The 144,179-nt window shown below is 40.1% G+C and overlaps 2 protein-coding genes across 4 annotated transcripts; both read right to left on the bottom strand.

The window, feature by feature from the left end:
• Positions 1-2,195: 2,195 nt before the first annotated feature.
• Positions 2,196-44,868, bottom strand: EBPL (EBP like). Of its 3 annotated transcripts, XM_082602334.1 has the most exons (4): positions 44,655-44,868; positions 11,759-11,828; positions 4,465-4,603; positions 2,196-2,745 (listed from the first exon to the last, which is right to left on the bottom strand). In XM_082602334.1, exons 1-4 carry the CDS (start codon positions 44,823-44,825, stop codon positions 2,505-2,507), a joined length of 621 nt encoding a protein of 206 aa, XP_082458460.1. In that variant the 5' UTR covers positions 44,826-44,868; the 3' UTR covers positions 2,196-2,504. The 3 variants fall into 3 exon arrangements, 1 of the variants encoding a protein (XP_082458460.1); XR_014291747.1 differs by lacking the exons at positions 2,196-2,745; positions 4,465-4,603 and adding an exon at positions 15,106-15,271 and having other exon boundaries at positions 11,750-11,828; positions 44,655-44,731; XR_014291748.1 differs by lacking the exons at positions 2,196-2,745; positions 4,465-4,603 and adding an exon at positions 15,131-15,271 and having other exon boundaries at positions 11,750-11,828; positions 44,655-44,731.
• Positions 44,869-52,191: 7,323 nt separating this feature from the next.
• Positions 52,192-135,864, bottom strand: KPNA3 (karyopherin subunit alpha 3). The gene is made up of 17 exons (XM_082602285.1): positions 135,706-135,864; positions 94,126-94,170; positions 81,789-81,878; positions 81,567-81,596; positions 81,427-81,479; positions 81,193-81,288; positions 77,855-77,940; positions 75,755-75,841; positions 75,220-75,389; positions 73,774-73,818; positions 61,152-61,283; positions 60,087-60,215; positions 57,736-57,840; positions 57,566-57,637; positions 57,244-57,406; positions 55,127-55,221; positions 52,192-54,742 (listed from the first exon to the last, which is right to left on the bottom strand). Exons 1-17 carry the CDS (start codon positions 135,772-135,774, stop codon positions 54,644-54,646), a joined length of 1,566 nt encoding a protein of 521 aa, XP_082458411.1. The 5' UTR covers positions 135,775-135,864; the 3' UTR covers positions 52,192-54,643.
• Between the last annotated feature and the right edge of the window lie 8,315 nt (positions 135,865-144,179).

Below are 144,179 nucleotides of genomic sequence, written 5' to 3'. Positions count from 1 at the left end.
CCCGCACACCACAACGAAGAGTAGCCCCCGCTCGCCAGAACTAGAGAAAGCCCACGCTCAGCAACAAAGACCCAACGCAGCCAAAAATGAATAAATTAATTAATTTACAAAACTAAAATCAACAATTCACCTGGAGTTGATATTGTGCATGATGTGAGGTAAGGATCAAAATTCATTTTTCCCACATGGACATGCAACTGACCCAGCACCATTTATTGAAAAGACCATCCTTTCCCCATTGTTCTGCAGTGGCACCTTTTTCCTAAATCCAGTGTCCATATACAGGAAGGTCTGATTCTGGACTTTCTAGTCTGTTCCATTGATCTATCTGTCTGTTGGCTTTCTGGTGCCAATACCACATTGCCTTAATTACTATGGTTTTATATTAAGACTTGATGTATGGTAGAGTAAGTCCTCCAGCTTTATGCTTCTACAACATTGTCTTCGCCCTCTTGGCCCTTTGCATTGCCATAAAATATCTTAAAATCAGCTTGTTATCATTTAAAAAATGATAAATAGATAAATCTGTTGGGATTTTGATTGGGATTACATTCAATCTATAGCTCAATTTGGGGAGAATTGACTTCTTTGCAATATTGAGCCTTCCAATCCATGAACATGACATATCTCTCTGCTTATTTAGGTCTTATTTAACTTCTCTCAATGTTTTATAGTTGTTTTTATTTTCTGTGTAAGCCTTAATATCTTTCAATTTCCCCCTAAATATTAGAATGTTTTGATGCTATAGTAAATGGTATTTTTAAAAATTCTATTTTAATTGTTTATTGGCAACTGGTTTGTTTTTAATCTATGAAAACGGAACTCTTGTTACTCAGTGCTTCCCTATCTGACGTTCCATGAAACACCATCCTACTTGTTAAAGTGGTCTGGTAAATATGTTGGGAAAAGCTGAGTTAAACAAGTTAATCTAGTTTCTTCACTGCAGGACTTCTAAGGTCTTTAATGTGCTAACGTAATATTCCTCAAACTTACTTGGCCAGACTTACTCAATATTCAACGAATATCATAGTCAGGTGTCATTCAGGATAAAAGCATAGAAAACGGCAATTACTCTAGGTGTTGTAAGCAGGAGGATTTAATAGAGCATGCTTATAAAAATCACTGGAGGACTCCAAGAGTAGGTGCTTGGCTCAGCTTCTAGGAATGGCTCCCAGATGACCACAAGATGGACCCTCCCAAGGCAGGCACTGCCAGTGAGGCCACCACTGGAGCTCCTCAGCCCGCACACCCTTTACTCCCACTGCCCCAACCACAACTGCCTCTCAGTACCCACGAAGTTGAACGCTTGATGTGCCAACGCTCCAAACCCTCACGTTTCCATAGTCATAGACAGTACCTGTCGCCACAAAACAGCAAAAGTAAAAAAGGAACAGCTGAAAACAGTCTCCATGCTTTCACCCTCCAAACCGCTCACAAGTACCTCTGAAAGATGACAACAATTTTGCATCCAGGACCACAACCTGCAGCTCTCTGCAGGGTAAGAGGACACCTAGAAGGAGGGGGAATGCAGACTGAGCTAAGTGACAGCATCTGCCACAACCAACCAAGTGCCTGGTGTATATGCCGGGCACCCTTCTAGGCAGAGAATACATCTGTGAGCTAATGGGCTAGTAAGAAAGTCAGGTGTTGAGCAAGTTAATGTGAGTACCCGCTCCCCACCTCCGACCGAAGTGCTATAGCCATCTGCCAAAATGAGTGTTTTCTGAAACATAGGGTGATCGTGTCTCCCTCTTGGTACTGAAGGTAAGTGTTAAATTTATGCTTCACTTCTATCAGTTACATACGACGTCACGGCATGCATTTTGCATATGAATTTTACCTTCATCTTATTGTTTCTCACTCATTTTCCCTATGTTCCTATTTCCTGATTTACTTTTTATCGTATTTTTGTAAGGTATCTTAAATCTTCCTCCTTAAAAAAGGACAGATATAAATCAATCATCTGTGTGAAACCCCAGTGTTCATCCATGAGGAGTTAGCCCACTCACAAATTCCTTCCACTATCATTTTTGTTGGCTTCACAAATTTGATAAAGTACAAATGCAAAACAGAAGCACTCATTTCGTTTCTGGTTTCACTTTGGTAACCAAAAGACTGGGGGGAAGATCAAAGGTTGAAGCAACAACATGTTCTTTGAAATAAAAAATTAATATAACATGCTCTACAGCGTTTCACGATAATTGGCTTTATTAATGTAGAACAATTAATGCTAGCCATAAAAGTATATAATTAAATGTGTTATTATTACAAGTTAAAATTTATTCTCTGTTCCCTGTATTGCCATTTAACTGGAAAAAACAACAGCCAAAACTTGTCAACCTTACAGTCCATTTGAAATTGATTCAATTGAAAGCAATTAGGTTGTTCAAGAATGACAATATAAAAGAAAAGTATAGACTGGAATGTATTACATTTTGGCCCAACAAACAGGTCTGATTCATTCTGGCTCAAAGCACGCTGATGGTGTTTATGATTTTGAAAATTCACTGAAACTTTTTGCCTGAATTGAATCCTTTGTGATGCATTTTCTTGAGTTCTACCCATGACTGCCACAGTAACAGTCCTGGGATCAGAACCCAAACACCATTGAAAAATACCAGATAGCCCCAAAAGTAGAGCCAATTGTTGGTGTTGAGGTTGGGGCTTCCCATAAGCCAGTCTGGGCAGAAGGTCATCCACCCGCCATACAATTCACACACACACAGGGTGATCTGTATGAAATGCCTGTTAGAGAGAAAGAGACAAGGGATGAAACTGCCAGCAGCATCAACAGTCTTCCACGGCAGAAAACCTCACTGAAGTTGGACCTCAGGTTTTACGTAGAGCTCCTTTGATGGGGCAAATTGATAATTAATGAAGACCCATGCTTTCCTTGGAGAAGCAATAGTGCCTTTCCTAGAAGATTATCCTCAGAGTTGAAGAAGGTCTCTTGGGTATCCTGTCCTATTCTTTGGAAGATTTAGTGAGGTCACAACTGACCCAGTAAAGAGAACCTGGATGTGAATCTCTCTATGAGCCGCAATTTCACTTGCTGTAAAAGGGATAATAATAGTCCCTTCCTTGAATAATATTGTGGAGATTAAACGAGATATGTAGATAAAGCACTGTGCCCGGCACATATTCAACAATGCATATGTGTTAAATGTTTGAAATAATAAACAAATGGGTGCATGTAGTAAATCTACAACCATGATCATGGAGTCAAGGACATGTAAGGCACCCAGGAGAAATTTAATTGTTCCTGCCAACTCTCTATGTAAAACTGGGTGGGGGAAAGTGGATTAAATGACCTTTGAGGTCTCTTTCAAATCTGAAATTTTGGGCTTCCCTGGTGGCGCAGTGGTTGAGAGTCCGCCTGCCGATGCAGCGGACACGGGTTCATGCCCCGGTCCGGGAAGATCCCACATGCCGCGGAGCAGCTGGGCCCGTGAGCCATGGCCGCTGAGCCTGCGCGTCCGGAGCCTGTGTCCCACAACGGGAGAGGCCACGGCAGTGAGAGGCCCGTGTACCGCAAAAAAAAAAAAAAAAAAAAAAATCTGAAATTTTATGATGAAGCTTTACATAAGACTTCTTCTTTGATACAAGATGGTGGAAAATGGAATGCCGTTGTGCCTACTTGACATTGTTTTAGGGAATCATCCCCAGGATAGCAATCTGTCTCAGGTCACCCTGTCCCTAAGATGGAGAGGAAGGAAAGGGAGGGAGGCAGCGGAGTTCGAAGTTTCAGGGTCTGACTGATGGATGGTTAATCTGCCATCTTTCTCCTTCGTCTCCTCACTCTTCTGCCTTCCTCATACCCTCCACAGCCTGCTTCTGGAAAGATTTCTTATTTATCTTGCATGTCTACCTCAGAATTACATAAGAGATTTTTCTTTGTGCCAAGCGGAATGGGAGTTTTCTAGAATGAGTTGGAGGGAAAGGATGCAAATATTACCTTTTTTTTTTTTTTGCGGTATGTGGGCCTCTCACTGTTGTGGCCTCTCCCGTTGCGGAGCACAGGCTCCGGACGCGCAGACTCGGCGGCCATGGCTCACGGGCCCAGCCGCTCCGCGGCATGTGGGATCTTCCCGGACCGGGGCATGAACCCGTGTTCCCTGCATTGGCAGGCGGACTCTCAACCACTGCGCCATCAGGGAAGCCCCAAATATTACCTTTTGATTCTCCAAAATATTGGTGGCAAATCATCCAGTGCTGTCACCACCGTGCTTGTCTACACAGCATCTAGGTTGCCAATACAATCATATTTCTCATATTTTTTATTTTGAATGGTCTGAAATTATCCTGGTGGCACCATGAACCTTAACTAATATCTAACAATTTTCGTTTCTAGTCTACTTTTTGTTTAACAAAGAACTCTGGTCATTATCCCCTCCAAATGTCATGCTGGCGTTGGGACAGCTAATGTTCCTCCTCTTTTCCGTAGGACAGGAGAAGGGCACTTACCGATAATGTTCCTCTTTGACGATGGCATAAATGAGAACCAATGCCAGAAACCCACCCAGAACGACAGTCAGAATTTCCACAGACACAATGGTTGGATCCAAATAAAGCCATCTTGCATCAGCTTTGCCATATTCTTTCCCTGAAAACAAAATACATTTTGTTACTCATCTGGCAATCATTTTTATGACAGTTAGAGGAAATGACCTTTTTTTTTCCCGTTAGGAGGAGATAAAAGAGGAACTGCCACTCTCTCTATAGTCTTCATAATGCCTTAGTGGAAGGCGAGAGAGGCCCTATGACGAAAATGCATTTGCCACCGGACACAAGTAATAGTAACAATATCATGTTATATTTGTAAAATGATTTGCATTTTCCAAAGTGCTTTCACACGTGTGCCCTCTTCACCCTCTCCCTTTTCATCGTAAGCAGCAGAATTCTACCTCAGTTTGGCACAGTCAGGCTTTGCAAAGATAATCTTTAATAGTTATCTTGGTAAATGCATTATAATTCCTTACTTCAAAATTTCAACATAAAGTCTGTATTAGTTAGATGTGGGAAAATTATTATTAAGGAAATGTTTATTAAAAAAACACATGTTTATTAGTGATTGAAGAGGAATTGAGTGCTGAGCAGGCAGCAGGGAGGGGCGGCGAATAACACAGCCTGGACTACAGAAGGAATCCTAAATGGACAAAGGGGCATTTCGGTCTGCTACAGGGACAGAATTCACTAACACAGCTACCACGAAATTGTGCTGACCAGGGAGCAGGTGTGCCCTAAGAAATCCTTCCAGGCCCCGTTATCAGGATGGTTACTTCTAGGAAGCACCATGGGGTCAGACAGTCTTTTTAGTGAAGGACCAAGGGCCATGCACTAGGTGAAGTCATATTCCCCTCCCTCCCTCCCTCCTCCTCTCTTCTTTCCTTCCTTCTTTCTTTCTCTCTTTCCTTCCTCCCCACCTCCCCCCATCTCTTTCTCTCTGTCTCTCTTTCCTTTTTACTTTAACAAAGTAATACGTGCTGGTGCTAAGATCTCAAATAACCAGAGGAAAAAAAACCCAAAGTCCCCACCTCTTCTCTCCCTTTAACTACTGTTCTCACATAACTTAGAAAAGGTATGAATGGTCAAAAATTAGCTGCATGATCTGATTGGTCTGAGCAGCACAAAGCAATAGTCTCTCTTAATGGTTAGAGTTAGGATCCCTCCAGGGCCAGGGACAAAGGGTTCCCATGAAAGGCTGTCCCCAGAGAAAGGACAGGCCAGTAAACAGGATTAGCTATTTAATGAGATAACACACAGACACACGCTGAGCGGAGATTCTGTGAAAGGCCAGACGCAACTGGCAGACCAGGCAGAGCCGTCCAGCCTGTCCTTAGCCGACTGCCTGCCATGACCTAACTGGAAAACAACATCATAGTGAAAGTAAAAGTTTTCCCTATAAATTTAAACATAGATACAGGGCTTCCCTGGTGGCTCAGTGGTTAAGAATCTGCCTGCCAATGCAGGGGACACAGGTTCGAGCCCTGGTCTGGGAAGATCCCACATGCTGCGGAGCAACTAAGCCCATGTGCCACAACTACTGAGCCTGTGCTCTAGACCCTGCAAGCCACAACTACTGAGCCTGCACGCCATAGCTACTGAAGTCCACGTGCCTAGAGTCCAAGCTCTGCAACAAGAGAAGCCACCGCAATGAGAAGCCCATGCACCGCAACGAAGAGTAGCCCCCACTCGCCGCAACCAGAGAAAGCCCGCACGCAGCAACAAAGACCCAATGCAGTCAAAAATAAATTAATTAAATTAAAAAAAAAACAAAACACATAGATACAATAGGTGAAATATACTACCTAGTGCAGCCAAAATCTAAGAAAATATCACAAGTAAAAGGTCAATGCTTTAGGAGCTAAGAGATTAGTGGGTGTTTAGACATTCACAAAAATAACCCCATTCTTTCATTCTTTTAAAAAATTTTATTTATTTATTTATTTATTTATTGGCCGCGTGGCATGTGAGATCTTAATTCCCTGACCAGGGATCGAACCCATGCCCCCTGCATTAGAAGTACAGGGTCTAACCACTGGACCGCCAAGGAAGTCCCCTTCATTCATTCTTTAATTCAACAATTTTTTTGTAGCGTATAGACGCGTCTATGCTAGCTCTCAAGAATGCGGCAGTGACCAGGACACAAAGTCTGCTGCTGGTGGTTCATACCGTAGCGAGCTCAAACCATGCAATAAGTGACGGGGACAGAGAATAGGGACATGGAGAAAAGGCACTGCCCAAGCTAGGAGATGAGGTATTCTGATCGCTTCCTCTTCACCCTAGACGTGAGGGAAGGGTTCCCGCCCTGGGCTTATGTGGTGGCTCAACGCACAACAGGTGACATTGGGCAGGTGAGGTTGATGGCCGTTCCTTAGTCACAGAACACTCGCAGGCTCGGGCAGAAGCACACTGCGCCGCGTGGGGCTGCCCTAGGGACTGGAGTGAACGAGGAGGGACTGTGGGAGGGGGGCTCTGCAGTAACACCAGGGCGGGTGACCCCTGGTCCCCGCGGCAGGATGTGATAGGACTGTCTGAGTAATTCTGACGGCTGGCAGGGAACTGAAGACGGCTCCTCAGGGGTATGCAGGCACTGTGCTGGCCCCAGAGACCAGGAGGGCTGCTTGTCTAGGGACCTTATATGAGGAAGCAGGGTGCAGAGGGGCCTGGCTCTTACGACATCTGAGCCCTTCTGGATTTTACCAGACGTCAAGGCACACGTAATCTTGGATCTTAATCTCAGGCCTTTCTCTTAGTCCCGTACTTTCCACAGTGTCAGAAATCAAGGCTTTGGATTGGGATGAAGGTGAGGGTGACCACCAGGCAAGATCAGTGGCCAGCCCAGCGTTCATTTCTGTCCTGAAGGGGACCTGGTCCAGTCTCGAGGGCCAGTTGGATGAGGGTGTCATATAACAGGACCCCCATGTGGCCTGTCAATTGCCCCCCCACCTTGGGGAAGTGTGTGATGATATGTATGAACTGAAACACAGCTCCCATTCCCTAAATCAAAAGGTCTCTTCTAAATTACAGAAATAAAGCACATTTGCATGAAAAAAAAAATCTCAGGGCTTACATCACGAGAGGCGAGCAGAGGGAGAGGGTATTTCGGGGAGGAGTTTGAGCAAAGGCCTGGGGCTGAGAGCGCTCGGTGTGTCTGAAACTGCAGGAAATTCAGCAAAGCTGAAGGAGACAGCGTGTGTGTAAGTGAAAGTGGGGGGCAGGGGGGGTGGGGACAGGTGCTGGAAGCAGGCCCTGCTATCTGCTGGCCCCCATGTATCAAGCCTCTGGCATCTCCTCATCTACTGCTTAACCTTGACCAACTCTTTGCAGGTTAAACACCTACAACAGCGAAAGGGCAAACAGAGCATTAACAAACCTAATGATGTGACCCACATCCTTTATTTTGTGACTGACTGCCAGGCTCAGGCAGAGGTTTAGAGGGAAAGATGCACACAAAGGGCTGGAGGTTTCCAGTAGCCAAGCCACGGCTGTGCCCTTGGCCACAGAGCGGAGATTAGGGGCCCAACTCTTCTTGACCAAACTCAAGGCAGCCTCCTCCAAGCCCTCTTCTCCAAAAGGTCTCGACCTTGGGCTCTGTGCTTGGCCCACTTAGTCCAGTTTCAGCAAGAATCCTGCTGCGTAAGTTTAGTGAAAATCCTTCACTCTTGGTATCTGATCATTCCCCCAACCCCCAGTTTTACTGAGATATTACTGACATACAGCACTGTGTAAGTTTAAGGTATACAGCATAATGAACTGACTTACATATATTGTGAAATGATTACTGCAATAAATTTAATGACATCCATCTGTCATATAGATACAAAAAAAAGAAAAAGAAAAAATGGTTTTTTCCTTGTAGTGAGAACTCTTAGGATTTATTCTCTTAACAACTTTCAAATATGCCATACAGTAGTGTTAATTATGTCGTATATTACATCCCTAGTACTTATTATTATTATTTTTTGCGGTACGCGGGCCTCTCACTGTTGTGGCCTCTCTCGTTGCGGAGCACAGGCTCCGGACGTGCAGGCTCAGCGGCCATGGCTCACGGGCCTAGCCACTCTGCGGCATGTGGGATCTTCCCGGACCAGGGCACGAACCCACGTCCCCTACATCGGCAGGCGGACTCTCAACCACTGCGCCACCAGGGAAGCCCCCTAATACTTATTTATTATAGAACTAGAAGTTTGTACCTTTTTTTTTTTAAAATAAATTTATTTATTTTTGGCTTCGTTGCTGTGCGCGGGCTTTCTCTAGTTGTGGTGAGCGGGGGCTACTCTCCATTGCGGTACGTGGGCTTCTCATTGCGGTGGCTTCTCTTGTTGTGGAGCACAGGCTCTAGGCATGTGGGCTTCAGTAGTCGTGGCTCGCGGGCTTAGTTGCTCTGCAGCATGTGGGATCTTCCCAGACCAGGGCTCAAACCTGTGTCCCCTGCACTGGCAGGCAGATTCTTAACCACTGCGCCACCAGGGAAGTCCAGAAGTTTGTACCTTTAGAACATCTTCATCCAATTCCCCCACTCCACAGTCCTCGCCTCTGGTAACCACAAATCTGATCTCTTTTTCTATGAGTTTGGGTTGTTTGTTTTTTAGATTCCACATATGAGATATTACAGTTTTTGTTTTTTTCTGTCTAGCTTATTTCACTTAGCATAATGTCTGCAAGGTCCATCCATGTTGTCACAAATGGCAGGATTTCCTTCTTTTTATGGCTGAATAATATTCCATTGTATATATACACCACAACTTATTTATCCACTCATCTGTCAATGGACACATAGGTTGTTTCCATGTCTTGGCTATTGTAGATACTGCTGCTATGAACATGGGAGTGTAGATAATCTTGGTACCTGATCAAATTCCTCATCTCCCACCCTCTATATCTTAATACCCTGACCTGTCTTCAGCAAGGATCCTGTTGAGTCAGTCTATCAAGAGTCTCACAGCCTTGATGTTTCTTCTCAGTAATTTTCCATCCACTGACCCCCAACCCTGCTCCTTGCCTATGAGTCTCCACCTGTCCTTGTATTTAGTTGAGCCCAATCTCTCTCCCATTGCCATAGTCCCTCTTGAATAAAGTCTTCCTTACCATCTTTAACAAGTTCTACATCCTGCTGAATCAAAGGAGAGTGAGTCCACAGATCAATATCTGGGAGGCCCTACCCCAGACACTCTGAATTAGAATCTGCATTTTAACAAGAACCCCAAGCAATCTGTGTAGTTTAAAGTCCAAGAAGCACTACTTGACATTATCTACTGGATTTTCACTTTCACACTAATAAAGGGTACCTCCATTAAATAAGTTTTCACTTAAAAAAAAAAATTTATTTATTTATTTATTTATTTATTTATTGCTGCGTTGGGTCTTCGTTGCTGCATGCAGGCTTTCTTCTTAGTTGCAGCGAGCGGGGGCTACTCTTTGTTGCGGTGCGCAGGCCTCTCTCTTGTTGTGGAGCATGGGCTCTCGGTGTGTGGGCTTCAGTAGTTGTGGCACATGGGCTCAGTAGTTGTGGCTCGTGGGCTCTAGAGTGCAAGATCAGTAGTTGTGGCACACGGGCTTAGTTGCTCCGAGGCATGTGGGATCCTCCCGGACCAGGGCTCGAACCCGCATTCCCTGCATTGGCAGGAGGATTCTTAACCACTACGCCACCAGGGAAGCCTGAGTTTTCATTTTTTTAAAGGTGAAAATGTAGACTGAAGATGACTGATCAAGATCGAATTAGATATTTGCATTTCATGGGACTGAGCCAAATCTGGGCTGTTTGCTTTCTCTGAGGCTGAGCAGGGCAGCTGGGGTAGGAGGACAGTGACTTGAGCTGGAATCCTCAACCCCAGACTTCCCTAGCAATTCTCAAGCACAGTTTAATCTGGCAGACTTGCCAAAAAGGTGCACAACTGCATTTTCCTTAGCCCATGGAACTGAGCAGGTGGCCTCAAGATGTGGCACTCAGGTGCCCTGGGCTACCATGGCTAGGACCTGATGGACATCAAAGATAACACGTGTTTTGCTTTGGGAAGCACTAATTGTAGCTGACTCAATGCTCTAGAAGAGTTTTACAGTAGTGGTGAACAGGAGTCCAGATCCTGGCTGGAGGACACGATTTCAGAATTGTGGAAGAAATGAGATAAACAATGCAGATTTTCAGATGCAAAATCTGAAAGAAGTTATCCTGCACAAGGCAGCTCTATAATGGTGGCAAAGAACCCAGATGCTGCACAGCTCATTTATGTGTCAGTACTGACACACGGGAGGTAGTCGATACTGACTGACTGAATGTTGATTGATTTACAGCAACATGATGAAGATACGGAAAACTAGTTAACATCTCTGCAGAGCAGGAAGATTTCTGGAAATTATCTATAAGACCATATATATACATGTATATATATATATGTATATATATATGAAAGTTAATAATAAAAATATGGAAAACACCCAGTTTAAATACTGCAAACTCCTCAATCTGCACTCACTATAAACATTGGAAATTATAGGGCTTCCCTGGTGGTGCAGTGGTTAAGAATCCGCCTGCCAATGCAGGGGGACACGGGTTCGAGCCCTGGTCGGGGAAGATCCCACATGCTACGGAGCAACTAAGCCTGTGCACCACAACTACTGAGCCTGTGCTTTAGAGCCCGTGAGCCACAACTACCGAGCCTGTGAGCCACAACTACTGAGCCCGCGAGCCACAACTACTGAAGCCCGCACACCTAGAGCCCATGCTCCGCGACAAGAGAAGCCACTGCCATTAGAAGCCCACGTACCGCAATGAAGAGTGGCACCTGCTTGCCACAACTAGAGAAAGCCCACGCACAGCAGCAAAGACCCAGTGCAGCCAAAAATAAATAAATTAAATAAATAAAAACAAAAAAAATTGAAATTATAGCTTTATTGAGATATAATTCACGTGCCAGACCTGTTTTTTGAAATCTGTTTAAAGTGTATAATTCAACAAATTTTAGTATATTCTCAGATCTGAATCACCACAAATCATGTAATTTTATAATGTTTCTACCCCAAAAAAGAAACTTGTACCCATTATCAGTCACTCCCCATTTCTGGCCTATGTTCCCTCCCCCTCCCCACACACCCAGGCAACCACTAATCTATAATTTATCTCTATAGATTTGCCTATTCTGGACATTTCATGTAAATAGAATCATACAGCATGGGGTACTGGTACTCATTTAATTGACAGCCGTACTTGCAATTAATCCCGCAAACATGGCAAATGCAAACGTTTTAAATTACTTACACAATGAAGCGATCAAGGCATCAGAATCTGTGATGTTTCCTACCAAAGACAAGTAGACAAAAGGGCCTTCCTAGAGAGAAGAAAACAGAAACATGCTCTAATTTAGCATAACCACCACAGGATGGCACCACAGTGTGGCCAGCGTCCTCGGCCCTGCCCCACACCACACAGCCCGGTGTGCGTGCCTGGGTTCCTGGAGCCTGGCTCCCTGACCTTGGAAATGGATATGTCCAAAGGGAATGTTTATATAATAAATGTCAGTTTTCAATGATCGGCATTATAAAACCAGAGGTGTGCTCTGATGGGGAAAAAATAAGTTGAAGATTTTGCATGAGAAAAGAGCTTAAACGGCATATTAAATAAGCTAAACTCTGGATTAATCCAGGGATTTGACACCGTTGAGAAGTACCTCACAGTACTTCATTTTGTCTCACCTCAAAAAAATCCAAGATCTCTCTTAACAAAAGTGGCATTCAAATATCTATATCAGAGCTGAACTAGTTCTTTTTCCTGCACAAGGGCAAATTTAGGAAAATGAGAAATGCTCACAGGCTATATTTAAAATGTAAGGTAATGAAATAGCTGCAATTATACTTTGAACAAATTTTGTTCCTGGTCAATACAACCCTTCTCATTTCTTCTTACCAAAACAATCACTTATGTGACATCAAAATTGTGTCTCTGCCTGATCCCTAAGGTCACTTCTAGTACAACTTCCCAGAGGCACCACACTTAACCACTTCTGTCTGTAGTTCTGGCAACTATTTTCATAACACGTAATATATTACTATTTCTTTAGACATTATCAACTGACAGCCCGTCCTGAAAAATTACAGTCTAATTTACAGTTTCCCCTCCCCTTCCCTTCTTCCAATTTTTGATAGGAGGGGAGGAAAAACTTCCTTCTACCCTCTTAGGTTCTGTAGCTGGCCTAAGAATTAACCGACATAAACAGATTAAAAAGAAAAGCATACATATCTTATTTAATATTTTTACAGGTACATGGGAGTCTTTGAAGGGAAAATGAAGACCTGAATAAGCTGTTAGGCCCCAAAACTTATATGCCTTTTTACACAAAAGAACAATAAACTGCAGGGATGTGACAAGACAAAGGGGCTTGAGCTGAGGACAGTAAATTGTGGGAAAGTGACTAGGAGATACATGGGGAGAAAGTAATGGAAGACAAGGGTTATTTTGGTAGGTTTATTTGTACAGGACCATTTCAGCATTGACGCCCAGTCCCCAGTGATAAGAATGTTCTTTTCTTCCTGGTAAAGGGAGGGCAACTTTCTCATGGGAAGTTCAAAGACCTGATTTTAGGTAGAAAGAGGGAGGTCAGAGAGCCCTTCCTGCACCTACAGTTTCTCAATTGCCTTCAGTTCAAAATAATCAATATGCCAAAGTGGTATATTTTGGAGTAGCATGTTCTGAATCCCTTTAATAGCTATATGAATTCTCTTTAAAAAAAAAATATTTATTTATTTATTTAGGCTGTGCCGGGTCTTAGTTGCGGCATGCAGGGTCTTTAGTTGTGGCATGCGAACTCTTAGTTGTGGCATGTGGGATCTAGTTCCCTGACTAGGGACTGAACCCGGGCGCCCTGCATTGGGAGCTTGGAGTCTTACCCACTGGACCGCCAGGGAAGTCTCTATATGAATTCTCTTTAATTCTTCTATTAGTTACCCAAATGTGTAACTTATGTAGTAAACTTTGGGGAATTCCCTGGCGGTCCAGTGGTTAGGACTCCTCGCTTTCACTGCCGAGGATGTGGGTTCAGTCCCTGGTCATGGAACTAAGATCCTGCAAGGCGCATGGTGCGGCCAAAAAAAAAAAAAAGTAAAACTTAAAGCCTCAGCTTACCCATTCATCAATGTTGTGTAGTATTTGGACTTCTTACGATATCAGACAAGCATGAGAACACCCACCATCCTCTCTCCCTCTCTCCTCCCCATTTCCAACTCTCAACCTCTGTCCACTTTGCTTGTATGTTGTTGAAACTGACTGCATTTCCATTCAATCAATAGCATTTACAATATGGTGATTATGTAAATAGTGTTCACTGCAATGGGCCACAACTTCTTCCTCTACAAATCCAGTATTTTTGTCACTTAAGAAGAATGTGGCAAATGGAATATTTTTTCTTACACTCACACATTTCTCAAAATCAGGCTACATTTTATTTTATTCGTTTTATTCTACGTTTTAGTTTGCTTCATATCTGGGCCATGACTTTGTTATAAGATATTTTTGTTTATGCTACAGTTTGTAATTGCCTTTCTTTTTCTCTAATTGAGAGAAGAAACCTGACTTTCTCCCCATCTCATTAATACATCTTCCAGCTTCTTATCCTTTCCAATCTTTGCTGAACAGAGGCTTTGAAGCTGGTTTATCTTCTCTTTTCCTGACACTCTGTAAGTTACTTAATTGGTAAGTGTGGTTTATTTCAGAGCATATGTAAAAATTATATTCCTTAAAGGAGATTTTAAAAAATTACATGTGAGATAAACAATGTTTTTAAACAAGAAGTACTCCCCATCCACTCTGCAACTCCTTATTTTCACCAATTGATCTTTTTATTTTTAGCAGAGCCATAGGAAATCCACACCACTTCCCTGGCATGACCTGGGAACCTTCTAGGCAAAACACATCCACTGATTGGCCAGTAGGGGCCACAAGACTGAACTGAATTTGATCCTCTCTAGGCCTCAGGATATCTATCTGTGAGATGAAGGACTTCCCAAAATTAGATTGTTGATCTCATCCTAAAACTAGATGTGACTTCCACTAGCAACCTCTTCAACTGGAGCCAAACATGGACACAGACATCCAGTCTAGAATCTTTCCTCAGAAGCAATTCCCTGGGTAAGAGCAAGATGGAAACCTGGAATCTATAACATGCAGGAACCCAGGAGTGTATACCAAATTTGTTCCCTTTTACATCTACCTGTTGGAGTTCTACTCCTTTTTCAAATCCCAGCTCAAACCCTCCTTTTTCCAAGAAACCTTCCCAAACTTCCTGGTAAAAATTAATTTCTCACTCTCCCTTGATACTAAATTTGTGTTTCTGTAATCAACTGTCTGCTGGTGGTGGATCTCCAGTCCCCATTAGATCATACATCTTGGGGGCCTGGGATGTTGTCTTCTCTGTCTTAGAACCCTCAAGAACCCAGGGTGATATTTTGTGTTCAGTGTCTGCTAACCTTGATTTAATGACAAGTCCACGTAATGAATTACTTAGAAAGAAAGGTGCCCTGTGGGGCTTTTAGAAGGCACTATATATTTCTTACTATATTACTACTCTAAGTGTAAAGGCAGTATAGCATATAAAGTATAATGAACATATCTACCCTCCAAATGCTGATCAGATGTTACCTCCTCCAGGAAACAAGCCTTCACTAATTCTTGATAGGAGGTAGATGTCTTTCCTGAACAGAATCCTGCATATTTGTCTCCTCCTCAAAACCATCAGTTCTTTCGGGTAAGTCTTTGCCTTTGTTTCTGTATTCCAGATGCCTGATAGATGGGACATGATAATAAATGCTTACTAAAAGAATAAGAAATAAAAAGAAGGGTGGAGGGAATGAGTTAAAAGAAAAAACAAAACACAAACCCAATTAAATTAGAAAATGGGCAAAAGAAATGAAGAGACATTTCACCAAAGTGAATATACAGGTAGCAAATAAACATATGAAAAGATGTTCAACATTGTTAGCCACCAGGGAAATGCCAATTAAAACCACAACGAGAGGACTTCCCTGGTGGCGCATTGGTTGAGAATCCGCCTGCCAATGCAGGGGATATAGGTTCGAGCCCTGGTCCGGGAAGATCCCACATGCTGCGGAGCAACTAAGCCTGTGCGCCACAAGTACTGAGCCTGCGCTCTAGAGCCCGTGAGCCACATCTACAGAGTCTGCATGCCACAACTACTGAAGCCCACACGCCTAGAGCCCGTGTTCAGCGACAAGAGAAGCAACTACAACGAAGAGTAGCCCCTGCTTCCCGCAACTAGAAAAAGCCTGCGCACAGCAACAAAGACCCAAAACAGCCAAAAATAAATAAATAAACCACAATGAGATATTATTATCTATCTGTCAGAATGTCTAAAATAAAAAATAGCGGCAGTACCAAATGCTGATGAGGATGTGGAGAAAATGGATCACTCATACATTTCTGGTAGGATGAAAATGGAACAGCCTCCCTGGAAAACCTGAGTTTGGCAGGTTCTTAAAACTAACATGCAATTACCATATGATCTAGTAATTGCATTTATCCCAGAAAAATAAAAACTTATGTTCACACAAAAACATGTACATAAACGTTGACAGCAGCTTTTTTGGTAATAGCTAAAAACCAAATGTACTTCACAAGGTATATGGTTAAATAGACCATGGTACATTTATACCTTGGACTACTCCCCAGCAATAAGAAAGAACCAGCTACTGACACACTCAATACCTTGGATGGATCTCCAGGGAATCATGCTGAGTGAAAAAGTCAACCCCGAAAGGTTACGTACTCTATAATTCCACTTATATAACACTTTTTGAAATGATAAAATTTTAGAAACGGAGGACATATTAGTGGTTTTCAGGTTAGGGGGTGGAGGGAGGGGAAGTGCAGGTAGTTACAAAAGAAAAACACTAGGGATCTTCATGGTGTTAAAACTGTTCGGTATCTGACTGCTGTGGTTGAATACACGAGCCTACCTGGTCAGTACAATGGCGTAGAACTTAACACACACACACACATGCACACACACACACACACACATAAGTGCAAGCAAAACTAAGGAAATCTGATTAAGGTCAGTGGATTGTCAATGTCAGTGTCCTGGTTGTGATATTATACTATAGTTTTGAAAAACATTACCATTGTAGGAAACTGGACAAAGTGCACAAGGGATCTCTGTTATTTTTTAACAACTGTACGTCAATCTCTAAATTGACCGTAAAGTCAATTATTTCTAAAAAAATTTATTAAAAAAAACCAGACAGGTAGAAAGAGAGACATGGAAGAAAGAGTAACATTACTAATTAATAACATTAAAGAAAATTGTCAGGACTTTTTTTTTTAGAGTAAGCTGGGCCCTGGCCTCAGACAGCTTGTTACCTAGTTGTGCTACACTGACATTCTGCTCAATAACGACTGGAGGGAGATGAGGGAGCAGTGGCTGGGACAGTAAGGGAAGACTTCCAGGAGGAGGCGGGCCTCTAGGCCTGCGTACAAGCTGCTCTTCCACCTAGAGTACACGTGCCTGGCTTTCCTCCCACCAAAAAGTATGTAAATATTATGGATTTTAAAAATCACGGTAAAATATACATAGCATAAAATTTACCATTTTAACCCATTTTAAGTATTCAATTCAGAGATATTAAGTACATTCACACTGTTGTGCAGCCATCACCACTGTCCATCTCCAGAACTTTTTCATCTCCCCAAACTGAAACTCTGTCCCCATTAAACGATAACTTCCCACTCCGTCTTCCCCCCAGCCGCCGGTGGCCACCACCTTATCTCTGCCTCTAGGACTCTGACTACTCTAAGTACCTCATTTGTCTTTTGTGTCTGACATTTCACTTAGGATAATATCCTCGAGGTACATCCATGTTGTAGTATGTGTCACAATTTCATGTCTGTTTCAGACTGAATAATATTCTATTGTATGTATACACCACACTTTGTTTATCTATTCATCTGCTGACGAACATCTAGGTAGGTTGTTTCTACCTTTCGGCTACCATGAATAAGCTGCTATGAATACTGGTGTGCAAGTATCCGTTCCCTAGTTTTAGTTCCTTTGGGTATTTAGGTAGGAGTGGAATTGCTGTATCATATGGTGATTCTATGTTTTACTTTTTTTTTTTTGATTTGACCTTTAAAAAAATTTTTTTTTAATTTTTTATGTACTTTATTTATTTTTTGGCCACGCGGCATTTGGGATCTTAGTTCCCCGACCAGGGATCGAACCCGTGCCCCCTGCATCGGAAGCATGGAGTCTTAACCGCTGGACTGCCAGGGAAGTTCCTGTTTTACTTTTTGAGGAACCCTCATGCTAGCTCCCACAGTGGCTGCACCATTTTGCATTCCCAACAGCAGTACACCAGAGTTCCAAATTTCTCCACATCCCTGCCAACACTCGTTATTTTCCTTTGCTGTTGCTGTTTTTTATAATGGACATCCTAATGGGTGTAAAGTGGTATCTCATTGTGGTTTTGATTTGCATTTCCCTAATGACTACTGATCTTATGGCTTATTGGCCATTTGTATTATCTTCTTTGGAGAAATGTCTGTTCAAATCTTTTGCCCATTTTTAACTGTTTATTTGTTGTTAAGAATATAAATGTTTTTCAGTGGAGAGATCACCACTTGGTACTTGAACTTGATGGGCTAGGCTGCCCCATGGGCATGATTAACCAATTATTCTGCTAAAGTCAAAGCATTTGGCACAGCAGAGTGGGGGTCACTATCAAAGGGCAAGATCTGCCAGGCCATCATGGGGAGCAAGGGGTCTGCAGCGAATCTTGAGTGCCTTTACTCTCTTGTCACCTGATAAACTCCTCTGCAGTCTTTATTTATTTATTTTTAATTTATTAATTTATTTTTGGCTGCACTGGGTCTTTGTTGCTGTGCGCGGGCTTTTCTCTAGTTGCGGCCAGCAGGGGCTACTCTTCGCTGCAGTGCGCGGGCTTCTCATTGTGGTGGCTTCTCTTGTTGCGGAGCAAGGGCTCTAGGTGCGTGGGCTTCAGTAGTTGTGGCACGTGGGCTCAGTAGTTGTGGCTCATGGGCTCTAGAGTGCAGGCTCAGTAGTTGTGGCTCACGGGCTTAGTTGCTCTGTGGCATGTAGAATCTTCCCAGACCAGGGCTTGAAGCCGTGTCACCTGCACTGGCAGGCGGATTCTTAACCACTGCACCATCAGGGAAGCCCACCTCTGCAGTCTTTAAAACCCCAGTGACTTCTCTCCACTATGCTACCTCTTTACCCGGACACAATCCTACCACTCACTTACCAGACTGCACAATAATGGTTTATTTTTCTGTCCGTTTCTCCTTCTAGCAAAGCTCAATTGCAGGACCAGGTGTTGATTAATGAAATTTACCTGGAATACATGGATGGTGAGCTTTAACAGACAATTCTAAGCTGAATGTGCAAACTTTGTACAGCTATCCTCGAATCACGTAGAATTGGCCGGGTCTCCTAATTTCTCTGTCTGCAGTTTTTTCTTAGCTATAACAGAGATGAAATGGGTCCAGACACATGGTTTTCAAAGGTCTTTGGGTAAAACATTCGCTATATGGAGAAAATGCTCTTGTGTGAAAGGAGAAATAGGATGGCCACAGACTTGGGGCAGGTCCGGTGGGTCAGTGTAGACCTGGATGGTGCAATGGGTCTTCACAAGAACCCTGCCCTTGTGCTTTATGTAAAAAGGGCGCCGAACAGATGCACACACAGTTGGCTTTCCTTCATAACATAGGCCATGTACCGTTAGCATTAGCAACTACTTGATTCTTCCCCCAAAACAACTCTAAGGGCTCCTAACCCTTCCCTACACCATCAAGTCCTGGTATGTTGCACCACAGGAAGGACATTCAATTTAAAGCCAGGAAAAGAACAAAGTGAAAAGGGGTAAGGTGTCAATATCAGGGTTCCAGGGAACTGATGTTCCATCTCTGGAAGGTTCTGTGATTCTAGGCTTGGTCTGATCTTATCCTGTAAGGAACTCACCATGAGAAACGTAAATTGACAAACACAAGCCCACCACTATCTGCTGCTGAATCTCCACCAGTAGTAGACTCAATGCGAAACTGAGCAAATCAGGGGCACAAGGCAGCGGTCCAGCTTCAGAATGAGACCAGCTCTTATGAGCCTAAAGATTCTTTGGGGGCTTCTGAAACAGATCTCTTCTAACCAAACAGGCCTGAGATGGAAGTCACTGGAAACATTAGTTGCTATTTGCCAAGGGCCAAAATTATCTGTAGAATTCTAGAGAATGGAAACAGACTTAGTTCCTCCCATGAATTCATATTTTATATCAAATGAGCCATAAAGCACTTTTTCTTCCCCCCTTAAAATTATTTCTAGGCTCTGGAACACGAAGTTTATATTAACTTGCAGAATAAACTTGGAAGATTATCAGCTCCAAAAGTCTTTAATCATAGTGTATGGTGAAAAACTAGCCAACCGGAACTAAAATTCATGTTTGAGCTCAACCGCTACCTGGAGATTTTGAGGATCAGATGAAAGGAGCTTGGTAAGCAGCAAAGGCCGTCGGTAGGGTGTTGCTGTAACTGGGACGCAGGGCTTGAACCGGTGTACGGGTGAGAACCCTGTGCTGCGCGCTGGAGAGCTCGGTGAGCTTGAGCAAACACAAGGACAGTAGGTTTTATTTCTTACAGTCCCTGCTACCTCGACCTCGCTGAGCTTCAATTCCCTAATCAACATAAAGGAACAGAGTAAAGCTCTCAACAGATGTCTGATGTATGAATGAAAGAGGAACGAGCAGAGTTAGACTAGATCCCCATCTTCACCTTTTCAGAGTGCCTCTTCCTGACTGGAAGCCCTGAGTGCAGCACATGCTCCACTGACCTCACTGGTGAGGTCGATGAGCAGCGGCCCGTGTGGGTGCCCGTCAGGAGAGGGTCAGGTGTGGAGGGAGGGGCCCCATGGAGGACTGTGGGGTCAGAGCCTGTTTAAGCCCCAGCCTCTCCAGTGGGAACGGGCTGTGCGTCCTACACCTGCCAGTGCTCGTCAGCCCCGGGAAGAGCAAGCTCGTGGCGACCTCCAGGGTAGACCCCCTGAATGACTGGCTGGGCGTGAGGATGCCTTCAAGAATTCCTGTGCTTTTATTGTAGTAATTCCTACCATGGTCTGAGAGGCAGACACCTGTCCCCTAAGAAGCACAACGTGACTTTTCAGAGATAGGCTTACTCAGGACGTAGGAGCAAAATGACAGGAGGTCTGGATTCCCTTGAAAGTACTTGAGCAATAACAAAAGAAAAAGGGGGAGGGAGGGAGAAGAAGAAAAAGCAAGTGCAGCAAAATTTGAAAACGCCAAACCTATTCATTATACTATTCTCTCTACATTTGTGAATGTTTGAAATTTTTCACAGTAAAACTGAATTTTAAAAAGATATATAGGGGCTTCCCTGGTGGCGCAGTGGCTGAGAGTCCGCCTGCCGATGCAGGGGACACGGGTTCGTGCCCCAGTCAGGGAAGGTCCCACATGCCGCGGAGCGGCTGGGCCCGTGAGCCATGGCCGCTGAGCCTGCGCATTCGGAGCCTGTGCTCCGCTACGTGAGAGGCCCGCGTACCGCAAAAAAAAAAAAAAAAAAAAAAAAGATATATAGCACCTTGTCAGAAAAGAACTGTTGCCCCTCGCGTTTCTGGACTCCTGACTCAGGACCCCGTGGTCCCAGAGACCCTCGGCCTTTACGCTTCTAACACACAAGTGGGGCCCCCAGACCACAGTCAGGAGTACCTGGGACTCCACAGCCTGAGCCTCAGCTCTCCCAGGATCCCCTCTAGACCCCACGCAGCCTGGGTGTTGGGTCTGGATCAGCCGGGGCTAGCACAGCCGAGGTGAAACCAGATGAGGGGCGCAGCACACTGCATGCAGAGCGCGCACAGTACAGAAGTAAGCCGTTCGCTGTCCTTTTCCCCTTCGGATGCTCTTTAATATCAAACAAACCTGTGTTTCAACAGTCACTGCTATGAGTCTCCAGATTACTCCAGCCTCAGTAACCACAGGGCAAACCTGCTCACCTTCTGCCAGCCCCACAGTGTCCTACACACACACAGACACACGTACACGGACACACGGACACTTGCACAAAAGGGATAAAAAGTTAGGAGAGCCGACGGTCATGACCAAAGAAAGAAAGGGAAAAAAGCTCTCATTATTCACACTCCGTTTTCAAATTACCTATGCCCTTCTGGTGAACGACCAGCCATCACAATGCCAGCCCTGGTGTCCGGCTCTGGGTGACATGCTGAGAGAATTCTCTCTTGTTGTCCAGTTAAGTCTGCAGAGAAGCTGCACAGAGTGGGCCTTTACAAATCACGCTGATAAGGGCTCTTTTCCTGTCACAGCTCACCTGTCCTACCCAATGTCGGTGCTCCCAACACCCACGGCATGCTAACTTTCCATCAGATTTTTCTTTACTCTTCTGACATCCCTTCTGGTGGTGTACATTTACTATTTTAACTAGTAAAAAATATTAAAGGGATACATGCTGAAAGTTAAAAAAAATTTACGAAAGGCTATAAAGTGAAAGGTCAAAGTCTCTCTCCTGACCCCCAATCTCATCCTCCTGAGATACCACTGTTGAGCTCCACAGTAGCCTTCAAGAAATTTTTCATGTATATGTTATTATGTAGCTACAAATACTTTCTCCCTGCCATTAGTTTTTCTACTGTTAACCTAGAGGGTGTTAAGGAAAATTCCACAATGTTTATTGACTTAAAAATTTTTTAAGTTCTGTGTATCAGGAATTTTGGTTTAAAAAACATAGGAAAGTTCATACTAGATGTTCTAAAATGTGACCAAACTACACCTATTTAATTAAGTTGCCAACAAAATCAGCTTAAAAGCTAAAATGTATCATGGCAAATAAATTAAGTAACAGAGGTCAGTCTAATTTTTCACTTAAGGTATTCCAGACATGTAATTCTAACAACGGATTTTATAGACTTTAAGACAGCTACAAGTCAAAGGTCAGATTTTAAAAAAAAAAAGTGCTTGAGCTGGGAAAGCTTCTACTATCTATAATTCAATGACCATTTTGTAGAGAATGCTCAGTTTACTCATTTCACCCTTAAAGAAAAATTTAGCAGCAAAAAGGCTTTATAGAAACAAAAGAGAACATACATTTTCTGTTTTGTAATTTGTGTTTATATTTGTAAAGGCTGAATTTATACTTAAATATATTTGCAAGTTTTTTTTAAGTGCGTTTGGATGAAGAACCAGAAAAACAGTACAACATGCATTAAGAGTAGGAGAAAAAAGTGGAATAAGAATAGAATCAGTACATAAATCCTGTCAAAATTTATTAGCATTTTCTGATCTGACTCACAAAATCTCAGTCTAATCAGACTTGATTTTTCCATATCATGGCAACAGCATACATCATTGTTTCTGGAAGGATCAGCTGCTTCAGCCTCCTACAGTACCTCAATGACAAGGCTTTAGTGACTTCATAAATATATGCCGCCCAGCTGTCATCCACTTAATGAGATGACGACTTCCATTTGACGGAACCTGTCCTAGCAGATGGGCTGTCGCCTGACATTAACAATGGACCATGCTGGCCCTTTTGTGTACTTCAGGAATCATACAGCCACACAAGTCCTATTGTTCCTACAACATAGCAGCTTAGTGTTTGATTTAGGACTTAAAGAATATTTCTCCCGTTTTAAGAATATACGCTTCTCTGCTGAGGCAGTTGTTACTTCTTAAGAGATTTGAAACCTTCCAAGGCTCATCTTAATTGGACATGTGTATTACCACATTATTACATAGGGATGGGATAAAAATTAAAAGTTAATCCAACTAAAGGGTATGGCGAGGAGGGGTCACAAAAGGGACAGAAGAAGAATTAACATTTACTGAACTCTGCTAAATGCCAGGCACTGTGCCAGTGCCCTACATCCTTGCTATTCAAATGTGGTCCACAAACCACAGCACGAGCACCTCCTGGGAGCCTGTGACAAATGCAGAATCCCAGACCCTATCCCAGACCTATGGAGTCAGAATCTACATTATAAAAAGATCCCCAGGTGATTACTATGCACAGTCAAGTTTGAGAAGCACGGCCCTAAATTACAAAGCTTTATTTAATCCTATAACAACCATTTGAAGAAAATATTATTTCCATACTTTATAGACATGGCCCCCAAATTCATGTTGAAATCTTTCCCCCGAAAGATGATGGTATTAGGAGGTGCTTAAGCCTTGAGGGTGGAACCATCATGAATGGGATCAATGCCTTATAAAAGAGGCTCCTGAGAGACCCCTAGTCCCATCCACCCAGGTGCCAGCTATGAACCAGGAAGCAGGTTCTCACCTGACCATGCTGGTGTCCTGATCTCGGACTTCCAGCCTCCAGAACTGTGAGAAATAAATTTCTGTTGTTTATAAGCCACCCAGTCTGTGGTATTTTGTTATAGCAGCCTGAAGGATTAACACAATAAAGAAATCAAGACAGAAAAAAGTCCTTTCTTACTTTTTTTTTTTTTTTTGCGTTACGCGGGCCTCTCACTGTTGTGGTCTCTCCCATTGCAGAGCACAGGCTCCGGACGCGCAGGCTCAGCGGCCACGGCTCATGGGCCCAGCTGCTCCGTGGCATGTGGGATCCTCCCGGACCGGGGCACGAACCCGTGTCCCCTGCATCAGCAGGCAGACTCTCAACCACTGCACCAGCAGGGAAGCCCTCCTTTTTTTTTCTTTTGTAAACATACATTTTGCTTTTCATTTCTCTTTGCTGCCAAAAGGGTTTAATGCAAAATACGAGTCTTAGCAAACTATGAAATAATTAGTTGTACATTTTTACTGTGCAATAAAGGGGGAAACCGCTGTAGTGAGAATCTTGACTTTTCTGTACGTGCTCTGCAAAGACTCCTCAGCCTGTACTTCTCACACACATTTAATGCACATATATTCCATAATGCACATATAGTCCTTCCTTCCCCTCCGCATGACAGAAAGGGTTTTCAGCAGGGAAAGGGGCACTGCCCAAGGTTTCACAGGTGGGAAATGGCTGGGCCAGCTGCACCAGCACATCGTTGGACCCCAAAGCCCATACTCTTCCCACCTGCCCACTCTGCCCCAGGCTTCTTGAATAACAGTCAGACCTCCTCTGTAAAAGCCCTGCGTAACCAGCACCGCCCTTGAAAGGCAGCCTGTGGCGTGTGTGAGGGTGAGTGACAGGACAGAGAAGCACCAGGAAACCATGTCGTGAGAAACAGTGGAGCTGTTTCATAGACACGAGATTCAACTTCCCTTTAGGTTACACAAGAGGGCACAAGTAGGACCCTGGAAGTAGAAGTCATGAGGCTAATTTTAGCTCAACATAAGGAAACATTTTCTTGTAACTAGAGCTATTCTATTTTGGAAAGACGGCACTGACAAAGTTTTCAAGCAAAGGGTGGATGACCCAACATCTGTCTGGACTATCAGTAAAATTCCTATACAAGGGGGAGGCTGGCCTATTTGGCTCCTAAAGGCCCTTGCTTGACTATGGCGGCTTTCTCATTTTCCACACACAGTACTGGGCATTCCTTTATTTTATTTTATTTTATTTTATTTTTTGGTACACGGGCCTCTCACTGTTGTGGCCTCTCCCGTTGCGGAGCACAGGCTCTGGACGCGCAGGCTCAGCGGCCATGGCTCACGGGCCCAGCCGCTCTGCGGCATGTGGGATCTTCCCGGACCGGAGCACGAACCTGTGTCCCCTGCATCGGCAGGTGGACTCTCAACCACTGCGCCACCAGGGAAGCCCCTGGGCATTCCTTTATTTTATTTTCTTAATATCTTTTGGCCACAGGACATGTGGGATCTTAGTTCCTTGATTGGGGATTGAACCCGCATCCCCTGCATTGCAAGTGCAGAGTCTTAACCACTGGATCACCAGGAAGTCCCTGGGTGCTCCTTTAGATGTGTGGGTCACGATGCACGCAGTGCCCAGCATGACTCCACCCCCAGTTCCCATGGGCTGGACCGTGTTCTACACTGTGACAGCCACTCCTTTGGCTGTAGGTGACTGGATCAGAGGATCAGAAGGGACAAGGAGGAAGACAATGCATAGGCTGGGGCCTGGCCTACAAAGCAGCCTATCCAAAATGCTACACTCAGACACAGATGAGCTGGGCTCGTGAAATTCTTACTCTCTGCAACACATTCAGAAACAGGGAATGAATCTAATCAGATTCTGAAAATTAATATGTAGGAGAGGTCAGGAGAGGCCAAGAACAAATTAACATTATGAATGAACTCAAGTTACCAGGAAACATGGTGTATTAATTTGGTTGGGCTGCCACAAAAAAGTACCACAAACTGGGTGGCTTAAAACCACAAATACTTATTGTCTCACAGTTCCGGAGGCTGGATGTCCAGGATGAAGGTGTCAGCAGGGTTGGTTTCTTCCAAGGGCTGCAAGGGAGACTCTGTTCCATGCCCCTCCTTCTATACCTTCTAGGGGCTTGACGGCAAACTTTGGCATTCCTTGGCTTGTAGAAGCATCACTCTGATCTATGCCTTCATGTTCACATAGTGTCCTCCCCGTGTATATGTCCCTACATCCAAATTCCCCCCTTTTATTTTTTATTTATTTATATATTTTTGCGGTACGTGGGCCTCTCACTGTTGTGGCCTCTCCCATTGTGGAGCACAGGCTCCGGATGCACAGGCTCAGTGGCCATGGCTCACAGGCCCAGCCGCTCCGCGTCACGTGGGATCTTCCCAGACCGGGGCACGAACCCGTGTCCCCTGCATCGGCAGGCGGACTCGCAACCACTGCGCCACCAGGGAAGCCCCAAATTCCCCCCTTTTATAAAGACACCAGTCGTTATTAGATGAGGAACCATGCTAATGACCTCATTTTTTCCCTAATGACTTCATTTTAAGTTAATTACACCTGTAAAGACCAGATCTCTAAATAGGGCCACATTCTGAGGTCATGGGGGTTAGGACCCCAACATGGGTTTTTTTGGTAGGGACACAATTCAACCCATATTCAACCCACATGGATATGGGTACAGGCTGGACTTCCGAGTCTCAAGAACATGAGAAATAAATGTCTGTTGTTTAAGCCACCCAGTCGGTGATATTTTTGTTATATCAACCCTAGCAGACTAAGACACTAAATGCTGGTGAGAATGTGGAGCAACTGGAATGCTCAAGTATTGCTGGTGGGAATGGAAAATGGTAGAGCCAGTTTGGAAAACAGTTTGGCAGTTTCTACTCTAGTTAAAGAATCCCACTCGTAGGCATTTACACAGGAGAAATAATATATATGCCCACACAAAGACTTAGAAGTAGATACCCACAGCTGCATTATTTATAACAGCCCAAAACTAGAAACAACCCCAATGTTAACTGGTAAATGGATAAATAAATTGGGATATAGCCAAATACTGGGATACCAGTCAGCAGATCATGCTAAATGAAAGACTACATACTGTATGATTTCATTTATATGAAATTCTAGAAATGGCAAAACTTTAGTGACAACAAATCAGATTAGTGTTTCCTGGGGCCAGAGGTCAGGGCTGGGATCATCTACAAAGGGGCATAAGAAGACTTCCAAAAAGATGAAAATGTTCTATACTGTTACTGTGATGGTGGTTGGTTGCATAACTCTATATGTAATCACCAAAATTCATCACACTGTATACAAAATGGGTGAATTTTATTGTATATAAATTATAACTCAATAAAGCTGGAGGGGGAAAAAGAGAATTTAGAAAAGTGGCTGGTTACTATATAGATATAGATATAACCCAGCAATTTTCACTTATCACAACAATAGTCTGTTAGAATACAAGGGAGAAAAATCTCATAGTAGCAATAAAAATATAAAATATTTAGAAGTAAATTTTAAGAGACTATAAGAGAAGATTTATTTAAACAAACTGAGATCCACTCAATTCTTAGAAGAGACTCAGTATTGCAAAGATATCATTTAATCTCAAATTAATCTATACGTTTAAGAAAATCCCAAACCAAAATACCAAATTTTAGAACTTGGCAAAATGAATCTAAAGTTCATCTGGAAGGATATATAGTAACGTGTTTGAAAAAGGGTAATGAGTTCGCTTCGTTGGCTATTCAAAAGCACTATAGGGGCTTCCCTGGTGGCACAGTGGTTAAGAATCTGCCTGCCAATGCAGGGGACATGGGTTTGAGCCTTGGTCCGAGAAGATCCCACCTGCCACGGAGCAACTAAGCCCGTGCACCATAACTACTGAGCCCATGCGCCACAACTACTGAGCCTGAGCTCTAGAGCCCGCGAGCCACAACTACGGAAGCCCTCACGCCTAGAGCCCGTGCTCCGCAATAAAAGAAGCCACCGCAGTGAGAAGCTCACGCACTGCAACAAAGAGTAGCCCCAGCTCGCTGCAACTAGAGAAAGCCTGTGCACAGCAACGAAGACCCAAGGCAGCCAAAAATTAAAAAAAAAAAAAAAAAAAAAAAAAAAAAAAACAAAACTGAAGGTTGCATGGTTGGTTCAATTATGGTATATTCATTCTATGGGAAAAGGATATTTTGACCCGGGTCCCACAGAAAGTATCATGCTTTGTTCTACTACTATTATGGGGATTGCTACCCCAAGGAGGCAGAGGAGGGGAAATGGGAAATGGGACAAAGGAGAAGGATGAATCAGATATGAGGGTGTATTACTGGGATTAGTAACTCAGTAAGGCTGCTTAGTAACAAGCTAACTGATGTCTCAACCTTACATTTTTCTAGAGATTTTAAGAACTACTGCTTCTTTGGGGATTTCATCTTGGGGGAGGACGGAAGAAGAATTTATCCTGTAGTTCCCAAATACCACCGTCAAAGGTTCAGCCTGTAGGTAGGTGTGTGGGAGCTGAGTGGGTCCCCAGGATCTCACACCCAAGTGGCATCCAAGGGGCCTGGGGCAGGAGGTGGGAGCAGGTGCTGCCTGGTTGGGCCCCAGCGAAGCTGGAGTTGGCCGCTGTCATGGTGGCAGGACTAGAGCATATTGTCAAGGGTCCGATGAAGCCAATAAGATCCGAGAGGACGTGAAAGAGGTACAATATCGATACAATATCGATACCTCGTATTGGATGAGTGTGAGAAAGTAGCTGATGGGAATATAAATGGGTACCATCTTTCTGAAATCTTTAAAAACTGGCTTCTGTTAGGGCCAGTAATTCTACTTCCAGGATTCATCCTGTGTAAATACTTAAGACAAGTGAATGAAAATGTACAGAGAGCATTCTATATAATTGCCAGCAACTGGGAAGAGCCTGTAAGTCCAAAAACTAGGGATCGGTTAAATAGATTACATAAAGTATAATGGAATCCTATGCAGTTATTTAAAAATATGAGGTAGTTCAGTAGTCTGATCTGTATGGTCACTGGACATAGTTAAATGAAAAAAGTAACAAAGAATGAATAATATGATCCCATTTTTGTAAAGAGAACTCTGAAAAAAATATTTATCTGGATATATGTTTTCATATAAATTCTGGAAGATTATTTATCTAGGCTGTGCTGGGTCTTACTCGCTGCACATGGGATCTTTGTTGTGGCATGTGGGAGCTTTTTTTTTTTTTTAGTTGTGGCATGTGAACTCTTAGTTGCGGCATGCACGCAGGATCTAGTTCCCCCAACCCAGGTCCCCTGCATTGGGAGCACGGAGTCTTACACACTGGACCACCAGGGAAGTACCTGGAATACTACTAAGAATACTAACAATAGGGTTTCCCTGGTGGCGCAGTGGTTGAGAGTCCACCTGCCGATGCAGGGGACACGGGTTCGTGCCCCGGTCCGGGAAGATCCCACATGCTGCGGAGCGGCTGGGCCCGTGAGCCATGGGTGCTGAGCCTGCGCGTCCAGAGCCTGTGCTCCGCAATGGGAGAGGCCACAACGAGAGGCCCGCGTACTGCAAAAAAAAAAAAGGATACTAACAATAATTATCTCTAGGTAATTTTTCTTCCTTTTAGATATATAAATGTTATGTTTTGCAATGATTGTGGAAATATACAATTTAAATAAATTTTGTTTTAAAAGACTGTCTGACATAGAAAAAGAACTGACATTTTAGATATCCGAGCAATTTGAGGCTTAAAATGTAAATGACTGATACTGCTTTAAACTGAAAGGATAGAATCATTCTTCCATTCATTCAATATTAACAAATATTCCATAATAGCTCCTACAAACCAGGCAAACATGCCAGGTACTAGAGACAGAGAAAGACAAAACAGCTACAAATTGTGCTTAGTGTTATAAAGGACAAATGATATTTCCCTAGAGTATCTTTTCCATTTCAAAGGAAATAAATTTTACTTGTATTAAAATTTTTTGAAGTATTTACATACTTCCTCCTTATACAAAAGATTTTAGGTCAATTACAACAAAAACATTCATTAAATGGTAAAATATATATAATTTATCTTGAATTTGGATCAGGGTCAATAAGAATGTCTATATGCAGACCATCTTTTGTTGTTATTATAGAGCTTAATGTGATTCTGAGTTACCAAGCAGCCAAAGTGAAAAGGAGAAACATTTCTATTGTTCTTGCTGCCAGAGAGAAATAGACCAATTTTTTTAGGAGAAATTAAGCTTCTCCTAGCACTTATCTGCAAAAGAAATTTCTCATATGGGTTTCACATTGAGAGTGATATTAGTACCTATTATTCTCCAAACGAAACAATAGGAGAAAAACTCTGCTATTCCATAAGCTCTGAGAGGACAAGGGCCATCCATTTTGTTTGCATCTAGCACAGCAAGACGCAAGTACCCCAGCAGGCATTCAAATTTTGTGGAAATGAGGAACAACAGAAAAACACATCATTTCTGAGATGTGGCTACATAGACAGCTATCCCTATTGCTAAGGAATATCCTTCTTCATGATGTTAGAAAACAGACTGAATTTTGGTCTGCAGAAGTACAAGGGCTGTCTACCCACACCCTAAATAATGGACAGTGGGTCATTATGGGTGCTATTCCCTAGGCTTTTAATTAGGCACCATTTCTAAGTTTATACTAAGGTTCTGCAGAGAAACAGAACCACTGGGAGATTATATCTATATCTAAATCTATATGTATATATAGGTCTAGCTATCTACCTAGATCTATCTATCTATCTAAAGAGATTTATCATAAGGGACTGGCTTATGCAATTATGAAGGCTGACATGTCCCACCATCTGCAGGGTGAGTCGTCAGCAAGCTAGAGACCCAAGAAAGCTAATGCAGTTCTAAGTCCAGAGGCCTGAGAACAGGGAGAACCAATGGTGGCAATCTAGTCTGAAGGTCAGCAAGCTTGAGACCCAGGAAAAGCCACTGTTTCAGTTCAAGTCCGAGGGCAGTACAAAGCCAATGTCCCAGTTTGAAGGTAGTCAGGCAGAAGGATTTCTTGCTGACTTGAGGAAAGGCCAGTTTTTTTGTTCTAGTCAAGCCTTCAATTGATGGGATGAAGCCCACCCATGTTAGGGAGGGCACTCTGCTTTACCAATTTAAATACTAACCTCATCCAAAAACACCCTCACAGAAACACCCAGAATAACGTTTGTCAAAATATCTGGGTACCGAGGAGCTTCAAGATGGCAGAGGAGTAAGACGTGGAGATCACCTTCCTCCCCACAAATACATCAGAAATACATCTACATGTGGAACAACTCCTACAGAACACCTACTGAACGCTGTGCAGAAGACCTCAGACCTCCCAAAAGGCAAGAAACTCCCCACGTACCTGGGTAGGGCAAAAAAAAAAAAAGAAAAAACAGAGACAAAAGAATAGGGACGGGACCCACACCAGTGGGAGGGAGCCGTGAAGGAGGAAAGGTTTCCACACACTAGGAAGCCCCTTCGCAGGCGGAGACTGCGGGGGCGGAGGGGGGAAGCTTTGGAGCCACGGAGGAGAGCGCAGCCAAAGGGGTGCGGAGGGCAAAGCGGAGAGATTCCCGCACAGAGGATCGGTGCCAACCGGCACTCACCAGCCTGAGAGGCTTGTCTGCTCACCCACCGGGGCGGGCGGAGGCTGGGAGCTGAGGCTCGGGCTTCGGAGGTCGGATCCCAGGGAGAGGACTGGGGTTGGCGGCGTGAACACAGCCTGAAGGGGGCTAGTGCACCACAGCTAGCCGGGAGGGAGTCCGGGAAAGAGTCTGGAGCTGCCGAAGAGACAAGAGACTTTTTCTTCCCTCTGTTTCCTGGACCGCGAGGAGAGGGGATTAAAAGCGCCGCTTAAAGGAGCTCCAGAGACGTGCGCGAGCCACGGCTATCAGCGTGGACCCCAGAGACGGGCATGAGACGCTAAGGCGGCTCCTGCCACCACCAAGAAGCCTGTGTGCGAGCACAGGTCACTATCCCCACCTCCCCTCCCGGGAGCCTGTGTAGCCCGCCACTGCCAGGGTCCCAGGATCCAGGGACAACTTCCCCGGGTGAACATACGGCGCGCCTCAGGCTGGTGCAATGTCATGCTGCCTCTGCCGCCGCAGGCTCTCCCCGCATCCGTGCCCCTCCCTCCCCCCGGCCTGAGTGAGCCAGAGCCCCCGAATCAGCTGCTCCTTTAACCCCGTCCTGTCTGAGCGAAGAACAGACGCCCTCAGGAGACCTACACGCAGAGGCGGGGCCAAACCCAAAGCTGAACCCCGGGAGCTGTGTGAACAAAGAAGAGAAAGGGAAATCTCTCCCAGCAGCCTCAGGAGCAGCGGATTAAATCTCCACAATCAACGTGATGTACCCTGCATCTGTGGAATACCTGAATACACAACAAATCATCCCAAATTGAGGAGGTGGACTTTGGGAGCAAGGAGATATATATATATATATTTCCCTTTTTCTCTTTTTGTGAGTGTGTATGCATATGCTCTGTGTGTGATTTTGTCTGTATAGCTTTGCTTTTACCATGTGTCCTAGGGTTCTGTCCATTATTTTTTTTGTTTGCTTGTCTGTTTTTTTAGTATAGTTTTTAGCCCTTGTTATCATTGGTGGATTTGTTTTTTGGTTTGATGGCTCTCTTCTTTCTTTCTTTCTTTCTTTTCTTTTAATACTTAAAAATTTTTTAATAATTATTTTTTATTTTAATAACTATTTTATTCTATTTTCTTCTTTCTTTCGTTCTTTTTTTTTTCTCCCTTTTATTCTGAGCCGTGTGTATGACCAGCTCTTGGTGCTCCAGCCAGGCATTAGGGCTGTGCCTCTGAGATGGGAGAGCCAAGTTCAGGACACTGGTCCACAAGTGACCTCCCGGCTCCACGTAATATCAAACGGCGAAAGCCTCCCAGAGATCTCCATCTCAACGCTAAGACCCAGCTCCACTCAACGACCAACAAGCTACAGTCCTGGACACCCTATGCCAAACAACTAGCAAGACAGGAACACAACCCAACCCATTAGCAGAGAGGCTGCCTAAAATCATAATAAGGCCACAGACACCCCAAAACATACCACCAGATGTGGTCCTGCCCACCAGAAAGACAAGATCCAGCCTCATCCAGAACACAGGCACTAGTCCCCTCTACCAGGAAGCCTACACAACCCACTGAACCAACCTTAGCCACTGGGAGCAGACACCAAAAAAAAAAAAAAACGGGAACTATGAACCTGCAGCCTACAAAAAGGAAACCCCAATCACAGTAAGTTAAGCAAAATGAGGAGACAGAGAAACACACAGCAGATGAAGGAACAAGGTAAAAACCCACCAGACCTAACAAATGAAGAGGAAATAGGCAGTCTACCTGAAAAAGAACTCAGAATAATGATAGTACAGATGACCCAAAATCTTGGAAACAGAATGGAGAAAATACAAGAAACATTTAACAAGGACCTAGAAGAACTAAAGAGCAAACAAACAGTGATGAACAACACAATAAATCAAATTAAAAAATCTCTAGAAGGAATCAATAGCAGAATAACTGAGGCAGAAGCACGGATAAGTGACCTGGAAGATAAAATAGTGGAAATAACTGCTGCAGAGCAGAATAAAGAAAAAACAATGAAAAGAATTGAGGACAGTCTCAGAGACCTCTGGGACAATATTAAACACATCAACATTCGAATTATATGGGTCCCAGAAGAAGAAGAGAAAAAGAAAGGGACTGAGAAAATATTCGAAGAGATTATAGTTGAAAACTTCCCTAATATGGGAAAGGAAAGAGTTAATCAAGTCCAGGAAGCATAGAGAGTCCCATACAGCATAAATCCAAGGAGAAACACGTCAAGATACATATTAATCAAACTATCAAAAATTAAATACAAAGAAAACATGTTAAAAGCAGCAAGGGAAAAACAACAAATAACACACAAGAGAATCCCCATAAGGTTAACAGCTGATCTTTCAGCAGAAACTCTGCAAGCCATAAGGGAGTGGCAGGACATAATTAAAGTGAGGAAAGGGGAAAACCTACAACCAAGATTACTCTACCCAGCAAGAACCTCATTCAAATTTGACAGAGAAATTAAAACCTTTACAGACAAGCAAAAGCTAAGAGAATTCAGCATCACCAAACCAGCTTTACAACAAATGCTAAAGGAACTTCTCTAAGCAGGAAACACAAGAGGAGGAAGAGACCTACAAAAACAAACCCAAAACAATTAAGAAAATGGTAATAGGAACATACATATCGATAATTACCTTAAATGGAAATGGATTAAATGTTCCCAACAAAAGACACAGACTGGCTGAATGAATACAAAAACAAGACCTGTATATATGCTGTCTACAAGAGACCCACTTCAGACCTAGGGACACATACAGACTGAAAGTGAGGGGATGGAAAAAGATATTCCACACAAATGGAAATCAAAAGAAAGCTGGAGTAGCAATACTCATATCAGACAAAATAGACTTTAAAACAAAGACTATTACAAGAGACAAAGAAGGACACTACATAATGATCAAGGGATGAATCCAAGAAGAAGATATAACAATTGTAAATATTTATGCACCCAACATAGGAGCACCTCAATACATAAGGCAAATACTAACAGCCATAAAAGGGGAAATGGAAGTCGTGTTCTAGGTTGTACAATCATAGTAGGGGACTTTAACACCCCACTTTCACCAATGGACAGATCATCCAAAATGAAAATAAATAAGGAAACACAAGCTTTAAATGATACATTAAACAAGATGGACTTAATTGATATTTATAGGACATTCCATCTGAAAACTACAGAATACTGTAGTACACTGTACACTTTCTTCTCAAGTGCTCATGGAACATTCTCCAGGATAGAGCATGTCTTGGGTCACAAATCAAGCCTTGGTAAATTTAAGAAAATTGAAATCGTATCAAGTATCTTTTCCGACCACAACGCTATGAGACTAGATATCAATTACAGGAAAAAATCTGTAAAAAATACAAACACATGGAGGCTAAACAATACACTACTTAATAACCAAGATCAGATCAGAAAGAAATGAAGGAAACAACAGCAAAGATCAATAAAACTAAAAGCTGGTTCTTTGAGAAGATAAACAAAATTGATAAACCATTAGCCAGACTCATCAGGAAAAAAAGGGAGATGACTCAAATCAATAGAATTAGAAATGAAAAAGGAGAAGTAACAACTGACACTGCAGAAATACAAAGGATCATGAGAGATTACTACAAGCAACTCTATGCCCATAAAATGGACAACCTGGAAGAAATGGACAAATTCTTAGAAATGCACAACCTTCCAAAACTGAACCAGAAAGAAATAGAAAATACGAACAGACCAATCACAAGCACTGAAATTGAAACTGTGATTAAAAACCTTCCAACAACAACAACAAAATCTTCCAACAAACAAAAGCCCAGGACCAGATGGCTTCACAGGCGAATTCTATCAAACATTTAGAGAAGAGCTAACACCTATCCTTCTCAAACTCTTCCAAAATACAGCAGAGGGAGAAACACTCCCAAACTCATTCTACAAGGCCACCATCACCCTGATACCAAAACCAGACAAAGATGTCACAAAAAAAGAAAACTACAGGCCAATATCACTGATGACCATAGATGCAAAAATCCTCAACAAAATACTAGCAAACAGAATCCAACAGCACATTAAAAGGATCACACACCATGATCAAGTGGGGTTTATCCCAGGAATGCAAGGATTCTTCAATATACGCAAATCAATAAATGTGATATACTATATTAGCAAATTGAATGAGAAAAACCATATGATATCTCAATAGATGCAGAGAAAGCTTTTGACAAAATTCAACACCCATTTATGATAAAAATCCTCCAGAAAGTAGGCATAGAGGGAACTTACCGCAACATAATAAAGGCCATATATGACAAACCAACAGCCAGTATCGTCCTCAATGGTGAAAAACTGAAACCATTTCCACTAAGATCAGAAACAAGACAAGGTTGCCCACTGTCACCACTATTAATTCAACATAGTTTTGGAAGTTTTAGCCACAGTAATCAGAGAAGAAAGAGAAATAAAAGGAATCCAAATCGGAAAAGAAGAAATAAAGCTGTCACTGTTTGCAGATGACATGATACTATACATAGAGAATCCTAAAGATGCTACCAGAAAACTACTAGAGCTAATCAATGAATTTGGTAAAGTAGCAGGATACAAAATTAATGCACAGAAATCTCTTGCATTTCTATACACTAATGATGAAAAATCTGAAAGTGAAATTAAGAAAACACTACCATTTACCATTGCCATAAAAAGAATAAAATATCAGGAAAAAACCTAACTAAGGAGACAAAAGACCTGTATGCAGAAAATTATAAGACACTGGTGAAAGGAATTAAAGATGATACAAACAGATGGAGAGATATACCATGTTCTTGGATTGGAAGAATCAACATTGTGAAAATGACTCTACTACCCAAAGCAATCTACAGATTCAATACAATCCCTACCAAGCTACCACTGGCACTTTTCACAGAACTAACAAAAAATTTCACAATTTGTATGGAAACACAAAAGACCCCGAATAGCCAAAGCAATCTTGAGAAAGAAAAACGGAGCTGGAGGAATAAGGCTCCCTGACTTCGGACTATACTACAAAGCTACAGTAATCAAGACAGTATGGTACTGGCACAAAAACAGAAGTATAAATCAATGGAACAGGATAGAAACCCAGAGATAAACCCATGCACATATGGTCACCTTATCTTTGATAAAGGAGGCAAGAATATACAGTGGAGAAAAGACAGCCTCTTCAACAAGTGGTGCTGGGAAAATTGGACAGCTACACGTAAAAGAATGAAAAGAGAACACTCCCTAACACCATATACAAAAATAAACTCAAAATGGATTAAAGACCTAAATGTAAGGCCAGACACTATAAAACTGTTAGAGGAAAACACAGGCAGAACACTCTTTGACATAAATCACAGCAAGATCCTTTTTGACCCACCTCCTAGAGAAAGGGAAATAAAAACAAAAATAAATAAATGGGACCTAATGAAACTTAAAAGCTTTTGCAGAGCAAAGGAAACGATAAACAAGACGAAAAGACAACCCTCAGAATGGGAGAAAATATTTGCAAATGAAGCAACTGACAAAGGCTTAATCTCCAAAATTTACAAGCAGCTCATGCAACTCAATATCAAAAAAACAAACACCCAATCCAAAAATGGTTAGAAGACCTTAATAGACATATCTCCAAAGAAGATATACAGATTGCCAACAAACACATGAAAGAATGCTCAACGTCATTAATCATTAGAGAAATTCAAATCAAAACTACAATGAGGGGCTTCCCTGGTGGCGCAGTGGCTGAGAGTCTGCCTGCTGATGCAGGGGACATGGGTTCGTGCCCCGGTCCGGGAAGATCCCACATGCTGTGCAGCGGCTAAGCCCATGAGCCATGGCCGCTGAGCCTGTGCATCCGGAGCCTGTGCTCTGCAACGGGAGAGGCCACAACAGTGAGAGGCCCGCGTACCGCAAAAAAAACCCAAAAAACAAAAAAACCTACAATGAGATATCATCTCACACCAGTCAGAATGGCCATCATCAAAAAATCTACAAACAATAAGTGCTGGAGAGGGTGTGGAGAAAAGGGAACCCTCTTGCACTCTTGGTGGGAATATAAACTGATACAGCCACTATGGAGAACAGTATGGAGGTTCCTTAAAAAACTACAATTAGAATTACCATATGACCCAGCAATCCCACTACTGGGCATATACCCTGAGAAAACCATAATTCAAAAAGAGTCATGTACCAAAATGTTCATTGCAGCTCTATTTACAATAGCCAGGAGATGGAAACAACGTGTCTATCATCGGATGAATGGATAAAGAAGATGTGGCACATGTATACAATGGAATATTACTCAGCCATAAAAAGAAACGAAATTGAGCTATTTGTAATGAGGTGGATGGACCTAGAGTCTGTCAAACAGAGTGAAATAAGTCAGAAAGAGAAAGACAAATACCATATGCTAACATATATATATGGAATTTAAGAAAAAAAATGTCATGAAGAACCTAGGGGTAAAACAGGAATAAAGACACAGACCTACTTGAGAATGGACTTGAGGATATGGGGAGGGGGAAGGGTAAGCTGTGACAAAGCGAGAGCGAGGCATGGACATATATACACTACCAAATGTATAATAGATAGCTAGTGGGAAGCAGCCGCATAGCACAGGGAGATCAGATCGGTGCTTTGTGACCACCTGGAGGGGTGGGATAGGAAGGGTGGAAGGGAGGGAGACACAAGAGGGAAGGGATATGGGGACAGATGTATATGTATAACTGATTCACTTTGTTATACAGCAGAAACTAACACACCATTGTGAAGCAATTTTACTCCAATAAAGTTGTAAAAAAAAAAAAAAGAGTCATGTACCACAATGTTCATTGCAGCTCTATTTACAATAGCCAGGACATGGAAGCAACCTAAGTGTGCATCGACAGATGAATGGATAAAGAAGATGTGGCACATATATACAATGGAATATTACTCAGCCATAAAAAGACACGAAATTGAGTTATTTGTAGTGAGGTGGATGGACCTAGAGTCTGTCATACAGAGTGAAGTAAGTCAGAAAGAGAAAAACAAATACTGTATGCTAACACATATATATGGAATCTAAAAAACAAAAAGAAGGGCTTCCCCGGTGGCGCAGTTGAGAGTCCGCCTGCTGATGCAGGGGACACAGGTTCGTGCCCTGGTCCGGGAAGATCTCACATGCCATGGAGCGGCTGGGCCCATGAGTCATGGCCGCTGAGACTGCGCATCTGGAGCCTGTGCTCCGCAACGGGAGAGGCCACAACAGTGAGAGGCCCGCGTACCGCAAAAAAAAAAAAAAAAGAGAAAAAAGAAAATGGTCATGAAGAACCTAGGGGCAAGACGGGAATAAAGACACAGACCTACTAGAGAATGGACTGGAGGATACGGGGAGGGGGAAGGGTAATTTGGCACAAAGTGAGAGAGAGGCATGGATATATATACACTACCAAATGTAAAATAGATAGCTAGTGGGAAGCAGTCGCATAGCACAGGGAGATCTGCTCGGGTGCTTTGTGACCACCTACAGGGGTGGGATAGGGAGGGTTGGAGGGAGGGAGACGCAAGAGAGAGGAGATATGCGGATATATGTATATGTATAACTGATTCACTTTGTTATAAAGCAGAAACTAACACACCATTGTAAAGCAATTATACTCCAATAAAGATGTTAAAAAAACATCTTTTTTTATACCCCATGGCCCAGTCAAGCCGACACGTAAAATTAACCATAATAAACATTTACCATTAATACACACCTAAACTAACTGTGATTTATCAGGCTCACCAAACAGCACAAGGACTATACATGCATTTACCAGAGAGGATATCTATCTTAGAGTAGAACTGATGAAGATGATGATGCCAGAAAAGGAAAGGAAAACAGGAGCCAGTAACAGACGGTGAATTAAAAGGCAACTTCAGACCTCATGGTAAAGTAGGAGGAGGAAGAAATTTTTAGAAAGTCCCGAGGTCGGAGGCTGAAGTTATTGTGGTGGAAGGCGAAGAACAGATGGTGATGTTAAATGGAAAAGGGTAATGTCCAAAATACACAAATCAATAGGGACTTAAGCAGCCTCAGGACTTCTTGAAGAAAGACTACCCGTGGGTGTTAAGGCAGAATGAATGGAGAGACTACCCAGCCCGGATTTTCTGTGACAACTGCCCTGCACCCTGACGGACAAGCCCAAGTCGTGCTCCACAGTGATGAAAAGGTGGGAGTGACCAGTCAAGGGGCTTGAGCAGAGGACAAGTGGTAGACTCAGGCAGATGCAGCTCTGCTGGAGGTCAGTTCACGCGGCCAGGCAGCACACGGTGTCTGTGTGCACACACCTCTGCCCCTCACTCTCCCCTTGACCAGGCTCTTGCTCACAAACATGCTCAGACCTTCCCATCTTAAACCCAGAGTCTCTCGCCTGCCCCTGCCTGTCTTTTGAGCTTTCCTTTGTAAACAAAGAAGAACAAAGGGTGTTGCTCAGCTCCCAGCTCTACAAGAATTAAGTCAATAGCCACTGCAGTCGCTGACAGCGCACCCTGAGAGGAACCTGGGATGAAAGACAGGGTGAGACACTCTGTGCTTCAGAAAAACAGGCCCCACAGGTAGTTAGATGCATATCTCAGGAAGAATTTTTAAGAGCCCAGATTCTTGCATCTTCCTCTACATGGAAAAGCACTGATATCATTAACTGGAGATATCTGCTCTTTGCTACTAGCAGTGATCTTTTACCAAGATGTAGGCTGACTGCACGTATTCCTGAGCCAAAAACCATAAACAAGCTGGTTTCTCCCCCATCGTTTGGGAGTAGTTTCCTCAGAGCTCCCAAGAGGTTGTCTCCCAGGCCATAGTCTTCAGTAAGGTCCCTGAATAAAACTCAAAACCCTTAGATTGTCCATTTTTCTTTAAGCCGGTGCCTCCCTACACTCTCCTTGCTCCCACCACCAAATCTCCTGAAGGTCTTGCATATGCAGCCTCCACATCTTCTCTATCCCGCCTGCTAAGCCCCTGCCTCTGGCTCCTGGTCCCTCCATTCAAGCACTACTACTCTACCACTGACTTCCTGATGGCTGGTCCCAGAGGCCCTGGCTCAGCCTTACCTTTTTTTAAATGTTAAATTTTAATTTTTTTAATGGTGCTGCGCATCGAACAGGGATCTTGAAATTCCCTCCCTTGGGTCCCAGGACCCAGCACTATCCTGTTCTTGGTCCTTCCCACTTTCTCCCCTTCCTGATCTTCTCTCCCTGATGGTTCAATGCAGACATTTTAAAAGACTCTGCTGTCATCCCTCAGCCTTTTCACGTTTCTGTTTTCTCTTACTCAGAAGTCACTCATCTCCAGGGCTTCCTGTTGTCTCCTCCAAGGCAGTGAAGAACTTCCAACTCTCTATTCTGCCCTGACTGTTTTCCCAACAGGTCTTACATTTTCAATGCCTTCTGGCCATTTCCCCTCAACCACACCCCCAGCCCCAGATGCACAGTTCTAAAATCCGACTTTCCTGTCTTCGTTAACGTTATCAACATTATCCATGTCGGCCAGGTTCTAAACCCCAAGATCATCTCCACCCACAATGTAAAAAGGGTCACTTTGACTTACAAAATTCTCCCCTGCAAAGTCTCTCGTATTTATCTTTCCTCCCATTTTAACTTCCACCATCACCTTAGCTCAGCTCTTTCTTCTCACTCCTAAAATACTACAATTGCTTTTAGCTGATCTTCTCGCCCCTGAACTGTCCTTTCCAATCCACCCTGCACCTGTTGGGAGATAATTCTCCTTGACTATCTCCTCGTCCTGCACTGTCTGGGGTGTCTGAGCACAGGCATTTACAGATAATTTAAGAATATTTATGTAAGGAGACATTTCAGGGAAGTAGAGCTCTCCCTCCTGAGAAAAAGACCTCGCCTCCTCTTCCCCAGGGATTTGTTTTCATGCCTGAGTAAAGATACAGTCTCTCTCCAGAGAGAAGTACGAGCAGGTCACCAGCAGCTCCATATAAGAAGGGAGCCTGGGCTTCCCTGCTCCACAACGGGAGAGGCCACAGCAGTGAGAGGCCTGCGTACCACAGAAAAAAAAAAAAAAAAAAAAAAGAAGGGAGCCTAATTTGGGGGTTTTCTCCTGTAATGCACCCCCAGCATGCACAGGTATCATCTGGCCCTCACTGTATTGCCCTGTGGAGCTTGGGGAATCAACCAGGCTAACTTGTTTAACTTGTAAGAAGGGTAGAATCTCAGACCCCTTACAGTTTGACTTACACCACCACCAAACTATCTTTTGAAAGATCTACTTTGGCCATACTTCCTTGCTTGAAACCCTTCAATGGCTTCCTACCACAGAATAAAACTCCAAGTCTTACCTGTCATTCAAGTTCCCTTTCCTGCCTGTCCTCCCACTTTATATAAGGGACTTGAGAATTTGAGGATTGTTGTATCCCCAGGGGTCATAGAAGCAACCTACCATGCATACCAAAGGAGGATTATAGTATTGAGAAAGAAAGAGAAAGTAAAGTTTTCAATAATCATCTAGGTCTGTAGATGTTTGTCAGTTGGAGAGATGTTGCTGGAATCTTACCCTATGTAAATCTTGTGCTCTAATCAATCTGGACTTCCAGATGTTTCCCAAACATAGGAGTACACATCCTGCTTCCAGGCTCTGGCCATGCCTAGAATGCTATACTTAGATTGCAGATGAGGGAAAACCCATGAAGCACCAGTGCAAGAAATGCCTATTGCCAACTTTTGAGGGATGGTGAGTCTCGCCATTGATTTCCTAATGTATGTCACCATGGCTCCTACCAGATGGGAAACGAACCAGACCTTCATCTTGGCCATAGCTGACTAAACTGAAGGTCAGTTCTGCAGCCCCAAATAACCACAGTCTGGCTGGACATCTGGGAGGTGACCTACCTCTGGGAATGCTTGGTCTGAAACTCTGTCCAATAGGGGAGCTCTGCATTTGATGGCGGCCAACAAACCCAAACATCTCTATTTGAGAAATAAAGGCAAAAGGGGTGAGGAGAGGCAGCTCAGGTTCTAGTGGGAACAAGTGAGTTGTGGTTTCAGATCTCCTCCAGCCTCTACATTCCAATCTTAGCTCCTGCCACATTTCTAGGCATTCTTGCAACGAACTCCCAATTATCCCAAAGATAATACGGACATGCATTTGTCTTGCAGGCTTCAACCACTTAGTCAAGTGCCTTCTCACCAATCTCTAAGACTTGTGTACCAAGATGCTGGTTGAAACAGTGTGTAAATAGTAAATTTAACCAGCCAATATTAACGGGCCTGTTTTTATTTATATTTCTTCATCAATTGTAAGATATATCCCAATCTCAGAGACATAAAATATCAACAAAAGAAGCCACAGTGGTTATGTCATTCATTGTTGCAACGTGTGAAAAAATGTGCATTTTAGAATTAAAGAACTAAGATATGGTGCATTCAAACAGTGGGATGTTTTGCAGCTGGGACAGGTAAATGGCACAAGATGGGGCCGTGGGTGGGGGCAGGGAGGCATTTCCTTCAGAACAAGGAGCAGGGAGAGTGGAGCAATGATTCCAATCATGGGGCTACACCTCAAGTTGCCACAAATGGAGATGTGTGTAGTGCTACCTGTCACAGTCTGTGCGTGAAAAGTAGAATTAATTTAAAACCAGGTGGTAGACATATGTGTATATGTTTTAGTGTTTTTATAACTTTTTTGTGGGTCTAAAATATAATACTCTCTTAAGTGGGCCTAGCAACCTGTTTACTGCCCCTGTTCTTTGGGACACCTTGTGTTCAGTGACAGCTTAAAAATCAATTCTATAAATAAGGAAGTTAAGGGAAGTATTTACTGTCTGTTATCTCCACAAGTTGACTATTAGGAAAGAAGGAATTTCATCATTCCAGCAACATCTGGTATGTTCACATATCCAACGGATAAACATCTATAGCCCTAGATGATTATCCAAAACTTTGCTTTCTCTTTCTTTCTCAATACTCCATCTCTCCCTCAGTATCCTCAGGTGGACTGCTTCCAGGACCCCTGGGGATACCAAAATCCGCAAATGCTCCAGTCCCTTAGGTAAAAATGGAGTAGTATTTGCATAGAACCTGACATCCTCCCTTATATTTTAACTCGTCTCTAGCTTACCTTTAATGCCTCACACAATGGAAACGCTAATGCAAATAGCTGCAGGGAAGTAGGTTGTGAGGGTGGCAAATTCAAGTTTTGCTTTTTGGAAATTTCTGGAATTTTTTTTTCTTTCTGGTATTTTCTATTCTCCACTGGTTGAATCCGCAGCTGCCGAGGAGGATGGATTGTATAGACTGTGGCTTCACATTAGCTATAGGTTTGCCTAGATTTAAGCAAGGTCAAATTTGCAAAAAAAGATATTGTGGCATAGTTTTAAACAAAGCTTTAAAATAAGAGGTGCGTGCACAGGGAGGGGGGCATTTTCAATAGAATCCCTTAAATAGAACCGTCCTGGCCATTTATAAAGTGAGTTGAACTTTTAAGGATATGTTTCCTAAGGCCTTGCGTGAAAGAAAGTGCAAGTTTTGGAGCCAGACTAAACCTGACTCTGAATCATGCCAGTTGTGTGGCACTATAAAGTCACCTAACTTTGCAGGGCCCGTCTTCTCCTCTGTAAAATGGGGACAGTAATAAGTACCTTATGGGGTGTTCAGAAATAGGTCAGAAATTTTAAACACAGTACTGTGCCTGCATACAGTCGTCACCCAATAAATGGTGACTACTATAGCGGGGCGGGGGGCTGGTTTTGGTCCAGGGCCCAGTATGTCTCATCACCTCTCCCTGCTCCCTCTGGGGCATTCAAAAACTCTCTCAATTACGTTCAACATTTATGTGCAGGATAAGATGTTAAGTAAGCCAAGGCCTTTCGGCAGTTTACAAACCGACTAACAACACCGTACACGAATAACAATTTTCATGGTTTTCTGACTTTTTGGGTTTTTTTTGTTTGTTTGTTTGTTTGTTTTGGTAGAGGAATTGGCACCATAGGGAGGCTGCGCTCTCATTTTACAGACTTGGGACCTCGGAGAGGTGTAGCATATGGCCAAAGGCCACGGGCACCGCGGCCCCCAGAGGTTTCCCGGGTCTCCCGCCACAGGGGACGGGGCGGCCGAGTCGTCCATGTCATTTTCTGGAAATTCTCTGGGACGAGGGAGGGAAGGGTCCCAAGAAATGCGGCGTCCGCCCGCGTTTTCGATGCCGAGGAGACCACACTTACCAGTGCGAAGTGTACCAGGGCGTCGAAGCAGAGCCAGGCTAGCGCCCCGCGGTCCGCAGCCCCCAGCCCGCGGCCCAGGCGCAGACCCAGTGCGCAGCCCACGGCCAGCAACGCGGCGCACAGCAGCAGCGGGCCTCCAGCCGCGTCGCCCAGCTCCCAGTTGCCGCGCATGCTTCCTGCTCCCGGCGCGACTGCGGGGCACCTATAGCCAGGATTGCCCGGTGCGCCGGGAGAGGCGGGGCGGCGAGGGGGCGGGGCTACTTGGCCGGGGCGGGGCGGAGCGGAGCGGAGCGGAGGGAGGCTTACCCTTCTGCCTGGCCGCCCTGCAGCCCCGCCGAGTCGCTGGCTACCAGAACCCGGAGGTTTTCTCAAGCCAGGAACGTGCTTACCTCCTCGCTTTACTGCCGGAACCAAACCTATTTCCCAGACCACGCCCGAAGGACTGGTAATAGGACCACACCATTTGACGCAGTGTGATTTTTAACAAGGTTCAAAGCCTTACACCACAAAGTGAAATCCAGATGGTGGAAATTTTGCCAATAGAGGGGGGAGAATTTTAGGGACAAAAGGTTCTAATTAGGCTCTTGCAAGCAACCACCATTAGGCATTTTAAAGCCCTTGTGGCTTACTCTGACCCTATATCTTAAAAAATCCAAAAAGCGGGGACTTCCCTGGTGGCGCAGTGGTTAAGAATCCACCTGCCAATGCAGAGAACACGGGTTGGATCCCTGGTCTGGGAAGATCCCACATGCCACAGAGCAACTAAGCCCGTGCACCACAACTACTGAGCCTGTGCTCTAGAGCCCACGAGCCACAACTACTGAGCCCGTGTGCCACAACTATTGAAGCCCGGGCACCTAGAGCCAGTGCTCCGTAACAAGAGAAGCCACTGCAATGAGAAGCCTGCACACCGCAACAAAGAGGAGCCCCCGCTCACCGCAACTAGAGAAAGCCCATGCGCAGCAACGAAGATCCAACGCAGCCAAAAATAAATAAATTTAAAAAAATTTTTAATCCAAAAAGCAGCAAAGAGTATGGGGGAGAGGAGCAATAGGCCACATCAGCTTAGTACTAGATGCTTTTACCTGTGGTATCTTATCTTCACAACAACCCTAGGAGTTCAGTGTTTTCTTATTTTACAAATGTGAAAAGAGGCTCAGACATTAAATAATTTGTCTAAGGACGCTTAGTGGCTGGGCCGAGACCAGAGCCCATGATTGGGTGTCCCCAAGGCCTTTGCTTTTTGACCCTGCAGTGTGAGTGAATACTTAATATATTGACAACTACAGTCGGCCCTCTATATTCGCAGGATTCTTATCTGTGGATAGGAAGGGCCAACTAATAGGACTTGAACGTGCAAGGATTTTGGTACACACGGGGGCTTCTGGAACCAATGTCCTGTGGATACCGAGGGACGACTGTATAGCTCTCCTCGAGTGACGTGCCCCTTTGTTCCGATCACCATGTTAACCTTTTCTCTCTACTTTTTCCTCATCTTTTTGTTTGCTTTTAAACTTCTCCCTCTACCTTCCATAGGCCTCTGTTACTTAAAGACTTGGCACTGGAGAAAGAAGTCAGAGTTAAAAAAGATTGTAACCCTTATTGATCAAGCATGTGTTTTCAATTTGGGGTAGCCAGGTGAAATATAGAATGCTCAGATAAATTTGAATTTCAGATTTTTTTAAAAAATGAAATTTTAAGTATATACTTATACTAGCATATAACTAGGGTACTTATGCTAAAAAGTCATTTGTTGTTTTAAAATGTGGTTTGTACATATAATAGAATATTATTCAACCATAAAAAGGGAATCCTGATATGCTACAGCATGGATGAACCTTGAGGGCATTATGCTATGTGAAATAAGCCAGTCACAAAAAGACAAATACTGCATGATTTCCCTTATATGAAGCACCTAAAGTAGGCATACTCCTAGAGACAGAAATACAGAATGGTATTTGCCAGGGGCTAGGGGAAGGGAGAAAAGGTGACTTGTTTAATGGCTGTAGAGTTTCAATTTTGCAAGATGAAAAAGTTCTGGAGTGTGGTTGCACAACAATATAAAAACACTTAACACTATTGAACTGTACACTTGCAAATGTTTAAGATGGGAAATTTTATGTGTATTTTACACAATTTAAAAAATGATTTCTGGCATTGAACACAAATTCAAAAACTTTCCCCCTTAGTTACTCCATATCATTTTTTACATAGCAGTTAATACTAGATGAAATTATTTATTTATACATGTATGTTAGTCTCTTGCCACTAGAGTATAAGCTCCACAAGGCCAGGTGTCTGGCTTGGTTACTGCTGTATCTCTGGCGCCTATTACAGAGTTTGACATATACTAGTTTCTCAATTAAATAACTGCTGACTGAAGGAGTACGGCCAATCCTGCCACCTATGCCTTGGATTCTCTCCTGTAACTTGGAAAATTGATGACTGCTCTTCTCTTGTATATTCAATGTCTTTCTCAACTGGATTTCCCCCATCAATTTCCCCACACCACTCTTTAGCGACTATCCTGCCCTGTTCCCCTTCTGAGCAAAATAAAAGCCTAAGAAACTGATTAGATTCACTGTCTTCATATTCTGCCCTTTCCTCAGTCCTTCCTACTCTAGTTTCCACCCTCATTACTGCAGTGATACAGCTCTCACTAAGGTGACCAGTGACCTCCGCATCACTAACCAAAGGACATTTCCTTTCCTTACCTTACTTGACCTCTCAACAGCATCACTGGGCACTGAATCTCTTTTCCCTCAGCTTTCTGAGAAAACACACAGCTTTTCTTCCCCCCTCCCTAACCATACCTTCTGTTTCCTTTGCAAGCTCATCCTCCTCTACATGCCCCTTGAATGCTGGAACTTCAGTCCTAAGCCCTGTTCTCACTCCAAATGCTGAACCCAGGCAGTCTCACCCTCACTTCCTGCTTTAATAATCACCAAAATAGGGGATTCAAATCTCTCTAGCCCGGCCCCTTCCTCTGAGCCCCAGACCAGTATTTCCAGTTGCCCTCCTTGACCGTCATTTGGATGTCTCCACTCAACACAATCCAAACTGAATTCATCACCCTCTACTCCCTATGTCTGAGTCTCTCTCAGTGTTGCTTACCTTTTTTCTTTTTCTTTTTGTATTTTGGCCTCGCCTCAAGGCTTGCAGGGTCTTAGTTCCCCGACCAGAGATTGAACCCAGGCCATAGCAGTGAAAGCACCAAGTCCTAACCACTGGACCACCAGGGAACTCCCCCTCAGTGCTGCTTATCTTACTCTACTTACATTCATCAGCTACAGCAACCCAGAAACACAGAAATCATCCTTGATACTTCCCTCTCCCCAAACTTCAGTAAGCATCGCCTACTCCTGTCTGTTTTAGCTGCCAAGTATCTCTTGATCCCATCCACTGTTCACCATCTCTTACTTCAGGGCTTCACACTATTTCGACCTTACACATCACTAAACCCAAAGTACATTTCCTGTCCTTACCTTACCAGCCAATGATTGTTACTGAACACAATCCTCCTATCATCACCCTTGCTTAATAATGATTTACCATTGCTCTTAGAACACCAAAGTTTCTTTACATGACTTACAGGCGTGTGGTCTAGCACCTGCCTCTCTCTTCAGCCCCTCCCCTGCCCCGGTAGTCCTCCTCCCCACTATCATCTTGGCTCCAGCTGTACTTTCTTTCCCTCCCTGGACTCCCATGCTGCTTCCTACTTTGTAGGTACTGTTTCTTCTGCCAGAAAAGAGTTTCCAGTGAATCTGCTCTATTAACTCTGCTTTTCCTTCACCACTATAAGCTGTGTAATTTTTGGCAAACTTAACCTTCCTCTGCCTGATAATAGAACCTTCATCATAGAGTTGTTGAGGGCTGAGTTGGTACTTCTCAAGCACTCAAGCCAGTGGCTGGCACTTAGTAAGAACTCTGCCAGCCTGATTATCACCTTCCTAACGAGACTGATTCCCTCTACTATGTATCTTTTTTTTTCTAACATTTGTCATAACTGTTTTACTTATATTCATGTGTGTGGACCCTGCGCCCTAGCACAGTACCTGGCTGGAGATAGGATGTTCAAGAAATATTTGAATGTTCCTAAAGGCTTAGTCAAAATTTACTTATAAAAGACTGAAGACATGGAAAGGATACATATAGATATGGAATCTTTTCTTATTATGAAGAAAACTGGGCTGAAATCAATAAAATGAAATTTATAAATTCTTTTATTTAGGTTTGAAAAATGTAAATGCCTAAGTACTGGAAAGAAGAGAGCTGAAAACAAAGGGAACTGAGGCTGTTACTTGATCATAAATTTAATTGTGATGAAGCTTGTAAAATAATTGAAACAATCTCCTCCACATTAACAAAATTAAATGGCCAGATAATGGAATGTTCCCGTTCCATTGTACCCAGAAACTAGCCACACCACACTCCATTTGTGGGGTCCTTGGAATTTGCGAAGCCGACAGGAACCAGGTCCAGGAAGGACTTTATAAGCAGGTTGGCTAAAATGCCTGGAGTGTTCAGGTTGAGGAAGGAAGCTGATAAAAACAGATCTGTGTCTTCTGCTATTTGGGAATAACTAGAAGTCTACTCAGAATCGAGAACAGTTAATTTATAATGATGGTCATTTAACAGTGGTTGGGCTTCCCTGGTGGCGCAGTGGTTGAGTCCGCCTGCCGATGCAGGGGACACGGATTCGTGGCCAGGTCCGGGAAGATCCCACGTGCTGCAGAGCAGCTGGGCCCGAGAGCCATGGCCGCTGAGCCTGCGCGTCTGGAGCCTGTGCTCCGCAACGGGAGAGGCCACAACAATGAGAGGCCCACGTACAGCAAAAAAAAAAAAAAAAGAGTGGTGACTTCTATTCAATATTAAGAAAAGACTTGGTCACAACTGAAGCTATTCCACAAGTAGAACTGGCCCACTTGGAGTGAGTGCCTCACCATTTACTTCTCAAACTCTTCTGACTCCTAGTCCTGTAGGAATGTGTCCATAAAAATGGCCTGCCTCAAAAAAACCCTGATATTATCTTTAAAACATTATGCAAAATGTGTCCTTTACTCTCTAACACTTAGGCTTATAGTACATAAAACTGTCTTCCTTACCATCAAGTAAAATGGCTGTCCTGTGAAGATGGCCGGCTTCTCTTGCAGCTTCACACATTACTTGGCACAAGGTCCCATTTTTCTTCAGGGACCACAGTTTTAAAAAAGGGAATTACTCAAGAAGGTGGATGGCAGGCAGTTCTTCAGAGTTGGGAAGAGGGATGTTGTAGAAGAAATTCCCTGCAGGGAACACATCCTTTATAGCTCTGCTCAGCCACTGATCCCCTGCTTTTAATCATTTTTAATAAACTTGTAAGTCTCCTGATGAGGCCACTCTCTCATAATGCTTCAAAGAAGTATTTTTCAAACTATGCTGTGATTTTTCTGCTCCAACCCCAGCTTTCTCAGAGAACTTCAAGATCTTCAACTAAACAAGTTTGAAAAACACCACTACAGGGCAGTGCTGAGAAAACAAAGAGCAATCAACACATTTGGTTGTTTCACACTTCTTTTAGACACAGGATACATTTAAGAGGGTAACTAGTTACTCCACATTCCCATTCCTATCCAAGTCCTTTGCAGTAGACGGGCTCAGCACCACCCACAGGGGATTTGGGAAATGTGGTTAGGTATAGCTCTGCTTTCTTCTAAAACTGAGAATGAAGAAAAGGCACATTTTTTGTCTCATTTTTTAATCCTATGTATCTGAAAAAAAGCCTGGCACTATTCATAGAACAAAAAGGCATGATTTAGGCTCTCTCCTTTGGAGAAGTTTTCTACCTGAATTGATTTAGGCCAACGGTTCACACCTTGGGGCAGTTCTGGCCCCCAGGAAACATTTGGCAGTGTCTTGACATTTTTGGTTGTCCTGCCTGGAAGGTGGAGAGGTACTACCCACAGCTAGTGGGCAGAGCCTAAGGATGCCACTAAGCACCCTACAATACACAGGACAGCCTCCCACAACAAAGAATTATCTAGCCTAAAATGTCAATTTTTTTTTTTTTTTGGCTGCACTATGCAGCTTGTGGTATCTTAGTTCACTGACCAGGGATCAAACCTGGGCCCACAGCAGTGAAAGTGCGGAGTCCTAACCACTGGACTGCCAGGGAATTCCCTAAAATGTCAATATTGAAGGGTTTGAAAAACCCCGACTTGGGCCTCCCTGGTGGCGCAGTGGTTGAGAGTCCGCCTGCCGATGCAGGGGATACGGGTTCGTGCCCCGGTCTGGGAGGATCCCATATGCCGCGGAGCGGCTGGGCCCGTGAGCCATGGCCGCTGGGCCTGCGCATCCGGAGCCTGTGCTCCGCAACGGGGGAGGCCACAACAGTGAGAGGCCCGCATACCGCAAAAAGAAAAAAAAAAAAAAAACCCCGACTTACGTTAAAGTTAGTTGAGGAATTTCATGGGCAAATGAAGAGGCTAAGGATGTGAACAGGCTGCATTCCCACATCCATTTTCCTAAACACTTTCTCTTATAGAGTACTGAGCCCACCTATATAGTTGACCTTTGAACAACGCAGGGCTTCGAGGGGCTGACCCTCCACATATTCGAAAATCCGCCTGTAAGTTATAGTCAGCGCTCCACATACACAGTTTGTCCATACAGCAGTTCCTTTGTGTAAGTGGTTCCACATCCGAGGATTCGACCAACTGCCGATCGTGTAGTACTATAGTATTTACTATTGAAAAAAATCCACACATATGTGGACCCATGCAGTTCAAACCCATGTTGTTCCAGGGTCAACTGTATATAGGTATGTACAGATAGGACCTCAACTATATACTGTGCTTTTGAGAAGCATTCTACCACTGTTTTTCACTTATTTAACTAAGTACAACATTTATATGAAGAGTTCCTTTTACACTTTAGACAAATGAGTGGTGGGTAAAAGAGAGAACTCCTTGGCCTATATGCCTTAAGACTTACAGCTTAACGTACAGAAATTATACTCCCTTTCTCCAAATAGATTTGATTAAAACCCCCAGTTCAACTAGAGTTAAGAAAATTCATAACCATCACTGTAAGACAACTGACATTCACAAATTTTTACTTGCAATAATTAATTAATTAATCTCCTCAGAAGGACAACCCTTCTGAAGTAAATTATGGCAAGATTAAATAGCAGTATTGTAACTTATTTACTTATATACTGAGTTCTTTCAGAAATACTTTGAAGTGTCATTATATGAAAGTAAAAATACCTGTATACTAAAAGGTTTGGCTCCTCCTTTGTTCTTTCAATGAATCCAAGATTTCATTTAGAGCCTCAACCTTACTTCAATGACTGTCTTCCAAAGTTCTTGTTTTTAAGGATTAGACAGGCCTTAAATAAAGCTTGAATTTTTGTTTTATGAAAGTCATAATTACACTATCATCTCAAATGGGCTTTCTATGAGTTGTGGTATTTAAACCTGAGATACATAGAGAGAACACCATGTGATGATGAAGGCAAAAGGAAATTAAGATACTTTCAAAAATAAGTTCTTCAATGTTTTATCATATTTGATAGCAGCTTTTTTATTGGTTACAAAACCTAAGCCCATATACAAAATTAGGAACACATTTAGATGCCTCTTTTGAAAGAATGTTTTAGTCTTTTTTAACTGAGTTAAAAAAAAATAAAAACAATGCAATTTTTCAACACTGTTTTGAAAACTTAAAAGTGCAGCAATATACTTAGTTTCCTTTACCTACGAAATTTTGCATTTCCATTTCCAAACTGATAAGGTCACAACAAGTTGGATCAAGCCAATGCATACGTATGTCTGCACTACTTGATGCTAATGTTCACTTATGTTAGTTTGCACTTAAAACACAAGAGGAAATAGGAATCGGCACAGTAGAGGCCCAATTTAATTTCAATGTGTGCAAAATTTAAAAGGTAACTGTCAGTAAGTATGGAGAGTCCAGAAGAAAGTAAACTGGAAGGGGTACAATTCACAATATTGAGAAGATTTGGACTTCAAGGGTTTCACCGAAGTTTGTGACCTTAATTAGCTTTGACTGTTATTCCTACTTTTAGTGAACACCACACAGTTTCAAAAATTTAGACTACTGAACAGGATGCAGTTACCATATGAAGCTTTAACTCAAAATTTGGATAAAGAAAAAAAGGCACAATGAACTTCAACTCAATTTTATGTGCACAAGAGTTGAAAAATCTGAGCCACCTTAAAGAGAAATTGATTCTAAAATTTATAAAACCTATAAATAATCAGAGGCCAAACCACTATATTAAAACAGATTCTCTAGCAAGTAAAAATCTTGCAGTTTAAACATACTCTTGTATCCACTTTAGATACAAGACAAAACTCACTCTTTAAAGTGGCTCCACCTTGGCAGATACATATATTTGTAATGAATGCACACCTGCTATGTGTTGTTTATCAGTGAAAACACCCCCGCTGATTCACAAAGCTCTGATGGCATCTGTCTCATCTTCATCACAGTAAATACACCCCCCCCATCGGATAACTAAATTAGTTTAGATTTTCTATCCCTTCACATCAATGCATTGGGAAATTATACCCAGTAAACAATAGCAACAAAACCATTCCTGTGACAGCACAAATTATTCGTTTAAAAAATTTCAAATTCTTTCATGAATAGCTGGGTCAGACAATTTACCAAAAGCAATGACTTTACATAGCAATACCAGATTTTGCAGAATTACTTAAAGATCACTGCAAATCAGGTTTATGTTAAATAACTGCAGATTATTCCTCTATGCAGATCCTTGTCTGAATCTTTTTATATGTGAATATGCTTTTAGAGTAGGATCTGAATGAACTTTCCAATAATCAACGAATGAAGTTTTATGATACTTCTAAATAGTTGTTGTTTTGTTGCCAACCACATTATCAAAAGCACTGGTTACTAAGTAAAAAATATTTTAAGACTAAATTACAGTAAACATGAAAGCTCCACAGTTTAAACCCAATATAAATCAACCATACCCAATTTATCAATTTAAAACGAAAAATATTAACTCCTGAAAGCTGAAAGCAAGATTTTCTTTTTTAATATCACCAATGGGTACTTCAGAATTTTGTGTTTTTGTTTTTATTTATTTATTTTTTCTTTATAGTCAGGGACTCTTGCTTTCAACTTAAACAGAAGTTCAAGTCCGTAACAGGTTGCAGCTCAGGTAAAATACCATGCACAGCATTTGATTACTTCAAAACAGCAGGAACACACAGGCTGAAGTGAGTGGTCAAATAGGGCTTGCTGTTCTCAAAAATTAGGTATAATGGCGAAAGCATTACCATCCATAGCTAAAGTTCTTCCTCCAACCCTGGCTTCTGAGGCAGATAATAAACACATCAATTACTGGTAGATGAAGTACAGTTTTTTAAAACTTATCTGTTTAAATCAATAACCAAGTTTCTTTTTTTTAAGTTACTTTTTGTTTGTGTCAGTTCCACCAATGAAAATCATTTGGCTTGTACTTTAAAATCTATTCTTCCACATAAAGAGTATGAAAATATGTTTGTGGAGGACAATGATGGAGGCTCAGATCAGACTGCACCTCTTTAAAGTCTTCCAACATGTGTATGTGTCATACCAAAGTGTCTTGATCCATAGCGCACCATTTTCCAAAGGAATATCAAGTGGGCAGCTGACATGCCACCACTACAGAATATTCTAAACTGGAGACTGCGGTTGTCAGCGTGTGGCACCAGGGAACAGGGAAAAATAGGGTAGTTGAGATTGTTAAGGAGAATTCTAAAACAGTTTAGGAAATCATGCATATGCATTTACAGTCCATGTGGATAGTGACTTTTGGCAACTGCAAAGTGACTGAGACATGGCTTGCTTTAGAAGCATCAAAACAAAGAGGCATGTATGTTTTGGAGCCTTTTGTATTTGTTGTTCTTGTCATTTGGTAGCCATCTGGTGGTGCTTCATATTGAATGTGGGAAAGATGCTGCACTCAATTGAACTTAAAAATTAAATTCTTTTGTTTGAAGGTTGGCTGTTGGGTCAAAGTTGTAAGTACCTCCTTGTGTTGCTTCAGGAATGAGGCTAGGATCTTCATCAATCTATAATAAACAAGAAAAAAGTCTTTATTATGTTAAGATACTATACATTACAGTGTAAGCAGAATTGCTTTACTTCTTAGGAGAGAATTCCATATGAATGTTTTTGTCACCTAAAAAATATTTTAAGTAAATCAACAATGTTATTAAGAAATCTAACAATTAAAAATTGCCCCATGCTTTAGTTCCTGTATCTGTAGATTTACTTTACCTATCTGAACATACATCATTTCTATAATTACCATTTCTTCCCATTTAACAAACTACAAAAGCAACAAGGTGACAGAAATACAGTATAAATTTAGTCATGAAAAATTCTTAGAAAATTTACTTTATGTATAGATTTTAATGTACATGTAGACACATCATACTTTAATATATACTTACATCATCACCAGAGAAATACTGATCTATGATTTCAAATGCTAATTTATATATGTCTTCATTTTCATGCTGCTGTAAAACTTCAATTTTCTCCAAACCTGATAAAAATAAAATAGTCAAAATAATTAGGCACATAATAATAAAAACTGTGCTCATTGCAATCATGGAAAATCCTAAAGAACTCAGAACACCCTCCCACCACCCTCCAAAGATGACAGTTCATCTAAAATACAGATAAAACCCTGAGCTGCTCTGGTTAGAGGGCCAGCATCCCACTAATTTCTTCCTCTTTAGAAGCCCTAGAGGTATCCTGGTCCCTGAGGTAGGCAGCTTAAAAAAACCTAAATACCCCATTTGACAGATGAGGGAGCTGTGGCACAGAGATGTAAGGGGATTTATTTCAGGTTACATGGCAAGTTAGTGACAGAACTAGAACCAAGATCTCTGCCACCACCCCCCCAGGACTCCTTTAATATAATCATACTGTTGCATACAGTAATTTTTATCCTTCTGTTTGTTTTCCAAATGTTACTTAATGATTGATATAAATATAAGATAAAACTTTAAATTTTGAAGTAAATTTCTTTTTTTTTTTTTGGCCGCATCATGGGGCATGTGGAACTTCCCCAACCAGGGATCAAACCCATGCCCCCTGCAGTGGAAGCACAGTGTCTTAACCACTGGACCACCAGGGAAGTCCCTGAAATAATTTCTTAAAAAAAAAAAAAAATGAATAGGGTGCTTACGTCCTATAGCTACAGTGAATCTGGGAAATATTTTTTCAGAAAAGTAACTATAGAATGCCTTTATTTATATTCCCAATATATTTACTCCATGTATCATGTACATAAGTCTATTAAACCCTTAGTAATAAATATTCTTCCTTGAAATGTCTTTTTTGCTAAGTTATTTTGAAATGGTTTCATTTTTTATATAGTAATATTCAAACCAGAAAAATGGGAAAATAGGTGTCAAAGATAATGGATGTAGAGTGCCTTATAAAATCATAAAATGCTAAGTAAATATGTATCCTAATTATAAGTATATAGCTCATAGAAGCAACTATCTTGATAAAAAGCTGGAGTAACAAGCTCAAACTTTCTGGGTTAAGTTGTTCTGAACCAGACTACAATGTTCATTTCAAATTATTTAAAAAGTAAAACATCTTAAAACAAAATAAACAGTGAATTAATAGTAGTACAGTAAGAAGATCTGGCTTTTAATTATGCTTCTATCACTAACTACTTCCCTGACCGTGGACAAAACTCCTTAACATCTCCAGAATATTTTCTTCTTGTTATTAAGAAAATACTTCCAGTGTGAACATTCTATGACGCTATCACATTTGTTTTCTCTTAAAAAAATAAACTCGGTAGTATAATCGAACAAATCAGTCAACAAAACGTATAAAATAAAATATGACATTAAGATAAGCTAATTTAAGGTTTGAGCAATTTAGTACACATTGAACAGGCACCTTTAAAAACAGAATTTTAAAATATATGCTTCATATGTCATTACCAGAGAAAATAATGATATAGTATTTCAAATCACAGTTCTTTCTTATTAAAATTTCAAAGTAATTTCTGTAGTAATATCCCTAGCATGGAGTTCTAGCAATCATAAGACTGAAACAAAATATCTAGATGACTGTGAAATCATTAACCTTTTCCATAACCTATTCCAATATATGGAATAATATTTCACAAAGTGAGGTCCACAGAATCACATGATAATAGGTATAACATGAAAACAAGTGTTTTACTGTCAAGGAGTTTGAGAAATGCTGGATTAAACAAAGCCTGTAAGTTTCTCTATTATAGTGGTTTTCAGAGCTTTTAATTTGCTCTTATGCAATGTGACTCCAGGAGGAGTATTTGTGTTTCCTGAAAAGCATTGTCAATCTCTAGGAATGTTATGGCGTGACTTTCACAACCGGTTGTTTTCTGGAAAATCTTCTTGGACTACTAATTTAGCAAACAAAGAATAGCAGCATCCTTGGATGATGTTAATATTAATAGCAATATATCCTAAGTTTTCTTTCTAATTAGCTGTCTTTAAAGGAACTAATGTTTCAGAGTTCCAGTGCTCAACTATTTTTCTTTAATCAACCCTCTTACCTCCGCATTCTTCTATTATTTCAGCTATTGTGCTTGCTTCATCACCAGCCATTATCAGAATGTTTTTCAGACCATCTAGAACCACCTGAACAACTTGAGAATCTTTTACTGACAGTAAATTACAGAATGGTGGTATTACATTCTGCTGTACAAGGTACTCAACCTAGACAACAGAAGAGAAGAAATACTCTTATTAATATAATTATCTTTCCCCCCAAAAGAACACAGTACAGTGCTAATAAACAATCAACAACTCCTAAACCTAAGAGAGTAGTATGCTTTCCAGTATTAACAACTATTAACAGTTTTTTTCCAAACTCACTTGATCTTTTCTGCCACTTATCGTTAAGTTGCTAATTGCCCAAGCAGCTTCTTTTTGTGTTCCAAAGTCCCCCTGAAGGTTAAAAAAGAAATGTTAAAATGAATTTTTTGGTCAAACAGTCTTGGTTATAATATATTAACAGACATGATGAACTCATAACAATGACTGACCTTGGCAAGTTGATGAATAATCATAGGGATTAACCCAGCATCTATTACAGCTTGAACTTGTTGCTGGTTGCCTGCTGTAATGTTGGAAAGGAACCACACTGCTTCCTATAATTGAACAAAATAAAGGGCAACTTTATTTGAAAAATTGTATCTTTAATGTGTTTATATTTTTATTTTAATGTAGTTTATATATACAGTAACAAGTCACCTCAGCTGCGTTAAGGGAAACACATCTAAGAGTGATTAGGTTATACAGAATCTCCCATTTTAAACATATAAGGAAACTTCTATCCATAATATCTGGGCCCATTAACCTAGCATAACCTTCAATAATATAGATACCTAGGACTATACCGGAGGCACCATTTTAGACAATGGTGATATGGCGGTGAAAAAAACAGACAAAAGTCTTTACTCGTGGACCTTGTATTTTTGGTGCATGAGCTCCCTCTAAAAGACAGATGATAGAAATAAATAGAAGACTGAATTTCCTAATACTTTGCATTAAAACTACTTCTAAGAAAGGTGAATTATTTTATTGTAAAAATATTTACTTGCAGGGACTTCTCTGGTGGTCCAGTGGTAAAGAATCTGCCTTCCAATGCAGGGGACGTGGGTCCGATCCCTGGTCTGGGAAGATCCCAAATGCCATGGGGCAACTAAGCCCACACGCCACAACTACTGAGCTTGCGTGCCTCAACGAGAGAGCACGCGTGCCACTAAACTATAGAGCCCACATGCTCTGGAGCCTGCACGCCACAACTAGATAGAGAAAACCCGCATGCCACAACTAGAGAGAAGCCAGAGCACCCCAATGGAAGATCCCGCATGCCTCAACAAAGATCCCACGTGCCACAACTAAGACCCAGTTAGCGGCCAAAAATATAAAGAAAATAAATAATTAAAAAAATTTTTTACTTGCAAGATATATTTAGAACTTAAGCTTCTAACTAGTCTAGGATGGTCTATATAACAAATTTTATTGTAACCTTAAATGATTTATGTCACGAACAAATAGGTTTATTATAAGTTTAGTGTCAAATGTATATCTTCGTCCTCCTCTACAATGAAAAGATTGTAGGAGAGTACCCTGGTGGTCTAGTGATTAGGATTCGGCGTTTTCACTGCTGTGGCCTGGGTTCAATACCTGGTCAGGAAACTCAGATTCCACATACCACAACTGGGACCCGGAGCAGACAAAATGAATGAATGAATGAATGAATGAATGAATAAATATTTAAAAAGAATCCAACTGTCAAATTATAGTCATGCAACTATATAAATATAATTATGACAAAGAAGAAATGATCAGTTTTGTTAGTTTGAGGGATAGTGGCATTTCAGGCAGATAAAACTGTATTAAATTAAATGCAAATCAAAATCACGAGACCCCACTTCACAGTACTGGGTGGCTATAATAATAATTTAAAAAAGGAACTGGATCCCTCATAACATTGCTTGTAGGAATGTAAAATGGTGCAGCTCCTATGGAAAAGAGCTTGGTGTTCCTCAAAAACTTGAACATGCAATTACCATATGACTTGACACTTCTCCTCATAGATATATACCCAAAGGAACTAAAAGCAGGGACTCAAACCAATGTTCCTAGCAGCATTACTATTCATAGTAGCCAAAAGGTAGAAACAATCCAAGTATCCATCAACAAATAGATGAATAAACAAAATATGGTATATAGGCACAATGGAATATTTTTTCAGCCATAAAAAGGAATGAAGTTCTGATACATGCTCCAACATGGATGAACCTTGAAAACATGCAATGTGAAATAAGCCAGACATGAAGACTGAAGTACTTAAGTACATATTTAACAGTAAGATTGTATCTTAAGCTCAAAATCTTTTTTTTTAAAAAAAGCAATTTTAATGATCCTTTAATTTAGGCACTGCAGTTTTTCGTTCAATCTAATTTCATAGGGAGATTAAACTATGATCTATTTCTAGACCTATCATAGATCTATGATCTATGTGTTTATAAAACACACCAGCAAAAAAAGAAAAAAAAGATAAGATACCGGCCACCCAATGGAAAATTTTATATGTACTCTCACCTAGTGGCTACTAATTTGCTACTGCTCAATCTATTGAAATAAAAACATTGGTTAATATACAAATAATTTTATTCTGTGATGATCATGGCAGCACTTAATAGCAAGCAATTAAAAACTGAAACAAAGTAACTGCAGAGGTGATTTGAAATAATTCTCATCTTAACTAGAGTGGTTTTGAAGAGAATCACAAGCAAACAAGAACAGAAACAGAAACAAGAAGGCAGTCAAAATTGAGATCTACAAAGAGAAAGAAATGCACTGACAAGGCTGTTATACGCCTTACCTTATTTATCTTCTCTTTTGGGTGTGATAAGAGATTTGGGAAGTGTGACAGGACATCGCAGTTGAGCACAACCTGGGTCTGCTCGTCGGTACCTGTCACTATGTTGCCAACCGCTCTGAGTGCTGCTGTCTGGGGTGGGGATAAAATGTTTTCTATAAATTTGTTTATGATGAAACTGATACTATGTTTTTTATAATACTGAGAAAATGTAAAAATGCAAAGGGTGAATGATTAAAATTTACTGCATTCTTACACAAATCATTTCACAGGACTGGAAAGTAGTTTTGAACTTTAAGCAACAGTCTTATGAAAACTGGAACTATATAGAAAAATTGTGTGGAAAATAGTTGGAAAAAATATTAAAGTAAAAATTGTAAAGGTCCTTTTTTAACAGCTATTTTTACCTATTAGTAAATTGGCACCACAGAAAGACTTTAATAAAGGCCTTTAACGGGCACACATTTCTATCTAGAAAGTCACTTTGGCAGAAGTGGGATGAACAGATCTATCAGCCATGTACCCCTAATTAATTAGAGTGAGGAGAAACGAGAGGGAGAGGAGAAAATGCAGTTTGGAAGCTGTTGCAATTATCCAGAGGAAAGAAAATAAATCTTGAACTAAATCAGTGGCTCTAGATACAAGGAGAAAACAGATTTGAAAGCTATATAATAAGGATTGACAGGGTTTTGTAATGGAGGGGAGACAAGAGGAGGAATATCAAGGTTTCTAGCTTGGACTATGCTGTCCACTGAAAGGGGATATAGGAAGAGGAGCAGGTTTGTGGGAGAAGATGGTATGTTCATTTTTGTCTGGTTGAAATGACAATGGAGTTCTTAGAGGATATGTCTAAGGACTCAAGGACAATTGGCTAAATGAGTCTGCAACTCAGCAAAGAATCTGGATGAGATGAAGATTTAGAAATCAACAAAAGCAGATTCAGTAAAATAGCACAAGAAATATTGAAGAAATGTGCTTATAGACAGAACTGAAGCCTGGTTGTACAAGTTAACTGGTTATAGCAAATACAAACTTTACACAAGTAAGAAAAAATGTTTAAGTACTTACTTGAACTTTCACTTCCTGGTGGCTCAGAAGGGGCACAAGAAATGGCACAACCCCTGAATCAATAACCATCTGTATCTGCTCATTACCTCCATCTGTCAGGTATGACAGTGCCCAAACAGTATCCACAAGAATCTTCAGGAAATAAAAAAGAATTACCATTTAATGTATTTGTTTGAAGGTTTGAGATACATAACACACTTATGGAATGGTGACATAAAAAGTAACTGAATTTTGTTTTAGCTTGGTAGCAAAAATATCTGCTAAGCTGATACATCTACTACGTAGTAAATAAAACTCTCTCAATGGCTACCTCAGGCCACTCTTCACAAAAGTGAGACACAGAAGTCTGGGACAACTTCTACCCCAACTTCCATATCTATATATTAGGTAGATAAATTTAAAAACAGGCAGAAAAGTAATTCTCCCTGCCCCCACAAACTAAATATCCAATAATCACAAGGAAACACTTTATACATAGAATGAGACCAATATATCATGCTGCTTCCAGTTTAGAAGAGCCCAAAGAGATCATTTATCCATGTTAGTAGTTTTTAAACATGTTTAGCAACGTAATTTTTCAGACTATTAAAGTAAACATAAAAGAAATGACTTGACATTTTAACTTTGGGGAAAAAATTAATTATTTGTAAATCTCTTGAAAAATGTCCCAATTGAAGAGCATACAGTATAAACCATGCCTTACATCCATCTAATTTTGCAAATAATAAAAAACAAAAAACAGGTTCAGGTTTGTTGACTCATTCAAAGTCAAAGAGCTTATATGTAGTTTTCCTTGGTGTCTTCACAGAGGAATGTAAGCACAGGCCTGATCTCATGTGAAATCCAGAGATGTTTCCTATTAGAATATTCATATTAAAGACATTTGTTGCTCTAAAATAACAGCAGCCACCTGAATTCAAATCTCTATGTAATCTTCAAAAAAGTATATGGATTAACAAGAGCAAATAAAACCACATATAGCCTGCACCTTCAACATTACTAGGAGTCTGAGAATGCTACAAATTTCAAATTACCTGTAAGAAGAGAAAAAACTAAATTCTACCTTTTGTCTGGACCTCCTGCCCTAAGGCTATGTGAGACTTCAGAGGAGAGCAGAGTGAAGAGCTTAAAGGTAACTTATCCTAGTAAAACTACTCCACTTTAGTGGGGCAGAGACCATGTGGCTCAAAAGCCTACAAGATTTACTATCTGTCTTCTACAGAAAAATTTGCTGACACCTTTACCAGAGGTTGAATTTCATTCAACTAAGAGATAACTGAAGAAATATTTCACTGTAGATCAAAGACTAACACAAATGTGAAGATAAGAGTGGAAGAATAATTTAAATGTTATATGTACCAGAAAAATTGAAATATTGCACTTGACAAATGGGAGGACAGAAGGTATGCCTGAGAACTTCACCCATGTACCATCCTACCCCCACAAGGAAAGCCTCCTTGCTGGAAGGTGTCTACAGATGCTGTGTGTGTGAATGAAGCTTGTCTACTACCAAGTCTGGCAGTAACAGGTAGCAAGATTTAAATAGAAATCAGAGTCTCATAACATAACGCTCAAAATGCAGGCTACAGCTGAAAATAACTCATCACATCAAGAACCAGGATCACCTCAACTGAAAAACGAAAAGAAAGTCAACAGATGCCAACAACGAGATGACGCAGATATTGGAATTATCTGACAGGACTTTAAAGTAACTGTCATTAAAATACTTCAGCACGCAATTATGAACACATTTGAAACAAATGAAATATAGTAAGTCTCAGCAAAGAAATAGGGAAAATAAAGAAGAACCAAATGGATTTTAAAACTAATAAACTCAGTAACCAAAATTTAAAACTCACTGGAAGGACTCAATAGTAGAAGGGAGAAAAGAAAAAACAAAATCAACTAACTCAAAGACAGATCAATACAAATCATCCAATTGAGCGGGAAAAAAAAGACTGCAAAGAATGAACAGAGCTTTAGGGAATTGTAGAATGATAACAAAAGATATAATAACATTTATGTCAGTAGAGTCCCAGAAAGAGAGGTGAAGCTGAAAAAAATATCTGAAGAAATAATGACGGAAAACTTCCCAAATTGGGCAAAAGACACAAACCTAGATTCAAAAATGGGAGAATGAGGTGAGAGAAAAGAGAAAATAGAAATAAGCTCATCACTTGATGTATGGGTAAAGACAGGAGTCAAAAAATACCATTTAAACCTATCAAACCAGACAGTAAAAAAACAAAAGCCATTATAAAAGGTATAAGAATAAAGGTAACATTAGAACAAAAACAAACATTCCTAAATACCAAAAGAAATTTTTAAAAGAGCGAAGAAAGAACACTAAGTAGAAAATAAAACACACAGAAATTATAACACAAAATAACAGGACAGAATTGAAACCAAACATATCAAACAATATGAAACAGGCTTAACTCACCTGTTACAAGAAATAGATTTTCAAATTGGCTCCTAAAACAAAACCCAATTCTATGTTGTATACAAGAGACACTCCTAAAACAGTCATTTAAAAAGGCTAAAAATAAAGGGACAAGCAAAGGTACACCAAGTAAATGATAACAAAACAGAGACTGCAATCCTGTTAGCAGACCAGTAGAATTCATTCTACAAAGTATTACAAAGAATAAAGAAGGCTACTTTGTAAAGCTATTTCCCACAATTTATAATGAATATGTAACTGTTAAAAACATCTATTCACCAAGTAACCCTGTAAATACCACTACAAAGGAGAAAATAAAAAGATGCAAGAAAAAAATAAAAATATACTGATAAAAGATTTTTCATACACTGTTGTATGAGAAGTCAAGTAGATAAAAAGTGAGGATACAGATTTTATAAATATACATTGACATTTAAACCTGATAACAGATAATAAACTTGCATATGGAGCACAAAAATATTATTAGGTCCACATAAAACATCAATTACATAAAGCAGAAATATTATAAAACTATTATAAGGCAATAAAATTAGATATTAATAAATACCAAAATACCATATGGAAATTTAAGAGCCTTATATTAAACAACTCTTGGATTAAAACAAAACAACAAAACAGAAAAAATTTTCTAAAAAATTATAATGAAAACACCACATATCAGAATCTGTAGGATTTACCTAAAGCAGTGTTCAAAAACAAGTTCATAGCCTTAAAAATGTATACAACAGAACTTAAAAGAATGAAAATAGATTCCAAATAAAAAGCTAGAAAAAGAACAGAGCAGGGACTTCCCTGGTGGCACAGTGCAGGGGACACGAGTTCAAGCCCTGGGCTGGAAAGATCCCACATGCCGCAGAACAACTAAGCCCGTGCGCCACAACTACTGAGCCTGAGCTCTAGAGCCCTCGAGCCACAGCTACTGAGACTACAAGCCACAACTACTAAGCCCACGAGCCACAACTACTGAGGCCCATGCGCCTAGAGACCGTGCTCCACAACAAGAGAAGCCACTGCAATGAGAAGCCCACGCACCACAAGGAAGAGTAGCCCCCCCTCATCGCAACTATAGAAAGCCCATGCGCAGCAATGAAGACCCAACACAGTCAAAAAAAAAGAACAGAGCAAACCAAAAGAAAGCAAAAAGAAACAGTAAGTACAAAAGTAGAAAGTAATGAAGTAAAGAACAGAAAAGCCACAGATCTAATTAAAAATCAGAATCCTAGTTCTTCAAAAAAAATGAAAAAAAGTCCGAGTTAACTTAATTAGAGAAGTGGTAGGAGGAGCACAAATGTACAAAATAAGAAATAATGAAGAAAATAACTCTTGAAACAGTAAATTAAAACAAAAAAATCATAAAGATTACTTTGCATACTTAAATGCAAGCAAAATTGAAAACCTAGATGAAATGAATAATTTCCTAGGACAGTAGTTTACAAAAAACTAACCTCACTAGAAATTGAGAGCTTAAACAAGCCAATTTCAATAGCAAAAACAGAGGAAATTATCAGGGGACTAATCACACAAGTATCAAGACCCAAAAGGTTTCAAGGGGGAAACTACCAAATCTTCAAAGATCAGATAGACCTCAGGCTATATAAATTGTTCCAGAGCATAGAAAACAAATGAAGCATAATGTTAATACCTAAACTTTTTAAATGCAATAAATACAATATTAATACTGAATAAAGATAGCATAAAAAACTGTAGACCAATATCTCTTATGTGAATAGAGATGTAAAAATTCTGAATAAAATATTAGTGAAAAGGACCCCATACTACAGTAAGAAAATAATATATGATAATCAAGTGGGATTTCTCAAGGAATGCAAGGATGGTTCAATTTTAGGAACATCAATATATGTCATATTAATAGACTTACAGAGAAAATCATATAATCATCTCCATAGACACTGAAAAATTCCAACACTCATTCTTGATGTCAACACTCAAAATGGGATTTTACGGATATTTCCTTAACATAATAAAACATCTATAGAGCTTCCCTGGTGGCGCAGTAGTTGAGAGTCCGCCTGCTGATGCAGGGGATGCGGGTTCGTGCCCCGGTCCGGGAGGATCCCACATGCCGTGGAGCAGCCGGGCCCGTGAGCCATGGCCGCTAAGCCTGCGCGTCCGGGGCCTGTGCTCCGCAGCGGGAGAGGCCACAGCAGTGAGAGGCCCGCATACCGCCAAAAAAAAAAAAATCTATAACTCAGGAAAAAAATCTAGATTCAACAAAAGGAATGACTGATAACTCTGATTACATAAAAAGGAGAAAACTGCATGGCAAGATATATCAAAGCTAAAGGACAAATTAGGAAAATATTTGGCTATATATGTATAATATATCACAAATAAAGAGTTAATGTCCTTAATACAAAAAGAGCTCTTAAAAGCCAAAGAAAAGAGACCAAAAATCTGATGGAAAATGAGCAATAAAGATGAACAGACTATTTGCAACCATGTAAAAATGGTTCTTCAACATATGAAATCAAGGTCAACTTCACTCACAAGTGAAACACATATTAAAAATGAGATACAGGGCTTCCCTGGTGGCGCAGTGGTTGAGAGTCCGCCTGCCGATGCAGGGGACACGGGTTTGTGCCCCGGTCCAGGAAGATCCCACATGCCACGGAGCGGCTGGGCCCGTGAGCCATGGCCGCTGAGTCTGCGCGTCCGGAGCCTGTGCTCCACAACGAGAGAGGCCACAACAGTGAGAGGCCCGTGTACACTGCACCCTCACAAATAAATAAATAAATAAAAAAGAAAGAGATACAGTTTCTCATAGAGTGGCAAAAATTTTTAAATGACAACACATGGACAAGGCCATGAAGAAAGTCACTTTTGTATGTTGCTGCTGGGGATGCAAATGGCACAGCCCCTAAGGCAGGGAATTTGGCAGTGTATAACAAAAATTATAATGCATTCACTCTTTGACCTAGCAATCTGCTTCTAGGAATTTACCCTGAAATATTATCTCCAGTAATATGAAAACACACAGGATTACTGCCTGCTACATTATTCATATTTGCAAAATTCAAGAAACAGTCTAAATGCCTACCCAAAATAGTGTGTTTGAATAAACCATAGCCACAAAATGGAATACTGTGCAGAACAATACTTGGGTTGCCTTGGCCTGTGATGTTTTAGGAAGCTGCTAAATGAAAGGTAACTTTTTTCCATTATAGCTCCCTACTATTAGCAGAAAACCATTCTTTTCTAATATACAGTAGCCTAGAAAAATGAAATATTTAAGATTTCTAAGCTGAGATCAATTAATGGTTTTTGGTTAGATCTTCATTACACCACCTCAAAGGCTGGTGGGGGAAAGTAAGCTATAGCTAGGTCTCAGGCCCCCTAAAGCTGTAAAGACACTTCTAGTCTCTCTTTAATTTTGTTTTATAATATATTGGGGCTTCACTGAAAATCTCATTTTAAAAATGCTTTAAAACTTTGAAATTCACAGCACAAGATTATCAGGCTATTCTAGTTTTTTCTATTTTCATCAGTTTGCTTTCCTCATGTCCATAATCAGGCTAACAGCTGCTCAATGTCTTTGACATTTGTAATTTTACCTTTTGCTGCCTTTTCCCAACTGAGCTGCTTCTGCTATTTTACACCTCCTCCAATATTCTTTTTTGTTGGTTTTTCCCTTTTTCTGGATTTCTATGGTAAAATGCCTGGCTTTTACAGTCACTAATAGTCAGTGGGTGTACTCTTTTCCTTCCAGCTAATAGTCAGATTAATCATGTGCCAGTGAAGTCTCTGGCAATCCTGAGCTACTTTATTTTTCACTATGTCTGCTTTTCTGGGCTAGAAACATTAAAAATTTTTTACTTCAGCAATAATTCATGTACTTGAAGACTGCTAGAAAGCTGATCTCTAGACACACAGTATGAGACACATATATACACGGAAAAGATAGGCAACTCAAAGGGTCAATATATTGAACAAACTTCTTGAAAACTGGTATCTTATGAACCAAAGGAAAATCTCTAGCAATCTGAAGTCTCCAAACAATAATATACTCAGCTCAAAGAGCTTTACCAATTTTTACCACCTCCAGTAAATATGCTAACAAATAATGTCCTGTTAGGCACCCTTACCGAAAACTGCTATTAACATGTACAGCATTTCCTAGTAGGTGTCTGTAGAATGTCTATGGAATGTTAATGTCACACATGCTTTAGAGACAACTAGAGCTGAACCAAGTTAAAACTGTATACTTACCCTTATATGCCGTAAAGGGTAACTGAGTAAGCTCAGGGTGCTCAAATCCTATACATTCCAAAGAAAGGACTGGTCCTTGATCAGCTCCTTCAAGATAACCTCTGAGCCCTGGGATTATCCTGCTTAATAACATTGCATTCCTGAGACCCTGGGCCACACTGTATCAGTCTGACTCCTGGGAGGGGATAGAGACTGAGTAGTTAAGGTCAGTCAGCCTATGTGACTGACTCCCCAGTAAAAACCCTGGACACATCAAAGTTCAGGAGCTTCCTGGTTGGTAATACTTGATATGTGTCGCCACACATGGTTCATGGGAGAATAAAGCATTGTCCTTACCAATCTACTGGGAAAGGACAACTGGAAACTTGCACCTGGGTCCTCCTAAACTCTGCCCTATGTACCTTTAGCCTTTGTTGATTTTAATCTTGTGAAATGGTAAGAAATATACTAGTCTCTGCCCCCAGTTTCTAGCACAGGGCTCTAAAACCTTATAAATTCCTAAGTGATAAGAACATTAAGAGCATCTCTTGTTCCAATATCTAGTCTTTGACCCCATCCTTGACACCCTTGTAATGTCCTAAGCGATAAGAGCACTAGAAGCATCTCTTGCTCTAATGAGGTAACTCTGGACGGCCTCCTGGAGGGCTCCTGGATGAAGGCTGGTCACCGGAAAGACCGAGCCATGATTAGAAGCGTGGAAATTTCAGCCCTGCTCCTCACGCTCCAGAGAGTGCAGAGGGGCTAGAAGCAGAGTTAACAAATGATCATGCCTACCTTTGGAAACCTCCATAAAATCCCAACAGTAGGGGGTGTGAAAAGCTTCCCGGCTGGCAAACACACCCACACCAGGAGGCTGACATACCCCAACTTCACGGGGATAGGACCCTCCCAGATCTCGCTCTATGTATCTCTTCATCTGGCTGTTCATCTGTATCTTTTATCATATCCTTTAATGAACTAGTAAATGTAACTGTTTCCCTGAGATCTTTGAGCTGCTCTAGCAAATTAATAGAACCCAAGGAAGGGGTCTTTGAAACCTCTAATCTATAGCTGGGTGGTCAGAAGCACAGGGCTTGTGACTTTGTGACAGGCATCTGAAGTGTGCCTGTGGGCTGGGGGAAGAGGTGGCCATCATGTGGGACTGAGTCCTTAACCTGTGGGATCCGACACTATTTCTGGGTAGTGTAGGAACTGAATTAAATTGTAGGACACCTAGTGGGTCAGAGAGACTTGCCTGTTGTTGTGGGGAATCCTCCAGCCCTGCTCAACACATTTGGTGACAAGAAGTATGAGTAGTGAAGTGTTCTGTACGAGTAGTGAAGGAGACACACAGGAGAGATATGCACCGTAGGGAAGAACTGGGTTTTTCCCTATACAAGAAGGAAAAGACTGAGTTTTCCCTAAACAAATCTGTACCCTTTTGCTATAAATTACAAGCATGAGTGTAAAAGCTTCTCAGTGATTCCTTCTAGCAAATCACTGAACCTGAAGGTGGTCTCAGGGACCCCTGACATATCATCGTGTCACTAACCATCAAGTTTCAGCACATAACCAATCTGCTACAACTGATTAACTTCATTTGTAACAGCAGTAGATTTGTATCAAAAGTTAGATAATACTCAAAATTATCTGGGCATGTCAAGCCATGGATGAACAACTTCAGAAAGGACAGGAAAACCAAATGCTACAGAATCACTGCAATTGCACCTTAACTTTAAGAAGCACAATAACTAGAAAGCAAATGAACACAGACTGACCTGAATCAGTCCAGATTTCTTCTCTAGTCCTCGGGGGTCAATATTTAGTGATTCTTCTAATGTCACAAAGGCATATGAATGTCCATAAACCACCTAATTCTCTCCACACCCTAACACAGCTTCTCCAGCAGTCTCACTAGTGACTGTCTCATAAATTAAGTCTGTCCTGCTGTTTTATACCTCTCCTTGCTGCTATTCTTCTTTTCTGTCGTGTCCTACCCTAAGACCCAAGTTAGAAAGTTGGGTACTATCCCTGACTCCTCTCTTCACTCACCCATATCAAAACCAGCAAATTTATCATCTAAACATTTCTACAGTCCTCCCCTGTCTTTTTATTCCTAATGTCTAAGCTCTGGTTCTGGTCCTCATTTTCTCTCATTCATACCACAAAATCAACACCAATCTGTCTTCTCAACTCCACTTTCCTCTAAAATCTACACTCCACTCATAATTGGTATAAATTATCAATCCAAAATGTAGCTCCCTCTCAGCTACATTAAGAGGATACATGAATCCTAAGGTGGTATACAAGACTCTGTATGATCTAGAACCTGCTAAATCTCTGCCTTATTTTTTCCCCACTCTTTGCTTCACAATTTATGCTTCCGTCTCTCTACTTTAAAAAACTCCTTGGCTGGTTCCTTTTCCCTTGTTACCACTGCTCAAATGCAGAGAATTCCTCAGAATTCAATTTTTAGCCCTTTTCTGAACCTTACTCCATGTCCATATTTTCATGAATCTCTTAAGTACTGAAAAACCTCAAAGATGTATGGCCTTTTCCTTCCTAGAAACATTACTACGGAGGAACAACAAATAAATCAGAATGAATGTGTCTGTCCTACAATAAACTCATCATCTTCCTCTCCCAGTCTCATCCGTTTGTTTGACTCCTGATGGTTCATGGCATTATTATCCATTTTAGACTGCCAAATTAGAAACCAAAGTAATTTTTACTTCTCCTTCTCTTTGATCCTTTCTTCTTGAAGTTCTAACTCACTTTCTCTCTCCTAACCATTAGCTTCGGGTTCATACCTTCATCAACTTCCTTAAACCTATTATGATAGTAAAATAGGCCAGCCTACACTCAAACTTTCCCCATTCCAGACCCTCCTTGCCTCTTCCAAGTTATCTGACTATAACGGACATGAGCATACCACTCCTCTATTTGAAAATCTTCAATGATTCTGCACTGATTACAAGATAAGCCCAAATTCCTTAAAACAGCATTCAAAACCCTGAAACTTAACTCCCCAGCAAACGTGTTGGTTTACTAACCACCTGTATTCTCCACACCCTCCATGTGTTCTCTTGATTCCTTATTATTGCTCCTCATATACCCGAAATGACCTTTTCAACTTGACAAAATCCTTCTTATCCTAGTTGTATGACTTTAGACAAATTACTTAACTATCTGTTTTCTTTTTACCTTGTTTGTAAGATGGAGATAATTATAGTTACCAATCGCATAGGATTTTTATAAGGAATAAATGAGTAAACATATGAAAAGTACTTAAAACAGTGCCTGGCACACTTTAAAACCCTTAATAAATGCTAACTATTAACATAATCTTCTTTTTCACTTCTATCACCACTTCCACCACCATCTCCTTATAATGCTTATTTCAAATGTTACTTCCTCAATGAAGTTTTCTGGTTGCCAGAGAGAATATGTGCTTTCATAATCCTAGCATTTTGGTCATTCCTCTGTTTTACTTTTCTTTTCTTGTTTGTTTGTACACATATTGTGTGCTTATGTGACCATGGTATGAAAGAGCATAGGCCTTGGACTTGGCTTCAATTCTCAGCCACGGCTTTTATCCACTGTATGACCTTAGTTAGGTTATTTTACTTGACTAAGTTTCGTTACTTGTAAAATAAAGAGAACAAAACTTATCTCATAAGGGTGCTGGTAAGATAAAAGGAGATTATAGAAACAGATTTAGTATAGCAAGTAACTGACAAAAGTTCATTCCATTCACTCTTTTTACCTGCTACTAATGTTGAGGTCTTAGAGAGCAGGGCCTCTATGTCTTCTTCATCTCTGTGCCTATAATTCTCTGTGCAATTCTGGCTTAAGTGGAACAACCTGTGTTTGTTAAACTCGATAAACATACTTATAACTATAGTACTTCATCACTTTAATACCTCTGGCTTTCAAATAAACAAGACCAATAGGTGGTGGAAGCTTTTATTTGCCTATAATCAATTCCATAATGTCCTAGGGGAAATGTCTTGATGGAAATATCAGATATTTTGCTTATTTGCCTTTTAATTTTGGCTTTCAGAAAGCTTAGGACTAAATTTAGCATTCAATAACAACAAATACATTTATAAAAAGAAGTTTACCTCCTCCCCCTTTCTTTTAAGATATTTATTATCTTATGTCTGTTGCTAAGTCACTTTTACATCCATTTTGGAAACAGGACAGTATATAACTAAACAGTTTTCACTTAATTTTTATGACAGTTCAGGCTAACACTTCACAAATAAAAAGTTACTTTAGTTACCTTTAAAAGACACCCTCCTAAGAACTTAAAGTCCTAAAATTAACTAGTGAAACGTGCAGTTCAATATTTATACAGGAACTATACATTGCCTCTTGAGAAATATTAGCAAAGATGCATTTTCTTCATCCCAATGATAAATCACACATAATTCTGACACCCACATACATACATATTACGTGTGTGTGTATAAACAAAAATAGGATTATAAAAACACAAACATACAACAAATCAGAAAGAGATCTTAGTTGGAACATCAGAAGCCAAATTAATGCTAGATCAACACCAGAATCAGTTCTAAATTCACTGAAATTTAACTGAAATTTATTTATTTATTTATTTGGGGTTTTTTTTTTGCGGTACGCGGGCCTCTCACTGTTGTGGCCTCTCGCATTGCGGAGCACAGGCTCTGGACGCGCAGGCTCAGCGGCCATGGCTCACGGGCCCAGCCGCTCCGCGGCATGTGGGATCTTCCCGGACCGGAGCACGAACCCGTGTCCCCTGCATCAGCAGGTGGACTCTCAACCACTGCGCCACCAGGGAAGCCCTATCCATTGTTCTACTCTGTGGAAGAATTTAACTTTTAGCCTTGCTACATTCAGGAGAATTTTCAGCCTGCCTGATAAAAAATTTGCCGGCATATATATAGTAATTGCTTAATGAAATCTCATGTAATGAACAAATCATGTAAAGATGCCTTTGCATTTAAAACTATACTTGAGTGCTCGTTTCAGCAGCACATATACTAAAACTGGAACGATACAGCGAAGATTAGCATGGCCCCTGCACAAGAGTGACACGCAAATTCGTGAAGCGTTCCATATTTTAACGAAGTGAGAGAGTGGCATAGACATATATACACTACCAAATGTAAAATAGATAGTGAGTGGAAAGCAGCCACATAGCACAGGGAGATCAGCTTGGTGCTTTGTGACCACCTAGAGGGGTGGGATAGGGAGGGTGGGAGGGAGACGCAAGAGGGAGGAGATATGGGGACATATGTATAGGTATAGCTGATTCACTTTTTTATAAAGCAGAAATTAACACACCACTGTAAAGCAATTATACTCCAATAAAGATGTTAAAAAAATAAAAATAAAACTATACTTGATATCCTTCAATACTGTATCTCAGAAGGTTGTAGCATGGGCGTTCGTGTGCTTTCATAGAAAGTAAACACCATCTGTCATCAGAAGATCTCAGTTTTAAATACCGACTGTGACCCTTACAAGCTCTGCAACTTTGGATAAGTCACTTAATGTTTCCCTGAGGTCCAGTTTCTTACTCTGTAAAATGGGGACAATAGTATCTAGCCTACCTATTTTAAGAATCAAATGAGATTTTTAAAAAATATGAAGAAGCTTTATAAAGCTTTTACCACTTTATAAATATTAATACTTTAAAACACTATTATGATACAAATAACTAAATTAACTACATATGTGATAATTTCTCTAAAGTTAGCATTTTTGCTATCTGAATGATGTAAGATACAAACTTAATTTAACTTTAATCCTGTTTCTGAAAACCACATACATTGTGGAAGCTTGACAACTTAATAAGATATGAAAAAAGCATAAGAATAAATAACCCTTTTAAAAAAAAATAATAAAGACCCTTTCAGTCCCATCCAGAGCAAAATCCCAAATCTAAACTTCTGCTTTACTTACGTTTATGTCCGTATGGTATATGAGGACACATAATGCTGGCAAAATCTGAGGAAAGAAGACAAACAATAAATAATACTAGAGTTGATGAAGATGTCTTTGTAAAAATGAATAACTGTGATTAAAAAAAGCAGTAAATACTATTTGCAGGGCAAGAAAAACAACATTAAGTTTGTTTGAATCTCTATTAGGAAAATAAAAATATGATAAATTCAATCTGAAAAACCAAAAAAATATTTCAGATGTCTAACTGCAATATTCAAGTAAGTCTGGCAGAGATTAATGTACCTTAAAGGAAAAACATTTGTTTTCAATAACCTTCTTTATGACATATGTCAACTTGAAAGAATGGAGATGCAAGTATGTAGTATAGCTATTTTAAGAATCCGCCTTCCAATGCAGGGGACGTGGGTTCGATCCTTGGTCGAGGAACTAAGATCCCACATGCCACAGGGCAACTAAGCCCACACGCTGCAACTACTGAGCCCGTGCACCACAACTACAGAGCCCACGTGCTGCAACAAAGAGCCCGCATGCCACAACTAAGATCTGACACAGCCATAAATAAATAAATAAAATATTAAAAAGAAAAACTAGTGCATTATTTAAAAAAATGAAAAAGCTACTCTTAAAACTGATGTCATTGTCTCACTTACCTGTTTAAAGTAAAAATAAGATTTTATTTAGCTACTTGAGTCAAATTAAAGTTTTTGACCTCAGATTTAGTCAAGAAAATTATGACCAGTATGAAGTATAAAGTTTGTTGAATTCAGGCATTACAGATCTTCTTTTAAAACTGGGAGGGAGGGGGCAGCAGCAGGGAGAATCACTAAGTACCCCTTCCATAAGGGCAAGAGGTGGCAGAAGATTGTAAAGGATATCAGTTACGAAGATTAAAGATTCACAGTCAACATTTCTCTGCACAGTCAAGTGATTAAAGGTTACACAGGATTTTTTAAAACTTAAAATACTCAGATCCATTTACAAATTATATGTAAATAGCAAAGATTTTACTTTGCTTTAATTAGCAGATTTAACACAAAGCATGCCACATATTAAGAGTACTAATTTTGTCAGGAATCAAGGGAAATTTCAATTGGACTTAATGCAAATTCACTCAAGAACATTTGCACATAAGTAGACCAGTTTTATCTGTAGCAATCCCTTATTTTTTTAGTGTTAAACCAACAATGCAATGTAGTAATAAAACTGAGATTTTTTCTTCTTTTGTATTTTTCTGCTTGAATTAGGGTGGACTGACATTCACTCAGCTGCCATAGAGTCTCAACTTTTATTTCACAGGAGTCAAAATTAAGTATGATACGTTACTTAAATATCTCATACCTGCAATGAAATCAGTATATACATTATTTCATTCCCTGTGCATGAAAATCTAAGGCATAAACATAGGGAAAATATACCATCTGGCCTTTGCATTTCTTCATTTACCTCCTGAACTGTCTCCATAGGCGGTGGGGGATCCTTATTCCTGCAGAGATTGACAATGACCCATGTGACGTTCCGAAGGAAGGTGATGGGAATGGAGGGATTGATGAAGGACAGAAGAGGTTTGACAACTCCCAGTGATATGACATAATCTCTACATTGAGGACCATCACCTACAGAAATGAAAATTGTATTTAAAAAAAAAAATTACATTCAGGATGAGAAAGTCTGAAATGTATGCAATGGCTCATGTTGGGACGCTGATGTTCTATGTTTCCTCACCATTAGTCAAGGGCATCAAGTGTTGCTATCTCTCCAGATTTTGATTAGGGAACACAAATTTAACCTACCAATCCTGATAGCAAATTGCATATCCATTTCAAAGAGGTACAATCTTAAGTTAGTATTTATGAAACAAGAAGGTAGTCAACCCACATTAAAATTAGAGGAAACATAGTGTGTAATGGCTATGCCAATGTAGGAAAAAAGTTAATTAAGATACTTAATTGGAGTCTTTTCAAACCTAAATTCAACGTACCTATAATGTTTCCCAAAGCCCATACTGCTTGTTCACAAACATTCTGATGTGGTGAATGGAGAAGTCTTAGAAAAAGAGGTACGGCATCTATAATAAAGAAAAACTAATATTTACACTGCAAAATGCTGAAGTCATAGATTTCAGCCTGTATACAGAGTTTGGCACACTATAGTTGCCCAATGATAATTCACTGAATGAATAAATGTGGCAAATATCTTTACCCTAAATATAATAAATTTTAGTGTTTTCCCCTAGTAGTATTCAAGTAATAAACCTATTGACAGTGTCTAGAAGTTGCTATTATATTATTAATTAAAAGAAAACAGCAGCATAAAATTTTTCCTATAATTCATTAAAAAAAATTTCTACCCTGAACATGTAACCTTAGAATATAATACTTTAGTCAATATGATCCAACTGCTGACATGGGATTAACTAAAGAAATGATTATCCCCGTATCAGGCCTATCCTATATTTCAAGGTAATTTATCATTATAATCCTTACTCCTTACATAACTTATGTGTTAACTCAAATTCCAAAACACTGGTATCATATTTATTACCTGTAGAAACTAAGCATAAGCTAGATCACTTTTTCTTAAATTTCAGTCAATTGTGCACTACCTCTAGGATTTTTAGCTGTATCTCTGCACTACCTGTATTATTTATTTAACATTTAAATTAAAACCTACTCACACTTTTAATAGCTTTATCGAGACATAATTTATATGCAATATAATTTATCTGTTTAAGTGTACAATTCAATGGTTTTAGTATTTATACAGAGTTGTGTCGTCATCACCACAATCTAATTTTACAACATTTCTATCACCCCCAAATCCCATACCCAGAGAAGTCCTACTACCCTCTCCCCCAGCCCTAAGCAACCATTAACTGTTTTCTGTCTCTACAGACTTTACTTTTCTGGACACGTCATATAAATGAACTTGTATAATATGTAGTTTTTTGTTTGGATTCTTTCACTTAGAATAATGTTTTTGAGGTTTATCCATCTTATAACATGTATAAGTATTTCGGGTTTTTTTTATTGCTGAATAGTATTCAATGGTATACCACATTTTGTTTATCTACTCATCAGCTAATGGATACTGGGGTTATTTCCATTTTGGGGCTATTATGAATAATATGAGTAATGCTGCTGCAAACATTTCTGTACAAGTCTTTCTGTGCACATGGTTTCATATCTTGGTTCCATGTAGTAGGGGAACTGCTGGGTCATATGGTAACTCTATGATTAACCTTTTAATAAACTGTTTTCCAAAGAGGCTGCACTATTTTACATTCTCACCAGCAATGTATGAGGGTTTGAATTGACTCACATTTGTATTCTAACTAATTTTATTCATCACTTCTGTAAATAGAATACCAGTATCAATCACCACACATAGAAGATAACCAAAAAATTAAAAATGAAAACAAAACACTGTTATTTAATGGTACCTACTAGTCTCTATTGAAAGCCCTAGTCTAAAATCTGCTGTTCCCTTTTTGTTGCATCTAACATCTACCTAGAAATCTTCTCTTTGACATTACTGAAATATCTAAAACAAAAGTGAAAGAAAATAGTATTCTCACTACTTGATTCAATGTAACTTATTGCTATATCATTTACTACTTAGAATCACCTTAAGTACCACCTGAAGTCAGTTAAGTGTGCCACACTTTAAGACTACCTGGTAACATCCAGTTTTTTTCAAAGAGCTTTTGACAGTTTGGGTCAACACGCTAATAATAGTTAGCCCATCTTGAGGTAAGCAAAATTTTAAAAATATATGTTACAAGCTAAAAGACATAAGTTACTCAGCACCTTGGAGACATTAGGAATAGAAAATTTAAACCCTATTATTAGGAGATGGTCTTGACCCAAAAAGATAAAACTCTTCACTTTTTAGTAACCACAATTAAAATTATTCAATGATAGATTAATGACAGCTATAGGAAAGATATCAACTATCATAAGTAACTTATAATATTCACAATTTTTAAATAAAACTGTCTTTACAATAAAACACCACTTCTTTCCCTTTAAAAAAAAAAAGGGTCCAGCAAGTAAGGAATTAAATTAACTAATTTACTTACTAGACTGTACAACAGCTTGAGTCTGTGCAGAAGTTCCTGATGCTATATTAGTTAATGCCCATGCAGCTTCAAACTGTAATGAAGGACTGTAAAAAACAATAAAAAATCTTTAGACACATAACTACCATTTACATTTATGACCTGCATATTATATGGTTATCCTTTACCTTGTCCTTGAATTTTGTCTTATTATGTCCAACTGCCTGTTGGCTATCTCCACCTGAATGTCTCATTTGCTCTCAAAGTCAGTCAATATAAACTTACTTCTTTACGTCCATTGGTAGTTGCAACATTTTGTTTTTTTTTTGTTTGTTTGTTTTTTTGGCTGCGTTGGGTCTTCGTTGCTGTGCATGGGCTTTCTCTAGGTGCAGTGAGCGGGGGCTGCTCTTTGCTGTGGTGCGCAGGCTTCTCATTGCTGTGGCTTCTCTTGTTATGGATCACAGGCTCTAGGCGCTCAGGCTTCAGCTGTTGTGGCACACAGGCTCAGTAGTTGTGGCTCGCAGGCTCTACAGCGCAGGCTCAGTAGTTGTGGTGCACGGGCTTAGTTGCTCCGCAGCATGTGGGATCTTCCAGGGCTTGAACCCGTGTCCCCTGCATTGGCAGGCGGATTCTTAACCACTGTACCACCAGGGAAGTCCGGTAGTTGCAACTTTTAGCCAGTCATTATTTTCCTTGACTCCTTCCTCTCCCACAGACATCTAATCAATAGGGTCATATCAATTTTACCTCTTAAATATTTCTTATATTTATAGCACCACCCCTAATATCACTGTGTTAGCTGAAGCCCTCATCATCTCAGTTGAATCACTGCCACAACCTCTAGACAGGTCTTAAAGCTCTGATTCCACTACACCATCTGCTTTACATACCAGAGTTATTACAAGGCTACATAATTTTGCTGAAAGGATGAGATCATTATAATTTGGAATGGTGATGGAAGACCTCACAAAGAAAGGGAAAACTGAACTAGATTTTCAAAGAGGGATAAAGAAAGAAAGGCACTGATAGCTGGAAATACAAATAAAAGTATCATGGGTGGGATGATCATGATGTGTACAGATGACTACGAAGGGATCAAGAGAGCTAAAGCCAAGAAGGTGTGCAAAAATGTAACATGGGATGAAACTGGAAGGGTAGGTTACCTAAGTTTATGTGTGTGGTATGGGGAGTAGGACTCAAATCTCAAGGCTTCAGAACTTGGAATTTATTCTATAGACATACTAAGTATAGAGTGTTACTGAAAAGTGAAGTAAAAAAAAACACTGTTGGGAGTCCATGCAGAATAGATTAAAAAGGTTAAAGTCCAATGTAGGAAAAATCTGTTAAGAAATTATCTACATTAAGTTAGGATAGATAGCTGAAAAACACACATTCTTTTAAATAGAATACCGAGGTAGGAGGGGGTGGTAGTGAGCAAAAACCAAGGGGAGCCAAAGGTTAGGGACTTAGAAGAAACTCTGTAAATATCAAAGAAAGAGAGTGAGGTTGTTAATATCAAAAGGTTAGAGAGATCGGAGAAGGAAAAGGTTTTAAGGAGAATAAATGTCAGTGATATAGCAAGCAGTGAGGTTAAAAAGATGGAACAGATGAGAAAATGAAGGAGCAGACAAGAACTACATGATGAACTTTGGCAAAAGGCAAGAAATAGGAGGGTATCGAGGCTGAGGAGAAATAAAGGGATGACAAGATCAAAGATGATGAGACAGTTTATGTTGTCTCAGACTAGAAGAAGAAAGGATTATTAAACTAGGCTAGGTGGTTTGGCAAAATACTGACAATGAGGACCTTAAATGAGAAAACACAAAGATGTAAAAAATACAATTAAAAAGCTAGAGAAAGTCTTCTAAGATGTCATTTGAAAAAAAAGAGAAGACAGAAAAAATAAATAATGAGTGCAATAAGTAAATAATAAATGAACATGTATTATATGCTTGATATTGTATAGTGTTTTGTTTATATTATTTTCATTCCTCACAACCACCTAAATTTTATTGATGAGGTATCTGAGGCTCAAATGCTATTTGGGTTTTGGTCAGCAACAAACCCTGGATTTAAACCAAGTTCTTTTTGGCTCCAAAGCCAATGGGTCTTTTATATTATGACACAATTTCCCATGACAAATTCATCAAGTCAGATCGAGACCACTGACTGGTGGTAGTTTTCTATTTTTACTTTGGGTGGTAGTTACACAGGTCTGCATACATTTTAGCATATTCTTCTGTATATATGCTGTATTTCACAGATACACCCACACAAATGAGCCCATGCCAAAGACCAAAAAGTAAAAAAAAAAGGAGAGGAAGGAGAAGGAGAAGAAGAAAGAAAAGCAAATCAAGAACAAAAAGAGGGCCTTAAAAGTAGAGGTAAATAGAATTTTTGTTTAACAATTGAAATAAAACTTATTTTTACTTAAATAAATCTTGTTATAGAAAAAATATATAATAGTATTAAAAAAGTGTTAAGGGCTTTTGGAGGGATGGTTGTGGCACATAATCAAAGCAGAAGGAAGTATTTTTAAATAATGAAAACCCTTAGTAGAAACATTTATATATCACCTTTTTATCTAGTCACCTGAAAATCTCACAGACAACACTTAGCAAAATATCCCAAGTCTAAACGCCCCTTAAACGCAAAATTAGCCTTTGTTTTCATGTATTTTGGAGTTGAAACTTACATTCTCCCCACTTAACTCAAACTGATGAAGTTTAAGATATAGCACACCGAGATCTCTCTAAACACTAACAGAAATGGGGCCCAGTACCTCAAAAGATACCAAGTGGTATTTTTCCCTTTCTATTCTGGAAAATTATAATCTGCCCTCTTATTTTTAATTTACCACAAATAAAAACCATGATGATAAACAACCACTCATGGTTGGAGTTCTGTTAAAGACTTCTCAGAGTATCAGCAGATCAGCTGGAATATTCCCAGGGTAAGAAAGAGCTACTCAGTTCTGGAAACCATTCATGTTGACTCAAGTCATGAGGTTAATCTATATATAGACTCATAAGCAAAGAGTGACTCAAACACTATTTGGGTTGTTTTAAAATATTACTTTAAAAAAACCAACTAACAAATAAAGACTATAAATATTTGAGATAAGTTAGAATAGACAATAAACGGACGCTAAAATTTTCCTAGAAAATATACACACACTTCATAAACTAAAAAGAGAAGCACTTTAGGTCTACTGAGTATGATCACAGAATAAGAAAATTACATTAAAATACATGACAAATGTGATAAATGCAAAACCAAATGGAACCCATTGGTTAAATAATAATCACAAATTTTCAGTTAGCTGAAAAAAGTGAACAGGGAGTCAAATCCATACTTACTTATCATCCCTTTCTAGACATTTCACTAGAATTGGTAAAATCCCAGATTTTATTAGGTCATCAATTGGTGGATTTCTGTCACTGGATAATAGCTTTCTAGAAAAAGAAATATAAGAAATTAACTGCTAAAATTTTCAAATATGTACAGAAATAACAATGTACTACTTCTAGACTATGAGCTAAAACACCCTAGGCATGACACCTATTTCTCTCTCTGGACAAATCAGTAGTTACCTTGCAGCCTGGACAGCACTCAACTGGACCACTGGGTTATCACTTGTGGCATTCTGCAACATCAAATGTAAATTTCAGAAATTTTTAAAAAAATCAATTTCAAAATACTTCAAAATGAAAATATTAAATTAATAACATACCTGCAATATAGCTTCTAGTGTTACATTTTGCTTAAAAAGAAAAAAAGATAGTTCAGCAAAGAGTTTAATAGCAAAATTACATTTATTGAATAATCTATTTACTAAAGATAAGAGTTAATATACCTTAATTATCATTGTAAAACTGGTCTTAGATTGAGAATGAAGTTCTCTGGTTATTATAAAATTACTTTTAAAACACCTTATAAGAACAAGGTAACTTACTGCTTTAAAATCAGCATCAACATCTGAATCTTCTAAACTTTCTTCTTGGGGAACATTTCTTTTTTTCAGTAAGTGTTCATCTCTTTTGTTCTGAAAGACAACCATTAAATAGCTAAGAAGTCGTGAAGGCTGCTGTTAATGAAAAATCCACTAAAATTATTTCAACTTTATCAGGCAACTATGAAACAAACACAAAATCTCTACATAAGGATAATATGAATTAAATGTGTATACTGCAAACCAATGACAGGCCACATTCTGGATTTGATAACAAAATTAACTGGTTTAAAGGCCAGCATTCATACACACAGACACAAAATTTACTAAGCACCAACTGTTTTGACCAATACTGTGCCTCCTAATCTGTAATGAAGATTTAAATTTTTAAATTTAAATTATTATTATTATAAAAGTCTAGCAAATATATTTCAACTAGTATGCTAGCTTTCTTCAACTTACTGCTAATGTTAATGGTTGCCTGAAGCAATTTATTAAGAAGTCAGCTTAATGAAAAAGAGTTTACTTCTCAAATGTTAAGGTTTGTATGTTTGTTGGGAGTGGGGGGGAATGGGAATTCATTAGCATAAATGCTATCTATTTGCTATAATCTCAGATTTAAACTCTTGTTATCTGGCTTTTCTTTTTTGTTTTTTTAATCATCTTAACCTTTCTTTTCCTTTTTTTTCTTTGGCTGCACAGCACAGCATGTGGGATCTTAGTTCCCCAGTCAGGGATTGAACCTGTGCCCCCTGCAGTGGAAGTGCAGAGTGTTAACCACTGGACCGCCAGGGAAGTCTCCTATCTGGCTTTTGCAACAGCACAATACTTCTACATTTTATGGGATTTCAACTGTTTGTAATGGCAACCTGTGCCATTTTACATAATATATAGATTAAACAAAATTTCCTCTAAGATTTTAGTTTGTCTACAGGATTAAGTCAAAATAAATTAGATAAAAGACTAAATGATATCTAAGATTCTTTTCAATTAAAAATTTCAAGACCTTCTAGTCTTCAAAACAATATTTACAGAAGTGTTTGATTACAACAGAAAGCTATTGATGAGATATTGATAGAGGTTAAAATTCAGATCAAATAGAAAATTAAAACTAGAAATAGACATCTGAAGCTTACTGGCTTATCTGCATGACATCTACTTGTGTGCTATGTACAAGTAAGCATGTTTAAACAGATGCTTATGTATATGTTAACCCTTAAGAGATTACCAACTTCAAATTATATCACAGCATACTTCTTTAGTAACTACTCAAGTAATTAATTCTACATTACTTTAAAATTAATGCAACTCACAAATATGAAAATCCATGCATTCACATTTTATAGCCCCAAGTGGCTCCCCACAAAATACTTATTAATTTATAGAGGAAAAACTTGGCAGACAGCATCTTGACCAAGTGGCAAAGGTTATCATCAAGAGAAAAGGAAGAGGGCTTCCCTGGTGGCGCAATGGTTAAGAATCTGCCTGCCAATGCAGGGGACACGGGTTCAAGCCCTGGTCCGGGAAGATCCCACATGCCGGGGAGCAACTAAGCCCGTGCGCCACAACTACTGAGCCTGCACTCTAGAGCCCACGAGCTACAACTACTGAGCCTGTGTGCTATAACTACTGAAGCCCGTGCGCCTAGAGCCCGTGCTCCACAACAAGAGAAGCCACCATAACAAGAGCCTGCGCACCACAACAAAGAGTAGCTCCCGCTCGCCGCAACTAGAGAAAGCCTGCGCGCAGCAACAAAGACCCAATGCAGCCAAACAATAAATAAATAAATAAATAATTTTTTTTTAAAAAAAGGTGACATTAAGAAAAAAAGAGTAAAGGAAGAATCTGTATAACACAGGGAACTCTACTCAATACCCTGTAATGGCCTATATGGGAAAGAATCTAAAAGAGTGGATATATGTATATGTATAGCTGGTTCACTTTGCTGTACACCTGAAACTAACACAAAATCAAGTACACGCCAATAAGAATTAAAAAGAAAAAAATTTTCAAATACATTAAAAAAAAAAGAGTAAAGGAAAAATCAACATGGTATGCCTTCTGGTCTGATGTACCAAGAAAACAATATCACCTTGGTGGTACTCCCGACCAAAATAATACCAATAGTAGTGGTGGTAGTAGTAGTAATAACGACCACCTGAGAAAAGTCAGACAAACCCAAGTCCGCCATTCTGTTAAAAAGCAGTCTGTACTCCCCAAATACACAGTCATAAAAGATAAAGACTGAAGAACTACTGGACTGAACGGGACTTAAGACACGTGACAACTAACTGCAATGTCTAATCCTGGACTGGATCTTGGGTTTATAAAGGACATTATTGGGAAAAACTAGCAAACTATGAGTGGGGGCCTAAGGATTGGATAGTAGAAATTTATCTATGTGAACTTGACAAACACACTGTGGTTACATTGAAAGGTGTATGAACTGATGTATTAACGATGTGTTAAGGGTGTAAGGGGGCACCACACCACTATACACACACACACACACACACACACACACAGATATATACACACATATATATATATATACACACACACACACACATACACACACATATCAGAGAGAAAGTGAGAATAAGGCAAATATGGGAAAATGCTAAGAATCAAGGAAGCCGGGTGCTGAGTGATGGGTGTACTTTTTTTTAAAAAATTATTTATTTATTTATTTTTGGCTGCACTGGGTCTTTGTTGCTGTGTGCGGCCTTTCTCTAGTTGTGTCGAGCGGAGGCTACTCTTCATTGCAGTGGGTGGGCTTCTCATTGCAGCGGCTTCTCTTGTTGCAGAGCACAGGCTCTAGGCGCACGGGCTTCAGCAGTTGTAGCACACAGGCTCAGTAGCTGTGGTGCACAGGCTTAGTTGCTCCACGGTATGTGGGATCTTCCCGGACCAGGGCTCGAACCTGTATCCCTTGCACTGGCAGGCGGATTCTTAACCACTGCGCCACCAGCGAAGTCCCTTAAATTCCTATTTTTTTATTCTCTACTTGCTATAAACTTCTCTTATAAAGTTAACACTTCAACTGTATTGCACAGGTTCTGACATGTAGCATCTTCCTATTGTTCATATCTTGGTATTAACTAATTTCCATTAGGATTTCTTGATGCCCAAGGTATTTAGAAGTGCTTACTTTTTTCCCACAATTATGAGGTTTTTGTAACTATCTCATTCACTGATTTCTCATTTAATTGTTTTGTGATCAGAGAACAAAGTCTGAACAACACTGAAATTAGCTGACATTTACTTTATACCAGAGTTTCCCAAAGTTTCTCAGTCTATAGGCCTAAGTGTTGGCCAAAGGAAGTACCCCCCAGTTTCCTTTATCAGGTGGTTAGGTCCAAACAACTTAATAGTAATTTGGGGGGAAAAACACCGAAGTTACAAGAAAATAATTTTATTTCACTCAGACAAAATGTGTGATTGAAAAAAACACAGTGCAATCTAATGTTTAAATTGTGAACTATTTCAAGTTCTAATGATTCTGTGGTATCTGAAATGTTAAGTGTCACTGTGTTTCTCACAAAAATTTAGAATATCCCAAGGTATTCCTTTGATTCACTATGGAGTCCCATGGTACCTCACTGCACAGGGTAGCAACTATGGCTTTATACTATCACAAAACCAATTTTCAAATACGCATGGGGTTTATATGTGTTTATTAGATAATATTCACATATTAAGCTATTTACACCTTTCTATCTCCTGTTAACTAGTGTGTTTGTTGTTGACAAAAGTTCTCCCACAATGATTATATCTTTGACAAATTTCTCCTTGTAATTTTGTCGATTTTGGCTTACATATATTTGGGCATACACAAGTTTAGTATTATTATACCTTCTTAGTAAGTTGTTTCTTTTATCAAAAATTAAGTAACAACCTTCATATTTGAACTGAAAACATCCTAACATAGTCTATTTTGGGCACCCTAGGGCATGAAAGTCATACTTCACTCTCAGCAAAAAAATATGTACAACCCAAGTTAAGATAATCAGTCTCTGGGCAGGTTTCTGGTGATGTGATTAACCATTAAAGGAGGCGTCACCAAAACCAGTAACTTAAACTGTCCTTTTGCTTGTCACCTAGAGATTTGTACCCTCTTAGAGACTATACTATAAATTCAGCACCTATAAAAGGTATCTTTTTCTTTTGTCAAGTGGGAGGGGAGCTCAGAGGACATGGAAACTGAGTAGTTTCAACACCCACCTTATCTCCAAACACATACACACAGATTACATCCATTTTAAAGTTCCTTTAGAAATCCATTGTTAATCTATTATCCCATGTATGTATTTAATACTTTTTAGATCTTCTGTTTTCTGACATTTGGTTGAACCACATGGAATTGCCACTTTGTAGATCAAAAAGCTTAATTACAGGCAATTTCTTATGACTTGAACTAATATTTTTTGACTTAACAAATTCCGTTATTAATCTCTATATAAAATTCTTCTTTTTCATTCCATCTTGAAAAAGTGGCTTGCAATCCCATACCTAAATATGTGCAACAAGTCAGCAGTCACTTCTTACATATGTGATGAAGGACAGATAATTATTTACCAGCCACACTTCAAACTTAAATAAGTAATTAAATTTGTTTTTACCCAGAAATACCCTCATTGTTTTAAATCTTTATCTAGAGCCAGTCCTGTAAAACTTAAATCTTTATTTTACAGATGAATAAATGGGGACAAAGAGAACCTGGCTAAACTAAATTATATATCTCGGAAATATCAGTTAAGATTTGAACCCAGAGACTGCAGAGCTGAGACTGTGCTGGCTACAGAGACTGTTTCTTAAATATATTCTACTGCTTGCTTTTTTTAAGATGTAGTCCAACTCTGGTTGCATCTAAATGCTTCTAAAGAGGTAGGAAAAAAATGCTCACAAGATAGATCTTCCCCTCAATATAAACATTTATGAAGTGACACTACTCCTGGGTGGTTACATGAATATTCACCCAGGAGTTTTATATATTATGTTTACATTTTGGGCACTCTGCTCAGTGCGTTATACCTCAACTGAAAATTGGAGGAAAAAAACATTACGTGTTCATCAATCAGGTAAAAATCTGACAACCTAACACAAATTATTGTTCCTGCAGAATCACTTAACTGATCTTAACAAATGGCTGCTTTTCTTCTTTTCAAATGGATTCTAACTTACTAATTCAGGGTTTTTTTTTTTTTTTTTTTTTTTGCGGTACGCAGGCCTCTCACTGTTGTGGCCTTTCCCGTTGCGGAGCATAGGCTCCGGACGCGCAGGCTCAGCGGCCATGGCTCACGGGCCCAGCCACTCCGCGGCATGTGGGATCTTCCCGGACCGGGGAACGAACCCATGTCCCCTACATCGGCAGGTGGACTCTCAACCACTGCGCCACCAGGGAAGCCCTAATTCAGGGTTTTTAAATTAAAACTTCTATTGAGATAATTGTAAATCTGCATGCAGTTGTAAGAAATAATGCAGAAATCCCTCGTACACTTTGCCCAGGTTTCCCCAACGGTAACACTTTGCAAAACTATAGTAAGACCTCACAACCAGGACACTGTCATTGATACAATCCACTGATTTTATTCAGATTTTCTGTCTTACTTGCATTCACTGTATGTGTGTTTATGTGTATTTAGTTCTATACAATTTTATCACCTGTATATGTTCTTTTTTTTATTAGTTTCTGCTTTATAACAAAGTGAATCAGTTATACATATACATCTGTTCCCACATCCCTTCCCTCATGCATCTCCCTCCCTCCCACCCTCCCCATCCCACCCCTCCAGGCGGTCACAAAGCACCGAGCTGATCTCCCTGTGCTCTGCGACTGCTTCCCACTATCTATCTACCTTACGTTTGGTAGTGTATATATGTCCATGCCTCTCTTTCGCTTTGTCACAGCTTACCCTTCCCCCTCCCCATATCCTCAAGTCCATTCTCTAGTAGGTCTGTGTCTTTATTCCTGTTTTACCCCTAGGTTCTTCATGACATTTTTTAAAAAATTCCATATATATGTGTTAGCATACGGTATTTGTCTTTCTCTTTCTGACTTACTTCACTCTGTATGACAGACTCTAGGTCTATCCACCTCATTATAAATAGCTCAGTTTCGTTTCTTTTTATGGCTGAGTAATATTCCATTGTATATATGTGCCACATCTTCTTTATCCATTCATCTGATGATGGACACAGGTTGTTTCCATCTCCGGGCTATTGTGAATAGAGCTGCAATGAACATTTTGGTACATGTCTCTTTTGGAATTATGGTTTTCTCAGGGTATATGCCTAGTAGTGGGATTGCTGGGTCATATGGTAGTTCTATTTGTAGTTTTTTAAGGAAACTCCATACTGTTCTCCATAGTGGCTGTACCAGTTCACATTCCCACCAGCAGTGCAAGAGTGTTCCCTTTTCTCCACACCCTCTCCAGCATTTATTGTTTCTAGATTTCTTGATGATGGCCATTCTGACTGGTGTGAGATGATATCTCATTGTAGTTTTGATTTGCATTTCTCTAATGATTAATGATGTTGAGCATTCTTTCATGTGTTTGTTGGCAGTCTGTATATCTTCTTTGGAGAAATGCCTATTTAGGTCTTCTGCCCATTTTTGGATTGGGTTGTTTGTTTTTTTGCTATTGAGCTGCATGAGCTGCTTATAAATTTTGGAGATTAATCCTTTGTCAGTTGCTTCATTTGCAAATATTTTCTCCCATTCTGAGGGTTGTCTTTTGGTCTTGTTTATGGTTTCCTTTGCTGTGCAAAAGCTTTGAAGTTTCATTAGGTCCCATTTGTTTATCTTTGTTTTTATTTCCATTTCTCTAGGATGTGGGTCCAAAAGGATCTTGCTGTGATTTATGTCATAGATATCACCTGTATATGTTCTTGTATCCACCATTATAGTCAAGATACTGAACAGTTCCAAAACCAGAAAATGCCCTCTCACCTCCCAGCCCCTACCAACCCCCAGTAACCACTAATCTGTCCTCCATTTCCAAAATTTTATCATTTCAAAAATATTCTATGAATGGAATCATACAGTATATAATCTTTTTTTTGCCCAGCATAATTCTCTGGAAATTCATGCAAGCTGCTGCTTCTATCAGTAGTTTGCATGTTTTCCAGAGTGTCTGTACCATTTTACATTCCCACCAGCAATGTATGAGTGATCCAGTTTCTCTGTATCCCCACCAGCATCTGGCATTATCACTATTTTTTTATTTTAGCCACTCTGATACATGCTTTTAGTTTGTCTTAGTCCGTATTTCCCTGATGGCTAATGATGCATTAATCAGCAGCAGCAGCAGCATGATTGCTCTTGGTATATCTCCCTTAATGAAATGTCTCTTCATAACTTTTGCCCATTTTCTAATTGGATTGTTTGGGGTTTTTTTTACTACTGAGCTTTAAGAGTTCATTACATATGGTAGATACCAGTCCTGTAATGGATATGTGGTTTTCTTCCAGTCTCTAAGCTTGTATTTTCATCCTATTCACATGGGCTTTCACAGAGCAAAATTTTTAAATTTGTTAACATCCGATTTTCCTTTTATGGATTATGATTTTGTGGTGAAGTATAAGAACTCTTTGCCTGGTTCTAGATCCTGATGATTTTCTTCCAAATTTTTTTCTAAAAGCTTTATGCTTTACTTTTACATCTAGGATCCATTTTGTGTTTTTGTATAAGGTGTGAGATTTAGGTTGAGGTTCTTTTTCTTTCCTTTTTGCCTATGGATGTCCAATTGTTCTAGTACTGTACCATTTGTTTAAAACGCTATCCTTCATCCATTAAATTAGTTTTGCAGCTCTGCCAAAAATTAGTTGGGTGTTTTTGTATGGGTTGATCTCTGGGTTCTATCTCTGTTCCACTGATGTCTATCCTTCTGCCAATACCACACAGTATTCATTACTGTAGCTATTCTAGTAGCCTTAATATTGGGTAGAGCAACTGTTCCTATTTTACTCTTTATCAGGATTATTTTAGCTCTTCTAGAGCTTGTGCCTTTCCATGTACGTTTTAGAATAAGCTTGTCTATGTCTACAAAAAAACCTTGGAGAGAGTTTGAAAACAAGAGATAAATTTGAGAACAGGCATCTTTACTAAGTCAATGACCACAGTATATGCCTCTCCATTTACTTAAGTCTTATTCGATTTCTTTCATCAGCATTTTATAATATTCAGCATACAGATCCTATACATGTTTTCTGAATGTGTATCAAGGTATTTTATGTTCTTTGGAGTGCTTATAAATGGCACTGTGCTTTTAATTTTGGTTTCTGCGAGCTCATTGTTAGCATAAATAAGTGATTAACTTTTATGTGTGATCTTGTTTTCTGTGGCCTTGCAAACTCACTTATTAGTTCTAGAAACTTTTTTTCTAGATGCTTCAGCATTTTTTACATAGATAATCATGTCATCTAGAAATAGGGAGAGTTTTATTTCTTCTGTTCCAAATTATGTCTTTTATTTCTTTTTCTTGGCTTACAGCACTGGCTAGAACTTCCAGCACTACAATAAATAAGAGTGGTGAGAATGGACATCCATGTCTTGCTCCCAGGTCTTAGGGGGAAAGCATTTAGTCTTTCACCATTAAGTATGATGTTAGCTATGGGTTTTGTTGTAGATGCTGTTTATCAAGTCCAGGTAATCCCCTTCTATGTCTAATTTGTTGAGTTTTATCAGGAATGGGGTGTCAAATGCTTTTTCAGTGTCAATTGATATGATCATATGACACTTCCTCTTTAGCTTGTTAATATGGGGAATTTAGGCTATTTTTATTTTTTTATTTTTTTATTTTTTTTATTATTTATTTATTTAGGCTGTGTTGGGTCTTTTGTTGCTGCACACGGGCTTTCTCTAGTTGCGGTGAGCGGGGGCTACTCTTCGTTGCAGTGCATGGGCTTCTCATTGCGATGGCTTCTCTTATTGCGGAGCACGGGCTCTAGGCACATGGGCTTCAGTAGTTGTGGCACACAGGCTCTAGAGCACAGGCTCAGTAGTTGTGGCATACGGGCCCAGGTGCTCCACAGCATGTGGGATCTTCCCAGACCAGGGCTCGAACCCGTGTCCCATGCATTGGCAGGCGGATTCTTAACCACTGCGCCACCAGGGAAGCCCTAGGCTATTTTTAAAAAGAGATATTTTACTTAAGTCAGACAACTAAAACAAGTACTGGATCTGATCAGTCCAATGGGCATTTTGGTGGTATTTTTCTTTATGTAACAACTCAACCTGCCCCGATCCCAGCTCTAATGACAGTAAAGTACTATGGCATATCTGACTGATCAATCACCAAGAGAAGATTATATCAAGTTTAATACAATGTGCCAAAGTTATAAATGCCAGTGACAGGTTTTAGATCAATTTTCAATTTATAAGGCATTATTCACTTAAACATTTACACATTGAGAGGCATTATAGCATAACGGTTAGAAGCTCAGCTCTGCCATTTTTCAGCTGTGTGACTTTACACAAGTTACTTAATTCCTATGTAACTCTGTTTACAACATGATATAAAACAGAAATACAGACTTCTGTGTAAATGTTGATGCATAAGGGCCTAATTAAATAAGAATGCAAGAGATCAAGGAGACAAAAGAAAACAAAAGAGTTCAAACAAAAAGAGTCTGAGGCCAGTAAAGCACTACATATTAATAACTAGATTTCACCCTCAATTTTTATAGATCAGTATCAGTGTTATTCAAAGTATGGTCACTGGCTAAATGTCCTCAAACTATTTGTTGTAAGTTTGCTGCAAGATAAGGAACTTGTGTTAGTAATCAACTGTGAAAATAAATACACCATTTAGTTCCATTATTCATTTATTTAGGCAGAAAGACTTCCGTGGTAAAGGAAGCAGTGTCTTGTTTAACATTTTGACACAAGCTCCCTGACTTGTCACAGATCAGTGCTTCTGAGCACTGTTCTATATCTAAAGTGTTTTTCTTAAAGCTTCAATAAATGATTTAAATTTAAGTAAAAATTTAAGATATCATAATTCAATTAAATTCTTGAACATGCGCATGTAATGAGTACCAACTACATGTCCAGAATTTGACTGGCATTTTGGGATGGGCTAGGAGAGAGATCTGGGAGTACTGGGGTGGGGGGTCGGGGCTGGGTCAGGGAGTGTGGTTACTACCTTCACTTTAGAAGCTTACCATCTAACAGAAGTGTGTAGAGCTCATCTAAGAAACTGGGAACTAGTTCTCGTTCTTGTATTTTCAAGAATCTCAATGTCAGTAATAACAATGCTGTGGCTGTCTCCTCAATGGAGCAATAGAGACAGCAAGGCTGAAATCAGAGGCAGACACTCTGACCATAAAGAGTGGAGGAATCTTCTTTTGAAGGGCTCTACACACCTCTGGAGAATTATATCAAAATCAATTAAGCTTTGAAGTATAGGCTTTGTTTCAGGAAAGGGTCACTTTGTGCTGCTTACTTAGGGAATTCTAAAATGTGAAATAAGGAACTGCTTGAGATTTCTTCAGTTAATTTCATTTTGATCCTCCTACAAGGATTTTTCAGGAATTAATCATAGTAATTGGAAAGGAAATAATGTTATCCAGAAGGAAAAAAAAGGAGAGATAAGAAAGCGGTCTCTAAAGAAACCAAGGTGAATATTTAAAAAGATGTATTCTGATAAGCAAGAAATTTTAATTCTATAAATTAAATACAGAGGGCAGCACAACTATAAAAGGAACAAATCACCAAATATAAATATAAATGAATAGCTTAGATTTATAAGCATATCAGAAGGGTGAAAAAGCTTAAAACAGGAGAGGATTCTGAGTAATACTAAGACCAATACAGAAGTTTCAGAATTGTATTCCAAGCATGAAAAGTTAAGGGAAAGTGAAGGTTCACATCTGGGGAGAGCTGGTGTAATGTGAAGAGATAACAACAAATGAATAATTACTTAATTCCAATTTTATTCCTATCAGCTCTATTACAGAGAATGATCTTTACATGATGAATGAAAAACCAGATACAAAGGATAAACACCATTCTATTTATATAAAGTTCAAAATATGCAAAATATGTAAAATAATCTATAATATTAGAAATCAGGATAATGGTTGCCTTTGGGGGAAAGCAGAAACTGTGAAGGGGCCTTGGGATACAGGTAGTGTTTCTTTCTTGATCTAAGAGCTGGTTACACAGATGTGTTCACTTTGTGAAAATTCATCAAGCTGTACACTTAAGTTGTGTTGACTTTTCTGTAGGTGTGTGATATGTTAATAAAAAGTTAAAAAGTAAAGAAAAATAAGCTAAGTCCAAAGTGTTATGACTGGCAAGGGGCTCACCTTACTTTATTAAGCTAAGGTTTAGTTCACTTCTCTGGTCCAAATGACCCAAGGAGCTGAAAAAACTTGCACTGATGTTAATCTGTAAGTATCCATGAAGTTCAGGAGTTGAAAGAACATGGGATTAGCAAGTATTTTTCAAATTTAATAAAAAATGCAGCAGAGGGGGTACAAGAGAATGGATCTCAGGAACTATATACTATACCAAGGAGCATAACATCGATGCTGAGTAAAAATTAATAATACAAAGTGGGTATGATAATACTTATTGAGTAAATAAATGCACAGGTCCATTTGATTCTAGTGACTCAGTAAGAGAGTGTGTACTCTCAGAATCAAGACCTTCTTTCTCTCTAAAACTGAAAAGTTTCAAGATGATAATTTAATATATGAGTTTTAGGAGTGAATTAGATCAAGAAAATCTAATCTAAGACAAACACAAAGACTTAGAAATAAGTTTCAAATCTTTTTTTTTTTTAATGTACATGTATATAGACAGAATTTATTATGTGTACTTTGTTAACTGGTAATTAAAATTTGCTTAAAATAAAATCTGCTTGCATGAAAACACGATCTAATGAAGGTAATTCAAAAATAATGGAAGAAAAGAAAATAAATTTTAACAGTAGTTGCATTCAATTGGTAAGATACAAGATTATTCTACTTTATTTTTCTAAAGTGTCTTTAACAAGGACATGTAACTTTTACATGAGGAAGGTGGAGGAATTCTGTCTAGCACATAGCCCACACAGAAAGAGGTTATTAAGAAAAAACAATAGTAACTTCATCAGATGTTGTGAGAATTTCAATGACAGTGGTAAAGTACTTCACACAGTGCCTGGTAACTCAATAAATGGAAGCTTCTATAAATGTATTCCATTATAAATTATTTAATGATATATTTTTATGCTGTGTAGTTTTAGGGATGGCCACTAATTTGCCATAGTATTTTCATTGTTCAAGTTATACAAAATTTTAACATCAGAAAAAATCTAATTATTTTTTATTAAACACAAATCACTCTTACCTTTCGCAGTTCAACTGTCACTTCATTTCTGTGTCTTCGCATTGTCTAAAAAGAAAAACAAAAATTTCATAAGTATCTAAATATTGATACTGCTAGTACATAAATTAAGGCCTCTGACATTTAAGATTTAAATTTGTTTAAGATTCTATTTTTAAAGATTAAGGATTAATCCGTTTTAGACTTTAAATGATGAACTACAGGAGGTTAAAAAGCCAAAACTCCTGTCTATTTTACTGGATATCTGTTGGTTAGTTTTGTGGGGAGTGGGAGGTAGAGCTTGGCTGCCTAGGATCCATCCCCGTTTCCTAACTGCACCCAGGTTTCTATGGGGAATTATATACTCTCCATTGTGTACAGTCTTGATGGAACCATCTATTAAAGCATCTCACTTTCTCCTAGCAAAAACAGGGCATGAGCTTAAACTCAGCCAGCAGAACTCTCCCCTATAACTCTAAACCTAGAGCAAAATGGAAAGAAAGAAAAAAAAAAGCACATTAATTTCCAAAGGAAGCATTTGGACAAGGTAGTGAACCATGCCTATATCCTGAACTTGCTGTGTTCCTAGTTACCCGGTGTTCATTAACTCATTCTTTGAACCACCTCATATTCTTCTAATAAATTATGGTTTTGCTCTTAAGTCAGCCAGAGCTGATTTTTGATGCTTGCAACTAATGTATTCTATTGCAAACGATTCATGTTTAAAAAAAGTAAATGCCTCATTGTCATGGCCTTAAAATCACATAAAAATGAAAATAAATTTGGGATAGATATTTTGTATCAAAAGATAAAGAAGTATCCTTCTACAATTTACTAAGAGGCTCTATCAGGAATGTCTTAACAGGAATTAGTGAAATGACTAGATATCCCTTCTCCCCTTGACATAGTGATATAATGGATTACTTTATTACACATACAAATATGATAAATGGTTACATTTTCAGAATAAAGGTTGTATGTCATGGTATATTATTATTATTAATATATACTGCTAGATGCAGTATGCTATTATTTTATTTAATGATTCTTTTGTTATGGTACCTCTGTCATGTTTTCTTAAACTGCAGTGATAAATTAATCTCTTTGCAGGGAAAAAATATCCCATGGAACCCAAATTACAAACTTTGTTAAATATATTGAAATATTAACCTAGATATAAACTCGTGCTTAAATATAGATATATATTAAATATAAACAAAACTGCCAAACAAAATTCAAATTAGTAACATTTATTTAATGTGATGGAATGATGCACTGATAAAACTATTATCACTAATAGGGTTCAGCAGTACAAAGAAAGAGCCCTGAATCGAATTCTATATTTAATATGTTTCTGCATTTAGGCTTCAACACTATCAATACAGAGAATGCTTTATGTATAAATTAATCATACAAGCTGTAATAAATATTGAGCAATCAAATATCAATATTAATGCAGTGTTATTTGATCACTCTGTAAAGAAAGCTGTCTTTATTCACTTGAAGATTAGAATTGCACCAATTGTCAAAATTTGCCTGTATAAACATCTAACCCAATTGTTACTAGAGCTGAGAAGAAAAAGTATTTTCATTGCAATAACTACTACATTTAATTGTTTACAAATTGTTATAAGATAGTACACAACAAAAAGACCCAGGCAGCCTATCCCCTCCAAAGTATGATCAAGTTACTGCTACACTGTAATTTCCATTAAAGTACTACTTCAGCTTGGATAGAAGTGATGAGTTAACTTCTGAAGTACTCTAAATTAGGAATCCACACTTCACAGGGGGTTAGTTAGCATGTGAAGTGCCCAAATCAGAGGTTAGCTCCCAATTAGTAAGTGTTTTGAATATCAACATCTGAATTTAGACATGTGTTTGTTAATTAGCATAAGAGATGTTGGAAATAATTTTATATTGCTGAACTGGAATTCTTCAAGATATACGGATTAACTGGAAACACTGTACAAGTGTCTTGATTTTTACCTGTTTGCGGTTTAAGAATCTGACAAGCCCTGCAATCTGTCTTCAGAGAAGTTTCTGAGTCTAAGCTTCCTTTTGATCCTGTGTCCCACCGCATCTTGGAGGATTCTGTCTGCTAATCCTAGTCAGATCTTTCTGGTATGTGCTTAGGGTTGAAGTTTTATTACAAGGTAGTAGAGTCTAAATGAGCTAAACCCATAAAACAAGCTATATGACTTTTTGTGACTGCTTGCTAATACATGTTTGTATGGGTAGCACATTCTGTCTAAGGCTTGTTTTATTATTTTATTATAACTCACTGGGAATTCCCTGGCGGTCCAGTGGTTAGGACTCAGCACTTTCATTACTAAGGGCCTGGGTTCAATCCCTGGTTGGGGAATTAAGATCCCACAAGCCGCACAGAGCAGCCAAAAAGAAAGAAAAAAGAAAAAAAATAACGTAACTCACTGATAGTAAAATTTCTAAGGAAAACCGCCTATTGCCCTCACCTGTCTATATAGTTAAAGGCCTCCTATTCATCCAAAAGAACCTATGAGTGTAAATGGCCAAATGGCTTAGGTCAGTTAGCAACAGGTACTGACTACCATCTATGATACAAGTACCTTTGAGTTAGTCATCACTCATTCTCCTCTCTGTTTAAGTTACAGAAAAAGGCTTCTTCTTAGGGCCTCTCCTCCCTTACATTCTTCCCAAGTGATCTCATCTACTCTTATGTCTTCAATTACTGTTTGAAGACCACTCCCAAATATCTATCTTTATTCAGCTCTCTCGCCTGGGCTTCAAATCTGTAAGTATAATATTCACTCATTTGATAAAAATTTACTAAATTCAACCAAAATGCTCCAGGGCAATATGCCTGCAACTAGGAGGCAAGTATAGCAATTACAGTCTAGTACAGTGGTGAGCAAACTGCAGCCTATGGGCCAATTCTGGCAAGCTGTCTATTTTTGCAGGGCCCCAGAGGAATAGTTCATATATTTTTAAGTGGTTACATTATAAATGATATTGTGTCTACATTAACTTAATTTTTGTCTCTTGGCCCACAAAGCCTACAATATTTACTATCTCTCCTTTTAAGAAAATGTTTGCCAGCAGCTGTTCTAGGGAAAAAGATGGTAATAATAAGCAGTAACACGAGTGTGTTAAAAGTTAAGATAGGAAAGTAAATAATAAAGTTCTATATCAGAAGGAGACATGATCAGAGGGTCAGGAAAAGGCTCGCTGAAGAATTAAAATATGTGTGCACGTGTGTATGTTTAGGATTAGAGGACAGATCATTTTAAGGCCTCAAACTCAGCTGCTTATAAATATCACACCTGCTCCCCCATCTTCCCCTCCCAAAAAAAACATCCCCTACGATTCCATGAATATTCCCAATATTAGGAAACAGTGCAACCATCCAAACTGTTGCAAGAACCCCCATCCTGGGAGATCATCCATGTCTACTCACTCTCTCATTCTCTAACATCCAATGGAGTCACCAAAATAATATTCAAACCTTCTAGCTTTACTGCCACTATCCTAGACTAAGCCACCATCATGTCACATGTCACCCGGATCACTACTAGTCTCCTAACCAGTCTCCTTCTATGCACTGAATCAGTTTTCCACAATGCAGCCAGATCATTCTTTTTTTTAATGCAAACCTGTGTTGCCATTCTCTTGAATAAAACCTCTTGATGGGACTTCCCTGGCGGTCTAGCAGTTAAGACTCTTGCTTCCAATGCAGGGAGTGCAGGTTCAATCCCTGGTAGGGGAAATAAGATCCCACATGCCACACGGCCAAAAAAAAAAGGTTACCAGGACAGCCAAACCAAAACCCCATGGATAAAATCTACAAGATTGGGTAACAAGGTAACCCCACAAATTCTCAAATACAAGAAGGATCTGGTTAAATCACCAACTATAGGACTCACATGGGCCTTCTGCATATCTGCAGAAGGAAACAGAAGAGCAGAAGTAACTGGGTAACTGAAGGACTTGAGGGGAGAACCCCAAATCATGAATCGTTAGAGTTTAGAAAGGCAATGTGAGAATAGCTGCAAATGGAAGGGATCTTCTGCACATGCTAACACTGTAAAATATGACGAGAGTAGACTCAAAAACAAGGGGCTAAGTCCCCCTACCTGGAAAAGGCCCTATAACTGAAAAGAAATTTCCGGAAAAAGAATTCCAAGTGATCTGGACTTCCCTGGTGGCACAGGGGTTAAGAATCTGCCTGCCAATGCAGGGCACATGGGTTCAAGCCCTGGTCCTAGAAGATTCCACATGCCGCGGAGCAAGTAAGCCCGTGCGCCAAAATTACTGAGCCTGTGCTGTAGCACCCACGAGCCACAACTACTGAAGCCCGCGCGCCTAGAGCCCGTGCTCCGCAACAAAAGAAGCCGCCGCAAAGAAAAGCCCGCTCACCGCAACAAAGAGTAGCCCCCGCTCTCAGCAACTAGAGAAAACCCGCGTGCAGCAGCGAAGACCCAATGCAGCCAAAAATTAAATAAATGAATAAATAAATTTATAAACAAACAAACAAAAGAAGAATTCTAGGTGATCAAGACATGCGCGGGGCTTCCCTGGTGGCACAGTGGTTGAGAATTCGCCTGCCGATGCAGGGGACACGGGTTCGTGCCCCGGTCCGGGAAGATCCCACATGCCGTGGAGTGGCTAGGCCCGTGAGCCATGGCCACTGAGCCTGCGCGTCCCGAGCCTGTGCTCCGCAACGGGAGAGGCCACAACAGTGAGAGGCCCGTGTACCGCAAAAAAAAAAAAAAAAAAAAAAAAGACATGCGCAATTGGGGAAAAGTAAAGAGAAGATCCAGGTAAAAGTGGTTTGTGAAACAAGAGCCAGATCTCAGAAAATAGGAAGATATATAAATATATATATATTTTTTAATTTACTCACTTAAAAAAAAAACAGAAGAAGGGGTTCTAGAGTGGTAAAGCTAGCAAAGCTATCCTGACTCCCCACTCACTCCAAAGAGTTCAGGAAAACCTATTATAAAGTGTACAATATAAAAGGATTGCGGTCAAATTCTATGCCATAAGACACAAGGAGCAGAATGATGCATTAAAAGACTACCAAAAAGCTGTACCAACAAAACACGTAAAAATTATATCCTAGAGAATGAAAGAAGATGTAAAAGAACATTATAAACAGAATTAGAAAAACTCAGTAATGAGGTACTAGAAATCAGGAAAGAATTTGAAATAAAATAAAAAAATATTTCAGAAACCTAACCAAGAACAATAACACAACACAACAGGTAATGCTTAAGAGATACAGAATGTGCAAAGAACTAAAATTTTAATCAAAAAGAAATGAAGGTGAAAATTATTAGAATTAAAGTGACAATAAAGATAATAATTAAATGGAAAAATATCCTGAAACTAAAAGACTTGAAATAAAATACTGAAAAAGCACACAATGTACCTGGGAAATCAACCCAGAAAAACCAATACCATGATATATTAGAAAGACTAATGGATTTCAAAAAAAAGAAAAAGAAGAAAGAAAAGAGAAGAGAAAAGAAAAGACAAGACAAGACAGATGTCTCTGGACGTCAGATACATATACACACACACGTATGGTAGATCTGATAAGTGAGTCCAACAAGGTCACAGGATACAAGATAAAAATATAAAAATCAATTTGTATGTCTATATACTACCAATGAACACATGGGCATAAAAATTAAAAATACAGAGAATGTTCTAATTTCATTCTTTTATATGTAGCTGTCCAGTTTTCCCAGCACCACTTTTTAAAAAATATTTATTTATTTATTTTGGCTGTGCTGAGTCTTAGTTGCAGCACACAGCATCTTCGTTGTGGCGTGCATCTTTAGTTGTGGCATGCAGACTCTTAGTTGTGGCATGCATGTGGGATCTAGTTCCCCGACCAGGGATCAAACGCAGGCCCCCTGCATTGGGAGAGCGGAGACTTACCCACTGGACCACCAGGGAAATCCTAGCACCACTTATTGAAGAGACTGTCTTTGCTCCATTGTATATTTTTGCCTCCTTTGTCATAGATTAATTGACCATAGGTGTGTGGGTTCATTTCTGGGCTTTCTATCCTGTTCATTGATCTATATTTCTGTTTTTGTGCCAGTACCATACCGTTTTCATTACTTTAGCTTTGTAGTATAGTCTGAAGGCAGGGAGTCTGATTCCTCCAGCAATATACTAGCAATGAACACATGGGCATCAAAATTAAAAATACAAACAATATCATTAATAATCTCTCAAAAAAATAAATACTTAGGTACGAACCTAACAATACATGTACAGGATATAGATGTTGAAAATGATACAACACTGATGAAGGAATTCAAGAATCTAAAAAAAAAATGGAGAGACACACTGTGTTCATGGATTGGTAGACTCAACTTGATGTCAATTCTCCTCACAATGATATATAGACTTAGCATAATTGCTTTCAAATCCCAGTAATACTAAAGTTTATACAGAAAGCCAAAGTAATTAGAATAGCTAAAACAATTTTGAGAAAAAAAAAAGTGGGAGGAATCAGTCTATCTAACTTCAAGATTTATTATATAGCTATAGTAATAAACACTTGTGTGATATTGGTGAAGAAATACATACACTGATCAATGGAATAGAACAGAGAACACAAAACAGACCTACACAAGTATGCTCAGCTGACTTTTGACAAAGGTATGAAAGCAATTCAATGGAGGAAAGTTAAGACTCTTCAACAAATGGTGCTGTTCAGGTAGATATTGATAGACAAATATATGAACCTCAACTTAAGACTCATACCTTACACAAAAAATAAAATGAATCATGTTTAAAAGTAAAACTATAATTTTTTAGAAGAAAATTAAGAAACTTTAGGATCTAGAACTAGGCAAAGAGTACTTGACCCTAAAAGCATGATCCACAAAAGGAATAACTGGTAAACTGGACCTCATCAAAATGTTAACATTTTGCTCTGAGAAAGCTTCCATGTGGAGAGGATGAAAAGACAAGCTAGAGACAGAAAAAAAATATCTGCAAACCACATATATATGATAAAGGACTGGTATCTGGAATATACAGAGAACTCTTACTCAAAATTAGAATACACAATCAATTAAATTAGAAAACAGGCCAAAGAAATGAAGAGATGTTTCATCAGAGGAGATACAGATGGCAAATAAGTATATGAAAAGATGTTCAATATTATTAGCCATTAGGGAAATGCAAATTAAAACCAAAATGAATTATTACTACACACCTTTCGGAACAGCTAAATTAAATAACTGAGACAACACAAATGCTGGGGAAGATGTGGAGGAACTCCTACATTGCTGGTGGGAATGTAAAACAATACCTGGAAAATCATTTCTTAAAAAACTAAATGTGCAAATACATCGGACTTAGCAACTACTGAACATTTATTCCAGAGAAATGAAAACTTATGTTCACAAGAAACCTGTACACAAATGTTTATAGAAGCTTTATTCATAATAACCCAAACCTGGAACCCAGACATTCTTCGCAGTTTAAAGAAACTGTGGTACATCCATACCACGGAATGCTATCCAACAATAAAAAGGAATAAACTATTGATACAAGCGACAGCTTGGATGAATCTCCAGGGAATTATGCTAAGAGAAAAAAAGCCAATGCCAAAAGGTTATATACCATATGATTCCATTTATATAACATTCTTGGAGTAACAAAATTATAGAAATGAAGAAGAGATTAGTGGTTGCCAGGGGCTGAGGAGAGGGCAGGATGGGAGGAAGTGAGCATGGCTACAAAATGGCAACATGAGAGATCCCTGTGGTGATGGAAATGTTTTATATCTTGACTGTATAAATATCAGTATTTTACTATAACGCTGCAAGATGTTACCATTGGGGGAACTAAGTAAAGGGTCTCTCTGTATTGTGTTTTACAATTGCATGTGACTCTACAATTATCTCAAAATAAAGGTCAATTTTTAGAAACTTTTAAAGGGAACTCCCTGGTGGTCCAGTGGTTTAGGACTCAGTGCTTTCACTGCTGAGGGCATGGTTCAAGCCCTGGTCCCACAAGCTGTGCAGCACAGCCATAAAAATAAATAAATAAATAAACAAGCAAACCTTTTTTAAAAAAAACCTTTCTAAAAAAAGGATATATTTTACATCAGATGCTGAGGAGGAGGGGAAGAAGAGGTCACTACCAATTTCCAAAATGCACAAAATAGGGAAGCAGTAGATAATAACTAAAAGAGAAAGGACTAAATAAAGCTAACTAACCACCGTAACAAAAATATAAACCTTCTAAAATATCAAAAAACATACTGAAAGGGATTCCCTGGTGGTGGAGTGGTTTAGAATCTACCTGCCAATGCAGGGGACACGGGTTCAAGCCCTGGCCTGGGAAGATCCCACATGCCGTAGAGCAACTAAGCCCGTGTGCCACAACTACTGAGCCTGTACTCTAGAGCCCACGAGCCACAACTACTGAGCCCACGTGCCAAAGTACTGAAGCCCACGCGCCTAGAGCCCATGCTCCGCAACAAGAGAAGCCACCGCAATGAGAAGGCCACGTGCCGCAACGAAGAGTAGCCCCCGCTTGATACAACTAGAGAAAGCCCGCGTGGAGCAACAAAGACCCAATGCAGCCAAAAATTAATTAAAAAAAAAAAAAAAGACCCAAAGCCTTCTCTAAAAAAAAAAAAAAAAAAATACTGAAAGAAATACATAAAATAGATTGCATAGAACTATTTTACACATAAATATATGGGAATAGGGAGGAAATAAGGTAGAGAGCTCAAGGAAACTAGGCTACATTTGACTTTAGAACCGTATGAAAATGAATTATATATGTGTATGACAAAATTAAACTTTAAGAAAAAGCAATCCATAAAAATTAAAAAAAATTTATGAACCTAAATGTGCATCCAGTTGGTAGCATAGTCATATTTTCCTATGCAACTTTTCAACATAGTAATTTGTATATCCCCAGTCAACCCTAAAGACAAGAGAAGCCTGCATTTGTATAATTGACACTTTATTAAAATTTTGCCCTTTTAAAAACACAGGCCCTATAGAACATATTGTTTACATATAATTTCATGTGGTTTTAGAGCCATCAGAAAGCCTCTGTCAACTCCAGGTTAAGACTCTCTATAACAAAAATAAATAAATAATTTCAGAAAAGGACAGAAAGGAACTTTTTGGGGTGATGGAAGTATTCTAAAACTGGATTTTGGTGATGGCTGCACAACTGAAAAATCTACTAAAATTCAAATTTTATACTAACAATGAGCAAATTATACTATATATAAACTATACCTAAATAAGCCTGTTTTTAAAATTCTCTACAATACAGATATTTATATACTTGTTCCTTGGGCTACCCAGTCTGTTTTTCTAAATATACTAATTGAAGCAAATGTAAAAATTTTACTTGGGGAGAAGGAGGTAGAAGACTATATAAGGATATAAAATTGGCCTGTCAAGTGGTGATACAGTTAGAAAACAATAGCTCTGGGACAATAAAAACTAAATTTGCCACCAACTGGTTCATTCATGTTTCAAGGCATTTATGACAAAGCTGACTTCTGAAAAGCAATGGAAGCCCCAGGGCAGTGAAATGATAATCTTCCATGTGCTGACGGAACATTAACTTCAAACTCAGAATTCTTATAAAGAAGGAGTTGTAGAATTTAAATACCACCACTTTACAACAGTTAACAAATTAATGGATCTAGGCAATGTTCATCAATGGTTGCTAATATCACAAAAAGAACCCAACATTATGTACCACCTAATAAAAATTATATGTTACCCATGAAAGTGAAAAGCCAACCCATGGAATGAGAAAAGATTTGCAAATCATATATCTGATAAGGGACTTGTATCTAGACGACATAAATGGACCCTTACCATTCAATAATAAGACAATACAATTTTAAAATGAACAAAGGATCTGAATAGACAGTTCTCCAAAGAAGATAAACAAATGGTCAATAAGCACATGAAAAGATGTTCAACATAATTAGCAATCAGAGAAACAGAAATCAAAATCACGACACACCCATTAAAATGGATAAAGTAAAGAAGACAGCTAAGTACTGGTGAGAATGTGGAGAAACTGGAACTCTCATACACTGCTGGTGGGATTGCAAAATGGTGTAGCCACTGAAAAACAGTCTGGGTGTTCCTCAAAAGGTTAAACATTGAGTCACCACATGGTTTAGCAACTCTACTCCTAGTATATACCCAAGAGATATGAAAACATATGCCTGCACAAAAACTTGTACATGAATGTTCATAGCAACTCTATCCACAACAGCCAAAAAGTGGAAATGAATGTCCATCAACTGATGAATAGATACATATAATGTGGTATATCCATACAATGGAAAATCATTCGGCAATAGAAAGGAATGAAGTACTCACGTATACTAATAACATGTAAGAACCTTGAAAACATTATGCTAAATGAAAGAAGTCAGTCACAAAAGGCTACATATTATATGATTCCATTTATATAAATGTCCTGAATAGACAAATCTATAGAGATAGAAAGTAGATTAAGGAATTCCCTGGCGGTCCAGTGGTTAGGGCTCCACGCTTCCACTGCAGGGTGCACAGGTTTGATCCCTGATTCCACATGCCTAGCTGCATAGGAAGGAAGGGAGGGAGGAAGGAAGGAAGATTAGTTGCGGGGGAGGAGGGAATGGGGAAGGACTCCTAAAGGACATAACATTCCTTTTTGTGGTAATGAAAATATTCTAAAATTGGATATGGCGATGGCTGCACAACTCATATTTAGTATGAATATGCTAAAAATAAGCATATTGAGCAGATATGAAAATGTATGTGAATTATATCTCAAAATGTTTGGTTTTTTTATAGTATATAATACCACATACAAATCAGTCTTGGGGAAGGGAGGGAGCGAGGAAGGAAGGAAGGAAGGAAGGAAGGAAGGGAGGGAGGGTACAAAGCCTTTACATTTAACAACCAACTTACAGGAAATAAAAAGAACAGGACATACTAAACATCACGAGGTTGCAATCAGCAAAATTCAGAATAAACAACCCCATTTGTCTAACAACAACAAGCAACAAGGCAAAAGGGGAAGGGGGAGTGGCTTGGGAAATGGAGTAGGAACCTACAGATTGACAGAGATTTAAAAGACATATCAACCAATCACAATACATGGACCTTATCTGGATACTGATCCAAACAAACTATAATGTGATTTATACATACATTAGCACGTGTGCATGTGTGTTATACATAAAAGACAGCTGGGGAAATCTGAACACTGGATATTTAATACTAAGTTACTACTATTAATTATGTTTAGCTGTAATTTTAAAAATTGCAAACTTTTAAAGATATATTATAAAGTACATACAGATTAGAGTAGAAAATAAATTCACCAATAGAAGATATCCCTCAAATAAACCCAAACATACATGGACACTTGATATGATAGAGATAGCATTGCAGACCACTGGGAAAAAGACAGGCCAGCCGTTCAATAAATGGTCTGAGCCAAATAATTACCCATGTGGGGGAAAAAAAGAAACTAGATACCTACTATACCACCATACAGAAAAGTCAACTCTAGATGGTTTGAAAATTTATAAAAGCAACAGTGAGTTTTTAAAGAAAAATATCTTTACGATCCCTAAGTGGAGAAAGATTTCTTAAGCAGAATACAAAAATGCTAAAACCGGAAGAATAACTTAATTAAAATTTAGAATTTCTGTTCTTTGAAAGATGCCACACAGAAAGTGAAAAAAGAAACCAAACCGGAAGAATACTAGAAGCGTGAACAATAATTAATAAATACCCGGAATATACAAAGTACTCATACATCACTGGGAAAAGACAGAAGAAAGACAAGAAAAGGCATTTCAAAGAAGATAAAACAATAATAGCCAACATGAAAAGGTGGTCAACCTCATTACTCAGGAAGATACAAATTAAGACCACAGTGAGATACCATTTTGCACTCAAGATTGCCAAAACATTAGTAGGTATAACATCACCGAGTGTTCATAAAGATGTAGAGTAATTGGTGAGATGTCAGTTGGTACAACCATTTTGGGGAGAAAATCTGGCAAAATATAGTAAAGATGAAAAATACCCAAGTACACAACAATTCTACTCCGAGGTATAAATCCTACAGAAACTCCTAAATATACTCATCATGAGATATATATAAGTGGTTTCTGGCATCACTGGTTTGTAATAGCAAAAAATTTTGAAAACAACTCAAATGTTCATTAAAAAGAAAACAAATGAATTGTGAGACAACAATTACTCAGCAATGAGGATGAATGAACTACAGCTACACAAATGAATCCAGAAATGTTAAAAAAATTTTTTTATCTTTTCCTGTTATAAATACAGTATGAATATTTCATATAAAAAAACAAGCAAGCAAAATTAAATGCTATGTTATTTCAGGATACAGACATATATGGTAAATCTGGAAAAGCAAAGTAATGATTTACATTTATGACAGTGGCTTTTTTTTTTCTTTTATATGTGGAATTAAATCATACATGCTCTGGCTCTGGAGTCATACATGCACTTTCACTACAACACAGAGGCCCAACCCCTAGGGTACAAGTCCCCCAGCCCTGCCATGGCCAGTACAGCGACAGGAGAATTGAACAAGAATGCCCCTACTTAGGCGTGGATTACTTCTGGTAGGAAGCTAGGGGTGGGAATCAGAGAGATAGCTTTTATTCTAGTTCTTAAATTGAGTACTGGATTCATGGATATTTCTTTTATTATTGCTTCAAAACTTATATCTACATTATCTATTTTTGTATATCAAATGTTACAAAATTTTTTAAATGTTTAAAGGAAAGAAAATAGCACTACTGACATACAACCATGCATTTGAGTTGTCAATAGTTGTGATCCACTGACATTTTGCCTCCCATCTCACTTGTGACCAGTAGCATCAACACACCAAACTGCAGTCATGCAGAGTGTAAACTAATGCTAATAATTTCCCATCAGATTTCAGTCCTAAGAATGTGATCCAGAAAACACTGACAACCTCAGTATCACTCCAGTCTAATTCAAACTCTCATTCACCTTCTCATACTACACTTTGCTCTGGGTTAGTAGTTCTCAAATTTTTAGCCTGCATCAGAATAAACTGGCTTTGTTAAAACACACACTGCTGGGCTCCATTCCCAGATTTCTCAGCAACAGGTCTGGGGTAAGGGTTAAGAATTTGTTTCAAACAAGATCCGAGATGAGGACTTCCTTGGTGGTGCAGTGGTTAAGAATCCACCTGCCAATGCAGGGGATTCAGGCTCGAGCCCTGGTCTGGGAAGATCCCACATGCTGTGGAGCAACTAAGCTCGTGCGCCACAACTACTGAGCCCGTGTGCCACAACTATTGAAGCCCACGTGCCTAGAGCCCGTGTTTCGCAACAAAAGAAGCCACCACAATGAGAAGCCCGTGTACTGCAACAAAGAGTAGCCCCCGCTCGCCGCAACTAGAGAAAGCCCGAAAGCCCGCGCATAGCAACGAAGACCCAACGTAGCCAAAAATCAATCAATCAATAAATAAATAAAATAAAAAAGATCCCAGATGATACTGATGTTGATGCTGCTGGCCCAAGGAACCACACTCTTAATCACTGCTCTAGGTTATATTTTTTTCCATAAAATATCCAACAAAATTATCATTAAATTAGAAAGCATCCAAAATTATATTGAACAACTTTCTTCTAAGGTTTAATGTAAATTATTCAACACACACTGAATACATATTGTACAAATTACATGAGTGCACTATCCTACAATGGCACAATACAGTGGTTAGAAACGTTTGCTCTGGAGTTGGCGGTCTAGGGTTAAATTCTGGCTCCCCCACGCGCAAAGCTGATGACACTCTGGGAATGTTACTGGTCTCTCTACCTCAGCTTCTTTCTCTATGAAATGATAACAGTGCCTCATAGGATTATTGCGACAAATGAGTCAAATTCATGTTAAATGTTTATAATGGGAACAGGGCATGGCACAGAAAGTCCTCAAAGAATATTAGCTACCTTCATCATCATTAATGATGCTTCCATATTCCACATGTGTCAGCATCAATGTTGCATCTATCTCCATACCACTTCAAGACCACTGCTTCCACCCAGCTGTGGAAAAGGTTTATACCATTTAACCATATCACCTTGTGCCCATTCTCATTTCTGTCACCAGTGCCCTTATAATCACTAGTGACTAGCAGCTGGCTTAGTTTTCCTCTCCAAACCAAGTTCTGACCACATCCCTGGTGTCTTCAACAATACTTCAAACAGCCCAGTTCAATAGGCTGGCCAGGTACAGGTTCTTCTTTTTTTCTAAATTTCCAGCAATCCTTTCATCAAGAACCAGCCAGAGATCTGCCAGTCCAATCAGGATAAATTTTGGATGTTTTACATTTCATTCAAAAACTCTGGAATGGTCAACATTTTAATATGAAATGGCCAGACTTTCCCTTAAACACTATGTACAATGTTCTCTAATTTGAAGAATCTCTGACCCTAGTGGCAAAACTCTCCCTACATCCAATTAAGGCATTAAACAATTTCCCATTAATTAGCCATTTGACAGACTGACCTAGATCCACAAAGATTACTTTAGTCTCTTAGCTCCTTGACTTTCTCCCAATTTATTAACCCCTTCCTGTTTTTGCTTCATTCTTACATAGTCCTCATACTTCAACACCTTTGCCCCTTGTATTTCAATCTTGTTGCCCTGGCAAAAAGCTAACCTTGGGTCACTTCAAGTCTCACTCCAAAAGCTGGGCTTGCTAAATGTTGCAAGAGAAAAAAAAAACAACAAAAAACAAACCTCAACCTCCCCTGCAATGGAAGCGGAGAGTCTTAACCACTGGACCACCAGGGAAGTCCCTAGAGTATTTTCATCACTACAAAAAGAAACCTTATTTCCTTTAGCAGTCACCTCCCCATTCTACCCAACTCCCACTTCAGTCCTATGCAACAATAATCTACTTTTTGTCTCTAAAGATTTGCCTCTTCTGGGCAGTCATATAAATAGAATCATACATTATATGCTTTTTTGTAACTGGTTTCTCCACTTAGCATAACAACGTTTTCAAGGTTCATTCATGTTGTTACCTTTTATCAGTACTACATTCCTTTTGTTGCTGAATAATACTCCATTGTAAGGATATACCACATTTACCCACTCATTAGCTGATAGACATTTGGATTATTTCTACTTTTTTACTATCATGAATAAGTTTTGTGGAGAAATATTTTTATTTCTTTGGGGTACACAACTGGGAATGGAATTGCTGCATCACACTGTAACTCAATGTTTAACCTTCTGAGGCTGCCAAACTGCTTTCCAAAGTGGTTATACCATTTTACAATCCCACCAACAATGATGAGGGTTTCCGTTCTGCCACATTCTCACCAACATGTGTTATTACTGTTATTATTTTAGCCATCCTAGTGGGTTTCATGAAGTGGCATCTCATTGTGACCAATGATATTTAGCATCTTTTCATGTGCTTATTGGCCATCTGTATATTTTTTTTGGAGAAATGTCTATCCAAGTCTACTGCCCATTTTTGAATTGGGTTGGCCTTTTATTATTGAGTTTTAAGAGTCCTTTATATACTGTAGATACAAGTCCCGTATCAGACATGATTTGCAAATACTTTCCTGCATTCTGTGGGTTTCTTTTTTTTTTTTTTTTTTGTGGTACACGGGCCTCTCACTGTTGTGGCCTCTCCCGTTGTGGACCACAGGCTCCGGATGCGCAGGCTCAGCGGTCATGGCTCACGGGCCCAGCCGCTCCGTGGCATGTGAGATCTTCCCGGACTGGGGCACGAACCCGTGTCCCCTGCATTGGCAGGCAGACTCTCAACCACTGCGCCACCAGGGAAGCCCTATAATACTTTTTCATGTGTTTTATGATTTTGCATCGTGAGCTTGGGGTAAAAGGACTTCCCTGTCCTTTTCCTGTGCTAGAGGGACTGCTCAAAATTTGAAATACTTAGTCTTTCTGTAATAGTAATTAAAAAGCAAACAACACAGAATTTAAATACCAGAACATTAAATCGTCTCCATGGTAGAAGGCTATTAATAGCTCCTTGCGTGTATATTGAGAAGAGAACAACTTCCAGGATGAATGTAGACTGAAAAGGGCTTCCTAGCTGCATAGGAGCCATAAATTCTGATACATATTTTATTTATTTATTTGTTTGTTTGTTTATTTGTATTGGGTGTTTGCGTTGGCTTTCTCTAGTTGCAGCGAGCGAGAGTTACTCTTCATTGTGGTGCGCAGGCTTCTCACTGCAGTGGTCTCTGTTGCAGAGCACGGGCTCTAGGCGCGTGGGCTTCAGTAGTTGGGACACACGGGCTTTAAAGTGCAGGCTTAGTAGTTGTGGCGCGCGGGCTTAGGTGCCGCGCGCCATGTGGGATCTTCCCAGACCAGGGTTCGAACTCGTGTCCCCTGCATTGGCAGGTGGATTCTCAACCACTGTGCCACCAGGGAAGTCTTGATACATATTTTATCTCACTAAAATACATACTCCAGCTTAGCGCACTGATGGCTACGGTTTGTTCTTTCATCTTTTCTTATCCTTTAAATATGGGTTACACTGTGTGTGATCACAGGAAGTACCAACTACATAGGTCTGCCTGAGAGGATTAGCAAAATTTCCCAGAGAAGACATTTTTCTTAAGCGATTTCCCCCCACAAAGACTCAAGAGTTTATGAGCTTGAAACGTACCAACACTGCTCTCTCTCTCAAAAAAAAAAAAAAGGGCAGCAAACAACTTAGAATCTAAATATCAGAACATTAAATGACATTAAATTTGCTATTTGAATGGTATCATATGAAAGATAAGCATCATTTTGTTTTTAATTTTTTTATTTGTAAATTTATTTATTTTTGGCTGTGTTAGGTATATGTTGCTGCACGTGGGCTTTCTCTAGTTGCAGTGAGTGGGGGCTACTCTTCATTGCACTGCACGGGCTTCTTCTCATTGTAGTGGCTTTTCTTGTTGCGGAGAACAGGCTTGAGGCGCATGGGCTCAGCAGTTGTGGCTCATGGGCTCTAGAGCACAGGCTCAGCAGTTGTGGCGCATGGGCTTAGTTGCTCCGCAGCATGGGGGATCTTCCTGGACCAGGGCTCAAACCCATGTCACCTGCATTGGCAGGTGGATTCTTAACCACTGCGCCACCAGGGAAGCACAAGATGAGCATCATTTTGATCAAAAAGGTCTTGTCTAGTATGGATATTTAAGAATGAGTAGGGAACTTCACACCTTCTCTACCAAATTCCACTGGTCTGCTAGCTACAGTTTAAAAAATATAGCAGGGGATGGAGAAGTTTAACTGTACACCTAATATCAAAAAGGTGAAACTTATTTCAACTGCTCAAAAAAAATCTATTCCAATTCCATTGCAGACAAAATTTCACTGTATCCATAGTCTTAGATGTCGGCTAGCATTTTATTCTATTTTTTTAATTTTTTGGAATTTATGGTTAACTTTTTTTTCCAACATCTTTATTGGAGTATGACTGCTTTACATTGTTGTGTTAGTTGCTGCTGTATTAACAAAGTGAATCAGCTATACGTATACATATACCCCCATATCCCCTTCCCTCTTGCGTCTCCCTCCCACCCTCCCTATCCCACCCCTCTAGGTGGTCACAAAGCACGGAGTCGATCTCCCTGTGCTATGCAGCTGCTTCCCACTAGCTATCTATTTTACATTTGGTAGTGTATATATGTCAATGCCACTCTCTCACTTCATCTCAGCTTACCCTTCCCCCTCCCCATGTCCTTAAGTCCATTCTCTACATCTGGGTCTTTATTCCTGTCCTGCCCCTAGGTTCTTCAGAACGATTTTTTTTTTTTAGATTCCATGTATATGAGTTACCAGACAGTATTTTTCTCTTTTCTGACTTACTTCACTCTGTATGACAGAATCTAGGTCTATCCACCTCAGTACAAATAACTCAATTTCATTTCTTTTTATGGCTGATAACATTCCATTGTATATATGTGCCACATCTTCTTTATCCATTCATCTGTCGATGGACACTTAGGTTGCTTCCATGTCCTGGCTATTGTACATAGTGCTGCAATGAACATTGTGGTACATGACTCTTTTTGAATTATGATTTTCTCAGGGTATATACCAAGTAGTTGGATTGCTGGGTCATAAGGTAGTTCTATTTTTAGCTTTTTAAGGAACCTCCATACTCTTCTCCATAGTTGCTGTATCAGTTTACATTTCCACCGACAGTGCAAAAGGGTTCCCTTTTCTCCACAGTCTCTCCAGCATTTACTGTTTGTAGATTTTTTTTTTTTTTTGCGGTACGTGGGCCTCTCACTGCTGTGGCCTCTCCCGTCGCGGAGCACAGGCTCCGGACGCGCAGGCTCAGCGGCCATGGCTCACTGGCCCAGCCACTCCGCGGTATGTGGGATCTTCCGGGACCAAGGCACGAACCCATGTCCCCTGCATCAGCAGGCGGACTCTCAACCACTGCGCCACCAGGGAAGCCCGTTTGTAGAGTTTTTGATGATGGCCATTCTGACCGCTATGAGGTGATACCTCATTGTAGTTTTGATTTGCATTTCTCTAACGATTAGTGAGTTTGGCATCCTTTCATGTGTTTGTTGGCAGTCTGTATATCTTCTTTGGAGAAATGTCTATTTAGGTCTTCTGCCCATTTTCGGATTGGGTTGTTTGTTTTTTTGATATTGAGCTGCATGAGCTGCTTGTATATTTTGGAGATTAATCCTTTGTCAGTTGCTTTGTTTGCAAGTATTTTCTCCCATTCTGAGGGTTGTCTGTTTGTCTTGTTTATCGTTTCCTTTGCTGTGCAAAAGCTTTTAATTTTCATTAGGTCCCATTTGTTTATTTTTGTTTTTATTTCCAGTCCTCTAGGAGGTGGGTCAAAAAGGATCTTGCTGTGATTTATGTCATAGAGTGTTCTGCCTCTGTTTTCCTCTAAGAGTTTTATAGTGTCTGGCTTTACATTTAGGTCTTTAATTCATTTTGAGTTTATTTTTGTGTATGGTGCTAGGGAGTGTTCTAATTTCATTCTTTTACATGTAGCTGTCCAGTTTTCCCAGCACCACTTATTGAAGAGGCTGTCTTTTCTCCATTGTATATTCTTGCCTCCTTTATCAAAGTATAAGGTGACCATATATGCATGGGTTTATCTCTGGACTTTCTATCCTGTTCCACTGATCTATATTTCTGTTTTTGCGCCAGTACTCAGCTAGCATTTTAAAAAACGGAGGAGATTTTTCACTTTACAGATAACTTTGCAATGGGATTCCTTTAAAACATAAGTTCTCTTGATTAACACAAGAGGGCTGGAAAGACAGGACGAGAAGATAGGTCTTTATGTTTCAAAGAATTTAAAATTTTAGAGCAACACCAGGAAATAATTTAATGCAAGAATGCTACCCAAAATAGAGAAAGGAGAATTGTTACACATTATGAATATATCCAATATCTTAACTGTGGTGATGCATTCATGAGAATATATATGTCAAAGCTTATCAAATGTGTACTTTAAATATGTGCAGTTTATTGTATGTTAATTATACCTCAAAGAGCAAAGGCTTAAAAAATAAGCCTTAGTGAATATGACTCAAACTATTAAAAAACCATACTTCTATGTACCTTTTTAAGGTATTAAAGCTACAAGGGTGATGCAACGGAAAGAGTACCTGAATGGTTGTGCCACTAGTTATGTGATCTTGAGCACATTACTTAACGTGCTTGAGCACTTCACTCTCTGAACTCCAGATTCCTTATTTAAGAAATGAAGATACCATGATCTATCTCCCTGGGACAGTACAGTGAAAGTACTTGCAATAACTGGTCCTTCATGATGTCTACGAAATACGATTTGTTATTTACTCTACAAAGTAGGTGTACCTATATAAGCCATTCATTCAAATTTATGCTTTAGTAATTCATCAAATATCAATGTGAGTACCAAAAGCAAACACATCTACCTTATATATAACCTAAATCAAGGTCCAAAATGTACATACCTCTATTATCATTTTTCATCTTTCTACTTTCAAGCTATTTGTATCTTTATATTTAAAGTGCAGCTATTGGGACTTCCCTGGTGGCACAGTGGTTAAGAATCTGCCTGCCAATGCAGGGGACATGAGGTGGAGCCCTGGTCCGGAAAGATCCCACATGCCACGGAACAACTAAGCCCACAAGCCACAATTACTGAGCCCGTGCTCTAGAGCCCACAAGCCACAACTACTGAAGCCCACGTGCCTAGAGCCCTGCTCCACAACAAGAGAAGCCACCACAATGAGAAGCCTGTGCACGCAACAAATAGTAGCCCTCGCTCACCGCAACTAGAGAAAGCCCGCACACAGCAATGAAGACTGAACAGAGCCAAAAAATAAATAAATTAAAATAAAATAAAATGCAGCTACTGTGGGCAGTATATAGTTGGGTCTTGCTTCTTAATCCAGTCTGACAATTTCTGCCTTTTAATTAGAGTACTTTAGTTCATTTATATTTAATGTAATTATCGATGTGCCTGAAATTAGGCATTTGTTGTCCTATTTTTGTTTTCTATTGTCTCATCTATTTTTTGTCTGTTTCTCTATTCCCACTTGCCTGCCTTCTTTTAGGTTAATCAATTTTTTTTTAGTATTCTGTTTGATTGCTCTACTAGCCTTTTAGGTTTGCCTTTTTATTTTTTTATTAGTTTTCTCACTAGGGATTACAATTTGAATCTTTAACTTTAAACAATCTATATAGAATTAATGTTCTACTACTCAACTTAAACTAAATGGCCCAGCATTTGTGCATGTGTGTGTGCGTGTGTGTGCACGTGTGCACGCAAGTGCATGCATAATACAGCAGATTGCCAAGCATTTGGGCAGATCTTACATGCAAATTTTAGGCCTCACTCTCTTTATAGCTCCTGATCTTCCAGGATTTCTGGCTGTTTTGTCAGCCTGGAACTCTGTACTCTTATACTTCGAGCCAATAAGGCTGTAGTATTCTGCACCAAGAAGTGGGACGATTATAGAGTGACCCTCATACTAAAACCCACTAACTCACAAATTTCATCAGATGGTTATGTTTTACCCGGCTCGCCTCTAGTTTCTGCCTGCTTTTGATCACTCTCCAGTACCTTTAAGTGAAAATTTTAATATATTTTGTCCAGAGTTTATAGTTGTTCAATAACTCTAAGGTACTGCAGCATTACTAGAAGACAGAACTCCATGTTAATCTTATTACATACACTTTTCCATTCTGAATGCCTTCATTAAGTAAGGTAATTTGTGCTAGTATTAAGCATAATTTGCCTTTTCTTTAGTAACAGCTTTATTCAGATATAATTCACATATTATAAAATTTACCTTTGAAATGTAAGTTCAGTGGGTTTCAATATATTTAGAGTTGCGCAACGATCAATATTTTCCTACCACAAAAAAAACCACATACCCTTTATTATTCATTCCCCATACCCCTACTCTATATCCCTTGGCAATCACAAATCTACTTTCTGTATCTATGGATCTGACTGCCTGGCCATTTCATATAAATGGAATCATAATATGTGGGCCTTTTGTTGGTTTGGCTTCTTTACTTAATTTTGAGATTCATCCATGTTGTAGCATATTTCAGTACTTGTTTTTGTTGCTGAATAATATTCCATTGAATGGATATACCACATTTAGTAGAATTCACCAGTGAAGCCTCTGGTCCTGGGCTTTTCTTTGTGGGAAGTTTTATGATTATGAATGCAATCTCTTTACTTGCTACAAAGTCTATTCAAATTTTCTATCGCCTCTTGAGTCAGTTTGGTAGTACGTATCTTTCTAGAAATTTTTCCATTTCATCTAGGTTATGTAATTTGCTTGCTTATAATTGTTCACAGTATTCTCTTAGTATCTGTTTTATTTCTGTAAGGTAAGTTTTTCATCAGTCTAGCTAAAGGTTTGTGAATTTTGTTGATACTTTCAAAGAAACAACTTTTGGTTTCACTGATTTTCTCTATTGTTTTTCTCTTCTATTTCATTTCAGTTATACTTTTTTTAATTTATTATTTTTATTTATTCATTTATTATTTATGTTTGGCTGCGTTGGGTCTGCGTCTCTGTGCGCGGGCTTTCTCTAGTTGCGGCGAGTGGGGGCTACTCTTCACTGCTGTGTGCGGGCTTCTCATTACAGTGGCTTGTTGCGGAGCACGGGCTCTAGGCACACAGGCTCAGTAGTTGTGGCACACAGGTTTAATTGCTCCGCGGCATGTATGGGATCTTCCCGGACCAGGGATCGAACCCGTGTCCCCTGCATTGGCAGGCGGATTCTTAACCACTGCGCCACGAGGAAAGTCCCTATACTTTTTTTTTAATCTAAGTATTTACAGCTATAAATTTTCCTGAGTACTGTTTTAGCTTCATCCAGTAAATTCTGATATGTTGTTTTAATTTTCATTCATCTCAAAGTGTTTTCTAATTCCCTTGCGATTTATTTGACCCACTGGTTATTCAGAATGTGTTATTCAATTTTCACATTACTTGTGAATTTTCCAAGTTTCTTTGTTATTGATTTCTAATTTTATTCCACTGTGGTCAGAGAACATATTTAGTATGATTTTAATATTTTTTTTTATTTATTGAGACTTCTTTTATGGCCTAATGTAACATGATCTATCCTGTAGAATATTCCATGTGAACTTGAGAAGAATGTGTATTCTGCTGCTGTTGCATGAATGATATACAGATGTCTGTTATGTAGCCAAAACAATCTTGAAAGGAAGAACAAAGTTAGAAGATTTACATCATCTGATTTCAAGACTTACTATAAAGTTCCAGCAATAGACAGTGAGGTAATGGCATAAGGATAGACACACAGATCAATAAAACTGAATGGAGTTCAGAAATAGATCCATACCTATACGATCAACTGATTTTTAACAAAAGTACCAAAGTTATTCAATGAGTGCTGGAAAAACATCAACCCCTATCTAAGAGTATATCAAATATTAATTCAAAATGAATTATAAACCTAAATGTAACAGGTGAAACTAACAAATTTCAGAAGGAAACAAAGGAGAAAAATGCAAATTAAAACCATAACAAGATACCACTATACACTCACTAAAATGACAACAATTTAAAGGACTGCCAATACTGGTGAGGATGTGGAGCAACTAGAACTCACATACTGCTGATATGAATGTAAAATACTACAACAACTTTGGAAAAGAGTTTCAACGTTTCCTATAAATTTAAAGACATACTTACCATATAACCAAGCCATTTTACTCCCAGGTCTTTATCCAAAGAAAACACACACACACAGACTTGTAAACAAATATCATAGCAGTTTTACTCATAAGTGTGCAAAACTAGAAAGAACCCAAATATCCAATAACAAGTGAATGGATAAACAAATTGTGATATATTCATACAATGGAATATGGGTCGGCAATTTAAAAGAATTAACTCCAAGTAAACAAAGCAATAGTTTTTTGTTTGCTGTTTTTTTTTAAATTACCCGCTTGATTTATTTTTATTTTTTAAAGGTGTTTTTGGAATTGCCTTGTAGATATTAAAACCGATTCATGATGTGAGAATCCAGAGTATAGTATTTGGAAATAGCAGGAGGAAGTTGTGGGGAAAGAATTTTATGTCGAAGAGACTGTGTATCAGTTTTATCCATAAAGGGACTATAAATCATTTGGAACTGTCAACATGATTGCCTCTTGTGGTTGTGAGACCCTCATTGATGGGAGAAACTTGATGATCATCTGGCAGAGACGTTAAGAGAAGAATTGGGGAGTGTTGTGTGAAATGAAGGAAAACCATCCTTTAGCATTTTGGAATACAAAGATGTTGGGTAGGCCAAAAAGTTCGTTCAGGTTTTTCTGTAACAGCAGACAGAAAAAACGAACGAACTTTTTGGCCAGCCCAATATCTCAGTATTAAGTCGCACTTGAGAAGAAGTCTGATTTACAAAATGATATTAATGTTATATTAAACAAACAAAAAAGCCAGACACAAAAGAGTATGTATTGTGATTACATTATATAAAACTGTTGAAAAGGCAAACTAGTCTATAATGACGGAAAGCAAACTAGTATTTGCCTGCAGCTGGGGGGAAAGGAGGACTGACTGCAAAGGGACATGGGGGGGGGGCTTCCCTGATGGCACAGTGGTTTAGGAATCCACCTGCCAATGAAGGAGACACGGGTTCAAGCCCTGGTCCGGGAAGATCCCACATGCCACAGAGCAACTGAGCTCGTGTGCCACAACTACTGAAGCCCGCACGCCTAGAGCCCATGCTCTGCAACAAGCTACCGCGATGAGAAGCCTGCGCACCAGAGTGAAGGGTAGCCCGCGCTCGACGCAACTAGAGAAAGCCGGCGTGCAGCAACCCAACGCAGCCAAAAATTAATTAATTAATTATTTTTTAAAAGGGACATGGGGGAACTTTTGAGGGGGACAGAAATATTCTACATCTTGATTGTGATGGTGCTTACAAGGGAGTAATTATTTGTCAAAACTCGTCAAGCTAAACACTTAAAATGGATAAACATACCTAAGCAAAGTTTATTATAAGCAGTTGTTACTTGCAGGAAGAGAGGTGGCAGGTGTGGGTGACGTGTCATTTTCTCCTTTGAATTTATATTATCAATATGTGTATTACCCCTGTAATTTAAAATCAGTTCATTACTGAGAAGTACTCAAATTATTTAAAACCCTTCCTAAATTAAATTGCTTCAAAGATTTACTTTTCTATAATATATAATTACCAATAACAGTCTAATTTTTTTCTCCTAGTAATACTATATTGTGCACTGGATCTGTGTTTCTTATCACCACTGTAGCAGTTGATAAATATTCCCTGTAATTCAAAAAATTTATAAGCCGTCAATAACTAACCCATAACAGTGTTATAAATAAATAAAACTTACAATAATGTTTATATGACACTTACTTAATGCTGTGCTTATTTACTTTATACAAAGTGATTTTATTTACAGTACTTTCCTATAGCCAAAATGACATTACTGAAGTTTACTAGGCAGAGGAACTGAAAAAGAAGTGTAGGAAGGTGCTGAGTCCTTCCTTAAGATCCTATAATACCAAGACACCAGATATCTTTTACTTCACTAACAAAAACCACAACAAACAAACAAAAAGTAACCATATTCCGAAAGTCTGTAGCACCAAAACTATCCCTTTGCTACCACCATCTTAGTCCCCTTCACTGATAGAAGAAAGCTGGGACTCCTATTTCTCCTCTTCAGTACAACGGCGGTGGGGGGCGGTATTTCAAGCCATACTAGCCCCCCAAATCTACAGCTATATCCTGAATTCAACAGTTGGCAGCATTCACAACTAGGGCACTCCTGTAACACCTAGGCCTGGGTGTCCAGATGCCTGGTTTCTTCTGCGTTATAAACTCAGAACTTATAAACTAAGTTTGTCTTCTGCTTCTCCCTTTTCTGCCTCTTGCTGGGAGGGGCCTTTGGACTTCCTTTCAAGGCTGTTCCTACTGTAAGCAAATTTGCCCAACTTCCCTTCCTCCCAAGTACCTGTTCTGCTGAGAGGAGTATAGTTTTCTCAGAAATAGGTCCAGTACCTACTATGTTTACCAGAAGAAAAGCATATTCTGGTATGCTTTCCTCTTCCAACCACTGCACCACCAGGGAAGTTCCTCCCCTAAAGTTCTGATGCGACTCTTTGCTGTAAGCTTCCTACAGACTCATTCTTCAGTGGCACTCACTAGTCCTCTAAAATGATGTGGTTTCTGGGGTTCTTTCCTCCTAGTCCTCTTTTCTTCTTACCCCTACGAGCCCTTATCTATATTCTCTTTAATGCTCTAATCACTGTTTAAACTATTTTCCAAACCTTCACCACTGGCCACATCATCCTAGAACAGAGGTAGGCAAAATAGGGGCTGTGAGCCAAATCCAGCCCTCCACTTGATTTTGTAAATAAGCTTTGTTTCCCTATTGTCTTTTGCTGCTTTCATGCTCACAGCAGAGTGGAACAGTTGTGACATAAACAGTACAGCCCTCAAAGCCTAACATATTATGGCTCTTTACAGAGAAAGTTTGCTAACCTCTGTTCTAGAAGGTAAAACATACGACGTAAATAGTTCTGATAACTTCCTGCCTTTGGCCCCCAATGCCAGTGCTATCAGTCAGACCATCCATCTCTAAGACCCCTGAGAGTTTCCTAACTGTTCCTCCCAAGCTTTCTTCCCATCCTCACCAGTCTATCTCCTACAGTACAACCAAAGCAATAGTTCTCAATGCACAAAACCCACTTCCCGATTTAAAATTTTCCCCACGGTAAAGCTTGTTCACAATCTGGCCCCAGCCTATCTTTTCCAACTTTCTAATCACTCCACCTGTAAGAAATACTGAATGAATTTAGTTCCCCAGAGCATATGATGCTGTCTCTTACTTCCAGGCCCACCCAAGATTTACTACCAAAGAAATGACTACACATTTTTCTAGCTTCAGCTTAGGCACAATCATCTCCATGAAGCCTTTTCTGATTCACCCACGTTTTCCCTATGTGCCCACTGTACTCTCTACATAATTCCATTATAGTAATTATTTGTTTGCTTTTACATCATTTCCAGACTAGTCTTCCTTGAGCAGCGACCCTGAGGCAAAGTAGGAGAATGGTTATTCAGGGCACAGGATTTTAAAGTAGGAAATCTAGGACTGAATGCCAGTTTCGCCTCTTCCTGGCTATATGTTCTTAACAAATTATTGACCAGGGTATTTTTGCAGAAACTAACTCCTGTGGCCAGCGATTTGTTCTGTAAGTGAATACTGAAACACCCATGTTTGAGTAAATATCAACAACTTTTTTTTTTTTTTTTTTTTTTTTTTTGCGGTACACGGGCCTCTCACTGCTGTGGCCTCTCCCGTTGCAGAGCACAGGCTCCATACGCGCAGGCTCAGCAGCCACGGCTCACGGGCCCAGCCACTCCGTGGCATGTGGGATCTTATGGGACCGGGGCATGAACCCGCGTCCCCTGCATCGGCAGGTGGACTCTCAACTACTGCGCCACCAGGAAGCCCTCAACAACTTTTTTTGCAACTTTGTAAACAACTTTTTGCAACAACTTTGTACATGTCTTACTAAAGCATTCTAAGAGTGTGATAGGCAGTAGAGCAGGCACCTCTGTGCAGGGGAACAGAACATCTATTACAAACATACTGTGTTTCACTGCACTTTCCCCTGGAAGAACAGACTCTACACTTTCTGACGGCATTTTTTTTTTTAGTCCTGTGGATATTATTTCCTCTAAAATATGTTCTTTTATTTTACCTGATAGTTGACAAGGTGGATCTTTGTAGGGGGCTCTTTTGTATTTATTTCTTTCTTTATTTTTAAATATTTACTTACGTATTTATTTGGTTGCGCTGGCTCCTTAGTCGCAGCACGTGGGCTCCTTAGTTGTGGCTCCAGGGCTCCTTAGTTGTGGCATGCGAACTTAGTTGCAGCATGCATGTGGGATCTAGTTCCCTGACCAGGGATCGAACCCAGGTCCCCTGCATTGTGAGCAGGAGTCCCATCCACTGCACCACCAGGAAAGTCCCAGTGGGGGGTTCTTTTAGAAATGCCACAAGAAGGACCAGGTGTGGGACTACCACTACATTCACCAGAATGGTCAGTTACCCATTCTCTAGCTATTGCTAACAAAAATTGCTTGTAAGTCACTTTATTCTGTGCATTAAGGCTACAATAAATTTTAAATGCATTGAATAAACCGCAATTGCTCAGACAGAAACCCACTTTCTTATACCATTTTCGAGTTTTCTGGAGGATATTGAAGTTTGCCAGGTATTGATCAGATTGATCAACTCCTTTCATACATTTATTATACCTAATATAGAAGTGGGCTTAGTTATCTGATGGCCAGTCCTCCTGTCTTCCTTTCCTGTAGATGCTACGGAGGCATCAGGAATAGTTGTCACCATGCGGACTAGCCTCATCTTTCCATCACTTCTCCCTTACGTAAGAATGTCATTTCTCGGGCCTCCCTGGTGGCGCAGTGGTTGAGAGTCCGCCTGCCGATGCAGGGGATACGGGTTCGTGCCCCGGTCTGGGAGGATCCCATATGCCGCGGAGCAGCTGGGCCCGTGAGCCATGGCCGCTGGGCCTGCGCGTCCGGAGCCTGTGCTCCGCAACGGGGGAGGCCACAACAGTGAGAGGCCCGCGTACCGCAAAAAAAAAAAAAAAAAAAAAAAAAAAAAAAAAAAAAAAAAAGAATGTCATTTCTCCCCTCTGTAGATTTTTAGATTTCTCCTTTAACTGGTTTGGTAGACCACAATTCTCTTTTATAGTCTACAAACTCTGATTTTATTTTTCAACAATATTTCAGATGTGGGCATACTATTGTAATAACTGTCTTGGTAAATATGGTGCCATGAACCGAGATAAGGTTGTAGGATCGATAATACTGTTTCTTGCAGTTTCTTTCCTTCACCTGTGTAAATCTCAAGGTTGCATATATATCCTGTTTCACTTTCGCTAACCATCCTGACCAAAATTCCACATTTTGTAAGTTTTCCAGCATTACAGGCTTTGAATCTGAGTCATCCTCTCCACTTTATCATTGCCTCCTCAAGTGATAGCTCTTGTTTGGGTATATAAATCGATTGAAATTTTGGTAGAAAATAATCCAAAAGAGGCTTAACTTTTGTAATTCTGTCTGCAGGAAGAGGAGTTTCCGAGTTATTGTTCAAGCGAAGAAATGTCATTATTTGTTTGAACCTTCTTCTCGTCATAATCTTTGGAAAGATAGGTGTTTCAAGTAAGGGATCAGTCGGGATATTCTTTCCAGTGTGACTTTATCTGTCCCATCAAAGTTATCAATCCAAGAAACTTCTTCATTTCACTATTGGTTACATCAGTTCATTGTAAAGCCTTATCATGCTTTTTATATGATTTTTCATTCTGTTGGTGATACATGTTTGTTTGGGAAGTGACCAACTCAACAAAGTCATTACCAAAAATTAATTCTGCTATTTCACTAACACTTTGTGGGTTATTACATTCAATAGCTACACCCAGGGGCTTCCCAGGTGGCGCAGTGGTTGAGAGTCCGCCTGCCGATGCAGGGGACACGGGTTCGTGTCCTGGTCTGGGAAGATCCCACACGCCGCGGAGCGGCTGGGCCCACGAGCCATGGCCACTGAGCCTGCGCGTCCAGAGCCTGTGCTCCGCAACGGGAGAGGCCACAACAGTGAGAGGTCCACGTACCGCAAAAAAAAAAAAAAAAAAAAAGCTACACCTGACATGCCTATAAAGTCTTCTAATTTTCGTGAAATGTCGTCTTCAATCCACTCTTTGGTAGAAGCAAAGGCGCATTCTCCAGCACCGTGAGTTTCACTTTCTATTTCCATATCAGAATCAATAACTAAAGTTTTTTGCCTTTTTTTCGTCTAATATTCACATTGTCTGAATCAGAACTATACTCTGAAGAACTATCATCTTCTGAGACACCAGTATTATGTTGCTCAGACAATCAGAGAAAGTACCTGCATAAAATTCACCTGAAAAATTCTTCTTCACTCAAAATTTCGCAATGCATCATTTTTTTAATTTTATGGTACATTGCATTTATAATATACACAAGGTTGGAACAAAAACCTAATGGAGCAAAATGTGAATGATAACAACAATCATTAAGTTGTATAATGAAACCTTGATGAATTTTAAGTTCTAAAAACTTTTCATGGTGATGTTAATCGTATCACTCTCTAAAAAGGTACTGGTACATCTCCGGTTGATAAAGTTAGGGTAACAAAAGATGTATTAATACATCTCCAGTCAATAAATTGTTAAGCAAATTACTTAACTCATTTTCTTCATCTGTATAATGGCAATTTCGTAAGGATTATTTAAGATTATTCTTATAAGCAGAGTACCTTGTACATAGTAAGTGCTCAACAATCATTGATTATTGATATTGATAATCACTGATTATCATTATTTTCATTGTTTTATCCCCCACACTTAGTTCAGAATTCAAATAACTTCTGAGTAAAATAACTGAAGCAAGCTAGTTCTGCACACATTATTTTCAGCTGCATACTGAATATTTCCATTTGAACAACGTTTGGATCCCAAAACTTGTTATCCTTACTCCGAACATTTCAGTTAGAGTACCCAATCTGTTAAGGTTTGCCCAGGACTTTCCTGGTCTGAACACTGAAAAGTCCTGTGTCCTGAGAACTCCCTCAGTCCTAACCAAACCAGGACAGTCATCACCTTAAATTAGAGATATGTTGCAAACAATAAAAAACAGATCTGAGTTAATTTAAGATACAGGGGGAAGCGGGGAGACAGGAGAATTACTGGAAAAATACAGCACAATTCAAAGAACCAAAGGAAAATCTAAAGAATCAGATCTATGAAAAAATCAGGATGAAAGCAACTCCAAAGATCTAGGTGGCAGGAATTAATGGAAGATTTCTTCACAGTACTTCTGCCAAGATGAATCACTTAGGTCCCAGTATCAGCTCACTCAAGATTTAAATGCCAGGGGACAGCATCTGATGGGCCTATTTTGTACCATCCAGAAAAAGTGAAGCACTTAATTAACCAAAAAAAGCAGGAGCATTTAGATTAAAAATTCCACCAAGAGGTATCCAATGGAAGAAGAGTAGCTTCCAAAGGCGAAATCAGAATGCTGTTTCCAAAAGAAAGGGGAACAGATAAAAGATCACCATATCAACTGTTGCTAGAACATGCTATGCTTTCAACATTCCATGATTTAGTCACTGTTATTCATGTTATTTTTCTTTCTGTCTTTGCAAACTCCTCCTTCAAGACCTAGCTCAAGGGTGATCTTTTGTGTAACCTTACTCAATTTCCCCAGATATAGACACTCCCTTTCTACATGCTCTCATAGTACTTTGCAAATTATGTACCTATATCAGAGAACTTATCATACTGCACATTAAGCATATGCTTAGATATTGGTCTCTCCTACCAAACTGAACTTCCCTAGAGCAAGGACAGCATTATTCGTATTTACAGTCTTTGGAATTAACAATGCCTCCCTGGCACATAGCAAATGCTACATAAGTGTTTAATAAGTCTGTTATCTAAGTCACTAGGATAAAAACTGTATATGAAGCAACAAACTAAAAGGGAAGAAAGGAGCTACTACAGGTAAACATGCTGACAATATCAAAGAAAAAGCTGACAGACTAAGAGCAAGGAAATGACAGGCAAAAAAAATTATGAAGAGCAAAAACTTCATAAGCACAGAAATTAAGGCCAAAATTCTGACAAATCTAAGAACTTGAAGGCATCACTTATATAAGAGCAAAAAGTAATAGCCATATGCATAACGATGATTCTCAAGAACCAAGAAAATAACTAAATTATATTCTACTTAAGAAGGCAGAGACATGCATAGGACATTTTTAGAAACACTGACATTTCAAAATAAAAGAAAATTTGGTATGTAAACAAATAAACTTATAACCCAGAAAACTCAACAGTTCAGAATGATTAATTCCAAGTTAATATAGTCATGATTCACTTTACCATGTTTTAATTGTTAATGTTCGTATCCTAAGCTGTGGCAAATTTTTTAATGGCAAAATGACGAAGTATAGCTACATCCTCCTTACATATTTAATACTGCTCTACTTTGAAGGTAAAGGAATAGAGACTTGGAAATGAGAATATAGCCAAACCTTATGCTAAGAAAACAAAAAGTCAACTTAGGAATGCTGTCAGTCACGGAAAGAAAATATCACTGACTTTGAAGTTAGATTTTCTAGATACATTTTCTAACTCCTTTACTGGATCCCAAGAAGTCAGGTGACTTTTTCACTTCAAATGTTATTCAAGTCTTTATCATATTTCACCCAAACAACTAAAATTCATTTCACCAAATATGATAACTCTGACATCATGACATTAAACTACTCTTTATCATCTGAACCGCCTGATCAGTCTAACATCAATATTGGGATATATCCTGAAGCACACAGCATCACCAACTGAAGGTTTTTTTAAATCAAAAATACTTAAACTAAAGATAATTAAGCCTTTCAAACTAACCTCCAGTTTACAGAAAATTCAGAGGGTCGTAAGAAATAGGAGGAACTAGTTAAGCAACACCACAAAGAGAAAGACATATCCAGTAATTAGGACAGTCTGATAGGTTGAATCATATGAAACTGCTGGTATTTGGCTGTTTTGAACCTCAAAAATGGCCATTTCATGCGGTTTGACTTAATATAAGGAAACTGACCTGATTTCTTCTTCATTAAATTAATGGCATTTTTTAAATGGTGGGGAAAAACAGCAGAAAGGAGGAAGCAACCCGAGGATCCATCAGTGGATAAATGGATAAGCAAAATGTGGTATATCCATACAATGGAATATTATTCAGTCATAAAAAGGAAGGAAATTTGGACACACACTGCAACATGGATGAACCTTGAAGATATTATGCTAAGTGAAATAAGTCAGTCACAAAAGGAGAAACATTGTATGATTCTACTTAAGTGATGTTCCTAGAAGAGTCAAATTCATAAAGACAGAAAGAAGAGAGGTTGCCAGGGGCTGGGGAGAGTGGAAATGTAGTTAGTTTAATGGGGACAGAGTTTCAGTTGGGGAAGATGAAAAAGTTCTGGAGATGGATAGCGGGAATGGTTACACAATGATGTGCATGTATTTAATGCCACAAAACAGTACACTTAAAAGGTTAAAATGGTAAATTTTATATTATGTATATTTTACCACAATAAAAAACATGGGGGTCCTAGAGAAATGGAAATAAAAACAAAAATAAACAAATGGAACCTAATGAAAATTAAAAGCTTTTGTACAGCAAAGGAAACCATAAACAAGATGAAAAGACAACCCTCAGAATGGGAGAAAATATTTGCAAACAAAGCAACCAACAAAGGATTAATCTGCAAAACATATAAGCAGCTCATGCAGCTCAATATCAAAAAAACAAACAACCCAATACAAAAATGGGCAGAAAATCTAAATAGACATTTCTCCAAAGAAGATATACAGACTGCCAACAAACACATGAAAGGATGCTCAACATCACTTATCATTAGAGAAATGCAAATCAAAACTACAATCACCCCACACCAGTCAGAATGGCCATCATCAAAAAATCTACAAACAATCTAGAAGATGGTACAGATGAACTGGTTTGCAGGGCAGAAATAGAGACACAGATGTAGAGAACAAACGTATGGACACCAAGGGGGGAAAGTGGCAGGGGTTGGAGTGGTGGTGGTGGTGGTGGTGGGATGAACTGGGAGATTGGGATTGACATATATGCACTAATATGTATAAAATAGATAACTAGTAAGAACCTGCTGTATAAAAAAATAAATAAAATAAAAATTTTTAAAAAATCTACAAACAATAAATGCTGGAGAGGGTGTGGAAAAAAGGGAACCCTCTTGCACTTTTGGTGGGAATGTAAACTGATACAGCCACTGTGGAGAACAGTAGGGAGGTTCCTTAAAAAACTAAAAACAGAACTACCATATGACCCAGCCAATCCCACTACTGGGCATGTATCCTGAGAAAACCATAATTCAATAAGAGTCATGTACCACAGTGTTCACTGCAGCACTATTTACAATAGCCAGGACATGGAAGCAACCTAGGTGTCCATTGACAGATGAATGGATAAAGAAGATGTGGCACATATATACAATGGAATATTACTCAGCCATAAAAAGAAACGAAATTAAGTTACTTGTAGTGAGGTGGATGGACCCAGAGTCTGTCATTACAGAGTGAAGAAAGTCAGAAAAGAGAAAAATACTGTATGCTAACACATATATATGGAATCTAAAAAAAAAAAAAAAAAAAAAAAAAGGTTCTCATGAACCTAGGGGCAGGACAGGAATAAGACACAGATGTAGAGAATGGACTCGAGGACATGGGGAGGGGGAAGGGTAAGCTGGGACAAAGTGAGAGAGTGGCATGGACATATATACACTACCAAATGTAAAATAGATAGCTAGTGGGAAGCAGCCGCATAGCACAGGGAGATCAGCTCGCGCTTTGTGACCACCTAGAGGGGTGTGATAGAGAGGGTGGGAGGAAGACGCAAGAGGGAGGGGATATGGGGATATATGTATACATATAGCTGATTCACTTTGTTATACAGCAGAAACTAACACAACAATGTAAAGCAATTATACTCCAATAAAGATGTTAAAAAAAAACCATGGTGGGAGGAGTCTCTTAAAGGAGACTTAAGGGGCTTCCCTGGTGGCGCGGTGGTTGAGAGTTCGCCTGCCGAAGCAGGGGACACGGGTTCGTGCCCCGGTCCGGGAAGATCCCACATGCCGCGGAGCGGCTGGGCTCGTGAGCCATGGCCACTGAGCCTGCGCGTCCGGAGCCTGTGCTCCACAATGGGAGAGGCCACAACAGTGAGAGGCCCGCGTACCACACACACACACACACACAAAAAAAAAAAAAAAAAAAGGAGACTTAAGAAATATAACCAAATGTGATCAGATCTTGTGTAATCATGGTTCTAACAACCAAATGTTAAAAAAAAAAAATTAAAGGACAACTGGGGAAATTTAAATGTGGATTACATTAGCTGTTATTAGGAAATGATTAATTGTGTCAGGGTGATGTGGTATTTATTTAAGAATGCACTCTTATTTTTTAGAGAAGTATGTTAAGTCTTCAGGAGTAAATTGTCATGATTGACATATAAGAAAATTTTAAAAATTATTTCTCTATGAATGTGTCTTAATCTCCCAATATTTTACCTATCATAATAAAAAGTTTGGACTTGATTTGGGAAGCAGTAAAAAAAGGCACTGAAAGAGTAGAAGTTTCAGTTAAAAAGCATACTTTAAGAAAATTATTGTGCTGGTGATACTTACAATGAAGGTACTTATTTAAGAAATATTTTAGTGCTTATTTTGTTCTAGCCACTGTACTAAGAACTAGGTAATGGAGGTACATATAGGAGAAACAGATAAAACATAATAAAAATATATTATCTAACCACAGTGAGGGAAGAAAGGTTCCTAACAACCTGGGGGGGTGAGGGGAGATTCAGAAAGATTTCTCAGAGCTAAATCCAGAGGTGAGTATTTAAGAGGGGTAGGAATTAACCATGCAACAGGAGGCAGGGAAGGATATTCCAGTCAGCAGGATAGCCCTGAGAATAGAAACAGAATTGGCAAGCAGGGGAGGGCCGGATTCCAGATTATGTATAAGCATATAAGAAGTTCAGTGTTGTTGCTAGAGCTTAAAGGTGTGGAGATGGGGGGTGGGGGACGGACACAGAACCTGGAAAAATAACCAGGTATCAGGCTCACTAAAAAATCTCATGAACTGGGGGAAGAACACCACTTTGGAGGCAACTTTTAAACTGCTAGATGATAAGTAATAAGGCTGAAAGTAGGCTGGAGGCAGTGGAATAGAGAGGCAGGGCCCAAATCCAGAGACAGCACAGAGATTCAAGCTACATGACTGGCATCTGACTGAATGTGGAAGATGAGGAAGGAGTCCAAGATACCTCTCAAATTTCAAGTTCAGGTCACAGTGAGAGTGATGATGCCATAAACAGAAAAAAGAAAAAACAAAGGCTTTAAACACTTTCAGCTTGAGAAGCTGATGTGATGCTCATGTGATTAATTTCCAGCAGATGATTAAAACAGATTTAAGTTCCCCACACTGAAATGACCGTTAAAACTAAGGGAACTGCTAATGTGGGCAAGAAAAAGCCAATAAAGAAGTGAGTTGTGGACAGAATCCCAAGGCATGCCTATAATCAACGGGAAGAAAGAAGAGCCAGCAAAGCCAACAAAAAAGAGTAATCAATGAGGGAGAAGGACCAGGAAAGATTATATGTCCAGATAGTGAATTTGAGAAAAGATAATTATAAGTGTACCTGCTAATATGACGTATAGATTCCTGAAAAACTTCATGTTCTGCAAAATTAGGAAGAAAGAGGGAAATATATCAAGACAGTTGGAGCAATAAGCACCTTTAAGACAGAACATATGGTTAATTGGAGCCAAGAGGCATACTCCTGGGCTTGCTATTTTCAACTGTTTCTGTACTTCAACTACTTGTGTTCAACTGCTGCTACTTGGGAGGGCTAAACAGTTAATGTGCTGGTAAAAATCAAATATCAACCAACATGAATTCTGCATGAACTAACATCATTCCTCTTTATCATTCAAGCAAGAATTAGTTTATGTTACATAAATACATTATAGCAAAACAGATTGTCAAAGGAGGGCTGTAGGCAACGGTATCAATGCCATAAAGTCAATAACAAAAGAAATTATTAATATTTTAGAATAATACTGTACCTTTCACTCCCAAGTACATTATCTAGTCTCTTCTAAAGAGTATTTATTAAATTTTATATACTGGTCACTAAATGACCCAAGGTCCCTACCATGAGTGGGCTTCTTGACAGAGACCACATACTTTAACAGCTGCAATATACACACAGAATTTGTTGTACATCACAGCAATCTATCCCAAAGAGGTAAAGGAAAACTCACTTAGAAAAAAGCACAGAGAGAAGGGAAAAAATAGGGACTGATTGTAAATAAGTATGTTATTAGTCAGGAAAGGCCCTGTGGAGAATTTCTGAAGGTTTTTTTTTTGGGGGGGGGGTACGCAGGCCTCTCACTGCTGTGGCCCCTCCCGTTGCGGAGCACAGGCTCCAGACGCGCAGGCTCAGCGGCCATGGCTCACGGGCCCAGCCGCTCCGCGGCGTGTGGGATCTTCCCAGACCGGGGCACGAACCCGTGTCCCCTGCATCGGCAGGTGGACTCTCAACCACTGCGCCACCAGGGAAGCCCTCTGAAGGTTTTTTTGAACTATAATGACATGGTATGGCAGAATTGCAATCTTGGTGTTCCAGAGATATATGAAGGAGTATGAGTGAAGAAAGAGTTTGCCAGAGTGAGCCCCACCAAACAGACAGCAAAAGAAGGCATTCAGGAGAACAGCATATATAAAGGCATGGGAAGGAAACGTATTGGTTACAGCCCCATCTCAAGTACTTTATCATCGATAGCAATACAAAATATATAGGAAATATAAGGAAAAGCGGTAGGTGAGGTAGAAAAGGCAGACCTTTTTATGAAATTATGTGGGGCATGCTAAGGACTTTTAATTTTATCCTGAATGCAATGGGATGATTTGCCAGGGAAGTAACACAAAAAGATTTCAGAAAGATCAATCCATAAGTTCACTGGGGAGGGAAGATACAGGGAAACCAGGCGCACTATCACACCTGTATAGGAAGGAGACAGTGATAGGGGCCTAAACTAGGGCAGGGTGGTAAGGTTGGTAACAAAGGTGAAAATATGAGGGCTCATCAGATGACTAACACAGAAAAGTGAAGGAAGGGAAGAAGGGAGTCAAAGTCAAGGATAAGGTTTGAAGCTTGAACAATTAGGTAGTATTTCTTACCAACAAAGGTTCCAGAGAGAGAAGCAAGTTTGGTAGTGCTAGATGAATTTACAAATGGGAAGATATTTATTTATCCCTAGTATTAGAAATTGAAGCCTAAAGTTTAAGTGTTAAGGCCAAAGATATGGGTTCTTATTTTTCAGCGAAACTGATGAACTGGCTTCTTACTAATAAGGAAACTTTGCAAAAGTGAAAAAATAGAAGGTAAATAAATCAAATGATAAATAGGATGTCAAAAGTTTTTATTTGCAAGGTTTTAAAATATAAAAATAGGCATTTCCCTGATATAGGCAAGATTTATTAAATATTTTCCCCATTCATTAACCTTCAGATGTGCATCCATACAAGTCAAGTCTTAGGCTCCACTCAGTGAAGAGACAGTAAAGCATAGTGAGCACGAGTTCTGGCTTTAGTGTCATGCGGCTTCACTTTAAGTCTAGGCTCTGCCACTTAAACCACCCTAGGACTTGGCGCTAGTAACTTAAGAACTGCAGGCTTCAAGTTTCTTTGGAAGTAAATGTGGATAATAATACATACATACTTTATAGGACTGTGAAGACTAGATAAATAATCCATATAAAGTACTTGGTACAGGTTGACTGTAAACATTCAGTAAGTGTTAAGAATTTTCAAATAATTATTTGTTGTCACTGATGAAAATGTCATATCTTTGAAGTGTACAGGAGCAAGAAAAACTTGACCTGGCTGGCAGTTACCTGCATGTTTGACTTTTAAGTATTTACTAAATGGAACTATGTATTTCCTAGTTGTAGCTACAAAATCCATTCACCCTACCCAAGCCTTGAACTGCTGTCCATGATAATTACTCCCTCCCCTACCTCCATCTATAAACCTCACGATAAGCATTATCCCTTTTCTCTCCTGTGAGCTTCACACAGAAGAGGAAGAGAACGGAAGAGGAGGAGGTTCAAATCCTCATTCCATGTTAGGACCATCCCCGATCTCAATTTTTGGGAAAATTCCTCTTTACATATGGGATAACAGTACCATTCCTCCGGAATTAATTCTAGATATTACTGCCAGTCACCTTTTTCCATTCCTGTAATCATGTTACACCTCCTAACTCTACTCTAGAATAAATTCCTTCAGATCTCTATATCAAGAAGTTTCCAAGCAACTCTTTGCCACAAAAATATTCTCAGACCACCACAAGCCACCTGGAAGTCTCACCTCTTCACTCCTTAATCTAATCTCTTCTTTTTCACCTGGATCTTTATTCACTAATTTCTCATGTGCCCTGTTCAAGTTTAGTCCATACTTTCTATAAAATTCACCAACCTTTCTTCTATGAAGCTATTCCCAACTGAATGACTATGAAACTACTTTCTTCCTGAACCCTCTCCCTACTCACAATTCCCTAGCGTAACCCCACACTTTTATTTTCTTTAGAAAATATGTATTTTATTCTTGCGCCTAGCATCTTATTTGTGTATCAGCTGGCTATATAATTTATAATATGTTTTATCTTTTATCTATCCTATGTGTGAAAAAGTAGGAATGTTATCTCATCAAAGTACATCTCACTGTTTTTGAAATAGCCTGATAATCACTGCTATTTAGTCACAGAGCTAAGCTGCAACATAAGTTTCTAGTGTAATATAGTTTCTAAAATGGGTAAGACTAAACTAGATATGGTGTCTAGTCTCAGTTACACCAAATTCTACAATAAAGTCACTTGATCAGATTTTATCCCAGTTCATCCTTTAGTCACATTTCTAGCATCCCTCTCTCTCAGCAGTCCTACTACAGCAGTAACTGAAGAGTCCTACATCCCCAGGACTCTTCAATTACCACTCCCTGATGTCTGGAATGCCCCCTTCCTTGCTCTCTCCCTCTCCCAGGCCAACTTTCTTTCATTCAGGGTCAGCTCACTCCCATTCATCCACTAGGAATCAACCAGAATATCTCCCTTGACTGTTCAGCTCCAAGTCAGGATGTTCTCATGCATTCTCAGAATACACTTACTGATGTACTGCATTGTAATTATCAGTTTACTTTCCTACACTCCTACAGAACTGTAAAGGTAAACTCCTTGAGGTACAGACTGAACAATGTTAGATACCCAATAGACAATTAATGAATGAATGCTCATACCCACTCCATGACCTTGTGCAGTCTGTACACACAGTCTTGAGTTTCCTCATCTAAAGTACTTTCCTCCTGTAAAGTGCTGATAATGTTACACCTAGCTCATAAAGTTGCCACAGGATTAAAAGAGGTATCATGAAGCTCTTAGTATAGTGTCTGACACACGGAACTACCATTTGAATGTCTGCTATTTCATGCCTTAGTTACCCTCCTGAATCCTGGGAATTGTAATGTCACCAATATTTTCAGGCTGAAAGGCTTAGCAAGCATGCATCCAGAAGTCACTGGTTACATTCTGATTATCAGCAGATATTTACTGTGTGCCTATTATGTACAGAAGTCCTTACTAGGTATCACTGAGCCACCAGAAACAATAGGGGTAAAAAATAAGACAAAAACCTGTACCAGTATCCAAGAGAGGAAAGAATGTTAATTAGTTCTTCTGTACAAACAATACAGGTATTTTTTCAAACTACATTAACTTTTGTTTTATAATAGGGGTTAGCTTCAAGAACAATTACTGATGGGCAAAATTCAAACTTAAGTCCTATCATCAAGTGGACCAATAACAAGAGGCAGTTCCAGAATTTCTTGTTGCTATTCCTAGGTTTCACTTTTGCTTCTAAGTGTCAATATTTCTCACAAAAGAAATTTAACCATGACCAGGACAGAGATAGATGAACTTTGTCTCAATCAAATGGGAATTCCATAGTATTTCCTAATTGGTATGTAATTTTATAGCTCCAAAAAATGGCCGGTGTTTTCTCTGTTTTTCTACAAAACAGAACGCTGACTGGCATTATTTTCCCTCACCACCTTCTCTCTTTATGACAGGATAAAATGCACACTTCTTAGTCACAATGGCCCCTTAGCAAGAATGACAAAACTGCAAATCATGTCACCTAGTATTAGAAGAGGAGGCTGTGGACTTGGAACACTTTCCCCCTAACAAATCCAGAGGTGAGAGTCCCAGTGAAGTTTGTGCATTAAACTACACTGCTTTTGGTAGCTGCAGAGAGACCTCTAGCGCTGCCTGGATAAGCCGAGTTTGCAAATAGTACCTGCTAATGTCACCTTAATGAGACAATGGCAACGTGCTGAGTAGCAACAGAGTAACCGCAATGAATGTTTACAGTTTTGCAATCATTTGGAAATTCTACCAGTTTGGAGCAAGAAATATATACAAGGCCGTATGAACATATATATCCAATTTATTTTAGTAAAACGTGTCAAAGAAATGATCACCCTATGCACACCCCCACTACAAGAAAAGGCTCAGAAAACAGGTCCTGTGCGCGGAGGTCGGAACAACGTCTCTTCCAAAGCCTCCACACAATAGATGGTAAACTACTGTCCACCTTCAGCTTGCTCCAAATGCCAGCAGTAAGGAGAGTATGAGCTGGAAAAGCTCAGCACGACTGCTCCAGAGAACCGCACCGGAATATTAGAAAACGGTCCTGGCGCATCCTACCCTCCCCCATCCACCACCCTCCGACAAGTCAGTTACCCGGCTGGTCCCCACCCCCCTCTGCGGGCCGCCACCGCCCGCCTGGGCCCGGCTCGCAGAAGGTAGGCGCGGGGACCGGCAGAGTCGAGGCTCCATGTGCGGCAGCGCGGGAGGCACTGAGGGGGCTGCGCCGGGCAAGGCTGCATGGGGAGCGGGCGTGAGCCGCGGCCGCCCCCTCGGTGGGGCGGTCGACAGACCCGGGCGGCAGCATCCCCGGCCCGCGAGGCCCCGGCCCGCGGACCCCGCCTCAGCTCCACACCTCTTCCTCGCCGACAGCAGGCCGCGCCCGCGTGACGGGGCCGAAAACCCCGGTATTTCCAGGTCTCTGCGCCGGCAGCTCCGGGGGGCGGCTGCAGCCCGGCCCGCGTCCCGCCGCCCGCTCCGCCCAGCCCCTAGCCGCGATGACGAGAGGCGGCGGCCAACTCCGACCCACCGCGAGCCGGCAAGAACCAGCCCGGCGCCGGCCCCCCGCCCCTCCCTGCCGCCTCAGGGCCGGCGCGGCCAGGCTGGCGAGCCGGGCGGGCCCCAGCCGCGGAAGCACACTCACCTCTACATCTCGGCCCTTATTCTTAAAGCTCTTGATGCGGTGGTTCTCCAAGCCGGGGTTCTCGGCCATGGCTGCGCGCTGCTCCGGCGGCGGCTACTCCGGCGGCTGCGGCGGCGAGTCTCGGCGCGGGAGGGGGAGGTGGGGGAGGGCCGGAGGGAAGGGAGGGGGAGGGGGAGAGAAGAGCACGTTCTGTGACGCCTCCGAGCGCGAGGTGGCAGCAGCGCCGGGGGAGGCTCAGGCGGACAGACGGGAGGGGCGGGGCGGGAACAGCGCTGAGGAACCGCGGGAGCCTGGAGAGCCTCGAGTCACGTGACGCAGGCGGCCTTCGGCCTGGATGCTAGCCGACTGGATGTGCCCGATGGTTCTCGGGATGACCCCCGCTAACCCCCGCCCCCCAGCAAGGACTCCCCACAACCCCTCGGAGCTGCAAGTCATGCGCCAGAAATGGAGCCAGACTTAGCCGCTTTTACTGCCCCCGAGACGCAGAGCTGCGGCAGGAAACTACAGCTCCCAGCATGCCATTCTTCGGCGGGGATAATTCTCCCGGCCTTGACAGAACCAGGAGAATGCCGGGAACCCTAAGCGCGGCTTTCTGCGCGCTGCGCTTTGAGCGCCTGGGCGCGAGACTCCGCCCCCAAGGCCGCCTCTGGGCGGGGTGGGGTGGGAGGAGCTCCCCCGGAGTTGGTACTTTGCGCCCCATTGAGGGAGGGGGCGGGGCTTCCTGGGAGGCGCACCTCTCTCCCCGTAGCCTAGAAAATTAGAAACGAATCCACGGTTCGTGCTTTGTTCCCTTGCTTCTTTGGGTCGGGGTGGGGGTGGGGGGGGTCTCCTGAAATAGCAGCCACCCTCATTCGCTGTTCCCTTGCTCTGCTTTGGTTTTATAATTAGCATTTATTTCCACCTGACATGTACATATGTATGTATGTGATATATGTGTTTATGTGTGTGTGTTACCTGGCTTTACTGCATCGGAATTAGCTCAGTTAAAGTAGGGACGTTGGTAGGTCTACTGCTGAAGCCCTCTGTTAATACAGTGCCTGGCACGTCGTGAATAATAAATACTTGAACAGATTAGCGCTCTAGCGTCTGTTTCTTCATCATCCTCCCGAGCCCCGTTCTGCAGCCTCCACTCTGGCAGTTCCTGCATTTATGTGCCCTCAATACCTCCGTTCTGCCACCACACATAATCTTCTCAGCCTTCAGGAAGTAGTCAAGCCCTGATCCGCAGACTCTCCAGTCTAGCATCTCCTTTTAGGGTCATCGTAGGAATGATCACGGGAAATTTGGATCCATAACGCTAATAGTTGCTTTCTGGAGCAGGTGGGCTTCTCTGAATGTATGTGAAATAATTTAGTTTCAGAATCTCTGGCAGATACAAGCGATGTTATAATATAGTTCAAATGACACTGAGGTCATTCAAAGGTTGGGAGAAATAGAACCATGAAGAGATTGAAGAAGATATTCTTCCAAAGCAAAGGGGACTTAGAGAGCCCAAGGTCCAGGGGTCATGAATTAAGAGGCCTTTGCTGGCCTGGCTATGTCTGGGCCACTTTTGTGAGTGGTGGATGGTGGCTTGTTGATAAACACAGGCTCATTTAAAGGCTTCAGACCATTGTTGCCATATTGGACTGTGGGCCGGTCTTGACAAAGGTCCCATTTTTCAAGGGAAACCAAAAAGCTGGGTTCTTTTTTCTTCATTTTTAAATGTCGATTTATATTTTTTACTGGACTTTAGGGAATCAGTCACTTAAGAACTCCAAGCCCTCACATTGTGTGATCCTGGTCCAAACACTCAGTTGCTGGGGAGAAAAAACACCTAAAGCTTAGAATGAATGAATAGATTACTTCAACTCTAGTTCTTAAGGCGATAGAAGTTGCATGTTTGCCACTCCTCCTGATTGACTGAAGAGAAACTTCCAGACTGTTGCTCAATCTCCATTACAATTTAGCAAGAACTTCTCTTTTCAGATTATTTTATCCCTTTGTACCTCTTCTCTTCACCCACTTGCTATCACCAATCATGTAAGTTACCATTTTAGAATTTCAGACATACTTAGTGAGCACTTACCATGGGTTAGTCGTTGTACTAACACTGGGATATATTTGTAAACAAGGCAGCCTGGTATCCTGCCTCCACACAACTTCATATCTATCAGAGTAGACAGACAACAAAACAAGTTATCACCCCAAACGTGTTATGGGTGTCAAGGCTCACAGCATGAAGATCCTTATAAGATCCTTATAAGATCCTGCTGACTCCTAATGTGTGAGGGCAAGATCCCAAATAGAGGTCTACATGTCACATATCTAAAATTTAAAAGTTATAAATCAAGCTTACAAACTCAAAATATATTCTAACCTTTGACATTGACAAATGCGCTTCCTTTACAACCTGGAAGTCTGGGTTTGACTTTAAATTTCTTGACTTCTTGGACTTCTGCTTCAGAATGTGACCGTGCAAAGAAGGATGGAAGCCAGCCCCCAGCCCACTTTTTGTTCCCCTTCTCTTCCCTGTCCTGGCTCCACCCCACTCACCCCCAAAGCTCTATTCACATCCCCCTACCCTCCTCAAGAGATGCCCTTTGGCCACTGCTCAGGCCTAAAGTGTGCAAAACTGTGGCATCACGTGCCCCCAGGAAAACAGACCCAGAAAAGAAGCCTGGGAAGAAGCCCTGGAAGCAGGCTTGGCCGTTTGAACAGGGAATCCCAGAGCCCTGGTACCCAGAGCTACATCTAGGAGCACAGGTTCCAGTGAGCATGACCCCTTGGCTCCATGGACTTCCCATGGGGAGGAGTGCAGCAGAAGAGAGCCAGAGTTAGGTCCTCTAAAGGACAGGGTCGTGAATTCCTTGGCAGTCCAGTGGTTAGGACTCCGAGCTTTCATTGCCAAGGGCCTGCGTTCAATCCCTGGTTGGGGAACTAAGATCCCACAAGCTGCGCAGTGCAGCAAAAAAAAGGGGGGGGGGCAGGGTCCAGAGCAGGGTCCCTTCTTGCCCAGCTCTAACTTAGTCAGTTTTACTCTTTGCCATTATTTCTGGTGACTTCCACATCCACACATTTAGTACCCTGACCCCAGAGTCCCTCCACATTCTTAACTGGACCAGGTTTCTACCACTTGAAACCCCACCAGGCCTTCCAAAGTCCTCCATCTCTTGGAAATGACTGTCTGCAGTGACTCACATTTGGGGCTTGTCACCATTAGCCACCATCTCTCTTTTCCCTCACTCTAGTCTTTGCCTTTGTCCCAAAACTTCTGACAACTTTCAAATGGATTTCTTTTCCAAACATACTTTGAGTGTCCACCATCTACCAAACATCGTATTCATCAGGCACTTACATTAAAGAGCAGGGGGGTGGGGAGCGGAGCAGAGACAGGAAGGAAGGCCCCTCTGCCTGGGCAGTCAGTCAGACTTTTCTTCTTCCTCTGACTCACTACCCACCTTCCCAGTGGACAGTCAGGTGACAATTCACAGAAGGCAACACAAACACAACAGATCCAAGAAGGAGCTCATGATTCTCCCCCTAGGGCAACTCCTTCTGCAAATCCACCAACTCTGCTCATGGCATAAACATTCTTTCAGGGACTCCTGCTAACAACCGTCTTTACTCCCTGCCTTTTTCAACTCCCTCACCCAGTCACCATGTCAGTTCACCATTCAATACTTCTTGAATCCAGCTCTTCCTCCCCCAATAACTCCTAACAGGTTCCCCTGCCTCCCCCATCCTCTCCACAACAGTCTGACTCACTTCCCAGATCTTCCTGATTTTACCTCTTCTCCCAGTATTCAGTACACTCCTCTCCCTCTGTGATTGTCAAATCATTTCTCAACTCCTCAGCGTAGGGGTTAAGACCACGTGTGATGCAGTCATACTGCAGTACACTTTTCTCTCTTCTGACTCCCCTACACATAGCTTATGCTTCAGCTAACATGTTCTACTCACCCTTTCCCAAGTATGTCTTAATCTTTCAAGCTTTCACATCTTTGCTTTTCCACTCACCTAGAAGGCCCTGGCCTATCTCTGCCTGTCAAATTTGGTCCCTCTTTAAAGACTCAGCCTAAGAGGTCACCTTCTCCCTGAAGCTTTCCCAGCATGGTACAGTGGAGAGAACTTCAGAATCTGAAAACTCAGACCGTAGGGCGGACTTCCTACCAGAGCAAGCCAGGCAAGTCACTTTACCTTCCCTGAATCATCTTCTCATCTACAAATGAGGATTCTGAATCGTTGGTTTTCGTGAGAAGTTCTAAAATGCGTGAAGTGCTTTGAAATTGCTATGTTCATCCTAGTTATTTCTCTTTCCAACCAGAACCCATATCTTTCTCTGATCCTCAGAACTCACCTACTGTTCCATATTGCTGCAACTTGTGTTGAGTCTTGTCTCTCTCACTCACCTGGAAACCCTTAAAATGGCTTGTAATATTTGTATTCCCCAGCTGAGAATAACTGGATCTCATGCATTTTCTGAATAAATAAATGAATTAACAAGTGAATGAATGGGCTCCTTCCCCATGGTCAGATCAAAAAATGTCAAGTAACTCTTTCATGGTCACGAGGAAACAGGGCCTAGGCAATTTGATTCCAGGGCCCACATTGGTAATTTGTTTTTCTGAGTGTAGATGCACAGAGAGATGGGGACAGGAGTAGTTCCACAGCCTGGAGCTGGGGCATCTGCAGGGTCTGGCCAGCTTACCTGTCTCCTGCAGGACCCTTGCATCTGAGAGCCATGTGCCTTGTTCTGGCCCACAACACATGGAGACACTGCCTTCATTGAGTATAAATGAAAGGGTTTCCACAGGACACTGAAGCTATAGTCAATTGTTAGAAAAAAAAAAAAAAGTCTAGGTAGACTGGTTACCAAGGAAAGAATTAAAGAAGTGTGAAAAGTTAGTCTCTAGTGAAAAGAGATTTTACAATCAAGTCAGCAGAGATGGAACCTATCCAGACAAACTGTAAATCCAGAGGTCAGACAAAAAAGGGACTATCATGTAGACTTCTATTAAGTAGGCACCTATGTTTCATTTGCATATCACCCTTCGTAGGAGGCCTAGTCTGTTTATTAATATTGAGCAGTAAAGGCTCCAGTTTGTAAATATTCAGCTCTAAACCATTCACGGAAAACAGGATAACTGGAGGCAGGAGACGCCTGAAAATAGAAATCAAAAAAGCTTGGTTAATTAGTTTGATTGTAAACACACTCCTCTGTCCTTACTACTTGGGTTATTCGTGATTTCCTAGATTGGAAAACGCCTAGAGAACTGAATCTTGCAGTAAGACTATAGTTCTAGGCACAACTTTTTTCCTGTTTTCAAGTTGCTATGTCCCTTATAATCAACATTGTCAATATATTAATAATCCCTAAGTAAAATATACAATAGAAGCTTGCCAAAAGAAGTTTTCCCTACCTAAATTTTGTGAGGCTTTTGAGGTCTACCTTCCTTTAAAATCTGTAATTTAAATGACTTTGATTCGGATGAAAGGTTATCTTTTTCTCCAACTACTTGTTCACATTTGCTCTCTTCGATATCTAGATCCACTACGCATGAAATCACGGTAGCCTGAGTGTTTATAGACCAGGCAGTGTGATGTCCTACAGCTGTGCAACCACTAGCCACATGCGGCTATTAAATTTAATTAAAATTAAATAAAATTTAAAACTGATTTCCTCAGTCACACAAGTGTCATTTCAAGTGTTCATTAGCCACCAATACTGTGTCTACCATATTGGACCACAGAGATATAGAACATAATCACAGAAAGTTCCATGAGACAGCACTGCCTTAGAAAGAACACAGATTTAGCAACTGACAGGCCTGTGTTTAATTCCCATCCTTTACTAGATTTGTGACCACAGGAAGTTCTTAAACTTTCAAAGCTTCAGTTATTTACATTATACAGTAGAGCCAGAAATACCTACACCTGTAAAGTAGTCAGTTAATGCCCAGCACATTTTAATTGCTTAATAAAGCTATTATTATTATTAATGCTTAGGGATCAAAAATTCAAGCTTTTGAGACTCAAATATTTGACACCAATATTTTCTTCATACCATGAGTACTCAATAAATCTTGCTGGCTATTCAAAAAGATTTAAAAAATTAAAAACATCATAGGATACTTTTGTCTGTTTGTTTTTAAATTTTTGGCCGTGCCACACGGCATGCCAGATCTTAGTTCCCAGACCAGGGATGGAACCTGCGGTGTCCCCTACAGTGGAAGCGTGGAGTCTTAACCACTGGACTGCCATGGAAATCCCCGGATACACATATGTTTGTTTCTTCATTTATGACATCAAACTTCTATAGGAAAACAACAAGTTGAATTGCTCTGGAGAAACCTAAGGTGTGGGTAGCTGTTTAAACCCATAAATTGACCCAGGAGATTTCTGATTCCCAAACCATCCCTAAAATTTAATTCAGGAACATGTCCAGCAAATGTCTGCATTTGAACAGGATGTCTATTGGTGATCTAAGTCTGGCTTGCAGAGCAGTGAGGTAAAATTCACACTCCCCCCTCCCCACCACCCTTTAGCTTGGAGATAAAACCCATGCTAGTTGCACACTCCAGGACTTTTTTTGTGTGTGTGTGATACACGGGCCTCTCACTGTTGTGGCCTCTCCCGTTGCGGAGCACAGGCTCCGGACGCGCAGGCTCAGCGGCCATGGCTCACGGGCCTAGCCGCTCCGCAGCATGTGGGATCCTCCGGGACCGGGGCACAAACCCGTGTTCCCTGCATCAGCAGGCGGACTCTCAACCACTGCACCGCCAGGGAAGCCCCACTCCAGGACTTTTGAAAGTACTTCAACTTATCTAGGCATCTCTCCAGCCCCTCCCACTCTCCCCACTTTCAGATCAATCTGGAGCCTTGTATAACAGCATCCCAAACTGAAAGAGCGAGCTGTGGATAATGTGCCCACAGAGCTTAATCCCTGCCACTCTCACAGAGGGACACATTACAGATAGGAATGCGATCAGCCAGAGCCAAGATAATTCCAGACTCATAGGACAATTGTTCAATCAATCACAAAACAACCCAAACAAAAATAACCAAGAGAAGCTATGGGTAACTTACATCTCATCATATGAACTGCTAACGTCAAACTCATTTGGAAATTTCGGTTTTTCTAGGCTTCTCAAAGAAAAATAAAATGGAGAAGCAAGATTACGCAATGAGGTGATAAAAAGAGAGAGGACAATACTCTGTCCTTACTATTCAAAGCTGGATTGCAAAATATTCTAATTAAAGAAAACTTTAGTTTGTTTCTCCTTAGAATTTAGTTGAGCTTTGCTCAGGTTTTCTTTCATATCAAAGAAGCCCAATGAAGGCAGTCATCTCTCTTAGAAGATTATAGCCCAGTGACTGATGGGAACATGGCTGGGACAAAAGAATACATTGAAAATACATAGAAAAATACCATAAGAATGTTTTCTGACCCACAGTATGAGCAGATACAGTTCCAGTCACTAACTGCCAAAGCAAAACCTGAACCAAGCCAAGCCCTGCCATTTGAAATAGCCATAATTCTGAAAACCTGTCTTCATTAGTAGCCATTTGTTTACTGTAGAAATGAGAATAATTGAGTACTTAACATGTTCTAAGCACTGTTCTAAGTGATTCACACTTATTATTAACAATCCTACAAGGTAGGTAGATAATACCATTTCCTATTTTACGGATGGATCCACTGAGGCACAGAGTAGTTAAAATGACTTGCCCTAGGTCACACAGTTAATCAGTGTGAGAGCCAGGATCTAAGCTTGGGTATCTGGATTCATTTTACACTCTTGCCTCTGTGGGCAGCTGGAACAATAATGAACTTAAACAAAGAACAATTCCTTACTACTCACAAACCTATGATCATACATCAAGACTGATATCTTGGGGCTTCCCTGGTAGTGCAGTGGTTGAGAGTCCACCTGCAGATGCAGGGGACACGGGTTCATGCCCCAGTCCCGGAGGATCCCACATGCCACGGAGCGGCTAGGCCTGTGAGCTATGGCCACTGAGCCTGTGCATCTGGAGCCTGTGCTCCGCAACGGGAGAGGCCACAACAGTGAGAGGCCCGCGTACCACAAAAAAAAAAAAAAAAAAAACTGATATTTTATAGCTATGGATGTTTGCAGAAACCATTTAAAAAGAAGAACCCAGAACTTTTTTTTTTTTTTTTTTTTTTGGCTGCTTTGGGTTTTTGTTGCTGCATGTGGGCTTTCTCTAGTTGCGGCGAGCAGGGGCTACTCTTTGTTGCGGTGTGTGGGCTTCTTATTGCAGTGGCTTCTCCTGTTGCAGAGCACGGGTCCTAGAGCACACGGGCTTCAGTAGTTGTGGCGCGTGGGCTCAGTAGTTGTGGCTTGCGGGCTCTAGAGCGCAGGCTCGGTAGTTGTGGTGCACTGGGCTTAGTTATTCCACAGCATGTGGGATCTTCCTGGACCAGGGCTTGAACCTTTGTCCCCTGCATTGGTAGGTAGATTCTTAACCAC

This window comes from Mesoplodon mirus (genome assembly GCF_964341445.2).
Source record: "Mesoplodon mirus genome assembly, chromosome: 17".
Lineage (NCBI taxonomy): Eukaryota > Metazoa > Chordata > Mammalia > Artiodactyla > Ziphiidae > Mesoplodon > Mesoplodon mirus.
Note: the sequence above shows the minus strand (reverse complement) of the source record. Positions and strands in the feature narration are given on the sequence as shown.

Coding starts and splice junctions, on each gene's coding strand:
- EBPL (XM_082602334.1), bottom strand. CDS start 44,825: ATGCGCGGCAACTGGGAGCTGGGCGACGCGGCTGGAGGCCCGCTGCTG. Junction 11,829..44,654: donor CCCTGGTACACTTCGCACTG/GTAAGTGTGGTC, acceptor TCTTCTCTCTAG/GAAGGCCCTTTTGTCTACTT. Junction 4,604..11,758: donor TGCCTTGATCGCTTCATTGT/GTAAGTAATTTA, acceptor TTTTGTTTTCAG/GGAAAGAATATGGCAAAGCT.
- KPNA3 (XM_082602285.1), bottom strand. CDS start 135,774: ATGGCCGAGAACCCCGGCTTGGAGAACCACCGCATCAAGAGCTTTAAG. Junction 73,819..75,219: donor CTATGGAGACAGTTCAGGAG/GTAAATGAAGAA, acceptor TTCTTTCCTCAG/ATTTTGCCAGCATTATGTGT. Junction 61,284..73,773: donor TATACCATACGGACATAAAC/GTAAGTAAAGCA, acceptor TATTTCCTGAAG/ATTCTTGTGGATACTGTTTG.